Source organism: Trichosurus vulpecula, chromosome 4 (assembly GCF_011100635.1).
Source record: "Trichosurus vulpecula isolate mTriVul1 chromosome 4, mTriVul1.pri, whole genome shotgun sequence".
NCBI lineage: Eukaryota > Metazoa > Chordata > Mammalia > Diprotodontia > Phalangeridae > Trichosurus > Trichosurus vulpecula.
Window position 1 is genome coordinate 23471612 of NC_050576.1, and position 144179 is coordinate 23615790.

Here is a 144179-nt window from a genome sequence, read left to right on the forward strand (position 1 = left end):
TAGTAAGATCTGTCCACGAGTGGCCACCAAACTTCCAGCTTGAAAGATACAGGTAGACAAGATTTGTTGGACCTGGAGTCAGAAAGACCCAAGTTCAAATCCAGCCTCAGGTTTGTACTAGCCGTGTAACTTGATGAGTTACTTAACCTCTGTCTGGCTCCATTTTCTCATCTGTAAGATGGGGATAATAGCAGCACCTGCCTCCCAGGGTAGTTCTGAGGACCACATGAGATAATATTTGTAAAGTGCTTTGCAAACTTTAAATCACTGTATGAATGCTAGCTTTTGTAATTTCATCTTTAGTGCTTCTATTTCTATGTTATGTAAGTTTTATAATATATATGTATAACATATTAGTAGAGGAGTGCATGTATGTGGTTTATAAATAAATATGCATATATTTTAGGAGTGTGCACTTAATTTCTTTTTTTACTGATGATAAGTGTGGTGACCAAAACATTTAGAAGCTCACAGTCTACTGAATAGATTGCTACACTCAGAGTCAGGAATTCCTAGGTTCTAATCTTACCTCTGAAATTTCCAAGTCTGCAAACTAAGGCAAGTCAACTTTGCCTCATGTCAAAATGAGGACATTAATTCCTGTGGCCCCGTGCAGGGCAGTTATGAGGCTCAAAACCATAAAGCAGAAAGGGCTTTGAAGTGCCATGCAAATGTTGACCATAATTCTTACTACCATAATTCAATAACAAATAATAACTTACACATGAAAAAGTTCTCAGGATTCATCAGAGGACCTCACTCATTCGTTCAGCTAATGTTAAGCACCAACTATTTATTGAGAATTGTACTAGACATTGAGGAAAATACAAAGTTTAGATAAGATGTCCTTGTCTTCATGGAGATTGAAGTCCAGAATATCCAAAGAGTGGCTTTCTAATCCATGAGGATATATCCTGGTAAAACAAGGTAATAGATACCAAAACCCTTTGAAAAAGTCGAAAGCATCGTAAAAATGTGAAGCAGCAATGTTTTGCTTTTACCCACTAAACAATGCCTCATTCCATCCCATGTCTGTCTTTTGTTTTCTACTCCCAAAGACACTGGCAACATATAGCAGGAGTGAGGAGAGGAGGAAGGGAATTGGTTCTTTGTTTGTATCCTCCGATTATTTTATTATGACAAAGGATCACTCAGTAATCATCTGATTGGTTCTTTTCTACCCTAGTATGACAAAAAGATTACAGTCATTAACATCACAGTAGGGTCCTCTTCAAATTCATAGAAAGGGATGCTAGATTTGCCATAACCTCCAGAAAAGAGCTTCCTGTCATCAACATCACCCAAAATAACCTAATCATGTGTTATGATTCTGATGGCAAATGCAAGTTTCTCAGCTATAACTCATAAGGTAAAACATTGGCTTGGTTTGTTTTTTTTAAAGACACACATCTCAAAGCAATTTCTAGTTTGCCAGCCAGTGACGGTGTCCTATTCTTTTCTTTAGATGGATATGTGCTAACTGACTATCTTGATTTCAAGTAAGTGGTTTGGTTTTATTTCTCAGTTGGTGGTCTTTGAAAACCCTCTCCCTTAACTGCATACATAGCCAACAACAGTCAGACCACTAATGGAAATGCAGTCCCTTCGTAAAATCATAGATTCTTAGGTTATAAAGGACACAAAAAAAATCACTTACCCAATCTCTTGAAACTTGAAGTGATTTTTGTTCTAAAGTATCCCAAAGCATTGGTCACCAAACTTCTACTTAAGTACTTCCAAATGATGGGGAACTCACTACTTCAAAGGTAACCTATTCCATTTAGGAAACATACTATTTGTTTAAAAATACTTCTTCATAGCTTTAAGCCAAAGTTTGCCTCCCCTCAACTTCCACATACTTACCTCATCCTCTAGAGATCTAGACCAAGGCATCCATAACATCTCCTGCTTCTTCAACACGACAGCCTTCCCCCATATTTGAAAATAATGATTAGAAGATTTAGAGGTAGAACCTTGGATATCATCTACTTCAAATGCTTGATTTTACACATGATAAAACTGAGTCCCAGAGAGATTAAAAGTGTTGCCAAAGATCACAGAGGTGGCATAAATGGGCTTCAAATGCATATCATATAACGCTGAAGTCAAGGCTTGCATCACATTTTTGTGGCATGGTGGGTTGGGGTACAGGTTATAACTTCATTGTGTAGGGAACTCTTGGTGAGAGGCTTGTGGGGGTTAAGTGCCTTCCTCAGGGTCCCACAACTAGTATGTGTCTAAGGCAAGACTCGAACCTGGATCTTCTCCTCTCTAAGGCTGGCTCTCTATACTGTACTGCATATAATCCAATCATTGCTCCCTTGAGCCTTCTCTTCTCTAAGACAAATATCCCCAGTCCCTTTATCCATTCTTTAAAGTAAATAAATTTGAATCCTGTCACTATCCCAACCACCCACTTCTAGGTTTATGTCATCTTGTCAATGTCCACTTTAACATGTGGTACCCCAAAATGATGACAGTACCCCATTTAATTCCTGGGAAATCTAGGAGAAAATTTAAAAATCAAACATTGCTGCACATTGAGGAAGCCTCTTGAATGCTTTGCTCTGATGCCTTCCTAAATTCAGGGATTCTATATCAAATTTTAGTTTGCATATGATTAATAAATTTGTATACAAATGTGAAATTGTCCTGATTATCAGTCAGAAAATTCTACAGGGATTACTTCCTGTCTTACCCCGTCACCTAGGCTCCAAATGTTTGGTGGTTTTTATTTCTTTGCAGGCACCAGAAACACTTTTCCTAGGACAACCTGACAACTTCTCATGTGAGAACTAGTTCCTAAAGCTCCCTTGCAATTGAACTCATTGTTAATACCTTGTCAGTAAGAGATTCTACAGTACTGATAAAGACATTTGCATTTTTTTTAAAAAACCACACTTACCTATGCCCTTTCTAAGTGTAATCTTTTAACATGCTACAAGTCAATGTTTCATGGATATGTTAATTAGTAGGAGTTGGAAAGAAGGACAGTTATGTGGTAACCTTGGGGCAGTGAGTTAATGAGCAGTCTCAAAGTTGGAGCTCACATGGTTTACATAACCTTCTTGGAACATAACTGTTCATGAAAACGGTGACTTTCATTCCTTAAAACTCTAGACTTTATATTTTCTATATGGAAGATTTTTAGTATTTAAATAATATTATACAGAATTTACTTTAAGACATTTAACAATAGGAAGGATATAAGGCTTTGTAAAGGATTTTTAAACACATATATGAAATGAAAGGGATGAGGTCATAACCAGAAAGCTGCTCCACCTCAGAACAGAATTGCCATCACCTCTATGTTGACCTCTCTCATTGATGTCACTGAGAAAGGGCATATTTCTTCAATGCATGCCAACTCCATTCATTTTCATGTGGGCCAACTGTATTTTGACAAAGCCTAACTGATGTTAATGGCACTTTGAGAAATCCTGCGGATCAAAGTACTGAGCTGTTTTGCCCGTACACTTCCAGTATCTAAACAAAGATAGGATTTAAATGTATTTTTATATTTCAAACACAATAAAAAACAGGATTGTGGGGAAAAATCATTTATTAGAAATTGGGTTGTTTGGGGATTTTTTGTTTGTTTTTTACTTTTGGACAACAGGCATAATGTCATTGAGATGAAAGGTTTTATATTGGGTCAACATCAAAGTTCCCTGAGTGGCATTGTCCTCGCTGGCAAAAGCAAGTCAATGCTTCTGGCCAGTCTAATTGGGAAGCTAACAACACCACGAAACATAATGCCATAGAATGGCTATGCTCCCAGATGGTTGGGAGGAAGCAGCTGGCCAACACCCAGTAGGCTTCCTGAGGGCAAGGATACATCCAATTCCTCTGTCTCCTCTGGGAACAATGAATATCTGTTAGATTAAATTACATAAAACTCAAGGAACGGGTTTTCCTTCATATGCCACCTTTTCATTTTGTATATCGATTAGAGTATTTCATGCAATGTCAAATTCAGAAGACATCTTGAGCAGAGAATGTTAGAATTGCTGAGGGGGGGGTATCTTAAAACAGAGATTACTGGAACAGAGAAAAAAGAATATCAGATTTGGAAGGAATCTTAAAAGAAACAATATTGAAACAGAGACTGTTTGAGCTGGAAGGGGACAGATCTGAGGTTATTCAACCCAACCACCTGCTTTTCAGATAAGGCAACTGAAGCCCATCAGTGACTTGGGCACAGCCACCCAAGTCTTCCATTACCTTCCATGCTCTCTTCTGTCCTGAAAGTTTCCATCCCTCATACACTCCACATTCACACTTCAGATTTTCAGCACTAACATGGTCGACATCACAGAAACAGAGCAATTATTTAGAATTTAAGTTGAATCAATATGAAGGAATTTTTATCTTCATTATTTTAGCATGTGCTCACCAGTTTGTGTGGCCATCTCTCTCCTTCAGCATGTGCAGGTCTGTGTAAGTGCCAACACAAATATTTGGACATTTCCAAAAGAGAAGTGGAAAGTCAGGCTGTTTCATTCTGGATCTTGTATAGCTTCCCCTATATTGATGATTTTCTCAGCATCTCAGCCCCTTTTCTAGGAATTTGCAGGATGAGTTTGAACTGACTTCACAGCCTCACTTGAAGTTAAGTGAACTGGGTCATGAGATCAAAGAATCACATAATCTCTGAGTTGGAGGTGTCAGAGGTCAGCTAATACAACCCAAGCATGAAAAGAATAATAAAATTTCAGTTGGAAAGTCTAACAGGCCATCGGCTCTAACCCTTATCTGAAAAATCATCCCATCGACATCATGCTGATCCAACCAATAGTCACCCAGCCTTTGATTGACTCTCTCCAATGGGGAAGAAACCTCTACCTCATTCGACAAACCTTTCAATTTCTGATCAGCTCTTAATTATTAGGAAGTTTTTCCCTACAATGAGACTAAATCTGTCTCCTTCCAGCTTCCCCCACCATGGCTCCTGGCCCTGCCTTCTGGGCCAAAGCAGACAGCTAACCCATCATCTACAGAGGTGCCCTTAGATACCTCAGGATAATTATCATGCATTTAAAGATGGAAAAGACTTTTGGAATCATTGTCTAATCTCCTCATTAAACACCACAGAAATGGAGGTCCATGTAGTTTAAGGTATCTATCAGAGCCTCGTTTGTGAAGAACTAATAAGCTGCCTCTGCTGGAGTTTTCCCAAGAAGCTCCTAAATGTTGAAAACAAGCTTTAAAATTGTTTTGAAGAAAATTCAAAACTTGAGATCTCAGAAAGTATGGTTTAACTGTTTAACATTTATCTAACAAATATGAAGAGAATTTCATTCTTGAGGATACCCTAGAGATATTTGTAAAAGAAAATGATTCTTCTTCAAGAGGCCTTAACTGATTCCCCCAGCTTTAATGGCCTTCTCCTCTGTTACCTTCAATTGATTTTGTACTTATTTCATATATGTGTGTAGGTATGTCTGTATATATGTATACAGAGATATGTGTATGTGTATATGTGTATATATATATATATGTGAGTGTGCACATGTATATGTGTATATATGCATGTACATATACATGTGTGTGTGTTCTTTTCCTCAGTCTAGTATAAGGTGGGGAATGTTTCCCTTTTGGTTTTGTGCCCTCGCACAGTGAGCACGATGCCCATGGGAAGGACAGAGCCCAGATCTGTGATTGTGCTGGCACAGGGAACTCCCTACCAAGAAGCCTCCTTTGACCAGTGAGCATCTTCTCTGCCACTTAGGGTCTTAGAGAGTTGTCTAGAGCCCTAAGCAGTTAAGTGACTTGCCTAGGGTCACCCAGCCAGGATGTGGACTTGAGTCCAGGTCTTCCTGACTTCAAGGATGGCTCTCTATCCACTGTGAGCACACAGTAGATTCTTAGGAAATGGTTGTCAATTATTCATGCTTGCAAAATTTCTAGGATATTCTCAGTGTCTTCAGAATCATGGTGTTGACTATGTTTGTGACATTAATAAATCAGTAGAGTTTGTTAGCTTTGAACTCAGAGGTGCAACCAGTGAGCTGGGATTTCGCCATAAGTCCTCTAACTCCGGATCTGGTGTTCTCTCTATTATCCCGAGCTTCATGTCTTCTATGAAGCCATTTTCCAAGTTTATAAAGATGGTAGAGAGGAGAGTGTCATTCGACCAGGTCTGGCGCAAAAATAATCCATATTTTTATAGCACTTGATGTTGTAACCATCAATGCTATAGAAATATGGGTTATTTTTGTGCCAGACCTGGTCAAATGGCACTTGACATATATGATTATATAATAATTAATAATATAATTATTAATACAATACTAGTATAACTAACATAAATAATAATATTAAAGAACTTTACTTACATTATTACTTTGTTTATCTGTTTTAGGAAGCAAAAGAGGCCAATTCTGTGATTTTGTGTACAAAAGACAGCTTGCTAATTAAAGCTACCTTAGTATAGTGGATTTGGGTTTTTCTTGACAGAATCTCCTATTTCCTCTAATTCCCCTTCGTTTAGCACTTACCTACTAACTGACTTTCCAACCAACACAAACACATCTGTCTCAACCTTCTCCAATGAAGGTCACTCTTCTCTCTGGGCTAAGTAAGAGGAGGGATGGTTGGCATTCTCCTTGCTTTCTGCTGCCTCTACCAGACCATCAGCTTTCTCTTTCTCTCAAGAACTTTATTCTCCCAAAAGTTAGACAATCTATTTACACATCACCCTTTCCCCATTGCTATCATTTATTAACCTGCAGGTCCCCCTCCTGACTTTCTCAATGACTTTAGCACCTGGCCCATGGTCTTCCTCTCCATGCCATCCCTGCTTGTCATCATTAGAGATTTTGAAATCCATACTCAAAACACTTTTAAAAACAACTCTGACAAACTCATGATTCCTCAACTCCCAATGACCTCCTCCATCTCACAGAATCTCAAAGTTGGATGGAACGTCTGTAGCCACCAAGTTCAACTCATACATGAAAAGGAAGCTTCTATATAACATTTTTGACAGCTGTTCCTCCAACTTTTTCTTGATCACTTCTAGTGATGGGGAACTCATTATCTCACAAGCCAGAGATGAGGAACTCATTACCTCAAAAGTCAGAGCAATTCATTTGGTGTTGCTCAGTCATTTTTCAGTCAGTCTGACTCTCTGTGACCCCATTTGGGGTTTTCTTGGCAGAGATACTGGCATGGTTTGCCATTTCCTTCTGCAGCTCATTTTTCAGATGAGGAAACTGAGGCAAACAAGGTGAAGTGACTTGCCCACGGTCACACAGCTAATAAGCGTCAGGTCCTCCTGACTCCAAAGCTGGTGCTCTATCTACTATGCCTCTTAGCTGCCCTTATGAGTGACCCTAGGGACCAACAGGTCTAGAACATACCTGAAAAGGAATTCTGACAGGCAGTCACATAGCCTCTGCTTAAAGAGTGGAGACCCGCTTTCTGCTGAGCCAGATGCCTCTGCTTTGGAAGAGCTCCCATTATTAAGTGTTTCCTTCCATTAAGCCTTAATTGACCTCATTACAAGTTCTACCATTCCTTCTATTTTTGCCTTCACTGAGGATCTGTATTACTATTTCCCCCCTAAAGAAAGCCTCAGAGAAATTCAATGACTTGTCCCAAAGTCAGTCACAAAGCTAGACAAACGAAGCTAGAACTTGAACCCAAGTCTCCTAATTATAAGCCCAGTGAATCTTCTGCTATATATTCTTCATTTTAGACAATGCAAATGTAGGACTCTGTATCTCTTGCCTAGTTTTGCTAGGTTCCCCCTCCAAAACAAGATCCACAATCTTTCCTTTGGTTTCCTTGTCTTGTTCCTCCCCATTCCAATCCATGTTCCACTCCCCTTATCAAATTAATCTCCCCTAAACCCCAGATCTGATGTCATACACTCCGCTTCCCCCATTCAATCAATTCCAGTGGCCCCCAACCGCCTTCAGGACCAAATACAAAATGTTCTGTTCAGCATTCAAAGCCCTTCAAAACCTAGCCCCCTCTGACCTTTCCAGTCTTCTTATACATTATTTCCGTCCCTATATTCTTTGATCCCAGGACACTGGTCTCCTGGCAGTTCCACAAACAAGACGCCTCATCTCTAGACTCCGACCATTTTCCCTGACTGTCCTCCATGCCTGGAATGCCCTCCCTCCTCATCTCCACCTCCAGCTTCCTTCAAGTCCCAGCTAAAAGCTCTCCTGCTACAGGAAGCCTTTCCCAGGCCCTCTTAATTCCAGTGTCCTCTTTGTTTCAGAGTAATCATCAAGTATAAATGAATGCATAGCTCTTTTACACACACGTTTTCATGGTGTCTCTACTATTAGACTGTGAGCTTCTTATAGGCAGGGATTGTCTGGTACTTTTCATGTTATCCCCAGCACTTAGGACACACAGTCAGTGCTCAGCACACAGTAGGTGCTCAGTGAATGCTGGTTGTCTTGATTTTGCCTTGACCTCATCCTATCCTCTTCATGGTTGTTCAAAAACTACTCTATATATTTTCTTTGATTTTTGAGTTAACAATATAACACTTTATTATTTATTAATAGGGTGGGTGAATTGAAAGGAAGGCATAAAGAAACATCCATGCTTTCATGGCTCAAAGACAGCAAATTGAAGCTTTTACTTCAAAAGATATGCTCAGACTGACTTATTTTTACAACTAGAGCTAATGTTGGAGTTTCTTGAAACATCTTTCCAAGTACATGAACCAAAAAGGCCACAAGCTCCTTATACTGTGAGGACACCTTTTGGGCTGCCTTCAGTTTTCAGGCAACTGAAAATTCTCTTGTTGCTCCCCTGAAGACTGTGATGGATGAGTTTCCTCTTCTTTCTCAATTCCTCAAGATGGCCAGTTAGGCCTAGAATTTTGAGCTGGAAGAGTTAGATAAATTTCACCCTGTCCACCTGCCCAGCCCTCTTTTAGAGAGGAAAAACCACGCCTAGCAAAGGGTAATGCCTTGTTCAGTGACAAAGGAAAGGAGCTGAACCTGGATTTGAACCCCAGTACCATAAATGCCAACCTAGTGCTCCTTCCCCAATTCCACCCTGATGATTCCTGGTATGTTTGCTAGCATCTAGAGAACAGGATATAATACTCTGTGGAAACACACCAAGAGGTCCATAAAGGTGATCTGCTGCAAATCACCTAGGTTTTCAAGAGCTCTGAAATCTGAGGAAGCCAGGCCCCACATCAGCAGAGCACAACAGGAAGAAGGAAGCTCCAGGGTTGGGTGGATACAAGGCTCCTGGGATACAATCTCTTCTAATTCATAGCTCTTGTCCAACTACATGCAGTTGCAGTGAATTTTCACCAGAATAGTTCTCTCTGTCATCGTTGGCTGTCCCACTCTATACTTGGGCATCCCCCTTTGAATGAACAGAAACCACACAAATTATCCTTCAGAGACCAAAGTCTTTCATTTATTTATGTGTAAGGGCTTGCAAGCAGCCAAATCATCCTTTGTTCTGGTTGGGTCTTCAACTCATAAAGTGCAAACACCAAGTCAGGAAAAACAAGTTACTACATGAGGGTCAAAGTGTTAAAGACAAATTTTTCCCACACAGATGCTGGCAGGTAAAGATGTCCTAATAATGATCTGACCCTTACTAGAAGTGCACCAAAAACAAAACTGAAATCTTCTAAGTCCTCTAGCCTCTTAGAGAAAAAAATGGCAGTCAGGGGTTTTTCTTTGTAATAGCCAACTTTGAAAAATGGTCCCCACTTTCAACAATTTTAAAAAAGTCTCTTAAAAATAGATTGGTAATCCCCATCATTCACATCTCTATGGCATTTGGGGGTTTATAAAGTGTTTTCCTTAAAACAACCCTGCATGGAAAGCATTTTATACCCCCATTTTAGAGATGAGAAAACTGAAGGTCAGAGAGATGTCATACAATTAGCTGGTGTTGGAAGTAGGATCCAAACCCAGGTCTCCTCGGATTCCAAGTCCAGCAAACTTTCCTCAACATTGCATACATCTCTCAAGTGAATCATGTGCTCCACAAGGCCCCCAAGTCAGGAGGGGCTTGGTTTGTTGCTGTTTAAAATGGGTGAAATGAACATTAGTGCCTTATCACATTGATGAAATTGGAACATGTGTCGCCCCCATATCAGAAAGATAGATCTTCATAGCCATTCATTTTCAGGGTTGTTGTTTTTTTCACTAAAAAATTACTTATTAGATACACCAGCACACGTGTATAACAAAATACAAAATACAAACATGCTTTATATAAATACAACCATGTTTAGAGAACTTCACAGCTCTGGGACAACTTTACGATTACACATTCAAAACTGTGTGTACAGCCGGTAACCATGAACAGTCTGGAGAGAGTGGGTGGTAATTAATTAAGGCAGCTTCTACAGGCATTTCAAGGCTTTCAGTTTAGAAATTAGAGCAAAAGATGACTAAGGTAACATTTGAGGGTTTACTTAGGATGAATTTAAGAACAACAGCCATTTTATTCAGTTTTTCATAATCTGTGAAGACATGATCTCAAACTTTTTAACTGCAAAATGTGTAGACACTGTGTAAGACTCACTCAGACTAGCCAACCTGTCCATTATCAAAGATAATTATATATAAAAAACACACACAGGGAGCAGAGGGCTTTTATATTTCCCATGAGGATCCTCTGTACTTAGAAAGTACATTTCCAATAGCTTCTCACAACGCACCTGTGAGGTAGAAAAAGTATTCTTATCATCTGGGTTCTGCCAAAGTGGTTACTGATTGATTACAATACAATCAGCTCTTAAAATGGAGAATTCTGTCCTTAGCTCTGCTCACTAGACAATACTCCTTTCACAGACCTTAAAAGAGCTGAATTGTCTATACTAAGTCTGAAATTGGCATGCTCAAATTACTCAGGGAACTGGAGTTTTTATCATTGAGCTGATCGCCAAGTCATGTCAAAGAACAGGGAGATGCCATGTAGAAACCATAAAAGGACATAGCAAGTACTTAGGAAATGTAGTCCAGTCTTCACAGGAAAAGGCAACTGGAAATCAATTTGTCAAGAACAAATAACAAAATATTTGTGGTTATAATAAGCAAATTGGGAGAGGAAAACAAGCGGAATGATGGGTCCAGGCTGTGCTCATTCTCTAAGTCTCCATCAAAATCCCATGCCACAGCAGCACTTGTAGTTATCAACTGGACAATACTGCTCCTAGCTCAAGAACAGAAGGCACAGTTCTGAATTTCCCTGACAACAGAGGCTCTGGTTTTCCTTAAAATCCCTTGAGAATAAGGTTGGTTCCATAAGATTCTTTCCCTTTGACAATGCAAATTTAAGAAGCAACACCACTGTAAAGGTAGAAAATGCTCCCAACTGTAAAACTTTTCTTCAGTGTGTTAATTTTCTATTCTCCTTATTAAAAATATTCCTCTCCCTACTCTAATGTTTAACCAGTGCAAACTTGCCCAGCTCGAAGGATATGATGCTATATCAACCTTCTATCACTGGGCACCTGGCTTCTGAAATCTCTGCATGCACCTAAGTTTGGGTGCTATGATGTGCTTAACCAATGATTCTCGTGGCAGGAACATTGTCTAGAGAATTTTTAAAATTGTACTTCAAATTTATAGGACATGTACGTACCCTGGTTATCCAAATAACGTGAACTTCTCAAAATAATATCTCTTCAGTTGTAAACAGCACTTACACACACACACACACACACACACACCATGGACTTACCTTGTAGTGAAAGCATCCACAAGGCAAACAAAGGCTCTCAGACTGATCACAACCAACCCAGATCTATTACATCAGGCTGTGGTCGAGAAAGAATTTTAATTAAAACTCCAATTCACCTGTGGGGATGGGTCTGATACCAATTACTTCATGCTTCTATGCTTAGTAATAGCAAATGTACAGTAACTCAACATGGGAGAAAGGCTGTCCATTGTGTTAGAAACTTTTTTTCGGTGGACGGATTACAAGAACATCCAACGAGAATGAGCTAAATGTGACAATCCAAGTTGAGTGGAGTCTTGTGCACAGCAACGTAAGTTTTAGGTAACAGAAGTCACGTTGGTCTTAGGCACATATGGCACATAGAATTGATAATATTTTAATTTGTTGTACAAAATACAGCTAACCCTTATTCACTCATACCAGCTTGGAGCTAGTTATAACAGACCAGAGATGAGTGAGTTTGCCTTTGCCCTATCAATACAAGGTTTTGCCAAGATGATGAGCCCAGTAAGATCAAAGGAAAACACAGATTCTACAAAGGTGATCTCAAACTGAAATTGATGTTTGTTTCTAATTTATGGTGCATCTCTAGTGGTATTACTGCCTTATAAATCTCTGTTTCTCTACATATGCATGCATTCATACAACCATGCACACGTGCATGTACGCACACACACACATATACACACACACACACCCCTTGTGAATCCGATTATGGAATAAACTGGACAAAAGACTGCATGGCCTAAGCTTGGAGCCTAGATGGCCAATGGCCAAGGGCTCAAGATTCCTGTTCCACAAATAAGATTTCAACTCTGCATATTTATGAATGCTTGGTTTTTAAAAAGATCAATCATTCTTATTCATGATGATTCAATTATAAATTATTCTTACTAAACTGTTAATGTTCTCCCCAAGGAACTAAACCCGACACCACTGTTGGCCTTCTGCTATGTGCTATTGAAAGTATCAAAGTGTGTCTTCTTTCTCCAGTAAACAATTCCGACACAAAAAGTGCTTTCAAAACTTTAAGTGCTTGACCAAGGGAAGCTGTTGCTCCTTCCTACCTCTGACCAGCCTTCCCTGTCCTTTCATCCAAATTCAGGAGGGTTGGTTTCCTATGGCATCGACTCAGTAGATGGTGCTTTTGGGCAAAGTCTGGCTCACTGAGATGGTTCTGCCATTGGCATTCTAGAGGATTATTTTATTTATACAAGATTCAAGTATACATTTTATATACAGGTCCTAACATTATCTGTACCATACTATACATCTTCATGTTTGTCAGAGCTCTAGTGGTCACTACTATGAAGACACAGTTTTCAAGCAGGAAGGAACATTAGGGATGATCTGGTCCTGTTTCTCCCCTTTAATTTTTACAGATGAAGGAAGCCAGCACCCACCCTTCATCAATTTATTCAGCGAAGTACACAGCCCTACCCTAAGGAAAACTGCTGAAGGAAGTAAATTTCACTATGGCAAGAGATTGTCATGGGACTTATAGGAAAAGAAATGACAGACCAGATCAGGTAGGTCTTAGGTCCTAGATCGTTGCTCCTAATTAGAAAGGAAGTAATTTTGTAAAGGAAAATCCACCAATAAAAACCTCTATCTTCTTTTCTAACAAAGCATGCAGTATTAGCTGGTGAATAAAGATATAATTTCTATGGGAGCCAGGTAGTTTTAAAGGATGAATGTAAGTCATACTGGGGGGGGGGGCAGGAAATCAAATTCAAGGGCAAAAGGTGACACCCAAACATGAGATTCAGCTCATTTGGTTATCTACACTAATGGAAAATACAGATTAACTCTACGAGCTGCTGATCCAAAATCATTTACAGCAATGGAATGCCTAATGATCATTTCCTATTATATAAATCAGATCTGCTTTCCCAGATACGCTATGCCTAGGCTAATATTTAAAGTAGTTTGCATTTCCTGAGTAGAGGCTGGCTGTACAAAACAGTCACAAGGATTACATGTATCCCATGGACAATTTACACATCGATGAGTTATGACAGCATTTGACAGCCTATTGTAAGTCATCAAGTGCGGCATTTACATAGGTGTGTGTTTGTGGTTTTTGGACCAGGTCTGTGATTTCATTTGTAAAGACAGTGCCCAGTGAGGAAACTCCCTCTACCAATGCAAATTAACATCTGTTTCATGGTTTATTAGTCTCAGAGTAACCTCGGTGACTGAGACCTTAAGAGATTGGTCTAGCATTGCCCAGTCAATGAGAGTCAGGGGCAGGACCTGAACCCAGGCCTTCCTGATTCCAAGGCTGGCAATCCCCTAGCTCACGCTGCCTCCCAAAGCATTACAGAAATGCCATTTCTCTTCCATCATCATCATTGGAGAACTGTGTTTCTCGCAACCAACACCCTGATACAAAAGGACTGCTATTTGTAGTGTGCTTAAGTCACTGAACTATCTCCTTTTAGCCGGCTGAATGGAACTGGCGCTCTTCCTCATCGTATCTCCCACCTGAGAATCTCCTTATTCCTGAACCAGGATGTTAGGATTCAGGCCAATAGAGTATTCCAGATATAAACACTCAGTAACTTCTGAGGGACACATCCTCATGAACTTCCAACTCCTAAATCGTGGATAAAGTTTGACTGATTACACAAACTACTTAAGAAGGAAAAAAATTGGGGATGCCTGTTTGAACACAAGCAATCACTTGTTGGTTATTGATCAAGATAAGAGATGATTCAATTCCACACCTGAACAATATTCTCTTTGGTTAAAAGATGAAGTGTCATAAACTCTTTGAGACAAAAGAGACTTCAAAAGTCCCCTGGTCCAATCTTCACCTCAAGCATGAATCTCCTCTACATCACCCCAAGTTAGTAAGTAGCTAGCTGCCTTCGTCTTGAAGACCTCGAAGGTCACGAGGAAGTCAGCAGTTCCACAGATAGATGAAATTCCAGTAACTGTGAAACTATATTAATTCTTTAGTCCAGCAATTGCTCAAGACAAACATTTGTCTATGATACTAAGATTCTGTGATAAAATCAGTTGAACATGATTTAGGAGAGGATCACCTCTAATGAAAAAGGGAAACCAAGACTGGACCAAGCTCTAATTCAGTCTTTGCTACTCCAAAAGTCTTATTGTTATCATCTGGGACAGTGATGGTCTTAGAGTACCAGTCATATTGGCATTTTAACAATGAGGTGAAGGCTTAGACTGCTGGATATACAGCTTCTGCTATTAAACTCTAGTCTAGTAGCCATCAGGACTCAGAATTAGGATGCCTCAGATTGACTGCTCCTGCCCCAGACTGACTGCCACAAAAAGCAGCTATAAGAAGGACTAAAGAATCATATGGGTAAAACGGAATCGTATTCCCCACAGAAGTAAGTAGGTGAGGCTGATGACCTCTGGCTCTCCCTCTTCCCTACGATGTGGGCAACAGAATGACTTCCATGAATCCTACTATGAGTGACAACTCCAAGACGTTATTCCTACCAGTGAGATTACTATATTCACTAGGCTTCCCATTGGATGGTCTCATCTTAAATGAATGGATTACTGCTATGTCCATAAGACTTAGAACAATTGCCCCAAGATTTGTAGGGTACAGGAATTAAACCCAGAAGGGCCCTTAGTAAGCAAATCCCTTTGAGGTTCAGGGCTTTGCCTGAGAAGATTGTGCAAGGAGTAAGTCGAGGATCTGGGATTTAGACCTCAGTTCTTGAAACCTAAGTACAGTGCTGTTCCTAGTGCTTGGAGTACCTTAAAACAGCAGATCTTTCATGATTAGGTATATAAGTGAAAAAAATGAGATGTTCATAAATATTCAGAAAGTGCTAAAAACAACATTAATACTCATTTTTAAAGTCAATTTTATGTGAACGAATTTGGTCAAAATCTGGATTAACAAGTACACTATACTCCTGATATGACTGTAGTGATGTCTCTCGTGACTGGAACACTTCTCCTCCTCACCTCCACCTCTTCAAATCCCTCATTTTCTTCCCAACTTCCTCCCAGTCCATCTCCAAGCTCAGCCCTTTCCTGACATCCCCGCCCCATCTGCCACAGCCTCTTGTCACAGCCACTGCAACACCTGGCACTTACTTGGCATGGATTCTGTCTTCCCTTGTACGTGCACAGGCTACTTCCCAGTGTGAGCTCCTGCTGTTGATTTCTCCCTGGATTGCCAGTGCCTCAGAGGCTGGCTCCTAACATGGTTCACTAAAGGCCTGGTCACTGGGGGCTGATTCACTCTATTTTTGTAGGTTTCCACATTCAGAACTCCTTCGGGCTTTGACTCTTAGTTGGGTTAACTTCTCATTCTAGTATTTTACAGCCACCAGGCTCATCCCTGCAGCAATGAGTTGGAAATATGGCAACCTTTCCTCCTAAAAGCAAATTTGTCCATTTAGAATTTGAAATGTGTAGGGGCAGGAAAGAGCCCCCTCTGGCAAGTAAAGCCTGAATCATGCCCAGCAACCATTGAATGCTTGGAGCAGAAAAAAATTATACTAAGTTGCCACTAGATGGCAATCTTTCCAGTAGCTCTCTACCAAAATAATTATAAAAACAGTAGTAATAACAATATTGTTCACTTTTGCATTAAAAAAAATATTTGCAATCTAAAAATCAAACTATTTACAAAATCTTTAAAGCATTTTTGAAAGTCCTACAAAACAACGCTGTATTGTTAACCCATAACAATCCCTGACTTGGCTAATACTTCGGGATAAATATACGCACCATTCTTGTAATGGGAAAATGATAGCAAACCCTCATTTGGTTCTTGGCAGAAGAGGCAAGACATTAGACAAACATCAGCCCTAAAAGCAAGGCCATGTTTCATTTCGCTGCAGGATGCTTTATAGGATTGTATCTTGGATGAGTCAGGTGAAAGATGAAAAAGTCAGTATTTAGAGGGAAGCGCTGAAGAAAAAGAAATTAAAAATAGATACCCGTCCATGTGAACTAGAGAAAGAAATGAAAATTGTTTTCTTACTTAGAAAGGGAAAGTGAAAACCCCAATGAAATACACATAGACACGTATGTGTGTGTACATATATCTACATCTGATAGGGATAGAGAGCTGTAATGATAGGACAAAACGTAGCGAAAGTCTCCCTTCCCTATCAAGTCCACAGTGAAGGTCCCAGCCCATCAAGCGTTGGAAGTCCTCCTTTCCATAAGGTGGGAATCATTTTTTCAAATTAAAAGGATAGTAACCAAGATACAGAACAAATTAAGATCTTCAGAAAGATCTGAAAGCTCAGTCCAGTATCGAGGAGAGATGAAATAATGAGCAAAAGTACGGTGGGGAGGAAGAGAAAGAAATCCAGCTTCAAAGAAAGGGCTGACTCAATGGAATTCAGAGGTTCCCTAATGCGGCCCAACGTGTGACCAGAGGGGAGCATTCTCTTTTAAGGTGGGTGTGCTCTCTCATTTAAGGGTCTATTTCACCATTATTAAAGAACGGTAAAAGAAGAAATAAAGCAAAGGCCAATTTATACGGAGGAAGGTGAATGAGGTTTCAAAGTCATGCTGTGAAACTTGGAAGAAAGGCCTAAAAGGCAAAATGGCGATAATTCTAAGCATTCCCTACAGTCCTTGAAAATTTAAAATAAAAGTTTCCAAGATGAAATCCCTGCTCTGGAAAGTTAGACATTAACAACCCTGAGGTGGGTGTGCAAAGGTGATCAAAGGACCTCTTCAAATACAGTGACTTCCCTGGAACAGCAGTAACCTGCCACGCTGCCTGGCAGGAGATTTGTCTAGATCAGGAGAATCTTGACCCTGAAATTCTTTGGCTAGCTCTCTCCTTTCAAAGTCTCAATACCAGACTAACGACTGCTGGACAAATTATAAAAACAAAGTCTTGTTGGACTCGGCATACATCTTTACATACAGTAGGTGCTCAATAAGAACTTATTACAGTAAACTGAAGATAAGTAGGAGGGCTCAAAACACCTCACCACCTAGCAAGAGTTGTGCAGTCACTCTGATGTACCCATATCAAAGACTACAATGAAATGATGCTGCGAAATCCCCACAAATAAGGCTACATCTTCAGAAGGATGTTATCAATCAACTTACACGTGAATTCACTACTTAAAAACCACAATCACTTTCATTCCTATTTACCTATCAAATATATCCCCTATGTGAATTTACCATGAGCAAAATAGATAAAATGACAATCTACTCAATGATCGATGTGGCAATGGGTGTCCCTAGGGGCTACAACGTCCAGTTTGTATTGTGGTGTACAAGCTATCCAGAATAGGAGATAGTAATTTAAAGAGACAAATTCGATTCTCACAGTGCAATAACACAAGGACAGAGACCGGGGAAGAATGATCATCAACGGGCTAACGTGGTAATCAGACTGGCGCACATTTCAAAAAAATCCATGGTGTGGCTGCCCAGGCGAGGAGTTACGGAAGGCACGCTCCCTGTCCAGGAGCCGGTCAGGGATCCACTGAGAGAATGACAGTCGGCTGTGGTGGAATCGAAACTCAGCCTCGGTCTGTGTAAGCCAGCAGCAGAACATGAACGTTGAGGCGTTGAAGAACCAGACTTCTGCTCCGTGACATCATCTTAAATGTACAAATAAACAGAAATGATCATGAGACACGTCATTCTTAGGGTCCTTTCCTGAGGAAGAGGAAAAATCAAGACAGTAAGTGAATAAATTCATCAGAAAAGATGCCACTCTAAATTGTTGGAATTTCTATACGTTATGAGAATTCACAAATATAGACCGTGTGTGGAAGGGGCACATTAAATGGGAACATGATCCATTCACTTCCCCTGGGTCTTATTCCCTCTCATTCCTGCTCTTTGTGGCTAAACTCCTTGGGAAGGTCAGCTGCGATAGCTGCCTCTCCTTTTTCCTCTCGCTCTCATCTTAGCTCATTAAAGTCTGGCTTCTGACCTTATCATTTACTTGGAATTGCTCTTTCCAGAATGACTAATGACCCCTTACTTGCCACATCTCACTTCTCCATTTTCCTCCTCCTTGACCTCTCTGCAGCCTTTGATATTCTGATGCCTTTCTTCTCCTTGATACACTCTTCTCCCTAGAATCTTGTGGGACTAGTCTCTCTCGGTTTTCCTCCTACGTGTCTGACCACTCCTTCTTAGTCTCCTCTGCTGGCTCTTCATTCAGGCCATTCCAGCTAACAGTGGGGGTCGCCCAAAGCTCTGTCTTGGGTCCTCTTCTCACTCTCTACTATTTCACTTGGGTGATGTCATCAGCTCTCATGGTTTCAATTACCATCTAGGTGCTGAAGACTCTTAGATCTGTTTGTCCAGTCAAATCCTCTCTGTTGACCTCCAGACTAGGATCTCCAACTGCTTGTTAGACATCACAAACTAGATGTCCCATAGACATCTTAAACTCAACATGCCCAGAACTGAACTCATCTTTCCCCCTAAAGCATTCCATCTTGCTAGCTTCCCCATTACTGTAAAGGGTACATGTCACTGTCCAGACAGTCCCTTGGCTGTCTGGTTGTAACCTCAGTGTCATCCTCCATTTCTTCTTCTCTCATCTCCCATACCCAATCAGTGGTCAAACCCCATTGTTTCTGTCTTCATAAAACTCTTTTAATATGACCCCCCTCTCTTCTCTGACCCTGCCACCATGCTGGTGCAGGCCCTCAAACACCCTGCAGGTTGGTCTCCCCCACATCATGCCTCTCTATACTCCAATCCATGCTTCATTCAGCCTCAAACTGATCTCCTTAAGCATAGGTTTGACCACATCACACCACACCCATTCAATAACTCTGGTGGCTCTCTATTCCCTCGATGATCAAATATACCATCCTCCACTCAACTTTAAAGCCTTTCACAACATGGCCCCGTTCTACATTTCTGGTCTTCTCATACCTTGCTCACCGCCACGTACTCTGCAATCCTGTCTCCCTGCTGCTCCTCAAATATAAAATATCTCTTGACTTTTCCCTCCTGCCTCAATGTTCTCCCTCCAACTCCATGCCTCCTGGCTTCCTTTAAGTCTCAGCTAAAGTCCCACTATTTACAAAAAAATCTTTCCAAGTCCTCCTTAATCTTAATTTCTTCCCCCAAGACTTACCCAATTTATTGTGTATATATCTTGTTTGTACAAAGTTGTTTACATGTTGTCTTCTCCATTAGACTGTGAGGTCCCTGAGAGCAGGGACTGGGATTGTGTTGGGGTTTTGCCTTTCTTTGTATCCTCAGAAGGTGCTTAATAAACGTGCACTACTTTGACTTGAAACAGCTCTGGCCTTGGAGTTAGGAGAGCTCAAGTCCCATTCCCACAATTAGTAATGGTTGCTATTATCAGCAAACCACTTAACTTCACTAAAGTTAAGATTCCTCACATGAAAAAGGACTATAATGTAGTACTACTGTGAGGATTGTATGAGTCAATGTTCACAGGAAAAAACAGACCAGCTAGGACAATGATGGTGATGATTTAAAATCTCTTACCATTCAGGGCATTGCAATGATCCAGGTAAAAGGTGATGAGGGTCTGTTTGAGTAGTGAGAAGGGAATAGATAAAAGAGATGTTGTAGAGGTGGGTGTGGCAAGATTGGGCAAATGATCAGGTATGTGAGCAGTCAATGCTAAGGATGCAAATCTGGGAGATGAGAAGGATGATCCTACTACCTTTGACCAAAATAGGGAAGGGTGGAAGAGAGCTATGCTTAGTGGGAAAGGTGATAAACTTGGTAAAGCCACAGAATACAAACTGAACTCACAAATGTCATCTTATTTTCTAATGATAAAGGTAAAAAAAAACAAAAGAACCATAAAAAGACCCATTTACAATAAGAAAAGTCATCCACTGTTTGAGATTGAGCCTGGCTAGGAACACAAAGGATCCATAGAAGTAAAAGCATAAAACTTGAATGACCTTTAAATGGAGGGTCATTAGCTGCCCAAGGTAGTTCTATTTTATATAGTAAGAACCACAATACTCCCCAAAGCAATGTCTCTATTTAATGTAACGTCAACCAAATATCAAGAGATTTCTTTTTAAACCTAGATAAAATCATAATGACGTATTTATGATAAAACAAGTTGGTAGGAATATTAAGGAACACAATGAATGTAAAAGCTGATGAAACAGGGTCTAACATCTACCAGGAACGGGGAACCTCTGGCCTCTAGGTCGTCAAGTTCGGCCCTTTGACTGAATTCAAACTTCCCAAAACAAATCCCCTTAATAAAATTATTTGTTCTGTAAAACTTGAACTCCATCAAAAGACCACACCCAAGGACCTAGAAGGCCACATGTGGCCTCAAGGCCCCAGGTTCCCCACCCCTGGCTAGTCTGTTCCCAAACTTTAAAACATATCACAAAGCGGTATAAGCAAAATTAACTGGAACTGGACAACGAAATCAAGTAATTAATAGAATAGAATGCATAGATGCCATCCCAATATAGAACAATAACAACAACAAAAGATTAGTGTTTGATAAACTTTTAGAAAATGAAAACTACAGAAAGGATCCATCATTAAAGAAATGTAGGTAATTTGGCAAGAACGGCCAGTAGGGTCATAAGAAAATTTAGAGCTGAAAGGGCGAGTCTTTGTTATCTCGGCCCTGCCATCACTTTGCAGACGTGGAATTAAAGGTAAATGATTTGGCCTAGGTCTGGCAGCAGGGCTGGGGTTCAAACTCAGAGCCTCTGTTCTAAGTCTGCCATCTTTTCCACTCTGCCTACTGCATGCTTCCAAAGGGACTGGGGCTCAAATTATACATTATCTATAGAAGCTAAGTAAGCAAGCATTAAGCACTTACTATGTGCCAGGCATTGTGCTAAGCATTAAGGATACAGATAAAGGCAATAAACAGTCCCTGCTCTCAAAGAGTTCACAGTATAATGAGTGAGACAACATACAAGCAACCATGTGAAAACAAGCTAGGTACCGGATGAATTAGTGGTAACTTCAGAGGGAATGCACAAAGATTAAGAAGGGCCCAGAAAGGCTTCTGGCAAAAGGTAGAACTTGGGCTGAGACTTAAGGAAGCCAGGAGGGAGAGAGTTCTGGGTGTGGGAGAGCTACTAAAAAAAACGCCCAGGATGGAGATGGAGTGTCTTAAACCCAATGAGGAAGCTGGATCACAGGGCACAGGGGAAGAGGGAAGAGAGGCATAAAAAAACTGAAAAGGTAGGAAGGGGCCAGTTGATGAAAGGCTCCAGAAACCAAACCAAAGATTTTGTATTTGACCCTAGAGCCACTGGCGTTGACTGACCAGGGAAGGGACATGATCAGACTAGTGTTTAAGGAAGATCAGTTTGACAGCCAAGTAAAGAAGGCTTGGGAGCAGATGAATCAAGCAGTCGGGGATCTCAACAGTCCAGGCATGAGGTGCCAAGGACTGCACCAGAATGTCAGAGAAGAGAAGGCAGCACATGGGAGAGCTATTACAAAGGTAGGAACAATAGGATTCGCCAACGGATTGGCTACTAGGGCTAAAAAAGAGGACAAATTAGACAGCAACATCTATGCTGAGAACCCAGGTAAGTGGGAGAATGGAGATGCCCTTGACAGTAATTGGAAGGTGAATGCACTCTAGAAAAAAATGAAAGAAAATAGAATGACCATTTATCTCAACTATAGGGGGAAGTTCTGTTTTTTTCATGCCAACAAACAGAAGGAATTATGGGGGACAAGACAGGGTGTGTTTGAATATGTTAAAAGATATATATACAGCAATATAATTAAAACTAAAAAGAAAAATGAGTATTTTAACATCTAAAATATATTACCTTTTTTTAAATGACAACTCAATGAGAATGTTTTGCTCATCAAAAAGATAAATATTTTAAGTTAATATTTTTAAAAGTTAAGAAACATAAACTGTAAATGATAATTGGGAAAAATGTATAACCTCCCTAATAACCAAAAAGAACTAAACTAAAGCATGTTTGAATTATTACCCATTGGAATGGCAAAAAAATAACTAAAATCAAGGAAATTCCACGCTAGTAGGCAGCTAGGAAAATTGGTATAGTCCTTCATTGCTCGTTAGTTGTTCCCCAAACATTTATTCAACACCTACTATGTGGAATGTCAAACATACAATCTTTCGCTGCATGTAAGTACGTAGGAAGAGTACTGGAAATAATCATACCCTTTGACTCAGTAATTCCACTGCTGGGAAAACAGAAAGACTTACCAAGAACAAAAAGAGAGCTCAGTAGTCACGTATCTACATCACCTCATTATACCTGATTGCAACAGAGCTAGAAGTGATCCAAATACCCAGCAACGTCAGGAAAGTTCAGTAAGTCGTGGTACATTAACACAATGGAGTACTACCATTCAATTAAGACCAACAAGTATGAAGGTAACCCTCCCAAAAAACCTACAGAAAAACCTCTAGGAAATACTATAAAGTGGGGGGAAAGCAGGACCAAGAAAACCAAAATATTACATTCCATCATAAATCACAATTTATCATTGCAAGCATAAAAGGAAAAGTCAATGGAATGGCTAAAGAATCTCAACATAGATTTTGAAGGAATAAAATGCTATAATAATAAGAACAACAGCCAGCCTTTATACGGCATTTACTGCGTGCCGGACACTGTGGTCAGCGCTGTATAATCATTACCTCATTCTGTCCTCACAGTAACCCTTGGAGGCACGTGCTAATTATTGTCCCCATTTTTTATACTAAAAGAAACTGGGGCAAATAGGAGTTAAATGACCTGCCCACGGTCACACAGCTAGTGAAGTGTCTGAAGCCAGATTTGAATTCAGGTCTTCCTGACTTTGGGCCCAATGTTCTATCCTCTGCACCACCTAGCTGTCCCTACAATACTTTATATAAAGAAGTTCATTAAATTGTGAATATTTACTAACCACCTTTAATTCAAACTGAAATTCAATAAAGTTTCAGATAAAACATTTATTTTTTAAATTAGAAAGATGAAAGAGAAGGAACCAGGAGGAAAACTGTGATTCCATGCCTAATTTTGGCCAATGAGAAGTAACCAGTATCTGCTCTGGAAATGACGGGAGGCTGTGCACATGTGGTCTGTGGAGCCCTCCATGGTGCCTCTGGGCTTCCTATCCCTGGAAGACTACCCTCTCCAGCCTGCCCCATCATCTGAGTCATGAGCTCCTCTGAAACCTCCATCTGAACAGAGGGCCTGGCTGGCCACATCCCTTCAAGGCCCAGTCTGGCCATGTCTTCTCCCAAGAAAATGTAAATTTCTGAGGACAGGAACTGTCCCTCTTTTTGATTGTATCTGTATTCCTCACACTTAGAACAGTGCTTGGCACTTAGTAAGAGCTCAATAAATGCTTTATCCTGTCAGTCAGTCAAGAAGCATTTAGTAAACACCACCTTTTGTGCCAGGCACCACAAAGGCTGGAGAAACAAAGAAAATCAAAAAGACAATCTCTGCTCTCAGAACTCCTAGCCTAAGGGAGGGAGACAACACGTACCACCAAGCACAAGCAAGATGCAGACAGGACAAACTAGAGATAATCAGCAGAATGGAGCCACTAGCAATGAGGAGGACCGAGAAGGGTTTCTTGGGATTTGAGTCGAGATGAGGAAGGAGAGAGTTCCAGGCCTGTGTCTAGGACATATACAGAGAAGAAAGCTGAACAGATCCTGATAATGTGCCTACATTTGGGAATGACTCAGATTCTACGGAGTAAATTGGCTCAAAGGGGATGCATTCAAGAATGAAATTCCACTGACCAACATAAATTCTTCCCCGAAGTAAGAAAAATATCAGCTGTCTAAAGATTCTGGTATGAATGCACTGAAAACACATGGACCAAGCAGGTTTTTAAAAGGCATGCACAAAAGATTGAAGAAAGGGTAAGGAATTGAGAGTAATTACATGAGGAGCAGGATCCTATCAGAATGCCAGAAGCCCTAAGCTCAGAATGAGCTGAAATGTATGAGAAATGCCAAAAATAAAAAGGACTCTTTGTAGCAGAAGATCAAAGAGGGACTAGGACTATTATTCTGTGTGGATGGGATGATGCTAATGGTCAAGCTAGAAAGAAGAACTATTCAACTTTAATTTGGCTTCTGCTTTTCCACCAAAGAAAATGATCTGAATACTGGTAGATGGGGAGGGCAGGTGGGGGGGGAATGGTCAACAGGGATCTAGAACCCAAGATAAGTAAGGATATGAGGATATGGTAAGAGAATACCACCTTTTTTACCCTCAATGATGTTGACTCAGTAGGTGTGGACAAACCATATTCCTTGGTACCAAAAGAACTTGAAGCTGTGATGGCTGAGTTTCTGCAAATGATCTTTGAAAAATCATGAAGAAAGCACCAAGTGATACAGGCTAGCATGCTAATGCTGAAAAGGGGAAGAAGGCAGATTCTTCGGCCATAGGCTGAGGAATTTGAATTTGATTCCTGGAGAAATTTGAGATCGAGCACTAGAGAGAGTTAGTGAGTAGCTAGAAAGGAAATCAAGGACTGCAATAAACTAGCAAGGGTTTATGACAAAGCAATGCCATTTGCTTTTCTGATTGGGTCACAGTAGCGGTAGAGGAGGAGAATGCTATGGAGAGCTTACCCCTGACCTTCAGTGAAGCGCCAGACACGCTAGTGACCAAGATGGGAGCATCTGGGTTGAATGGCTAGATTAAGGGCAGTTTAGTAGTCCATGCCAACATGGAAGAACGCCTCTGGAATCCTTGGTTCTGTTGTGGTCAATATCTTAATAAAGAACTTGAATGAAGACAGCATGCTTAACCAATCTGTGTGTAACGTGGAGCGGAAGGGGCTAGGCAATATACTAGTTGACAGAGTCAAGATTCAAGAAGGCCAAGAACTATGCAATTAATCTAAAAATTAAGTGAAGATAAATATAAAGGAAAAACCTGGGTTTAGAAAACTAAATGCCCATGGGGCAGCTAGGTGGCGCAGTGAGTAGAGCACCGGCCCTGGAGTCAGGAGGACCTGAGTTCAAATCCGGCCTCAGACACTTGACACATGTACTAGCTGTGTGACCTTGGGCAAGTCACTTAACCCCAAAAACCCTGCCAAAAAAAAAAAAGAAAACTAAATGCCCGAGTATAGCAAAAAGGAGGTATGATTAGACAACAATTTATGAAGAATAAATGGGGATTTTAGTGAATAGCATGCTCACTCCGAGTCCATAGTGCGATGTGGTAGCCACAAAAGGCCTATGTAACTTTAGGGTATATTAACAGAAATACAGCATCACAAAGGGATGGATGTACTTAGCCTCTCTAGGGTCCTCTAGTCAAGGCTGGGTATTGCATTTTCTAAATATCGTTGACAAGATGGCGCATGAACAGAGACTGGCCAGGATCTGGTGAAGGGATCTGAATCACCCATCCACCCAAAAATTATTATCTACCGAATGAAACGTGGATGTTTATCCAAGGGAATGGAAGACTTAAGGAGTCACGTGAAGACTGTCTTCAAGTATTTGAAGGTCTCTCATATGGAAGAGATTCTGAGTTATTCTGCTTAGTCCTGGAGGGGACACTTTTCACTGAGTGATAGAAGTCATAAGGAAAAACTTCCTAACAAACCGAGAGTAGACCCCAAAGGAGAAGCGGCTGCCTCAGGAGGGAGGGATCATTTCATCACTGAAGGTTGCACATGCTTGATGAGCAGTGGTCAGCAAGGATATTGACTATAAAAGGAATTCTTGCTCAGAACTGCAGAGATAGGTTTTTAATGAGAAGGGAAAAGTAGATTAATGGCAGAGGAGAGTAGGCATGCTGGTGAAATGATTTCAGAGCTGAAAAGAGGCCTGGAGGTCACCCCATCCAATGCCTGCACAACCCCCGGATCCCCCTATACCCACCTTCTCCATGCGAATGTCTTGGGAAGAGAAATGAAGATGAAGTCTTTGTGGGCTACTCTCATCCTATTGTGCGTATACCAATGCAGTTCCCATCTGATTTTATGCCTATTCAGAATTTTTGCAAAAGGTGTAATTTTTCAGATCTGAAAGGTGATTTCATTTCCTTAAACTTTCCTTTCATTCTATCTTTATTTGGTTAGATATTTGGTTAGATAATCACAGATGGCAGATGCCATTCTCAGAGCTGCCAATTTCACCTGGGATCACAGACTCAGAGCTGTAAGGGACCTTGAAGGTCATCTAATCCAACCACTTCATGCTATGGATGAAGAAACTGTAGACCAGAAAACCCAACTAAAAGCAATTGTGGTTTGAACCCAGGTCCCCTGACTCCAGGTGGACTTCTCCTTCTACTTTCTAAGCCAGCAAACCTATAAGGTTTGTGATTTTAACAGACTGGGCTGTTGCCAAACTGTCACTTCCATGGGGTGCCTGAGCAGGCTTCAGATCCCAAACCAGCACAGACTCCTTACCATCAATACTTTTGAAGTCCAAAAGGTAACTTCGATTGTCCACCTGGTATAGCTGAAGGCTCATTTTCACATAATTGCCAGTCACAGGGTTCTTTCTTCTCACTCTAAGATGATACGCATTCACCACCTACAACATGGAACCTTCTTTTAGGTAAAGGAAGAGTACAGAAAAATGCAACGCTTCCCCTTTAATGTATGAGAAGTGTTTAGAATGCATTGTCAATAAGAAAAGAGGTTCCTAAGTAACCTTCTAGTTTTGCAGGATATTTTCTTGGGCTGTTCTCAGAGTGCCCCCAACTGCTACCCTTGACATGCAATGAGAAAAGGCCTTAAGGTCCAACTCATATGGAATATGAATTAAATTATAGGATCACGGAATAATGTTGTGTGTTGATGCAACAGATAGAATGCTAGGTCTGGAGTCAGGAAGACTTGAGTGCAAATCCAGCCTCAAACACTCACTCACTGGCTTTGAGATGTGGGGGAACCACTCAACCTCTGTCTCAGTTTCCTCATCTATAAAATGGGGGGAAATAAAAGTATCTCACCTAGTGAGGATCAAAAGAGACAATATTTGTTAAAACACTTTGCAAACCTTTAAAGTGCTGTATAGATGCTGGCTTTCATTGTTTATTACTATCATTGTTAGTAGAAGGGAATAAATATACCTCATTTTTCAAAACATCATCACCCACCAAAGTACTGTGTCTGTTACATGACATGAAGCATATACCATATGAATAAATGAAGTCAAGAAAAATAAAGAGAATTACCAAATGAAATGGGGAAAATAGATTCATTTTTAGAAAGGAATTTTTACAAGGGTGGTATTCCTTTTTAGATGAAACAATAAGGAAAGAACTCTCTACCTACCATCTTTCTCATTCTACTCAGAAAAGAGATGGGGAAAGAATTTATGAGAGATCTTTGAAATAGTTTCAAAAAATTATTGATCAATACGTATAAGTGTATGAATATTGAAACAAATAGTACTTTTTCTTCAAACCCATCAGTTAAGGATATGGCAAATTTCAAATTGTTTCTTCCTTTTCATTTTTTTTTGAAAGAAATAAAGAAAATTGTCATTATTAAGGTAATTTCCACAGGGAAATGGAAAATGACTTTCTAAAATGGTAAAAAAAAAAAGTATTTAATAAGTATTTGAATGGAATTTGAATCAATCAAGATTTTTTATACTTTTAGTGGCAAAATATGTGCTGAAAATGTCCATTTTCAGGAACTAATTCTTCAGAAAATCATAAGCACCTGAAAACTTGTCAGGTGTTCTCAACCTAGAGAAAAGTATCTATCCCCTGAAGGCAAAACCAGTGGCCTGGGAGGTAAAAGGTATGCTGTCCACACACTCGTATCAAGTGAATCCTTTAAAGAAAGAGAAAAGAAAAACATACTATCTGTGGAGTCTCAGGACATGTGATTGCTGGAGCTCAGGCTGAAACAGGTGAGCTATTTTCTCAGGTGTTTTCAAGTTGATAAACATACTTGGCAGGGGATTCTCCACTAGAATTAGAAATATGGACAGTTTTCCAGCATTGCCCAGTTCTGTAAAGAGAAATGTTTGTCTTTCCATCCTGACAAAAAGAAAGGATTATAAAAAAAAAGAAGAAGAAGCATATGGCACTCATTAATAAGAATGGGGCTTATTAGCCAAAACTATTAAGATCATTTTAAGTACATCTGAATTAGAAACAGTTAAGATGCCACTCATTGTGGCTGTTCACTGACCTCATGACTCAGTTCATCATCTCAGACTGACACACCATACATGGAAATAATTCACGAAAAAGGGTGATGAATCACAACTGGGGCCTACCTTCCATTCATAATCCAGCTGTTTCATAGCCCGGTAGACTTCATTCATAATATCATAAGGTTTGCTCTGACTGCGAATCCCCAGGTGCCACTTGGCTTTTTTCACAGCTAGAGATTTGGGCTTGGTAGTATTCAGAGCATCCAGAGGGCATTTGGCTTTGGGGCTGTCTGATATTAGAGGTGGCATCCGTTCAGGGTGTGGCTTCAGTCCAATGGGAATGTGCATGGTGCTGTCATCCATGAAAGAGCCAGTGGGCGGGCTAGAGGCCAGGTAGAATTCACTGGCTTGGTTCATAATTCTCCGGTTATCGATGACGAGGTGATAAGCCACTGCAAGCTGGTCTTGAGGGTCCCCACTATACAAGCTGTTCATCACTTCTGACTCTGTGCACTCAAACTTTTCACACACTTCCTTTATAGCTTCATCATCAATGACATTTGCATCATAGGAAGGGTCTTCAGGAAACAAATAACTAGGTAAGTCTTGTTTAAACCACTCATGCTCTCTAAGAAAAACAAAAGACAATGAGAAGAGGAAAAGTGGTTTCGTGGAGAGAATGGCGAACAGGGCTCAGAGTTGAGATTACGTGGGTTCAAGTCTCTCCTCTGGTTTATCCTGGTTTTGTGGCTCTGGGGAAATCACTTAATGCTCCATACCCCCAGGAACCTGTCTAAGGCTATGAACAGCTGCTGACCCGCATCGGTTTAGGGAGTTCCCTCATCTGGGAGGTAACAACAACAAGTAAGCTATGCTTGGGAGATCCTGGTCTAATTCAATAATATAGGCTCATTAACATTAACTGCAATTATTGAAAACTAGTTAGACTGACAAGACTATTTAAGGGGTCTAGTAACTTAAACATTAAAGGGATTTTTGAACCAAAAGGTAAGAACAAATCCATTAGCATCTCAACATTTAATATTTCATAGTGATAGCAGGCACTAAATCACATTCATTTATGACTAAGAATGGTATTTTTAAAGGTGAAACCCACTACATAGCTTCATCATCAATGACATTTGCATCATAGGAAGGGTCTTCAGGAAACAAATAACTGGGCAAGTCTTGTTTAAACCAACAAGCATCACTTGCCTCTCATGCACCTTCAGTCTCTTCCACTGTAGGAGGCTCTTTCTTCCTGTACATTCATGCACTTTCTCAAGGCTCCCCAGCCCCAAAGTGCTCTCTGCAGGCTCTGCATTGGTAAACTAAGGTGGGACTTTCTTACTTTTGTAGAATGATAAATTAATTACATCTCTTTGATTGAGTCTTACTAGTTGCTAAACCCCAAACCCATACCCTTTTCCTACTAGGTGCAAAGCCCCAGGCCCAAACCCCTAAATACTAGGTGCTAAGCCTATGTGGGCATGAAGCCCTCAGGGTCCTAAGGGGAGTTGCTAAGACCAGAGCCAATAGTAGGCACCTAAGTTCTGGTTGCTCAGATGACATTTGATGACGTCCAAAGACTGTATAAAAAGAGAGAACAAAGCTATTTGCTTGGGGCTTTCACTCTTGGAGGAGTGTTGATGTGGAGACTCTGGGCAGCTATAGTTAAGAGCCCTCCAGCTCATGAACCCAGATGTTGATGCCTTCTTGGTAACTATGAATTGTATGTGGTCTGTTTATAATGTATCCTTATAATTTGTTTGTATTTGCTCTGAAGTTCAGAGTGCTGGCTTTTTCCCCTGAACTAAGTGAATGATATTTGTATGATGGACTGAAATAAGATTGTTAATCCCCTAACATTACTTTTCTTAGTAAAGCAGATCAAAAGAACCCGTGCTGGCGGCATTCTTGTTGTTGGGCTTATGTTGGTCTTTCACCGCCGCAGCAGCTGCTAGCCGGATTATTGCAACAGGCTCCCACACTAGCTAGGTACCAGCTGACTTCTCTCTGGCCTTTCCAGGCCAAGCTTCTTGAAGAAGCCACCTGCAGCTGACATCTCCACTTCCTTATCATCCATCCCCATCAGCAACTCCAAATGAGCTACTACCTTCTCTCCAAAACCTGTTTCCGCTTGTTTTTATTCCTTCCCAATCAGACCTTCACACACTGTCATTCACACACTGAACCTCTCCTCTCAAATGTCACCAATGACCCCTCTAACTGCTCAGGTCTAAGGCCTTCTTTTCAGCCATCCTCCTTGACATTGGTAGCACCTGACTCTGCTGCCCTGGAGACAGCACTATGCGGCAGAGAGAATGCTGGAACCAGAATCAGGAAGACTTTGGTTCAAAATCCTGCCCCTGACACTAGCTCCACAAAGCTGACGAGTCGCTCGTCTTCCCTGGGGGGCCTCAGTTTTCCTTCTGAAAAATGAGGAAGTCAGCCTCGATGGCCTCGAAGGTCCCTTCCCACTCCAGATCTATGATCTGGTTGTACTTTCTCCTCCACCGCCTTCTGAGGCATCACACTCCACTGGTGTCTCCCACCTCTCTAGCCAAGCCTCATGCCTCTTTTAATGCCTCCTTTTCCTCCTCCCAACCAATCCCTAAGGTCACAGCTTCTGTTCTCATTTCAGGTTTCTCAACATTCTATGACTACCATTTAATTTCTGGATGCTTCCTTATTGGTATTAAGTTTTGTTTTGTTTTATTTCCAACTCAAATCTCAGTTTGCCTTTCTGCCTCTTCACACACCCCACCCCGTGCTCCTTGTTCTGCTCTTGGGGGCCAACCCAAACCAGTCCAGCCTCTCTTGCCCAGGACCCTTCAAATCTGACGAGTCTATGAAAATAAACATGATGGAGATTGTTTCTGTAGATACCAGGATTATGGGACAGAACCTATGATATGAGATGGCTGTGATGATGGCTTACCTGGAAACCCCAAATCAGTTTGCTTCATGTACACTATCAAACAACCATCATGAAAAATGACTTTCTTTCACTCACTCTCACTGGTTTTTATATAAAATGAGAAATCCAGCCTAGAAAGGTTACATAAACCACCTCTCAAAACTGAGAAATCTCTGCCCCTGCACCACAGGCAATTTATAAAACTCAGTCTAGGCCATGTTGTTCTTCAGTCATTTAGTCATGTCTGACTCATCATGAGCCCATTTGGGGTTTTATTGGCAAAGAGACTAGAGTGGTTTGCCATTTCTCTCTCCAGCTCTTTTTACAAATGAGAAACTGAGGCAAACAGGATTAAGGGACTTGCCCAGGGTCACACAGCTAGTAAGTGTCTGAGGCCAGATTTGAACTCCCAAAGATGGGTCTTCTTGACTCTAAGCCCAACACTGTATACACTGTACCACCAATCTAGGCCAAATGAATTAATAAACAAACCAAATTTACAATAAAGAGAATGGACATAGGTCATGCAATCATGTCTTGCCAAATCAAGAGTTTCTTCACAAAATTTTAAAATGTTGTGTACCTGAAAGCTACAAATTCAACATTTAAAACTTCCTAAAATTGTCAACTTAGGTTCCAAAGTTACAAAAATTTGAAAATAGCTCAGATTAAATTCCTGACATCAAGTCACTTTATGAAGTTAATATTACTGAAGAATGAAATATGTGTTACTTTTATACTATGTATTTCATAACTTTTATTGTACCATATTTTTCTTCTCTTCCCTAATACTCAAATTATTCATCATTTTAGAACTTTATGCAAGTTAATGGAATTATAATATATAAATTGTTGGAAAAAAGATAACTCCTGCTTCCAGATGTCTCAGTTTGTACAGCAGTAAGTGGAGATGCATGAGTCTCACAAAGTAAGCTCCTTCCTCTGCAGATATCATACCTTCAAAAGGTCCTTTCTGAAGTGTTTGTTTCCAGAACTAACTCTTACAACATGAACCTCTTTGTTTTTCTCTGTATTTAGATCATGAACCTGATGGGGAGGGGAGGAAGGAGGATACCACCGAGCTTTAGAGGAAGGCTGGAGTCTGCTCATGGCCAGGGGCAGTTGGGCCTGTGCTGAAACGCCCATTTAAAGATTCTTCTCTTGACCCTGCACTCACTCAAGCTTTCATCCTGTGGCTTTCTTCCACTTTGTGGATAAATTTCTAAAAAGGTTCATCTACATATGGCACTTTCACTTCCTTATCCATCTCACTCCTGACTGACCAACTCTGCAGGCCACAAATACGATTGATGAAGACTCAGCAGCAGCCATGACAAGCCATCTTCCCGTCTTCAAAGGAAGACTTCCAGGGACGAACCAGGAAGTGCTTCCCAAAGCCTGCTTTGGAATGGCTCCAATTATGAGGCTTTTCCTCATGTCGAGCCACAGTTTGCTTCAATAAAACCCCCCAAATGTTCCTAGTTTTGTCTGCTGGGACTGAGAGAACACATCATATGCACTTCTCCATAAGAACCCTGCACATGCTTAAAAGCAGGGATCATTCCCCTACTAAAGCATTACTTCTTCAGGCCAAACAACTATTTACCCCCTTGAACTGGGCCATGTCAGGCATCATCTCAAATCTCCTCATGATCCATGACTACCAAAGGTTGAGGGCGGGGGGGGGGGGGGCGGGGGGGGGGGCAGGAGGGGGGAGAGGAGGAGGGGGAAGGGGAGACAGAGGGGAAGAGGGAGGGAGACAGACAAAGACATACAGGAGGAGTCTCTTTCCCCAAGGCTTTGTCTTTGGCCTATTTCTTACCTTACTTTACATGTCCCTTGCAGACCTAGCCCACTTGCATGATTTTGATAATTAGCTCTATTCCCAATACTCCCCAGCCTATACTTAAAACCCTACTATTTCCTAGCTATGTGACCCTGGGCAAGTCACTTAACCTGGTACCTCAATTCCTTCAACTGTAAAATGAGAAGGTAATAGCATCTGTTTCCTAGGGTTGTTGCGAGGATCAAGTGAGATTAATTTTAAAGAGCCTGGCATGGTGCATGGCACCTAGTGGGCACTCTCTAAATGCTGGTTCCCTTCCCATCTCTGTACCCTCTGCCCTGCCCGCTGCCTCATCCGTCTGCCACATTTATATTCCTTGTCTTCAGGCCCCCCCCCCCCCCCCCCCCCCCCCCCCCGCACCGCGCTGTCTCATCCACAAAGTTTCCCCTGATTCTCTGCCCCACCCCCACCCCCCAGCTGAGAGTGATCTTCCTCAGATTTCTCCATTATTCCCATCACATTCCACCTTGCGTCACACTGTGAATGTTTGTTATATTGCTCTCTCATTAGATTGCAATCTCCTAGAGTCAAGTCAACAGGCATATATTAAACATCTACATGAGCACCTTATTAAGGACATGTGCTAAGAGAAGGGACTATGTGGTTGTGCATCTTTGTATATCCAATGCCTAACACACAGTAGGTGCTTAATAAATGTTTATCAAATTGAGTACACATTGCACTGTTAAGGCAGGCTGATTGTAAACATAGTAAACAAATACTACCACTGCCACTTACATCCTCCATGGGTCAGGTGTCCTAAAATAGGCATTCTAGTTTGTGTAGGGCAAGGATGAGGATCTAGAAGTATGTTTAAATAATCTGTTTGTAAACCAACACCTGTTGAAATGTTAGGCAGGAACCAGAAACCTCGGAGAGCTATGACATGATGAGATGCATGCAGTGGGGAATGCCTCACCCTGGCATGTGGGCACTATAAAAAGCTTGTCCCCATTGGTTGCCAAGCCAGCAACTGCACTTTCCAAAGCCTCTCCCATGTCAGCCTTTCACAGCAAGCCCACTAACAGTTATTTAAAGGGTTTAAACTCAGCAAATATCTTTGTGTTTTAATTTCTTTAAATAAAACTAAAATCTGGAAATTTATCCCCATCTACCTTGCTGAGATGGCAGTAACAAGAAACACAAAATCCTCTTAACAATGGTTACTGAATTGAAAGGGGCACGGTAAAAACCAACAATAATTACCTTATATCTTTGATGGTTGCTCGTTTCAGAGGATCCACTTGCAACATGTGCATGAGGAGAGTAGCAATAGAACGGTTTAGATACTCTGGGATGTAAAAAACACCTCCCCGAATTTTCTTAAATAACGTTGGGACGTGCTCATCATCAAAGGGCAGTGTACCACAGAGGAGGGCATACAGAATTACACCACAGCTCCAAATGTCGACCTCAGGCCCTGCATACAACCTAAGTGAGAGATGAGGGAGGGGGACACTGAGAGGGGCATGGCAGGTGGCATCTAATCAACAACAACCCAAAACAAACACCACCAAATCGAGTAGTCGATTCCAACATTCTGAAATCCTTGGCCACCATCTTCCTGGTCAACATTTTCTCCCACCAAGAAAAGTTCAACTAATCTAATCACAAACAATGCTACAGTAAAAAGAGTTGTGTGGCAAAATAACACCCAAGCCATGGCCTGTTTCAAAGAAAAGTTGATACAACAAAATTCCAATAGGTGGAAGTGTCTAGACAGTCCTTTGGGGTTCGCTGTTCCAGCTTCTGACAGTCAGGAGAGGAGACTGGAAGAGCACCATTCTTAAATACTTCAAGTTCACTTTACCTCCCTGGGCTTATTTCAACAACAATAAAATGAGACTGAATCCTGCATGCCCTTTGACTTAGCCATGCTACTACGAAACCTACGCCCCAAAGAGCTGTCCCAAAAGAAGAGGAAAACAATACAAGCATATACACATATTTTGCAGCTGCTCTTTTTGATGGTGGCAAAAGGAATGGGTACCCATCAACTGAGGGTGGTTGAACAAATTATGCCATATGGATATAATGGGCGCTATTGTTTTGTCTGAAATAGTGAAAGGGATGGTTTCAGGGAAACTTGAGAAGAGCTGTATGAAATGATGCAAAGGGAAGTGACCTGAAGAGCAAGACCAGGAGAATAATACATACCATAACAACACTGTAAAGACAAATAGCTTTGAAAGGCTTAAGAACTCTGATTCACACAATGACCAAACACAACTGCCAGTGTCTGATGGTAAACCATGCTGCACAGACCCCAACTAGCAGAGAAGTGAAGGGCTCATGATGCAGGATAGGATGGACTAGCGGACATGGCTAATGTGGGAATTTGTTTTACTTAACTATCCGTATTTGTTACAAGGGGCTCTTTTTGAATTTTTTTTTCTTGAGAGGAGTAGGAGGGAGAGAAAATAAATCTTGATCAAAATAAATAAAATTTTTAAAAACCACAAAATGACAGCTTTGGCTTTTGTCCATCTCTAACAATCTATGGTTTTGTTATGGAAATGACTTAGCTCACTTCATCCTGAATACACCTTACTTACTATTCATTGTTCTCAGGCTTTAGATTTAAATATGTATGTGTGCGTGTGTATGTGACATTTGGTGGTTGGATCTTTTACATTCTCAATATTACAATTCTTTTTTACTCTCATTCTCTCTCTCTCTCACACACACACACACCAGATGACCAATGCTTTGAACACCAGAGGCTTACAAGAGTCTCTGGTTATTTAGTATGGACCTACAATTCCAACAAATGACTCTAACTAGCAAAACTGCAGTAGTTTAGAATGTGTCTTGTCCAAATTACCAGCCTTGCTGCCTGCACCAATGGGTAGCTACTATTTTCTTTGCTCAAATGATTTCTTTCACTTTCAATAGAACTTTGCTTTTTGCTTGAAGAGAGTCTCACTTAGACAATAAAAGCCACATTAATACTAACACAGACTAAAGATCGATACCACAAAGAAGTTTGGTAAGCAGCAGGATGAAAGTAAGAGGTGGCATTTATTATATACTTTAAAAGGAAAGCCAGCTGTGCATGGCAGAGTCAGAGTTTTTTACAACTCTGTTGGCTCTGCTGAGTGTGTCAAAGTGCTCATGTCGGTTAAAATCAGAATTTGAAAAAAAAAAAGTTGTCTAAGCGCATGAATTTCACTAAGCTCTTTTTACAATGAAAGCTACCATGCTACCCACTGACCTGCCAGTGCCTGGCACATTATAGGCACTTAATAAAATGTCAATGGATTGGTTAAACAAGCAGGGAGACAAGATTTTGTTCTATATGCAGTTCATTTAAAAAATGTCCACTACTACTATGTACTTTATCTCTGATCAACCAACATTTTTTAAGAGGTTACTATGTGGCATATACCATGCTGAGCACTGAGGACAAATAAAAAAGCAAAAACAGTCCCTCCCCTCAGGAAGCATACATTTCCTCCCCTCCCTTTAAAAAAAAACAACTAGGTATCCTATCTTGCTCAAGCTGGAAGGCAGGGGCTCCTCATAGTCTGAAACCCCCTACCTGATCAGCACAGGAGCTCTGACCACCTTGGGTAGCCTGGGAACGCCCAGATCCTGGGGGATCCCCATGTTCATGCTGACCCTTGGGCCCATTGCAGCTCAGAACTTCCAAGCTCAAGAGATGGGCCAGCTTCAGCCTGCCCAGCAGCTGGGATCACAGGTGTGCATCATCATGCCCAGTGACTGTCTGGTCTAACAAAGCAGGCAACATGTATAAATCAAAGCATTCAAGATAAATATAGTAGAGACAGAAGGCAATCTAGAGGGGGAGGAAGAAACTTGACCCTCCAAATGCTTGCTCTGACTGCACTTTGCAGAAGCCAAAGGAATCTACAAAAGAGTTTAGCCACATATTTATGATAAACTCTGAAGAGAGCCCAGAGTCCCTAAAAACGTGTAGTACCTCCCATTTGTTCTTTGCCAGAAAAAAAATTGACTCCAGTGAACTCTCAAGGAGCTTTCTCTCCTGAAAACAAGTTATCCTAAGTGGATATTGGGAAGTGATGAGCAAAAAATGAAATCACAATCACAGAAATTCACAGAATCTCAGAAAGGATCTCTTATCAGAAGCCCCTTGACCACAGAATTGGCAATTAAGAATTGGTCAGCCATGGTCCAGTGGGAGGCCCTAAGGCAGCCCAGGACACTCTTGTCAGTACTTAATGTTGGAGCCCAATGTGGCCTCTCAGAAATGTCTCTATACAGCTCTGTGTGGAATCACTCAGTTGTGTGCTGAGATATCTCAAAGTAAGAGAGAATCTTTGGAAACCAGACCCTTCACTGGTACATTACCTGCCTGAGATGACCTCAGGTGCTGCATAATTTGGAGACCCACAGCTTGTTCTCAGAAATTCGCCGTCTGACATCATATTTGATAAACCTGAGAAGAAAAATATAGTTTACCTAGTGCTAAATATTTTTAATGCTTAAATTTCACCATCAACAACAGTTGTAGATCTGTCAGGAATATATTGCCTTTTCATGTGTCATTCATTCTATTTTTAAAAATATTATAAGGAACTATGTGAAGAGTAAATGGTTATGGGCACTTTCAAGCCAGAAGAGGTCATTTATTAACATTGCATTTTAAGACATGCAGGTAAGAAAAACAAAATCTCATCAAAAGACAAATTAAACGCCAAAAACTATGGAACTTTGAAATGCTGGCCTATTTTTCACACTGAAGTGATTTCAAATAAATTATTTACCAAATATCATGAGTTTCAGTTATGTTTTAAGTGAACCCTGCAGCCTGGGAGTTGACTTATTTTGGCAGTTTAATAGAGGAAAACGCAGTCCACTGACTGACAAAAAACAAAATAAGAATCCTTTGAAAAGATCCTGGCTCTGCCACTGCATAGACTTCTAGAAAAGTCACTTCCCACCTCTGGGCCTCAGTTTCACCATTTGCAAAAAGAGGAAGCTGGACTGGATTATCTCTAAGATCTGTCTCAGCTCTAATATGTTTTTTTTATTAAAGTTTTATTAGTGTGTTTTGTTTTTACATTACAAATATGTATAGATTACTCCCAGTCCTTAAGAAGTCTTATAACAAAGTAAAGCAATTAAGTAAAACCAACAATACATTGACCTCATTTGAAAGTACATGCAACACTCCACTACTGTAACATCCTTCCCACTTCGGTAGTTTTAATTTTTTTTTAATTAACAGAACTCTATTTTCTCACTCTCCCACCTCCCACCCCATTGGAAAAAAAAATAAATTCTTTGTAATAACTATGCAAAATCAAGCAAAACAAATTCTCTCATTAGCTGTATGCAAAAAATGTATGTCTCATTCTGCCCCCTAAACTCTCACCTCTCTGAAAGAAGGTGGGTGCCATATTTCCTCATTGGTCCCTTGGAATCGTGGAGAGTCACTGTAGTGACCGTAGTTCCTACAGCTTTCAAATCTCTGTCTTTACAATATTGTTGCTAGTATAGAAATTGTTCTCCTGAATCTCCTCATCTGAGCCTTCATCAGTTTCTAGAAGGCCTCAGAATTGTTCATTTTTGTAACATGGATGCTATGGTATAGACTGATCTGGCTCTGCCCGCCTCCCTCTGCATCAGTTCAGACAAATCTTCTCATGTCTCTGAAATCATCTATTTCCCCATTTCTAATAGCACATTAGTCCTCGCTCACGTTCACATACCTCAACTTATTCAACCATTTCTCAATTGATGGTCATCTCCTTAGGTTCGATTTTTTGTCCCCCAAAAACTACAGCTAGGTGGTGCAGTGGAGAGAGTGCAGGATCTGAAGTCAGAAAGACCCGAGTTCAAACCTGGACTCGGATACTTACTGGCTGTGTGACCCAAGGCAAGTCACAACTTCCATCTGCCTCAGTTTCCACAATTATAAAATAGGAATAAGGATAGCCTCTACCTCCCTGGGTTACTGTGCTGCCTAAATGAGATAACACTTGTGAAGCACCTAGCCAATGCCTGGCACTAATTTATTTATATTTTTGTGACCTTGTATATTTAGCTCCCATATCCACTTGGAGCTTACTTAGGTAGAAGATGTGAGGTGTTGGTCTACATCTAATTTCTTCCATATTTCTCCCAGTTTTCCCAGCATTTTTTATCATGTAGCAAATCTTTATCCCAGGAGTTGGGGTGTTTGTGTTTCGCACATACCAGAGTACTAGACACGTTTGTTCTTGTATGCTGTCTACCAAAATCATTCCAATGACCAATCTTTCTGGTTTTTAACCAGCACTAAATTGTTCTGAGTTCAGTGTGAGACCTGGCACCGAAAAGTCCCCTTCCTTCTCACTTCTTTTCATTATTTCCTGTGAGATTCTGGACCTTTTCTGCCTCCATTTGAATGCTGTTATTTTTTCTAGTTCTCTAAAATAAGCCTTTGGTAGCTTGATTGCTATGGCATCGAATAAGTAAATTGTGTTAGTATTGCTAGTTTTATTCTATTGACTTATCCATGAGCATTAAATATTTTTTCAACTACTTAAGCCTGTTTCTCTTTCTGTAAATAGTGGTTTGCTGTTTAATCTATATAGTTTTTAGGTGTATTTTGATAGATTCTCGAGTATTTTATACATTCTATACTTAGTTTTAATATTCTGAGTTGGGTTTTATTGGTGTTACATAAAAATGCTGATGATTCATATGGATTTACTTTGTGTCTTGCAAATTTGCTGAAGCTAATAATTGTTCCATTTTTTTGGTTCATTCTACAGAATTCCTTAAGTACAACATCTCAGCATCTGCAAAAAAGTGATCGTTTTGCTTTCCTTTACCTCTGCTTAAGTTTTTTTTTCCTTTTCTTGTCACTATACCCCTCACTTCCAGCACCACATCAAATAGAAGTAATTCCAATGCAAATCCTTCACTGATTTCTGATCTTATTGGAATGCATTCTAGTTTATTTGTTATAACGCTAACTCCTAGTTTTAGATATGGACTATTTATCTTTTTGAGGAAAGGCTCATTTATTCCTAGGTTTTCTAGTGTTTTTAAGAAGATGAATATTCTATTTTGTCAACAGACTTTTCTACATCTATTGATATAACCACATAATTTTTATTAATTTTGTGACTAATATACATGGTTAAGTTTATAGTTTTCCAAATATTAAACCAACCCTGAATTCCTGGTATAAATCCAACCTGTTCATAGAACATAATCTTTGTGATATGTTGCTCTATCCTCTTTGCTAATATTTTATTTTAAATGTTCGCATTTATGTTTATTAGGGATATTGGTGAATAGTATTCTTTTTCTGCTTTAACTGTCCCTGGTTTAGAATCAAGACCATGGCAGTGTTAAAGAAGAAACTTGTTAGGATCCCTTCTTTTGGTATTTTTTGCAAACAGTTTTTGTAATAATGGAATTGCTCTTTGAATGTTTGATAGAATTCACTTGTGAATTTATCCTGGTTCTACAGTTTTTCCCTTGGGAAGTTCATTTATGAGTTCTTTAATTTGTATCTATGAAAATGAGTTATTTAAATTCTCTATTTCTTCTTTTGTTAATTTAGGTATTTTGTATTTTTAAATATTTATTTTTGTCAGTCTTATGGAAATATAGTTGGGCAAAATATTTTCTAACAATATCCTTTATCTCTTCTTCATTTATTATGAATTCTCTTTTTTCACTTTTGATACTGGTAATTTGGTTTTTATTTTCTTCTCAATCAAATTAGCTTTTTCAAAAAGATCTTAGTTTTATTTAATTCAATATTTTTCTCAATTTTGTTAATCTCTTTTTTTTACTTTTAGGAGTTATAATTTGGTGTTTACTGGGAGAGGGGAGGGTTCCATTGGTTGGTTTTCCAATATTTTTAATTGCATTCCCAATTCATTGATCTGTTCTTTCTTTCTCTCTCTCTTTAAATAAAAGCATTTAGAGATATAAATTTTCCCCTAGGAACTACTTTGTCTGTATCCCTAAAAATGTGCTATATTGTCTTGTTATTACCATTATCTTTAGGGAAACTTGATATGGGATTTATTTTTTGATCCACCAATTCTTGGGGATTGAGTTTTTTATGCTCCAGATGATTTTGAATACAGTTTTTTAAGTGGTCTTATTTTCAATGTAATTTTTACTCCATTGTGGTCAGTTACTTTATGTTCCCTAGATGGGAGTTAACTAATCTTGTGTATCAGGAGGACAGGATATGTATTTCTGAAGATTCTGCTGAACAAAGCCCCCTCCACACCATAGGCCCACAGAGCTTGCCAGTCCTTGGGTGGAGGGGGAATTGTCACTACATTGGCCTGCTCCTCTGAATATCAGCAGCCGCTTTCTTATTTCTGGTGTTCCGTGGGAGTCACATACCAAAGTCGGCAATCTTGGCATTCATGTGGGCATCTAGCAGCACATTCTCGGGTTTCAGGTCTCGGTGAACAACCATGTGTCTGTGACAATAATCCACAGCAGAAAGAATCTGCTGAAAGAGTCTTCTAGCCTCTGTCTCTTCAACCTGCCAGGCGCAAAAGAAACAACATTGAGATATATTGAATATTTACTCATTCGCCAAGAGAACAGTGACTTTAGAATGTATCTTACATTAAATGGAATTTATCAGAATCCTGCTGTTAAAAAGACAAGAAACAAACAAAAAAAACCTTTCTATTAGAAAAACATGAAAATTCACTGGTATATCCTGACACAGAGGTCATTTTCATTTCCTGAGTGCCTGGAGAAGGCTGGGAACTGGATGAAAGGGCCTCGTCTGAAAAGGTACACTCACCTAGGCCTCTGTGCCCAATTGTGGATACCAAAAAGGACATTTTGCAGTGTGTGTTATGATATGGAATTCTCTTCCTAAAAATCACAACTGAATCTCTGCATTGTTTCATAAATTATGTGAATCTTGAAAACTTTGCAAAAAAAGGACCTTTCTAAGGAACAGCTCTTGTTTATCTAAAATTCAGCATGTTTGCATAGGGACAACTATTGAGGCAAACCCAATTCTGTAAGTATCTTACAGGAAAAGAACACTGATAGGTGGTAATTTTTTAAAGATACTTGAGGTCTTCCAGATGGGATCAAATAGTTAAAATTAAAAACCCCATAACATTACAAGACTCCTTTAAAAACACACACACACACAAAACTATCGACCAACACCCTTGTCTTCTTTGGCCTAATTACTGAATATCATTTCACTCACCCGTCCATGTTTACAGATGTAGTCAAATAATTCACCACCAGACACATATTCCATTACCATAAAAAAATCAGTTGGGGTGCTGATGACTTGGTAGCTTTTAGAGGAAAACGGAAAGAATATAGAAAATTTTAGTTTACAGAAAAATGGCTTTAAACATCAACAGCCTTTCCTAATATTATAAGAAACTCTAATATTTTAAGACACAATCACAAATACAATAATTATACCTTAGGTTATACCTTCTACTGACCCCACCAGAACCCTCCCAAAACAATTTCTCTTTTAATGAGTTTCTTTAAGAAATCCTATGAGCCTTTGAATTATTTCACAAAACAAAATGACTTTCTCTTAAAAGACAGCACTGTTACTCCAGCCTTTTTTTTAAGCCACAGCTCCCATGTCTGTGTTCTATGGTTCACAAAATACTTTCCTCATACCAATGATGCAAGAGAGGGAATACATATATATATATATATTACTATTATTTCTTTTTGGTAGAGTGCTGAGACTGCTTTGCCTAGGTAGAGCCAGATTGCATAATCCAAGACTTGGAACACAAACTCGTGTCTTCTGGCTTTAAGTATGGTAATCTTTACACAATGCCACTTTGTCCCTCACTGAAAAAGAAAGAGAATGGCACATATTCCTTTCTTTCAAACAGTTTCAAAGTTGGAAGAGAGCTCAGAAGCCATCTAGTACAAATAACATCTATGAAAAATACCCATCCCCAGACTTCCAGTGATGTGGGACCTACCATCTTTCCCCAAAGCGCATCATATCATCCCACACCAAGGCAAACTGTTGGATAGCTCTGTACCTGGAGCTGAAATGTACTCCGTTCAATGTCTAGTGGAAGTACTGCTCTCAGAAGACCGGCTCCTCTTCCTTATCACAGCTCTGAAGAGACTTTAAAGGGGTAATTTGCTTCCAAGTTCAACAACTAAATATGTTCAGTTATTTCAATTAATTCTCATATGGAATACTCTTCAGTGTCCTCATCTTCATAGTTATCAACTCTAGCCTCATTTTGACATAAAAGGTATCCTACCTTTAACATCTCCACCATTCCTCAGGCCTGAATCACAGAAGCTCAGAGTTAAAAGGGACTTCAGAGGTTATTGAGTTAATGGATATAGTTAAGTGTCTGAGGCAAGATTTGAACTCAGGTCTTTCTGACTCAATGTCCAGCACTCTAGCCACAGTACCACCTCAAATCTAGCATCTCTCACGTTGAGCTGCATCAGCCAATCCTATACCAATACAACTAGGTTTTTTTTTTCATTACAATGTAGATTTTATTCTTATCCCTTTCTAATTCCATCCTTTTAGATAGTAATATAGACAGTAATTCCAGCCTAACAAAATTCTGACTCAATCCTCCTCCAACATCAAGTTCCCTGTCTTCTGAAAAAATAAGCTCCATATGCTGCGACATCTCCAAGGCATAGTCAAAAGGCTTGATGAGCACAGGGTCGAGGACAGACTATACTGCCCAAGTAGAGACGGGGAGCATGGCAACCCTGTTCCTTCCATCATTGTCCTAGGAATGGTAGAATCACTAAACTCATTCCAAATCCAGTGAAATGGACACCTGACATCCAGCTCACACCTTCCTGCTTGTCCATAGGGACAGAAGAAGAGACTGTGTCAAAGACCTTCTGGAAATAAAAGCACGCTGCCCATCCCTCAAAAAAGGAAAGAAGGTCAGTTCACAGGGCTCTTTCTGAATTGGCTGCGTAGCTGCCTCTTATCCTAGCTCAGAGCTCATCACTTCCAGACCTTAGGGATGGGCAGGTAAATTATAAAGGCGTTCTGAATTGCTGATAGTGATGAATGTTTGTATTTGCACCTACACTTTTTAAAACCAAGTCAGTATCTTCAGATCAAGTGGCTATGGTCTTGTGGGGGGAAAAGAAAAAAACAGATCTAGATTCAGAAGACCTGAGTTAAAATCTTGGCACTTTCATTCACTTAACTGCTATGTACCTCAGTTTCATCTTCTGTAAAATAAAAACTACTTCTCACCCCACAGGGCAGCTTCGAGGATCAAATGATGAAAGGGCTTGAAACACTGGAAAGCACTAGTTTACAACACCAGCTGTTATTTCTATTACTTCCTCATTGATAAATGGGTTACTATGATCTGATATAATTGATTCTGGTGAGGTATTTAGTTTACACTTAATTATTTACTTCAATTAAAGTTGAGATAGGATGTGATAGAATGAATGCCATAAAAATTGGTCAGGAAGATAACAAAGTACACATGCACACATGTGACCCTTCACCTCAAAACATGAAATTTCCCCATATAGATTCAATACAGAAATACATCAAAGTACATAAAGCATCGAGGTACAACATCAAAAATGCCCCATTCTGGAATTTATGTAAGACTGTTCCATTAGTAAACACCGTCACACATTGCATATGGAAGACCTTAAATGAATGCTTCTGAAATGGGGAGGATAAAATATTCTTTAACCTTTCTTTGCCTCAGCTAGAACATGAAGGGCATACATAGCCTCAGTGACTTCTAAGGTCATTTCCACGTCTAAAGGCATCACCATATAACAATCTCTGTACGTTCTAGATTTCAAACTTTTTCCAGTGCTATTAGAAGCAGTTTCCCATTCTACCGTTTGCGTCGTGTCTCCCTTCATCTTAATCATACAAAAACCTCTGTAATTTTATAGTCAGAATTGTCTACTTTCACTTTTATGATCTTTTCCATCCCTTATTTAGGTAGGAACCTGAACTCACATTCACCTAATTCTTTCATACTTTGTGCCCCTTTCTATTCAGGCTGTGTACATTTCTATTTTGAGTTTATGGTGTGAGATCATCAGAATTGGACTTAAATTAACTTCTCCCAAATTGTTTTCCAGTTTTTCCAAGAGGTTTTTATTTTTTTCTCCAAAGAGGGGCAATGTGGTATAGAGGACAGATATCCGCCTCGAAGCCAGGAAGGCCTGTGTTCCTCCGGCACATTCTGACTATGGGACCCTGGGTGAATCAGTTAAAATTTCAGTTCTTTCAGTGAGTCTATAGCTATTAAGTCATGGAGGAGCCTACCTGCTGTGATGGCCCATGTTTTGTCACCTGAGACATCCCCCATCAAAGAAATAGCAAGTCCTATCCCTGCAGAGTCATGTAGAGTCTCAGGTTTATCCAACAAGAGGCTCCCCTTTTCAGCCGTTCCCATCTCTTCACTGGGATGTCCCATGACTCTTTTTCTGTTCTTCTAACCAATTAAGAGCTTTAGAGACTCCTGCTTGACGATACAGCTGGAAGTCCGGCAATGCTTTACAGCATTGCCCCTCCGTGCCTACTTGTCATTATCGCCTTTGGGACTCTAGGGTTTTTATTCTTCCCAATGAATTTCACTATCATGCCTACTTCTAAAAAGCATTTCCCTCTCCACCGCCCCCTCAGGAAGCTTTAAACCTGTAAACTGATATAGGTAATATCATTTTTCAAATGTTGGCATGACTCGATCATGAACAGTAAATATCTCTCATTACTTATGTTTCCTTTTACTTCTATAAACAATGTTCTATAATTGCATTTTTTACAAATCTTACATATGCATTTGTAGGTTACCTTCTGGATATTTTGTGCATTTTGTAGTTATTTGGGATGGAATGCCTCTTTTTCTTTCTTGGCTTTGGTTACCATTCTTTAAAGAGTCGATGATTTTTATGGATTATATTATACTACTAAGGGCAGCTAGGTGGTGCCACAGTGCAGAGAGTGCCGGGCCTGGAGTCAAGAAGACTCATCTTCCGAAGTTCAAATCCAGCCTCAGACACTTAATAGCTATGTGATCCTCGGCAAGTCACTTAACCCTGTTTGCCTCATTTCCTCATCTGTAAAATGAGCTGGAGAAGGAAATATCAAACTGTTCCAGTATCTTTGCCAAGAAAACCCAAATGTGCTTATGAAGAGTCAGATATGACTGAAATGACTGAACAACAAAAGGTCCTACTACCTTGCTGAAGCTAGCAATCAACCCAGTTAGTTTCTTTGATGATTCTCTGGAGTTCTGAGCATACCATCTTTTCATCTGCACATATGGATAATTTTATTTGCAATTTTAAAATGTTTAGACCAGGGGTGGGGAACTTGCAGCCTCAAGGCCACATTGGCCCTCTAGGTCCTCAAGTACAGCCCTTTCGCTGAATCCAAACTTCACAGAACAAGTTTGGATTCAAAGGGCCACGCTTGAGGACCTAGAGGGTCAATGTGGCCTCGAGGCTGGTCTAGACCCACCCCTGGTCTAGACCTTTCATGATATTCTCTATTTTTTTTCCTTTTTGGAGGCGGGAAGGCAAGGCAATCAGGGTTAAGTGACTTGCCTAAGGTCACACAGCTGCCCCCATTCTATTCTTTCTGCATATTGCTCTAGCTAGCATTTCTGGAATCATATCAAACAATGGGGGGGGGGGGGGACACGGTGAGGAGCAGCCTTGCTCCAGCCTGGTTCGTAATAGGCATGCTTTTAATGTTTCTTCATTGCAAACAATAACTTTGGGCTCTAAATATATGCTTTTAATAATATTAAAGAAGAGTCCTTCTATGCTTTTCCCTTGAGGAATTTTTAATATAAATGAGTGTTGTCTTTTGTCAAAGGCTTTGTTCTGCGACCATACAATTAATCATGTAGTTTTGTTATCTTTCTTGTTAATGTAATTGAATAAACTCTTTCCCTGATGTTAAACAACCCTTATATTCCTAGTAAGAATCCTTGGTCAGAATAAATGATTTTCTGCATATGTTGTTGTTGCTATCTCCTTGCAAGCTTTTTTTTAAATTTTTCATCCCAAGAATGTTTGTAGGCAGATAGGAAGGATCAAGGAGACGGACAAAAACTGAATATTCGAGCAATGGAATGATTGTGGAGGCAGCTCACTGGAGGCAGCAGCAGAAATGGGGGGGGGCGGTTTGGCTCAGCAAGAACGGTCATCTCCTCACCAGAAACCGGTGTAAAGGAAGAGGGAATGGAAGATGATCACAAGCTGCCTTGACAAAGTGGAGTAGGGAAGATCAGGGAGCTCATGGACAACGGCAACTGTTTTCTCACTAAAGTGTGAGGTAAAGTCCTCTGATGGAGGGATCACAGAGTGAGGGCTGCGGGCCTGTGGGAAATGAGTTAGAAAGGCAACTGGGCCAACTTCACACCAAGATGTCTGAATGGGAGGCAGGCTTCCCAGGTCGAGACCGAGTAATGATCAAAAGATCCGACATAAAACTAGAGCCAGTAAATTCCTCCACCTCAGAACTAAACAAAAAGTCAGCCAGAAGTCCAGGGGCAACGAGAAAAGAGGCTACAGCGCCAGCACAGGGCCACCTCCGAGTGCCTGTAAAATGGGGATGGCAAGGATGCTTACCTACCAGCTTGTTTGTAAGGATAAAGTAAGACAAGATGTTAAATGCTGCTGCTACTGCTACTAGGACCACCACTTTTCCTCAAACTGTAGACCATCATAGAAAAATGTTAAAATTATTCGATATAGATAACTACGTGAGTAATATTTAAATATTTCTATTATCAGCATAAAAGCATTCTTTATGGTGACTTTGTTATTGTTGTTGAATACTTTAATGGGTTTTCTCTTTTCCTCAGTTTTTTAGAAATTCTTTATAAAATCTTGATCAGTTGGACTGTTCAAATTATACCTTACAGAGTATAGCAAAAATAAAGATTTTTTTTAATAATTGGAGACTTGAAATCACCTCAAGGTCCTCATTAACAAACTGTTAGAGAGTACAGAAGATTGGGATGGGTCTGGACTAAGCCTTTGCACCATTCCAGATGAGTACTAGTTGAAGGCATCAGAAGTGTTGAGCCTGGAAAAGAGAATACTTGGGACCACGGACATGACGGCCACCTTTCAGGAAGTTGAGGAGCATTCATGTAGAAGAAGAAATTTAGCGACATTTAGCAAACATACATGGAGATCCCTCCACAGGTACAGCCCTAGAGATACAGACCACAAATAAACCCATCCTTCAAGGACCTTAGGGCCTCCTTGGGGAAAACCAACATTTACACAGAGAAGTAAATGGAGTACCATGGGAGGGCAAGAGAAATAGCAACTGAAAAGTTCAGGAAAGGTTTCTCCAATCGGGGATGGAGGTCCTGGGGTGGGGGTGGGGGTGGGGGGGTAGGCTGAGGATTCTTAACAATCACAGCTGTCTAGGAATTTGATGGCCTACTTTGGGATGTTCTGGGTTCCTACTCACCAGTGATTTTTAATTAAATTTAATTTTTGGAGGATGTTGCAGAAGGATTCCCTACACAGGCATGAGCTGAACTAGATGGGCTCTGAATTCCTTTACAATTCTGAGATTTTGGAAGGGTTTTTTTAAAATTGATTTTATTTAATTATATGACCTTTTTTCTTGAGAAGTATCTTTTTCTCTTGGGAATTTCTCTTTCTCCCCACTTGAATTAGGCGTTCCAGTAGCAAGAGTGTCTGCCTGTGGTTCCTCCTTCCCTCCTAGGCCTCCCTCCCCTCTCTCCTCTCCCTCCTCCCTCTAATGTGTATGTCTCTCAAATCCATGTCTCCAACCCTGATCTCTCTCACAAAGCTTCAGTCTTAAACATCCAGTGGTTTATTAGAAATTTCTACCTTGACACTTTTCTGACATCATTCACAAAATGTACGGAACAAAGTTTACTGTTCTCCTCTTGACAGTTCCTTCCTGAGTTTGGCCCTGATGCTACTTGGACTAGACTGCTATTGAGATCTTTTTTAAGTTTTAAATTCTGTGATTCCTTGACCGTTCTCCAAATCATCCAATTTTTAAAATACCTTTGACTCCTCACTTCTCCGGCACCTCCTTTCAGCCACGAAATATTGGTGATTCTTCCTTTGAAACATCCCTAAAAAAAGTGGCTTTGCCTGTGTTCCCCACACCGCTATGCTAGCTCAGACCAGGTTATCTCACAACCAGGCCACTGCAACCAGCCTCCTAACTGGCCTCCTTCCCTCCAGGTGTCTTCCCTCTTCTATCCATCTCACAGCCTACAGCCAGTCCTTCTCCAAACACCGTGATTGTCACGCTCTCTTGGCTAAAAACCTATGACCAGACCCAGCCCCCTTTTCCTCTTAAATGCCATGGTTTCTTTCTGTTTGTGATTCCCTTTAGGTCTGTGCTCAAAGGATTTCTACAAGTTACTTCTCGAGAGAAGCTACACAGGGCATGTCATCCTTTGCTAGTGTTTGAGATTCAGATCTTTCCTGCTAATTATAGAGGATCATTCTGTACATGGAAACTACTCTAAGCAGTGAGAGCAAGGCTATACAAAACAAAACAAACTCCTCCAAGAATTGGTCTCCCTCTCAGAAACTGTGAAAATGATCAGACGCTCACAGCAGGTTTGTTCCTATGCTCACTGTGGGAGTCTTTTCTCTTATAATTTCTGCCTGAAACAAAAAGAGGTAATGCGGCTGAATGGATTAAGCCCTGGTCCTGGAGCCAGCAGCTTTAAAATATCAAAACCAGTGATTTTCTGAGCAATTCTGAGTATGGCCCATAACATCTCTGGGCAGAAATAATAACAGATGACTTTAAATCCAAACAAGCTAAAACTAAGAGAAGGGATCGAAAATCATTCCCCAGATGGAGAAAATTTTCAAACAAAACCAGTCATGTGCGATAGATAGCACCAGGGTTTTGTTTTTGTCTTTGTTTTAGAACCTTGTGACCGTGGCTACGACGGCCTTGTTCTACAAAAAGCCATTTGCATGAAGGTGATAGTTGAACCCCTGACAACTAATGAGATTGCCAGAGGATGGGTGTAGAGGAAGCAGGGGCCTAGGAGTGGAATTTGGGGGAATGCCCACAGTAAGTCTGCAGGAAGGCACAGGAACCTGGGGAAGAGGCCAGAAAAGGCCTCCTGGAAGAAGCAGTGCTTGAGCGAGAGGGACAAATTCTGAGACAAGTGAGGAAGGGGTACATTCTGGGCATGGGTGATAGCCAGTGTGAAGGCATGAAGACAAGAGATGCGGTGGCAGGTGTAAGGAACAAAGAAGAAACCAATGCGGCTGGACCAAGCAGTGAGGGAGAGAGAACAGCCAAGTTGTGAAGGGCATTAAAAGGAAAACAGGGTTCATAGATTATCCAAGAGGCCACTGGGAGCCACTGGAGTTTATTGAGTAGGGGAGTAACATGATCAGATCCACCCTTAAAGAAAATCACTCCATGAGCAGGAGAACATTGCACACAGTAACAGCAATATTGTAATGATGACCAACTGTGAAGACTTAGCTACTCTGATCACGATAACGATCCAAGAGAGTTCCAAAGAACCCATGATGAGAAATACTAACCACCTCCAGAGAGAACTGATGAACTCAGAGTACAAACTGAAATATAATTTTTTCACTTTATTTTTCTTGCGTTCTTTGCAACATGGCTAATATGGAAATATGTTATGCATGACTTCACATTTCTAACTGACGGATTGCTTGCCTTCTCAATGGGGAGAGGAGGGCTGGTGGGAGTGAGAGGATCTGGGACTCAATTTTTAAAAGAATATTAAAAATAAATGATAAATTAAAAACGAAAAAAAGAAATTTGTCAGCTATGTGGGAGATGGATAGGTATAGAACGAGCCTGGAGGCAGGGCACCCATTACAAGTTAGAAGGCCTTTTTAACAGCTCATGTGAGGCTGGTGTTTGGCATGACTGAGGTGGAGGGGGAAGCCAAAGACAAGGTTTCTCCAGCCTCTGCAGCCGTATTCTCAGCACACAGAAGGCTCCTCACTTTCCCACAAACAGGAAAGTGAATAGAGGGAAGCAAGGGATTCTACTGAGACCATATTATACAATACAAAAAACAAAAGAAAACCCATGGTAAGCACTTACTCTGTGCAGAGAGCATTGTGATAGGCTCTAGCAATTTAGGCCAGACATAGTCACTCCAGAACAAAATGTGTACATTGCTGAGGGGGCTGAGTTACTAACCCGGAGACAGTATTATATCACGAAGGGTCAAATCTCAGGGTAGGAAGGGGAACTCCGAGGTCAAGCAGCTGAACACCCCAAGATTACCTAAAGACTTCTAGGAATAAGGAAACCACGAGCTGCAGTCCTAGCTTCAGGGAAGCTTTTCTTCACATTAAACCTCAATTGGTTCTACAGCTTCTACTTCCTGTTCCTGCTGCAGTAAGAGAACACATCCCCTGACGCATGACAGCTCTTTGGATCCTCGGGGACTGTTAGCAAGCTTTTGGAGTTGACCAATTAACCTAAACAAGCATTTAAGCAGCACCTCCTAGGACCACAAACTATATACTCTGTGCTGGAGAAATAAAGATAAAACAGAAATGGTTCATGCTCCCAAGCAGCTTCCAGCCTCTGTGTACAAATAAGTAAACACACGGTACAAAGAAAATCAATACACACTAACTTCAGGGAGTGTGGTGAGGGGAAGAAGTCAAGAAACATCTCTTCTAAGAATCAGTCTTTGAAATGAGAGGAGTCTTGAAGGAAGCTCGGGATCCCACAAGGTGGGCCGGGGAAGAACATTCCAGGCCTGAGTTCATGGGAGTACATGCAAAGGAGTAGAGGTGGGAGTGGCATGTCCTGGCCAGGCAATAACAAAGGGTCACTGATAGAGGGGCCAGGCAGGTGAGAACGCTGCTGCCCCTGAACCTTAGCCCAGACCAGGCTCTATCTGGACACTGTGGTCAGGTCTCAGAACCGTATTTCAGGAGAAAATCTCGATAGGGAAGAGCATCCAGATGATGGACACCAACAAGGACAGTGAGGGGCCTCAAATTCAATGACCTAAATAATAATTAATAAATACTAAGCCCACGGAGGCAGGCAGTGAGCCAGGGGCTGGGGATGCAGGCACAAGCCACGACAATAGTCTCTGCTCTAAAGTACATACAGAAGGAATATAAGGAGAGTACAGCATGTCCCAAAAGTCTTAGTAGACATCTGAAACTCAACGTGTCCCAAACAGATCGTTCCCCTTAAACTCTCCCCTCTCCTCCCACCCTCCCCATTACTGTAGAGGGCAGCACCATCCCCAGTCCCTCAGGCTCACAACACAGGAGGCATCCGAGGCTCCCCTCGCTATCTCTCACCCCCCACATCCAGCCTATTGCCATGGTCTGTCATCTCACTTCGGCAGCATTTCGAATTCACCCCCTTCTTTCTCCTGCCCCTGCCCCCACCCTGGTGCAGGCTCCCATCACCAATGATCTGGACGATTTCAATAACCTGCCGGGGGGCCTGCCTGCCTCCAGTCTCTCCCCACTCCAGTCCATCCTCCACTCAGCCACCAAAGTGATCTTCCTAAAGCACAATCGCTCTCCTGCTCAGTAACTCTACTCATCCAATTGTTAATATAAATTATTAAAATTATTAAATACAAAATCATCTGTCATTCAAACTCCCTCATTACCCAGCCCCATCCTACCTTTCTAGTCTTCTTACACCTTCCTTCCAATCCAGAGACACCGGCCTCCTGGCTGCTCCACAAACAAGACCCTCCATCTCTCAGCTCTGGGCATTTTCTTGGCTGTCCCCCACACCTGGAGTGCTCTCCTTCCTCCACTCTGACCACTGACCTCCTTGGCTTCCTTTAAGTACCAAATGAAATCTCACCTTCTACAGGAAGCCTTCCCTAACACCTCTTAATTCCAGTGCCTTCCCTCTGTTCATTATATCCTACTTACCCTGCGTGTTTGTATAGATTTGTATATATGTTGTCTCCCATGCAGATTGCAAGCTCCTTAAGGGCAGGGATTGTCTTTTGCCCCAGCACTTAGTGCAATGCCTGGCATATGACAGGTGTTGAATAAATGTTTGTTGACTGACTGACTGATTGGTGTGGTTCTAAGTTTCAATAGCTTTAAACTACATTAAGACTTTTGGGACATCCTGCATCAACAAATACCTAGTAGTTAAATGCATGGTAATCTGGGAGTCAGGGCCAATGGCTAATAAAATGTCAATCAGAAGATGATGCTTGAGCTGCATCTGTGGGAGATGGAGGTGAGGACTGAGTGCAGAAGTGGGAATCCCTAGAAGAGAAGATTTAGAGGGGACATGATGGAAATGGGATTAGGCTTGTTCTTCCAGGGCCTAGAGGTCAGAAGTTCCTAGGAGCACTTAGTGAAAGCTGCCAATTGTCAAATTTCAGTGTGATGTAACAGAAAGTTTTTCAACCATAAGAAGTACTCAAAAATGCAATAAGCTTTCTTTGGAGGTAATAGGTTCCCCTTTCCCTTGACTTCTCCAAGCAGAGCTGGGTGACCAGGGTTTGGGCATAATACAGAGGAGGGCATTCCTGTTGGCACATGAAATTGAACTAGATTTCCTCTCATATCTCTCCCAATTCAGATTTTGTGATTATTTTGTGTATCCAGCCCTTCATCCTTTTACAATTTAATTCATTTCACAAAATCACAGAATTTTCAGAGTCAGAAGGGTCCTCAGAACCCATCCAGTCCATCCCATACCCAACAGGACAGAATGAACCAGATGGTCTCCCCAGCACAACACATACAACAAGTGGCCATCCATTTGTACCATCATCTAGCCCACTGGTGTCAAACTCAAATTGAAATGGAAGTCGCTAAATCATACATAAGGATCCCTGCAGCTTCCACATGGACTTAGAAAACCACATATTAACATCATCTATTTTATTATATTTTTATTTTGTTAAGTATTTCCCAATTCTATTTTAGTCTGATTTCACCACTCAGAAGTTACAAGACTGCAGACTGTATGTAGCCTGTAGGGCGTATATTTGATATCTCTGATCTAAATGATATTTCTTGATCTTTTTCTAAAGAAAATCATGAAAGATTTTATCAAGACTTTATTTCCTGAAATTTGGGGAAACCATAGCAGTAGCCCTCCTCTGACCTACCAGAGGAGAAACCCCGTTGACCTGTTCCTGAAGCTCTCTGGGCTTTTTTGTGTCTACAGCACTTTCTGTCCAAGACAGCATCCCTTCAGAACACTTCCCAGAGCAATGCTAGGAGTCGGCATCATTCATTGGCCTATAGGCTACAGGCTCAATTCTGTTCTTGAACAAATGGCACATTTACAATTCCTGAATCCCGTTCATTCTCCACACATCACAAAGATCCCAGACAGAGGCTCAGCCACAAGTCACCTTTCCAGGTCAGGGGGAGGTGGTTCATCCCGGCCAGGAGACTTGAGCTAAGCCTGGTCTCACTTCTGCTTCACAGCTGTTCTGTGTCCCCTTAATCGATTCTCTTAACTGATACCAGAGGAAAGTCCTCTCAGACTCTCTTCCTCCTAAACTTCAGGATCAGGTCCCTATGAGATATTTTTGTTGTGCACCTTCCATGAAAGGCAGCGCAGTGAGGCCAATGGGTGCTGGGCTTCAAGTCAGAGAGAGCTGGATTCAAAACCATCTCTCAGATTTATTGGCTGTGTGAGGCTGGGCAAGGCACAACACACTTGAGCCTCAATGTCCCCACCTGTAAAATGAGAATAAGACCTAAAGCACTTACCTCACAGGATTGCTGGGGGACTCAAGTGAGGGCATGGATGTAAAACATTTTTGCAAACTTTAAAGTATCACATAAACAGCAGGTATTGTTATTATTGTAATTATTACATGAGGAATGCATGGAAGACTTCTCTTAAAAGACCTGATAGGTGAGGTCTAAGAAGGAAGGTAGTGGTGAAAAGGGAGGGGAGGGAAGGGGAGGGATCCGAGGGACTCTAGAATGGTAGACTTTGAGTTAGACTTTAGAAGATGGATAAGAATTCAAAAGACCAAGAGGAGAAGCAAGGGGGAGGCACAGGGAGCGACAGGACCAGATGCAAGGAGGTAGAATGGCACACGATGCCTGTGCAAGGGAGAGAAAGCCTTCCGGCTTGGCTGGAGCAAAGGACAAAAGCAGGGGAGCAACAGCAGGCTGGAAAGGGAGAGTGTCACCAGAGGGCCGTGGGCCTTGACTATTGGATAGGGGAGAATCCACTGTTCACAAGCAGTCATACGGGAGCTGGTCACTAGGAAACATGCTGACCGCAGTGACCACAGCACCTAAAGTGACCACCAGTGGTGAGGGAACAAGAGAACAGGATCCCTGCTGCATTGTTCCAATGGTTCATTTTCCCTGATACTCAAGTTTTCTTATCCTATTTTGCCCCCATTTCATCTGTTTCATCCCCTGGGCTGAAGTGGTAAGGAGATGAGTGGAATCCTGGGTAGCAAGCCCCTTCCCCCCCAGGCAGCCCAGCCAGAAGCTAAGGCAGGGAGAGGCAGAGAGCAGGTCAGAGAACTGAAAGGAGGCCCAGCCCAAGGCTCAGAGCAGTGACCAGAGGCGTCCAGTTGCAAGCTGGCTCTTAAGTTCAGATTCCTGAGGATTCTCCCATTACTCCTATCAATTCCTCCATTCCCTGAATTATGATGATTTCAATCTAATTCCTAAAACTTTATTTAGCACTTAAGATGTTTCCAGGTAACTCTCTTGGACAAGAGAGCCATCCACATACCCACTGTCTGTGGCCTCCAGGACCCTCTGCAGCCTCAGCCCCCCAGCACCTCCCAATGCCCTGAACCTTTGCCAGCACAGAGCCAGAAATGCTATCTCCTTTTGCCCTGGCCTGAAATGAGCCGGCCTCCCAGGGAATCACAGGACACATCACAACCTGACACGACCTTGCATAGTCTAGCTGTATGCCCCCTACCACGGACCTCTTTCTAACCAGTGAAACCTGCGGGGACTCATTTCCCGACAGTCAGCTACTCCTGCTCCCTTATCCTATCTGCCATTGAAATGATTCTGAAGCTGCCCTCACCCCTCTTCTGCCCCCCTCACAGGCTGTGGTGCTGGAGTCAGAACACTCTCTGGATCCAATGCCACATCTAGCCTCTCCCTCTGGCCTTCACTAAACCCTTCCTCCTTGGAGGCAACAGCCAAACTTATCACCAATCTGAATCGTACTAGCCCTTAGCCATACCGAAGTGAACTCACTGTCCATCTCTCCCTTTCCCCATTCCCCATTCAATAAACTCCACTTGTTCCATATTCCTTCCAGGATCAAAGACTAAGTCCTCTCCATCACCTGCCCCCTCCTACCTTCCTAGCTTCTTATCCTTTACTACTCTCCACACCCTCACCATTTAGCTACAATAGCTATTCTTCAAATATTTCATCTCCTACCTCCAAGCCTTTGCCCTGGCTGTGCCCTGTGCCTTAAATGAGCTCCTTCCTCACATATCTCAGTCTCCCTGGCTTCCTATAAGATTCAGCTCAAATGCCACTGTCCATAGGAGGCTCCTTCCTGGTACCCAGCTGCCTGTGCTTTCCCCTCTGAGACGCTACAACCTCCACCTGCTCGGTGCATACTTTGTATGCATCCCGGTATTTCCATGTGCTGTCTCCACTAGAATGTGGGGTCCTCTAGGGCAGAGGTTTTTTGTCCTTTCTCTGCCCAGTGCATGGCACGACCCTCGGCACATAGTAAACACTTAATAAATGTGTGTTAACTGACTGACTCTAATTCATAAAAGTTTATCCAAGCCTTAAGATGAAAAACGAAGTCAATCCTCAGTCCCTGGAACATGGTAATTCTCCTCAATATTAAACCACAGCCTCCACTGTCCAAATATCTCATTTCAGATTTGCAAAGACTTCATAATAACTACTGTCTTTCACAGAACCCATTAGCATTTGCATTATCTAATTTGATCCTCACAACAACCCTGAGAGGCAGGAATGACAGGTTTTATTTTCAGGAAAAAGAAACTGCAGCTGCCCAGGGACACACAGCAGCTAGAAAGTAGGCTGCAGAGGGCAAACACAAACACGGGTCCTTCTCACTCCCTGGCCACCACTGTCCACTACGGGAGGCTACCTCTCGCTTTCATCTGAATCCAATCACAGGCTCAAACTCTGTCATCCCGGCTTTCTTCCCTCCCTCTGGGAGTGAAAAGAAAATAATGTGTTCTGGATGTTTAATTAGGGAAAAATTATAGCACGGACCCTGAAATGCAAAGTCGTAAATGACCATTAAGTGGACATAATGACGGGCAAGGGAGTCTGAGGACAAGGAGACATTCCTATGCTATGTACAAGGCTAGAACACAAAAGCACCTGGGGGACAATGGCTTTAAATTCCAAGCAAAAAGCGTTAGAAAACAAAGATGGGGGGAAAGATTGAAATTAATGATAACATAAATTTGACAAAACTGAGTTAAAATATTTTACAATACTAAAAATATCAATATTTGTAAATGAATCAACCATCATTTCAAAAGAATGCCCCTTCTTGGACTTGTAGACATCAAAGTACTTACAGTTTGATAATGTGAGGGTGTCGGAAGAGTTTTAGATTTTGAATCTCCCTTTTGATTTTTCCAACCACATCCAAACTACGAATCTTCTGTCTATTTAAGATTTTTACCGCCACTTTGTGGCCTGTCAACTGGTGTTCTCCAACTAAGCAAAAGAAAAAAGAAAGAAATTTGAGTAGTCCTCAGAATAAAGTTATACAACCTATTGTACACCTTATTTTGAAAAATGCTGCATCAGTGTGTACAAATTCCATGTCAATGTGCACATGCTCCTCACAGAATGAGATTTCAACAAGATTCCCATTTTTGGGAATGGGGCCAATATGGGAATTTGTTTTGCTTGACTATGCATATGTTACATTTTTTTCATTTTGTTTTTCATTTTTTCCTTAGGAGAGGGAGGAGGGAGAGAAAATAAATGCTTGTTAATTTAAATAAAAGAAAATTTAATTTAAAAAAGAGAAGAATGACTTGCTGAATTCTTGTTTTGAATACAAGAAACAAGTTGCTTCTGGCAAGGAAAATATGACTGAAATCTTCAGGTATTCAGCAGGCGCCTCCCCCGAAGCCCCTTCAATTTTACTTTTACAAGCCCCTCCTAGATGCTGGTGGAATGAAGTGGGTAGGGAGGTGGTCTCAAAGTCAGGAACACCTGAGTTACGCCTGAGTATCTCTGACACACCTGAGCTGGATGGGCACATCACAGCCTGTCAGTACCAAAGACAACTCTCTAAGATGTAGAGAAAGGGCCAACACCCTGTGGCAAAGGGAGTGGCCACAGAGGTTTGACCCCGTACTGGGAGATGTCCAGTACCTACCCCATCCCTACAGGCCAGATATTTTGTGAGGTGCCAGGAATAAGGACAAAAACAAAAGCATCTCAGCCATCAGAGTTTATGTTTCGCTGGATGGATATGACATGTCCACAGAGAAGCATAACACAAGGAGAACCAGGGAGGAAGAGAGCAGAAACACCTCCAGGAGTCAGGGAGGGATCCACAGAAGACAGGGCATCTGAGTGAAGCCTTCCAAGAAGACAAGACGCAACCAGAGGGTTCCTAGCATGGGGATTGTCTTGTATGACTGCATGGAGGTAGGGATTAAATACCAATGGCTGACCCTCCAGTTGGTCTTCAATGCAGAACTCACGAAGGTCAGTAGTATGAAATAGGGCAGGAAAGGCAGGTGTGGAGTCAGATTAGGAGAGGGGGGATCTTAAGTACCAGCCTACGGGGTTTGTATTTTCTCCTCTAGGGCAGGGAATGGGGAGCTCCAAAAATTGGCTCACCCCAAGCAGAGAAGTGAGCCTGCACTGGCCCAAAGACCATGCCCACAGAAAACAAGCTCAGGCAGGTCCTACAGCAAACCTGAAAGGCTTTGAGCAGAGGCCTGGCAAGGAACTGTAGGTCTGCCATTCAGGGATGAGTCGGAATTCAGACAGGGCCAGCCCTCAAAGGACGGCCACCAAAAACCTGGATTTAGACAGAATCTGAATTTCAGCCTTGCCTCAGCCACTAATCAGTTGTGTGACTTTGAGCACATAAGTCACTTAACTTGTCTGGGCTTCAGGTTCCTCATGTACAAAATCAGGGGACTGGACTCATTAACGATAACCAGCTTTAAACTTCTAGGATCTGTATTAATGAATTCTGTTGGCCGCAGCAAGTCCTCCAGGGCACTTCAGTTCAGAATTGATCGCTAGAAGGAATAGCTGCACTGAGAAAAGTCTGGCTCTTCTGAAGGACTGGAACGGTGGATATTTAAGTCTACAGTGGCTTAAGCAAGGCCTCCCCACGGCAAATGGAAGCAACATATAAGATTCTCAGATGGATGTCTTCGATCAAGGACCCTCAGACGATCGATCGTTTTTCAGCTTGGCATTATCCTCACCTTCTCCCTCTCCCTTGCCCCACGTATCCCATAATCACCAAATCTTGCTACCTCCCCAGCATCTCTCACATCTGACTCCCTTATGGCCACTCAATTATCACCTTAGTGCAAACCTCAGTTACTCTAAAAGCCTCCTGATTGGTCTGCCTGCCTCAAGTCTCTCCCCACTGCAGGCCCTCCTACACACACACACACACTTTTATCAAAATCTTTCATTTTTACATCACCTGAGTTATTCCCTGTCACAGATAGCCATCCCACATAACAAAGAATGAAAACACTTTTTCAAATATCCTAACCATCATCCAAACAGCTCATCCAGACCCACAGTCTTTCATCACCAGCACCATTACCCTTAGAATTATTGTTGCTCCTTCGTTTTCAAAAAGGACCAAAGATATTATGGGGTGATGTCTTGATTTTCATGGGGATTGGATTTCAGCAAGGCAGAGGTGCACAAAGTTGTCAGCCTCACTCTCTCTTCCAGTCATCAAAGTCCAGTAGCAAGATAAAAGTCAGGATGTCTAGTGATGGCCTGGGATACAGTGGATGACCTTGGCTTCTTCTGTGTCTGACCAAGCTTGAAGAGCTCCATAGCTCCTGCTTCAGCCACCTTCGTGGCCGTTGGAACGAATTGTTCTCATCTGCCCATTCTGCCAGGAGGAGTCTTCACACATTTCGGGTAGACATCTACCTAACTAACCAACAGGTTTGAGGTCTGTCAGTTACCCTCAGCTTGGTTTAGCCCACCTGCCAAGATGGTTTTACTGGGGTGTGGCCACTGTACCTGCTACAGCTTCTTGAAACAACAGGCAAGAGTTGGGTGACAGGTGGACACCAAAAGTAAATGAGCAGCCCTGAAAAAGGCTCACACAGGAGGTGATAGCGCTCCCTGAATACCCCATACCTCCCTCCCTCGCACCCCTTAGAGTTACACAGGCCTCAAAGACATAGCAAGAGTCACACAGACATTGATGAGGCAACTAAGTGTACCAGTGGATGGGGTGTCAGGAAGACCAGAGTTCAAATCCAGCCTCAGACACTTGCTAGCTGTGTGATTCTGCTCAAGTCACTAAACCTGTCTGTTTCTCACCTGTAACATGATGACAATAATACCACCCCACCCCAGGATTATTGGGAGGATCAGATGAGATACTATGTCTAAAGTACTTTGCTATCCTTAGAGCCCTACATAAATTGCTCACTATTATGATGAACTGTTATCTGCATTACTGAAAAGCAATCAGTGAGATCACAGACCTATCAAAGTATCCAGGAAGTAGCCAAGGGATTAGTGGAGTGGACCAATGCCTCAATTTGTTTTAAAGTTAATGCTTTCTAAAGATTAACCTAATGCATAACTTATGACTATTTCATAAGTCAATGACCTTTCTGTATCAGTATTACATAGGAAAAATTTCTTCATATATAAAAAAATGTCACTTTATTTTCTAGACAAAGATTTTTACTTTGTATTTTGCCAAGAAGTTAATCTCTGGAAAGCATTAATTCATGATCATGAGAAGTGAAATGGATAATTTTGATTACATTAAATTAAAAAGGTTTTGCACAAACAAAACCAATGCAACCAAAAGTAGGGAAAAAACCGGAAACTAGGGGGCAGGGGGAATTTACGTTAAATTTCTCTGATAAAGGCTTTATTTCTCAAAAATATAGGGACCTGGATCAAATTTATAAAAATACAAGTCATTACCCAAATGACAAGTGGTCAAAGATATGAACAGGCAGTTTTCAGAAGAAGAAATAAAAGCTATGTATAGCCATTTGAAAAAGTGCTCTAAACCTCTATTGAGTAGAGAAATGCAAATTAAAACAACTCTGAGGTCCCACCTCACACCTATCAGACTGGTTAATATGACAGAAAAGGGAAATGATAAATGTTGGGGAGAATATGGAAAAAGTAAGACACTAATGCCCTGTTGGTAGAGTTGTAAACTGCTCCAACCATTCTGGAGAGCAATTTGGAGCTATACCCAAACAGTTATAAAACTATGCATACCCTTTGACCAAGCAACACCACTTCTAGGTCTGTATCAAAGAAAAAGATCAAAGGAAAAGGAAAAGGATCTGTATGGACAAAAATATTTATAGCAGCTGTTTTTGTTGAGGCAAAGAACTGGAAATTTAGGGGACATCCATCAGTTGAGGAATGGTTGAACAAGTTATGGTATATAAGCATGATAGAATCCTATTGTACTATAAGAGATAACAAACAGGATGTTTTCCAAAAAACCTGGGAAGACTTCACAAGATGCAAAGTGAAGGGAGCAGAACCAGGAGGACATTGTACACAGCAACAGCAATACTGTACAATGGTCGCCAGTGAGAGATTTAGCTATTCTTATCAATACAATGATTCAAGACAGTTCCAAAGGACTTATGAAGAAAAACGATATCCACCTCTAGAGAAAGAACTGATGAAGTCTGAGTTCAGATTGAACCATTTTTCTTGCCTTTATTTTTCAACATGGATAATATGGAAATGTATTACATGATTTCACACGTATAATTAATATCATATTTCTTGCCTTTTCAATGTGAGTATGGGAAGGCAGAAAATTTACAACTCAAATTTTTAAATGTTAAAAATAACTCAATTAAAATTTATTTTTAAAAAGAAATAGTTAAGCATACTGATATGCTATTTGAATACTAGAGATCAACAAAGGGTAACATCAAAAGCACTAAATTTTTCTTGTATTTGGCTATTTATATCAGCCTCTTTTACCTAATGTATCTTTGAGGGGAATTAACAGGCACTTAGAACTAAATTAAAATGATTTCTCATACAGTCATATTCCATACTAAATATGTATGTATATATATATATATATCATTAAACATTATTAAGAATGGACCATTTGTGAGACATTGTGATACCTGTTGAGAATACAAAGACCAGAGACATATATGATCATAGATTTACAGCTATAAGTGGCATTAGACATCCTATAGTCTAATGCCTACATGTTACAAAAGGAGAAATTGTGGCAAAGAAAAGCCAAATGACTTGTCCACAGTCATACAGCTAGTAAGTAATGGAGGGAGAATTCAAACTCTGGTCTATTGACTCCAACACCAGTGCCCTTTCTCCTGCTCCATCCTGGCAAGAGTCCTTGCTCTTAAGGAATTTGCAGTCTATTAAAGAAGATCCTACTGCTACAAAAGTACTTCAAGGAAGTCAAGCATTTGAAAGAAAGCTACCATGTACATCAAATTATTTATAGCATCACTTTCTGTAAGAGCAAAGAACTGGAAACATAACAAACACTCATCAACTGGGGAACAGTTAAACAAATTATATTACATGGAATGTACCACGTAGGATAACAAATGTGATATTACAGCGTGGTGAGAAATGATGAGCAGCAAGAACAAAGAAGCAGAAGAAAATGTCTATGAACTAGCTCAAAGGGAAGCAAGCTGAACATTTGCTGAGCCCTCGGGAACTTAAAGAATAATTCCTACGGCAGCGATCCAGAGCCAAAGTGGACACGGTGTATTTCCCATCAACAAGGGCAGCCTCAAGGAAAGGAGGAACCAGTGCAGCCCTCTCCCCTACTCTGCAAAAATGGCAACAATGGGCGTGGGGCAGCATTCTGTCCAACATGGCGGAGGCGATGGCTGCTTTTACTGACTGCTGGTGCTCACTCTGCTCCTTGTTAGGCTCTCTTGGCAGGAGCGGGGAGGGGGGATTGTTGGTGTGTTTGTCCTTCATTTTCGAAGAGGACCATGATCAGGGAAATGATGACATGACTGGCAGTTGCCTTTGATTTGATTTAGGGAAGGCTGGAAATGAAAGTAAAATAGGAAAGACATGATTCTTTTTTAAAGCCTTGTTGGTTGTCCCTAGTTTTCCTTGATAACGTGCTTGCCAGACACCACACATCAGTGTTCACCCTGTTTCTTACTCTTGGTCTCATTTTCTGTATATTGCCTTTTAAAAAATCTACAGAGAAATTGGTGAATTCTCTATGAATCCCCATCAGGCTCTTTGGACAGGTTCTGTTGTTCTTCATTTATATTCTCTTTTTGTATGTTCAGAATTTCCTCCTTTAAATTTTCTCATCTTTCCTGGGATGACAAGCCCCGGACTATGAGTCCACAAGATATCACCTCTTAACCCTCTGACTCAGTATTTATCATTGCCAACAGAGCCATTACACCTCAGTCTTTATTGGCCAAAGGGCAGCCATGAAAATGAATGCAGCTTATTGCCAACCTCTGTTACAGACAAAATGATAAAGAGACCCCCTTCACCTGTGATTCCATTTCTTCCTCTGTAAAAGAGAAATCAGGAAGTCCACAGCACCAGTGCCAGAGATCTGTTGGGAAGCTGCACTGAGCAAATGTGTCCCGGGTATTGGTCACAATGAAATCCTAATATTAATCAGTCACGAAACACTTACTAAGCATGTACAATGTGCCAGACAGTATGGTGAACATTGGGGGATAGAAAGACAAAATCTCCTTCCTTGCCTTCAAGGAGCTCACATTCTAAAGAGAGAAACATTTAAATAAGTATGTACACACAGGATAGATGTTTCATAGGGAAGGGCATCTGGAAGGGAAGGGAACCAAGAGCCGAGTGTCGAGGAAAGGCACCTAAGCAGAAGATCATGAAGGAAGCTAGGGGCAGAGGGAACAGACCACTAGCCGGGACAAAGGTACTGATTCGGAGACAAGTATCATGCACTTGGAGCAGCAATGAGGCTGTTATAGCTGGATCCCAGGGAACAGGGAAGGCAATCCAGTCCTAGATGACTTGGAAAGGCAGGAAGGGGCCAGGGTTTGAAGGGTTTTAAATGACAAACATAAGATTTTATATTTGTTCCTGGAGGTCACAGGAGGCTCCTGCAGCTGGGGGAGGAGAAGTTACCTGGCCCAATCTGAGCTTTAGAAAAATCACTTTGTCAGCTGAGTTTGGTTTGGAGGAGGAATAGAACTGAAAAAGGGAGACCGGCTACTGTAATGCTGTTATAACTTATGGAAGATTGGCTTAGTTAGCCCTAGCTTTTAGGATTTGGAAATGGCTATATTTTTTTTTGGCTCATGCTCGTGATTTCATTATCATAGGGAACCCCTCAGAATGTTGCCTGGAGAACTAAGGGTTTTGAGTGACTTGTCCAGTATATGTAGGAGGTGGAACTAGAATCCAGGTCTTCAAGAGATCTATATGTACTATACTGCAATGCCCATGTGACTAGCTCTTACAATTTTGAAATTAATACCCCACTGTGGATTTTAAACATAGACAAATTCTTAAAATATGTGCATATATATATATATGTGTGTGTGTGTGTGTGTATATACATAATATATATATAAATATGTATATATGTAATATGCATCTATACAATTTGGGGCGAAATTGTTGATTCTCATAAATCAAAAGCTTTTTAATAAGTTAAAATACAGTAGCATCCAAAATTAAGATGGTAGAAAAACAAAATTTGGTCATTTTAAATTATGTTAGAAGTGATGAAAGTCTATGGTTGGAGAAAATAGTCTAGCAAAGTCTTATAAAATAAAGACACCGGTACATATTATAGAATTCCTGTGTGACCAGTGATGATTAATGTAAGAAACAGCTGAGAAATAACACTGGTCCCTTTTAGGGGCGAGGAAGGTCACTATTATTAGCAGAGATAAGAGCTGCCTGAAATTCTTTCCTCAGTAACACCATTCTAAAAATAAAGTTGTTCGCATACTTCAAAATAAAAACACTACTTTGCATACCCAATAATATCTTCTGCATTAGATAAGAAGCACTGAAACTAAGGTATGGTATAACTTCCATTGCATTTGCTATTAATGGCTTTACTAAATATTAAAGCAAGAATTTCTCTTTATAAGTTCATGACACATTAAATATTAGTGGAGGGTAGTTATAACACTGTATGCCATCCATGTAGGTGACTCCACTATTTCTGAAAATCCCATCTCAGAGATCTGACAGGGTAAATTTAATTATCTTCTTGACTCTAAAGTTATCTCAAAAGGGTTAATCAAGGATGTGATTTTTTGGGGGGAGGGGAATGCCCAAGTCTAAGGGCCCATTTTAATTTTTTGACAAGATGAGTGACCTCATTTCCATAAATCTTGAAGAAAACTGGGCAAGAGAACTTCAGGCAAGCATAAAAAGAAATGAAGAAGTACTAACTCCTTGTTATTCCCACATATACATGGTGCGATGGAAAACCCAGACTAGTTATCTCATTCATGAGACAGAAGAATGAAGTGGGGCCCTACAAGGTGAGTCCCGAGGTAAGAAAGGCCCTGGCCTTCCATCCTCGATACTCCAGGTTCCCAGTCATCTTTCCATGACCCTCTGTCCATGTCATCTGAGGAAAAACTAAAGGAACTGGCCATGAAATCTTCAGGTAGGCAAATTTCATTTGAGCAAAAGGGGAAAAAAATAAAGATCTAAGATCCTTCTCCAACTCCTATTCCTCCCCACCCCACCCCCCAAAAATAATCTTCTCTCTAAGAGGGATTTCATGCAGAATGCAGGTGGGGAGCGAGCACTGGGCAGGTCTTGCTTTCATTTTTCTCTTTTGCTTTTGAAATTACATTACTTGGGTATTACTGTCACTATTTCTAAACAAGGCTGCCCCCCCAAGTACAAATGGGCCACATATCCACACCACCACAGAGCCCATCTGACCTGGACATGAGAGTTACCACAGTGGCTGCCATGGCATAGAGGGGAAAAACTACCAATTTTAAAGAATCTGTTGATTTAGACATAGGAGGGAGGGAAGGGTCAAAAGCAGAAACCACTTACGGGTACTACCTTAAGAAAGCACAAGGTGGGAATGCTCACATACTGTGTAAAATTCATTTCATTTTGTAACTCTAATTGAAATTCCACATATTCCACCAACTAGAAATTCAATTAGGGATTAACAAGCATGATCTTGTTAAAATGTAAATACCTCTACAAGGGATAAAGGGCTACCTCCCACTTACACATTCCCCTTCTTTGGTTCTAAACCAGTGATTTTATCCATATGAGAAACTCTTGCTGTAGGAATTCCCTTCCCAGACGAGATCAGCCACTTGTAGCCCTGAGAGTCATCCGAGGCCCTGAGAGGTTAAGCAACTAGCCTAAGGTCACAAGGGCTGGCCTTGAACACGGCTTTCCCTAATGCCAAGGCCTTCTCTCTCTTACTGCATGCTGCAGCTCCATGAGCACATTCATGTGGATTGATGCCCTCCTAACATTTCCCAGAGATCAGCAAGCAGCCCTGAAACAAGGGGAATTCTGATAGGAAGTGGTAGAGAGTCTAATTCTGGGCCCAAGTCCGGCCTGGATACAGCAGCAGGGGCCTAAGGCAGCACAAGAATGCAGGGCAATTTCTAAGAGTAAGAGTCAGTCCCCAGTCAGTAAATGGTCACATGCAGTATCCAAGCTCTCAGCAGCTACATGAAAAAATGCTTCCAATCACAAATAATTCAAGAAATACAAAGTAAAGCAACTCTGGAGTTCTCTTATTGCCATCAGATTGGGAAAGCTGGCCAAAAAAAAAATGACAAGGGTCGCAGGCAGATGGTTACATCAAGGTGCTGCCGTGGGGCTGTGAACGGATCTAGCCACTATGAAAAGTTGTTTGGATCTTTGCCCCGCAAATGACTAAATTCTGCATTTCCTTTGACTCACTGATACCACTACTAGGCCTCTACTCCCAAAGAGAGCAAAGAAAAAGGAAAAGGACCCATATGTACACAAATGTGTGTATGTGTGTATGTGTGTGTGTGTGTGTGTGTGTGTGTGTGTGAGAGAGAGAGAGAGAGAGAGAGAGAGAGAGAGAGAGAGCAAGAGAGAGAAAGAGAGCGCTCTTTTTATGATAGCAAAAAAATGGGAACAAAGGGCGTATCCACTCATTTGGAGAATGACTGAACAAAGCATGGTACATACCCTCACGCTATAAGAAATGTTGAAGGGGACAGCTTCCGAGAAGCCTGGAAGAGACAACATTGAAGTGAGCCAAGCCAAAACAATTTATATAATAACCACATGATAAAGACAAACAACTTGGAAGACTTAAGAGATCTGAGCCATGTCAGGGTCCAGAAGACCCAGAACAAAGCCCGGCCGTTGCCCTCCCTTCCCCGACAGAAGAATACCAGTGAGTCAGGGGGCAGATGGAGACCTCATTTTTTGGATGGGACTTGACAGTACATGTTTGTAACAGAGGCTTTGTTTTTCTGGCTTTTTCCATTAGTAAGGTGAGGGAAAGGAGGAGGAAGACAAAGCTGAGCATCACTGAAAATAAAATTTAATTTTAAAAGTCAATACACAGATAACTATATGACATTATTAAACAGGAAATCTTGGGGTTTCTCCCCCATTGTTATGACTGAAAGCTTTGTACAATGGAGATGACCTTGGTGCTGGTGTTACTGCTGTCAGGTTTGCTGTCGTACTGAAGCAAGGCTGTTGCCTGAGGAATCATTTTCTGCCAGTGGTTTCTGATTCCTCTGGACTCTACAGCAACAGCCTGTCTCTCCCCACTCCAGGTCACCTTCCATCAGCTGCCAAAGTGGTTCTTCCAAAGCTAACACATGCAGTGATAGAGCTAGGTAAGAACACAGGGAGAAATCTAACAAGATAAACTTTAATCCAACAAAAGCTCACAGTTAGGTTAGAAAAGTTCCCCTTCCCTGGGAGAAACCAGGGAGGGTGTGGCTAGCCAACAGTTCACCTGAAATCAATCCCAAGTCCATGGAAGAGGGCCTTTGGAAGGGACCTCAGCAACAAACCAACGCATACAAGAAAAGGAGCCTCACACCTCTCCAGCCCGGCTTGGAGAGCTCAGAGGAAGGAGGCACCCACCCTACCTGAAGCATCCATCAATAAATGGCCCACCCCACTTTGGGCAGCTCTAATTCTCAGCAAATTTTTTCTAAAATCAAGCCTAAATTTTCCTCATTGTAACTCTCATCCATTGTTCCTGGTCCTGCCCTCTGGGGTCAAACAGAAAAAGGCTAACTAATTTCCACAGTCCAAATACTTAAAGCTAGTTGCCATGTCTCCCAGGAGCCTTCTCTCCTACAGGCCACACTGGCTCATTTCCTTCAGTTGGCCCTCACAGGACATGGACTCCGGGCCCTTCACCCTCCTGGCTGACCTCCTCTCGAGACTACAGCTATCATGTCCTTCTTAATTGTAGTGCCTGTTCAGAACTGCCATATATCCGTGTCTCCATCAACTTCTGTTTTTGGAGATGATTTTTTTTCCCACAAGGGCAACACAACATTGAACTCTACTGAATTTTATCTTAATAGATACAAAGCAATACCCTGGCCTGTCATACACTGTGTTTGTGCCATCTGCAAGACTGATGAGCAAACCACCTATGTCTTCATCCAAGTAAATGATAAAAATGTTTGCTAGCACAAGCACAAACCCTGGGGCCCTCCACTGGAGACTTCCACTGCGATGACACTGAATTATTAAGGATGATGCCTTGAGTCTGGCCATCCAAGGGTTCTGAATCCACTGGATGGGATTATCAGCTATTCCACATCTCTCCATTGCCTCCATAGGAATAGAATGAGATCAAAGATGACTATGTTGATGGCATGACTCTCATCTATTAGTTTAGGCATCCTGTCAAAAAAGGAAATTGGGGAACTCTGGCATGACCTATTTTTTTCATCAATTTTATTTTCAGCTTTGATTCTCTCCCTCCCACCTACCCCTCCCCTCATTCAGAAAGAAAACAAAACAAACCAGAAAACCCATTACAAACATCCAAGAAAACAAACTCTCATATTAGATACATGGTTGTTGTCCTTTGTTCTTAAAGAGAACCAAAATGCCATCACTATGCTGCAGTCAAGATTCAATGTGTCCAACTGTGGCTGATCAGGCCGATACGAGTTCAGAATGCTCTACCGCAGGTCGGGAACCAATAGTCCACGTGAACATTTGGGATGAATACTCTAAATTTGTGCATCCTGGGTTTCCTTTGAGCTGTTTCAATTCTGCTTTTCTCACAGAGCACAGCCCCTTCTCTGATGTGGGCATGCCATGCTGAGAGGTCCCGTGCCAATGTCTCCCATGTATTACATGGGATTGGATACATATATGTATATCATATGCTTATATGTATACATGTATATATACACACATACATACATACACTCTAAGTCCTTCATTCTCTACCTGGAGGCAGGGCAGCCTGTTTCAACACGAGTCCCCCGGAATTGTTAGCTCTTTTGTTAATCAGAGTTCCTATTCTCCCAGAGGTCTTTGTCTTTACAATATCATTGTTAGTATATAAATTGCTCTTCTAGCTCTGCTCACTTCGCTGTACATCAGTTCATGCAAGTCTTTTCATGCTTCTCTGAAACCATCCCTTTCACTCCTTCTTATAGCACAATAGTATTCCATCATGTTCATATATCATAATATGTTCAGCCATTCCCCAGTTGGTGAATACCCTCTCAGTTTACAATTCTTTGCTACCATAAAAAAGAGATGCTATAAGATTTTTGCACATATGGATCCTTCTCATCTTTCTTTGATCTCTGTGGGAGTATAGACTTCATAGGTTATACACAGTTAAACAGTGATTTCAGGCATAGTTCCAAATTGTTATCAAGAATGACTAGACCAGTTCACAGTTCCCCAACAGTGCATTAATTTACTTGTTTTCCCACAGCCCCTCCAGCTTTTGTCATTTTCCTTTTTTGTCAACTTTGTCACTCCAATAGGTGTGAGGTGGTATTTTAGAGTTATTTTAATATGTACTCCTCTAATTATTGGTGATTTAGAGCATTTTCTAATATGGCTATTGGTAACTTGGATTTTCTTCATCTGTAAACTGCCCATTCATAATCTTTGAAAATTTATCAATTGGGGAGAAGCTTTAACACTTAAATTTGAATCACCTCCCTATATATTTTGAAAGGATACCTTTATCAGAAAACCTTGCTGTAAAGATTTTTTTTCTAATTTCTTGCTTCTTTTATAATTTTAGCTGCATTGGTTTTGTTTGTGGAAAAACTTTTTAATTTTATGTAATCAAAACTGTCTGTTTTACCTTCTTTGAACATCTTTATCCCTTGTTTGGTCATAAACTTTGTCCCTAGCCATAGATCCGAAAGTAATTTCTTCTGGTATGACCTATTCTTTATTTTAATTTATTCTTTATTTATTTATTTTAAACTTTTTTTTGATCTTTAGTTCTAACTTCTCTTCCTCCCTTTAGCCACTCCCTTAGCCATTGAGAAGGCAAGCAATATGATTTCAATTACACATGTGAAATCATGCTTCTTCAGGGTCAAGTATCCAACCAGCTCCCTCTCTCACCTGCCACATCTCATATGAGACTTGCCCTTGCCTCCCTGCTGGTGCTCTCCACCTTGTGAAATTATTTTACATGCATCCGGTTTCCCTTTATACATGTATATGTTTTATGTGCCACAAAGATATATTCCCTGAGGGCTGAGCCCAGTTTGTTTTGTTTTTATGTTTTGCTGCACGCCCAGCATGATGCCTGGTACAGACTCATTGGTCAAATGAAGCCGGGACCTTCTTCATTTAAAAGTTCTGTCTTTCACAGCCTTCTGGTCTTTATCCCCTCTTGAGTTTTCAACAAGGGGTCCTTCTAGCTTGCTACAGACCTTCCTCAATCTGTCCTGACATCTCTGGGGCTATCGGTAGAGCATTCCAAATGACCACCTCCCATTCCAAACCTCTGCCATTTGACTGGCCCATGTTCTCTTCCCATTATATAACATGATTCCTTGATGGTGTCTCTTACTCCTGCCCTCATTTGTTCTATGATGCAGCCCTCGAACACCCACTAAGGGCGTCTCTCTCCATTATGCTCTGTGCAATGTTCAGTTTAGTGCTTCTAAAAGAGCGGTATCCTGTGTCTCACTGTCATACAGCAGTACTGGTAAAGTGTTGGCATTAAAAATGGGTCTTTTGATTTCCTGGGAAGCCTGGGTTCAATAAAGGAGCCAATCCAGCCCACTTTCCTCCTCCCATTGAACTCTATATCCAGCTTCTTATCCATCTGTACCATATGTCTGACTGACGGACAAGATCATCTCTGTCGATAGATTATCCTTCCAATGCATGTTAGAGTCTGGGTAATAATCATGCTTCATTCACTTGGTCTTTCTCAAGAAAGTGGCCAGGCCAAACTCTTTGGAGTGATTCCAGAACTCTTCCAGGACACTCTGAAATGGGCTGGGGCTTGGTGTATCAATCAGCACAAGGTCATCTGTACACAAGAATCTCTGGAGGATCAGGAATCCCTCTTCGATTTGGACTCTCAGCTGCATCTTCATCCCAGCAGGGAACATCTTAGACAAGCATGCAACTCCCTGATGTGTATATCACCTAATATTTATGCTCAAAGGATCTTTGACTTAAGTTATGTCTATTTTTATAACTCTAAAGAAATTTTGAATGATTATGATGAATGATGTTAGCAAAGGTCCTTAATGGCAAAGTCTTGTCCAACTAAATAAAATAATCCTTTTCTTCATAAAGAATCAGAAAAATTGAATCTTAACATTATCATTCAGTCAATTGCTAAAGATATAGTCTATCGTTGGATATTAGTGGCAAAAGTCTGCTCGTTCCTGACTACAAACACTCTCATCCAGGATACTCTCAGTTCATGTATACAGCACTCATAAATACTTTGTAGCAATTGGAAGAATAGGCATAGAGATCAGTAACTACTGACTGATATTTTCTCAACATTAAGAAAGTAGAAATTTTTTCAACATCTTTGATACTTTCCCCTTCTACTAGTTCTTTGTAGATCACTCCTTGTCTATCAGTATATGCTCCCAGGGTATCAGCTCTGGCACAGATCTCCTCTACAATCACTTCATCCTATTGGGCTGCTCTTCTCGTCTTTGTGTGCTTCTGTATCATTTCTGCCTCCTCCATAAACACATTGGGCTGAAATGCTAGGCTCCAAGTGGGGTAATTTCAATGACCATAATAAAGTTCATTACAATGATTTGTATAAATCCTTTACTCTCATTTTTCCTCCTTGTTGCCTTTCCTTCATTTTCATCATTAAATGCCCTTGGGATGAATTTAGTTAGTTGAATATCTTGCTAAACTTTCTTTAAACTAGTTTTACCTTTCACTGTTTCTCTCTGCTTTGATGGACAATGCTCATATTCATTCTTTGCAACACTTTACAAGCAAGTTAATATCCTTATCTGGTTTTTCTTTTGGCATCTACCTGCCTCTATTTTGCAAACAGCTCAGGTATTTGTTGACTAAAGCACTTTCTTGGCTCTTTTACTCTCCTTGTTATGGCAATTAACTCACATTGGTTAAACTTCTAGATAAAACTGTTGTCTTCAGTGCTGGTGTCATTTCTGCTATCCATTTCTCATTTCTGATGGTCAATTATCTGTTTATATAGGTCAGGGTTACTGTATAACAGACCTTTTTTTCATTAGTAATCTTTCTTGGTTTTTATTAATTCTGATTTTAGTTCTGACAAGCTAGGGGTCCAACTCAGATTATTGACTAGGGATAAGTCTTTTCCAGTCCACTAAATTATAATTCATTTCACTTTTTGCTGTGTTATTTGGTGCTTACTTGCCAAATCCAGCATCTATCTAATAATTCTTTTTTGAAGAAAGTGTTCATGATATAAAGGTCTGAGCCTTCTCAGCAATCTCAAGGCTGTGGCCTCTCTCATTCCTTCTTCCTGAACCATGATTTCCCACATATTTCTCCCATCCTCACCTTTTCCCACGTTTGCACTGAAGTTACCAATTATCAGCACATGTAATTAATTGGGAGGGTCTCGGTAAGTTCTTGTTAAAACTTCTCTACCTCTTCACTCTCAGCAATTGATGTTTGTTTATAAGCTGCAATGATTTTGATAATGATCTTTTGGGAAATTCATGTCATTAATACTGCACTGCATTGTGACCAAATACGGCATGAAATATTATTTACATACAGTAAGTGCTTTGTAATTTGAGTGTTAGTTTGAACTAAAATGGAGCTAATAGAGAGCACATGATAAAGGTAAAGCACCACATAAATGAAACTATTAAAATTCTAGTCCACAGCTAGTTACAAAATCTCAGGAAATGGAAGGGACCTCAGAGGCCATCTACCTCAACCAATACATGAATAGGAATCTCCTCCACATCATATTCACAGGGTCAAGCTTCTGCTGGAAAACTCTCAAGTGAGGAGGAACTGGCTATGCCCTAGGAAATCCACTCCATGTCTGGGCCGCTCTTAATTGTTAGGAAATGTCTTTCTTACAAGAAGACACAATTTCCTTGTGTATTTCCACTTGCTGGGCTAGACAAGGACAATCCCTCTTCCACATCATAGTGCTTCAAATAATCAATGACCATTTTCAAGTCCCCATGAAGTCTTTTCCTCTCCAGCCTAAATCATCCCACTTACCTCAACGGATTCTCCTGGAGAATATTTTTTTTAATTTTTTTTAGATGATTTAATTTAAATTTATTTATTTAACATATTTAGTTTTCAGCATTGATTTTCATCTCCTGGAGAATAAATGCAAGGCCTTTCACTGTCCTTGCTGCCTTCCTCTCAACACTCCAGCTTATCAAGGTCTTTCCCAAAATGTGCGTCCTGAGCTAAGTACGGTATGACCGATGTGGTCTGTGCTGTGCAAAGTGTAACAGAACTACCTCCCACCTTCCGAATTCTAATACCTCATTAGTTTTCTTGGCTGCTATATCACACTATTGACATAATAACCCTGACATCAGTCAATCAATAAGTAATTATTAATCATCTACTAAATGCCAGGGACTAAGAATAAACAGATTTTAAAAAATGAAACAATCCTCTCAAAGATTCTGTCGGGGAGACGCATAACTATAAAACTAGACTCAGAAGAAATCTCTACAGAATAGAAAGAGACACAAGACAGACCAAAGTACAAGGTATTTAGAGAGGTAGGGAGCTAGCAGGTGGGGAAATCAGGGAAGAAGAATTCCATGAGGTAGAGGTAAGGAAGAAGGGCATTCCAGGCAAACAGAATGTTCAAAACGAAGGCTTGGAGATGGGAGATGGAGCACCAGGTTTTAGGAAAAAGAAGGACAGTTTAGCACAGAAAAGTGTGAGAGGAGAAGTAATGTGTGTGACTGAGAAGCCAAACCAAGGCGTTCGTGTTTTATTGCAGAGGTAACGGGGACCACTGGGGTTTATGGAGTTTCAGGGTCAGAGAGATGTACTTAACCCAGTAGTGCGGAGGGTGGACTGGAACACAGGAAGACCAACTAGGAGGCAGCTGTAGTCATCAGCTCAAGAGCCAAGAAGGGCCTGAACAAAAATAGAAGCTGCGTGAATAGAAAGAAGTCAGATACAAGAGATGCTGTGAAGGCACAAACAGGATTTGTCAATCCACTGGCTGTGTGGGCTGAGGGGGAGGGAGGAGCTGAGAATGACCCCAAGGTTACAAACAAGGTGGGCTAGAAGAAAGGGGGTACCCAGGAGAGAAAACACAAGTTTGGAAGGAGGTGGGAAAAAGAGGAGGATAAGGAACTATTGTGAACAGGGAGAGTGTTCAAGGCCTCTGAAAAGCCCAGTTTGAAAACTGCCCAAGAGGCAGCTGTTAATGCAAGGCTGCAGAGAGGAGAAAGACGGGTGCAGGCCGTGAATCTGAAGCATCTGCAGAGAAATAATCCACTCATGGAAGCTAATGAGATTGCTAAGCATAGAGAGGGAAAAGATAAGAGGGCCTAGGCCGCAGGGACATGAAGTTCATCTACTGACTTAGACTACTCCGGGGCTTTCTTCAGACAAACCACTGTCTGGCCATGCCTACCCCACCTAGTCCATAGGGAGCAGACAATCTACGCAGGATTGTATGTATATTCCTACTGAGTTTCATTTAATTAGATTTGAAGCCTGACTTTTGTCTTCCAGACTGCTAACTATCCTATCCTGCCTTAGTTCACTGGGAGATGAGATAAACATGATATTTTTCATTAATCCAAGGCATTGATAAAAATGTGAGCAAAAAAAAAAAAAGGCCAAACAGATCCCAGGGGCCCTCCCTGGAGGCCTCAAAATGACACTGACATGAATAACTGTTCTTGACTGAGTTGACTGAGCAAACCAAGTTCCAAATTCATCTAAGTGCCCTCTCATCTAGCCCACGTCTTTCCCTATTTCTCCAAGAACAACAGGGTGGGCATTGTTCAACCCCTTTAGTTATAGATGAGGAAATGAGGCCCAAGAAGTCAAGTTAATCACTCATAAGTGGCGGAGCCAGGATGCTAAACCAGACCTTCTGACTCCACAGCCAGGACTCCTCCCCCATGCTGACCTACCGCATGAGTCTAGCAATTTGGGACTACCTTAAAACTGTTCCCTTATGGAACAATGAACTACAAGGTTTTTTTTTAATCATTTGTACTTTTTAGACTATTAAATGAGATTTCCATTTTCAATTTTCTAATCGGTAAGTTTTTCTTCTGATTCCTAAAATGGTAATGCCAATAAATCAATTTACTTTTAGACCTCATAGAATCTTTTTTTAACACAAAAATTTTCTTTTATAAAGAACAAAAAAGAGAATTTTATAAGACATTGCTAATTTCTATTAGGAGCAGCTTGATTTTTTTTTAAGGTAAGGTGGCAGGGAGCAGACATAGGTCTTATGATCCCATTGGTAGGAGAGATGCCTCCACCAATGCAAGCTGGTACTTCCTCTGCCACCTAGACTCTTAGAGGTGTCAAACAGGATGCCCACAGACAGCATGGGGGACCCACAACAATGAGCCCCTGGGGGGCCCCAACCAGATTAAAATGCAATTGGGAAATATCTAACAAAATAAATAAAATAAGATAAAATAGAAATAACATTAATATGTGGTTTTCTAAGTCAATATGCAGCCCTATTTCTATTTGAGTTTGACTCCATTGGTTTAGCACACTGAGTAATAACGTGACTTGCCCCGGGTCACACAGCCAGTGTATGTGAGGGGCTGAACTGAAACCTAGCTTAGACCTCACAGAATTTCAACTTAATTTCTGTTCAAGGACTGAATAGCAGATGATTTAATTTTATAAGACAATTAAGATAAAATATTAAGAGTACTTTATATTCCATAAGAATTTAACTCAAAGATAAGAAGAAAAACTAAAGGAATATAAAGTGCTAACTTTAATATCTTAGTCATATAACATTAACCCATCTACCATCTGACCTTTGAACAGAAATTAAGTTAAAATTCTACAAGGTCTAAAATCTGAAAGATTCAAAAAGATCCTGTGGTTTTTATTCCCCTTCCCCAATGAAATGATTAACCTGAATTTTGCAGAATGTGCTATAATCCAGTAAGCAAACAACCAAACAGATCCTACCTAACCTTGGTTCAGAAACGACACTCTGATGAAAATCCTGGCATGGAAATTTCTCAGAGAATCCACTCCTTGGAGGAGAGGAGCTCACCATGAAACAAGCTTTTTATAAATCTACATGATCTGTGTTAGACATAGATTTTTTAAGTCAGCAATTCAAACTTTTTAGGAATACATATAGTGGTTTAAATGGTCCTTTGCCATTGGATTAATTCGGCCAAATGGTTTTCCATTTGACTATCAGGGGCTTGATTAAGACAAAAGGCTATGAAGTTAAGGTATACAAATCTGAGCTCACAAACCTCTAGGTGACAAGCACTATTCTGTTTGTATTATCCTTTACAGGGGATAGCTGTTGGGTTTATCATGAGGATAAATAAGACAGTATACATTTAAAAAGTTTCTAGATTTTTAAAATATAACTATCCAGAGCTGGGTCTTGGAACAGGGCAAAGTAGAGAGCAACCAAGGGTGGAATGGGAGGGAGAAACAATATTTACTCTATTTTTTTCTAATGTACATTCTTTCATGCCAAGAAATTCAGCCCTCTGTGACCCATGGTACAGTGCTATCCAGTCACTCAAAGCATGGTGTTCCAACCTCACCTCAGGGGTACCAATGTCCTGTCCGGCTCTGCCCTTCTCATCTGTCTACACTAGCCATCTGTCTTTACTACCTGTCTGTCTACACTACCCATCTGTCTTCATTCATCATACTGCTTTCAAAAGTAACCTAAGCTTACACAGCACCTAGAAATCAATGCTACCGTATGTCAGAAATGAGGAAGGAAACACCACCTGCTGATCTTGGCCACAATCCTTTGGGCAATGGGCTTCACATTCCTCCTATATAATGAACCTGAAAGTAAGAATAGCACCTGGCACATTGATAGAGGAATTAGGACTGGACGAAGAAGATTCAAAGGAATCTCTAGATTACCCACCCCATCCTGGAAAGAGGGAAAAGAGTCCACTTTGTCAAAATCAAGGTCCACCAATCAAAATCAGGATGAAACTTTAACCAGCTGGCTCCAGAACTGATTCAATGTACAATTAACAGGAGCAGCTAATGAATCTCTGGGACTATTACTAACAGAAAAGACAAAGAGGCAGGGCAACATATGCAGAAATGACCCCTATGGATAACTGACCACCCACTTTATGAATCTGATGACGAAGAAGATCTTCCCTTCTCAGGGCTAGCCATCAAATCTCCAGAACTCTGGCAGGGAGGGTGGGAACTCTGCCCCAAAGCCTCTCAGGCCTTCCAGGAGGCATGTGTGCCCCTTCCGAATCACAAAGCAGGTCTTGAAGAAAGCCACTAACCTCATTTTACATAGGAGGGAATGAAGTCCTAGAGAAGGAAAGTGTGACCTGTCAAAGGTGTTACAGGGAGTCAGCAGCAGTTCAGGCTTGTAACCCAGGTCTCCTGATGCCCAGACATTGCTTTTTCCACTAAAACCATACTGCCTCTCAAGAGCTGGCCAGATTCTTTCAACCAACTGCCTCCAAACCACTTAGCTTTAGAATCCTCTTGCCATCCTGATATCATAGAACTTTGCATGCTCAAAGTAACCTCAGAAGGCTTTTATTTCAACCCTCATCCATCCCTGTATGACTCCACTAAAGACCTCTGGTTTCACACAAATGAAAGATGACTGAGGCCTGTGGTCTGCTGGTAAATGTTAACAGCCAGCCCCTCAGGAAAAAAAAATTATTCAAAAGATACGCTTTTAGAATTAGAATTCATTACCTCAAAAACATCTCACTCTTTTCTGAGTCAACTCTCAGTGGGAGGAACATTTTCTTTCTGTGGGATTGAAGTTTACTTGCTTGTACCTGCCACTGTTACTTTTCTCCTGGCTCATGAAGAATAAATCAAAATCTTCTGTACCACAGCCTTGGAAGGTCTGAAGACAGCTAGCTATGTCAGCCCCTGAATGGTCAGGATAAACAGTCCTGGCTCCTTCAGCAAGCCACGGACAGAGAGCTTATGGAAACATGAGGACATCGCTGCTGAGGTGTAGGAACAGAACAGAGCCTTGCAGGCCAGGTCTTTGAGACCTTACACAAGGAGGCTGCCCCTCATCTTTGGAATAACTTACCTCCTTGGGAGTTAGTGCCATTCAAAGCTCAAGCCTGTTACCACCTCCAACCTCACCCTCACCCACCAACCTATACCCTCCCCTACAGAAAATTACTATGTATTCCCTTGGTACATATTTTTTTTATTTACTTGTGTATATAGATTGTATTTCCCTTCCCTATAGAATATAAACTTTATGAGGACAAGGGGACTGTTTTATGACTTTGTATCCTCAGGGCTTGTTCAAGACTTGCACACAGCAGGTGTTTAATAAATGCATCTAGAATGAAAGAGCTTGGGGGAAAAAACTTAAAGCAGTATAAGACATATATTATAATACTGATCCTACTACAGCCTAATAAGAATAATGAGCATTTTTTTTGCATTTTAGAAAAAAGGGTTTTCTATAGCTTTCCCTTCTGAGTTTGGAGACCACTCCGGGAACCTGTTACTCTAAGTTTCATTAACTCCATTTTACAACAAATAAAGGTTAAAAGAGATTAACTCGCTTATTTTAATCGAACTAAGAAGTCAAAGGTAGCATTTGAACTCAAAGCTTCTTCTTAAGCCTACCAGTGGTAACTTATGTATCCACTGGGCCAAGGCACCTGTGTGATCCCATAGAGCTACCATGTGGCAATGCCAGCAGCTGTACTTTAACATTTGACCACACAACAAGCCGATGCCCAGACAGGGTGGGACAAGTATTCCTCATCGCATACAGTGGAGGACACTAAGGCTGAAGGCTGGGGCAGGCGGAGCTGTGGGTCCGGGGTCCCCAGACGGGGAGCCAGAGCTGGGGCTGACATTGACATCCAGACCTCCCAGGAGCCCAGAGAGGGACAGAGACTGACCTAAGGTCATACAGGACCAGAAGTGAGCCTTAACCTGCACCCCAGGATCCTGGCTCTTGGAGGGAGAGACTTCTGACATCAATGAGTACAACTCCTTCCTTTTACGGAGGAAGACACTGAGGACGTTCACCCAGGCAGAGTTAGCAAGTGAACCCAGGACCACAGACGACTAAGTCTAAGCACTTTCCTTGGGGGAATTGGGAGGGGCATCATTCCCCTCCCCCAAGCCCCACCCTCCGGGGAGGGAGAGTGCACTGAGAAGCCCCAGAGGAGCCAGGCCCGGCTCAAGGTCACGCAGGTAGCCAGAGGCAGGGCTGGGGCGGGAGCCAGCGCCTCCGAGAGACAGGTGCGGGAGGGGCGGGGAGGGCCCGAGTGACCCAGCCCCAGACACGTCTCCGTGGCTCCTAGCTCCCCCTCCCCGGGACAGCAGGGTGCCGGAGGGTCGCACAGGTGACCCCCCCCATCGGTCCTGGGGGAGGGACGCTCCCACCTCCTCCTCCCCCCGGCAGGTGTATACTGGGAGGAGCTCACAGGTAACCCCCCCCACACACCTGGCCCAGCCTCGGCCCTGGGAGAGAGACGCCCCCACCTCCTCCTCCCACCAGAGGTGTATTTCACGAGGGGCGTGGGGAGGGGCGCACAGGTGACCCCCTCACTCGGCCCTGCAGGAGGGACGCCTCCTTCTCCCCCTGACAGGTGTGTATGGGGAGGGGCGCACAGGTGACCGCCCCCCCACCCCGCCCAGCAGCGACCCTGGGGGAGCGATGCCCCCACCTCCTCCTCCCCCCGACAGGTGTATACCGGGAGGGGCGCAGAAGTGACCCTCCCCACTCGGCCCTCGGGGAGGGACGCCCCCATCACCTCCTCCCCCTGACAGGTGTATATGGGGAGGGGCGCACAGGTGACCCCCTCCCGCCCAGCAGCAGCCCTAGGGGAGGGGACGCCCCCGCTCCCCCCCAACCCCGGGCGCGCCCCCCCACTCAACTCTTCACTTTGCCGAAGGTGCCGACCCCCAGCGTGTCGCCCAGCACGTAGTGGCCGATCTTCACGCGCCCGTCGTGCTTCGGCTTCTCCGCCATCGTCCGCCGGCCCGGCCCGGCCCCTCCTCCGCACGGCCAGCCCGCGGCCGAGCCCCAGCCCCAGCCGCAGCCGCAGCGGCAGCCGCCGAAGCCGCCCGGCGGAGCTGCCCCGAGTCACCGCCGCCGCTGGGGCTGCAGTCTACCCACAGTGCTGCGGGAGCCGGGGGAGGGGGACGGGGGGCGGGGGGGAAAGGGGCGAGGAACCCCGAGGGGAGGGGCGAGCGCGAGGGAGAGCCAGAGACCTGCGCCGGGAGGGGAGGGGGAGCGCGAACTGTCAGGAGGAGGGAGGGAGTGAGCGAGCGAGCGCGAGCGAGCCCCGGGAGCAGGGAGGGGGGAGCAGAGGGAGGGCAGTGAGGGGGAGGAGGACCCGGCAAGGGATACCGAAATAACCAATAAATAACAAAAGAAATCAACCGCTTCTGCTGGGACCTCGCTCAATAACGTTGTCTTCTGAGATAATAGAATTGTAGGAAAATATAGGAATTACTAGGCTGTTCCTTCAGGGTTTTGTTTTTATTCCCTATTCTGACACCTCCTACCCAAGGTCCTATCTGAAGGTAATTTGGGAAAAATCCTCCTATATCCTACATTTGCAACGAGCTGCTCGAAATCCAGGCGTTTAGCGAGTGATGCTATTTTTGCATATAATTGTGAGAAAAAAAAAGTTACAGAAATGGAGTCTTCATTGCTCCCTGCAATACCAAGGCCATGTGAAGGAAGGGGCTGCGCGGTGGAAGGAAGAAGGGGGGGGGGGGGAGATAAAGATAGTGAGTACTACAACTGAGCTAATCGGGACACAGATAATTCCGTATTTTATGGAAACTGTTGAGGCTAAATCAGATACTAATAAAGTTTGTAGGTAGGGACCTTAATGTCATTGAGCAGGTTATATCTTTCAGGAAATGTGACCTGTCTCTAAACTGACCTTTCATAGAAAGAGCTAAATAAAGGGTCCCTAAAGCCTTATCATAGCTTTTAGGCTATTAAAGCTTTGGGATCACCTATATGATAAAGAAAGAGTAGGATGTAAGAAGAGTTTGTTGAAAAGCAGCAAAGAAGTGAGATGTCTAAGTGTTTTCCAGACCATTAATTTTATTCCTGTGTATGGTGGGAGTTGATCACATGTCCTGATAGATGGCCATTGTTTCTTATTGGATCTTACTTCTTGGTACCCAGAAAGACCATTTCAGAAACCCCTTTCCCTTGATCGTCATGGAGGGAAAACAGGTAGTTCACATTTTTCTTTTTTGATAAATGAACTTTTCTTTGGCTAAGGGTCACTCCTCCAGGATTCCAGAAAGGGAGGAGCTAACCGATACTTTGCTTTGCCCATAGACAAAAGTGTCTTATTTGGAATGGTCAGAACAATTTGTTAGCTAATATTCCAGGACTGCCTTATACCCTAATAAGAAAAGTAGGAAAATGATCATTTTGTGTGGCTCCCTTTCTTGAAGCTCTACCACAACAAAGAATCTAAAGCATATCATTTAATTGCTTTATGTTAATTATTAACTAATTATGACAGCTGAAATGATTAAACACCTCTATTATAACTAGAATCATTATAGGCAGAACTTCTAAGGATCAAAGATTCAGAAAGGTTAGAGAAAGTTCATATTAAAGAGACTTGATCACTGAAGGTCTAGTCCAGGGATGGAGAACCTGCCGCCTTGAGGCCACATGTGTCCCTCTACGTCCTCATTTGTTCTGCAAAACTTGGACTCAGTCAAAGGACTGCACTTGAGGACGTAGAGGGCCACATGTGGCCTCAAGGCGGCAGGTTCTCCACCCCTGGTCCAATCTGACACCCTTCCATTAAAAGTCTGGAGAGGGAGAATTATTTGCTCAAGGTCACACAGCTGTTAAGTGGCAGAACAAAACTCAAACTCTGTCTCTTTGGAGACTCTTTAACCTCACAAGTTCAGGGCTATCTTTCAGATACTCCACATAACCAGCCTGACTAAACAAGCCCCTTCTATAGCATATGATAGCTTGCTCAGTACCATCTCTGACATCTTCATGGGGCTCGTCCATCGGAGAACAATCGCATTCCAGGAGATCACTGGGTGACTAATCAGTTACCCGACAGTTATTAAATAACTGTGATGTGCCAGGTGCACGATCCAAAGATCCCTCCCCCCCCCCCCCGCAAAAAAAAAAAAATAAATCCCAGTTTCTGCCCTTAAGGATCTTCTGTTTGAAGAAAACATGTACACATACACTAAGTAAATATGCCATAATCCTGGATAAGGGAAGGTACTGACAGCTTAGAGAATCAGAAGAGATTTCTGTAGGCTGGGCTTTAAAGGCAACCAGGAATTCCAAAAGACGGAAGTGAGGATAGACATTCCAAGCAAGAGGCACAGCCTGTGCAAAAGTATGGAGATGGGAAATGGAGTGTCATGAGTAAAGCTGAGCAAAAGGGCTAATTTTACTGTACCATAGACCATGGGGGAGGGGGGTTAAATATAAAATGACTTTGAAAAAGTAAACTAAAGTCAGATTGGGAAGAGATTTAGTCACACAAAGGAATTCTTACTTGATTTCTAAGGCAATAGAGAGCACTTGAGCTTCTTGAGCAGAGGAATATCACAGCCAGATCTGTGCTTTAAGAACATTCAAAGGAGAATGCAGAGACTTGAGACAGGGAAACCAATTGTGTTACCGTCAATAGTTAAAGTCAGAGGTGATGAGGTGAGTAGAAAGATGAAGACAGATTGCAGAGATAGAAACTTCTCTTTCCTCATCCAACCTCAAATCAAATGAAATAATATCTACACAAAGCCGGTGCCTGGCGCACAGTAGGCCCAGTATAAATGCTTATTCTCTACCCTTCCCCCAACCTCCCACACTTCTCTTTCTCAGAAGAGGATCTTGCCTCTTCCTTTACTGAGAAAATTAGGACTCTTCAATGTGAGCTCACTCTCTTCTCATTATTGTCATCTCACATCCCTTGGCTGTCATCTACGTCCCACTCTCTCCTCCTCTGCCCTAGTCTCTGACAAAGAGGTCTTGGCTTTTTTTGGCCAAAGCCAACCACTCTATGTGTGTCCCTGATGCATCCCCCTATCACCATTCTCCAACAGATCACATCCTTAATCACCCCCTACTGTTACAAACTTTCAACTCCTTACCTGTTGGGACTGCCTTCAAACATATCATAGTCTTCCTCATCCGTAAAGAAAAACACAAACAACTCTTCATCCTACCATTTTATCTTACCCAGCCCTACCATCCCCTGAATTATCTTCCTCTAACTCTTCTCCTTCCTTGGCTAAATGTCTTGAAAAAGCTGGTTACCTTCCTTGAGTGAAGAAACTCACTCTCGTCTCCACCTTTTACCAGCTGGCTTCCATCTTCATCACTCAAATAAAACTACTCTCTCCAGAGTTACCGAAGACCTCTTAATTGCCAAATCTGATGTATGTGTGTGTTTTTTTTTCCAATCCTCATCCTTCTTGACCTATCTGCTGAATGTGACACTGTTGACCATCTTATCTTCCTAGATGCTCTATCTTCTCTGGATTTTCCTGACACTGACTGAGGGGCTGTTCTCAGTCCTTTACAAGCTTATTCATTAACTGTGTGTATTCCAAAAGGTTCAAGCTTAAGCTCTTTTCACTCCTTCTAAATAACCTCATCAGCTCCATTGGTTTAATTGTCATCTCTATTCAGATGACTCCAAGAACTATATATCCAGCCCAAGTCTTTCTCCTGAACTTCAGACCAACTATACCAATTTCCTGTTGGACATTTCAAATTGGATGTCCTGGAGACATTTTAATCTCAACATATCCCAAATTGAAGTCATTATCTTTCCCCCAAAACCCTCCACTCTTCCAAATTTCCCCATTTTTGTCAATGTACTACCATCCTCCCAGCCTTCCAGGTCCACATTACCCGTCACTTGTCCCTTACCCAACATAGCCAGTAAGTTGCCAGATCTTGCCATTTCTACTACTACTCACACAGCTTCTACCTCAGACCTCATCACCTAGATGATGGCACCTGCCTCCTAACTGGTCTCCCTCCCTAAGTCTCTCCTACTCCGGTCTATTCTACTTATTCCTGCCAAATGGATTTTCCTTAAATGTAGATCATATGATTCCCCTACTTAATCACCTCATTGCCTCTAGGATCCAGTAGATACTCCACCACTTGGTTTTCAAATTTTCCAGACTCATTGGACATTACTCTTCCTCCTGCACTCTTCCATCCAGCCAGCTGGGCCTGCTTTCTCATTCCTCATACATAGGACAATCCACCTTCCCACTCTCCACCTTTAGACTGGGTGTCCCCCAACCCCAAATGGAATGCCTTCTTTCCTTTACCTTTTCCTTCTGGAATCCTTTTCTTTAAGACACAGCTCTACTACAAAGCCTTTCCTGATCCCACCAAGTGCTGATGTCTTCCCAAATGTCCTTGTATTTAGCAACCTTGTCTATGTCTATATTTATTCACTTCATAATATATATATATATAGTGTATGTATGTACATATATATATAATATATATGTTATGTATACTTGTTGTCTTCCACCATTAGAATGTCCGTTCTTGTGGATAGAAATTACTTCATTCCTTGTATTTGTATCCCCCGTGCTTGGCACACAATAGATGATTCATAAATATAAATAGTTATAGTGATTAATAAATAGAATGTAAATATAGTAATAGAAAAATATAAAATATTTAATATAATATGTATTTGTATTATATTATAAATTATAATATATATAGATAATTTAATACAAAATATATTCTTATTTTTAGAATTTTGGCTCCTTTTAAGCAGAGATTGCCCTTGTATGCCCATTGCCTAGCATGGTGCCTGGCACACAGTAGGTGATTCATAAATGCCCATTGGTTAACCAAGTGCTTGGCCATCACCTCCACACTATTTTCTGATCCTCCATGGTTCCTCATCACCCCTTTTCCACACTTTGTCCCCTCATTTTTCTTTCTACTGTCCTGAAGCCAGGGTTTGGACCAACTAAGGATGATGGCCCTCTGTTCTTATTTACTCAGCTTTGTTGGCATTATCAAGTAACCTTGATTTAGAGGCCACCTGCCGTTCCCCAAACTGGGCTTTGCCCTTTGCTAAGTAAACTGGAGAAGCCAGGGCTTTGCCCTTTAGGAACTTTTGATCTGGCTAATTCCAAGGTAAACAAAGCTTGGCTAAGGCTAATCCCCTAGAATGCCTAGAAATGCCCTGGAGCGCTCGGGCTGAGGTTAATGAGGCTTAGGGGTCAGGGACCAGTGGGAAAGGGAGAAGTGGAGGGAACCAGATGAAATCGCAAGGAATTCTACATAGCCTTTCTCCAGGAGCTATATTAAGAGCTTGGAGAGAAGCATGGAGTGAAGAAGCCCACCCTGGCCTGAAGCGTGCATGATCCATGAAACATGTTTCCAAAGCATCCAGGAAATACAAGGGCTCTGCCCCTGATGCTGGAGCACGTGGTCATTCCTTGTACCAGAAACATCTTGGACAGCTGCTTGAAAGAAAGTCTTGAGGGTTTGAATGCTGCAACACCAAAGGCAGCATTACCTCAAAGGTTTATTAATAACGTAATATGTGCCAGGAATTGTGTTACATGCTAGAGATTCGAGGCTGAACTATGAAACAGACCTTGCCCTCAGGGAGTGTACAGTCTCTGCCATTATGTGGAAGAGGGAGGAAATTTATTCTTCATCTCCCAGGGCAAAACTTGGAGCTATAGGGTTTGTTGTTACTGTTGAGTCATTTCAATTCTGTCTGACCTTTTTGTGATGCCATTTGGGGTTTTCTTGGCAGAGATCCTAGAGTGGTTTGCCATTTCCTTCTCCAGCTTATTTTACAGATGAGGAAACTGAGGCAAATAGGGTAGAGTGACTTGCCCAAGGTCATACAGCTAGTAAGTGTCTGAGACTAGATTTGAACTCAGGTCTTATTGACTCCAGGCCTGTGCTTTTCTATCCACTGGGCCACATAGCTGCCCTTAATTAACTAGGGTGACAAGGTATTTGCCACAGTGCCTGACAGAGAGGGGACATTCCCTGCCACTTTATACTCTTGGCCAACTACCAACCCGCCCCCCCCCCATATACAAAACCAGGTATTCAGTATTTTCTCCCAAAAAAACTGAAGAGGATAAAATTAAAAAAAAATTTTCCCCTGAAATTACATAATTCACTCCTTTAAAAAAAAAACTTTGAAAAGTCGCCAACACCAATATTTTTTAAAGAAAACATTTTTAACTTTGTTAAGTTAAAGGGGCAACTGGGTGATTTGAATCGATGAGTGGAGTCAAAGAAAAGCATTTCGCACTCCACCGTCTATTCTGACCTCCCACTGTCACTGTTTATTGTTCTCCTTCCCAACTCACCCTGACTTAGGCTCTAGAATATAGATAATGTTAAGATGTGGTTTTATAAGGCAATGTGCACCAGGCCCCTGTTTCTAGACTCTAGCTTCCTAGCAAGGAGCAAAACCATGGGATCCAAAGGAGCAATGTTTGAAGAGCTGCCCTCTTGGGAGACAAGCTGCCTAACAAAGGAGCTGTCTGTCCAATGTAAACAAACATCAGGCCAGCGAGGGGAAGTAGAGGAACAACCTTAGAGAGGTGAATTTCCTACGTGTGTGCCTACCAGTCTACTCTGTTTGGGCCGAGTCTTCCCTTGGACACTGTGTGTGTTTGTGGGAGACTGTTTTCTGGATTTATGGGGGAAATACCACCTTAATAGAAGCCTTTAATTTTATCTTTTAGCTGACTTTTAATAGAAAGCACACAACTGGGGGCTAACAAGCTATAGAGTTTTCAAAGTGGGGAACCCATAGGGTACCCCTTGAACCTTGTGGGAGCAGCCACCCTTTGGGGACCCAACCTACTAGTGCAAGTGTAAGTTGGGGAGGTAGCCAGGGTAGGTGGGGGCTTCATTTATTAATCACCTTTATTGTAGTAGAGAGACAGCATTGTGTAGTAGATACAAAACGGACCTCAAAGTCCAGAATATGGAGCTCACATCTTTCACTGATATGTGTTTATCCATAATGTCCATAAATAAATCACTTCATCTTTCAGCCTCCTAGGAAACCCTGAGTTACAGGGGAGTTTGCATTTGTGGAGGGAGTTTCCATACCAGGAATTCCTTCACTAATGAAATCCCAGGTCAGGTTCTATGTCTGTCTGTCTGTCTGTCTATCTACCTCAGTTTCTCACTTGTAAAATAAAGGAGTTGGACTAAATGGTCTATGAAGTCTTGTCCAGAACTACTATAACTCTCTCTCTCTCTCTCTCTCTCTCTCTCTCTCTCTCTCTCTCTCTCTCTCTCTCTCTCACACACACACACACACACACACGCACACACACACACACACACACACACAGTGGGCCCCAAAACCATCCACTCCCAACTCCTTACACCCCCATCCTAGAAAGAAAATATAAACATAAAGCAGAAATAGGCAATAGACCCTGACCCACAGTCCCCAGACAAACTACAAACTGTCAGACCTTGGACAAAGAATTCTATTACCTGTTGCTATAATCCAGTTCATTGCAATGTCATAGCAAAAGTGTGTGTCAAAATACTAAGACCTTTTGTAACTTGGTCACCTGTGGCCCAGCCCCCAACCACCAGGCTTCCAGGGTCCAATCTTGGGGGCTACCTGAATAATATCCATCTGTCTTTGGTATATTGTGCTCCCATCCATGACTTGCTTGCAAAAAATTGCCAAATATAGCTCAAGTTTAGATCTCGACAGACGTAGATAAGGTAATGCCCTATGCAAACCACAAAATAACAGTTGGGCTGAGGACAACCCCGTAGAAAATGCATTGGATTCCAGGAGTCTGTAGACAACACAGAAAATACATAGAAGATTCACAATTACCTATAAACTATGAAATGTAATGTGTATGTATATACAAATATTTCTATGAGTCTATGTGTGTACACATACATAATCCTCCTCCCACTTTGGTTAACCCTACTTCCCCAGGATCCTCAGTTCCTCCATACTAATAGTACCATGCTGGATTTGGATTCCCCTCAGAAGAGAAGTGGGCTTGGGGTTGTTGCACAGGCAACATTCCAGTGAATCCCACCTATGCACATAAGGGTTCTCTGAGGACTTGGCTTCTCCCAGCACACTCCAGGGCTTCTAGACTGACAGTACTGCTGCCTGTCACATAGAGAACAATTGGACACACAAAGAGTAATTCACTGCAATCCTAGATTATAAAGTCAAGGTTCTCTGCTCCCCTATATTGTGGCTTCAGTCCTTTGCCACTAACTGTCTTAGCACCAGGATCCCTGTCCACAATCCTCTTCTCTTTCCAGGAAATGCATTGTCCAAAAAATTTCCATTCTCTCAATAGAAAGCTAGATGTCCAAACTCTCCAACTCTGAAGCTGGAGCAGCCCACTAAATTGTCCTTCTTTTTCTTAAAGGCTAGAATGGTTCTAGGACTGTGTTGTCTGGTAAATCCCTCTCTATAGTCAGATTCTAGGACTCTACAATCTAGGGTCGCATCTATCAGGGACTAGAAACACTGGCCCCATGGTTCTCCTTTCCACAGCTGCCATAGGTTCTAGCACTACCTCTCTAAGGCTGGAGTTAGGTGCTTGGAATTGTTCAGGAGCTCTCTCCTCAGACCATGATGCCTGCCACACGGCCGAGCCTGCCATATGCCTTTCTAGGAACTACTAATCCTCCACCACCATCCTGATTAGTTGGCTTTAGTTAAAGTCCTAGAGGAAAACAACAGTGATAACTCTCTACACTCATCTTCAATGATCTATTTATTACTAAATTCAATCATCTTCTTACTCCTTATCTTTGATACCTCTTCATTTAGCTCTACTGACCACTGCCTCTTTCTGAATGCTCTCTTCTCTGTATGTGCACATGCTCATACAATCCTGTTCTATTGAGATTATCTTCCTTGCACCAGCCCTCCTCAATTTCTTGTCCATGTTCATCATCCACCTCCCCCTGTGCAGGTGTGTGCCCGGTCTGTGCCCTGGGCTCCCTTGTCTCTTTCTCTGCACTTTCTCTCTTAGTGATCTCATAAGCTCTCCTGGGTTCAATGAGTACCTCTATGCAGATGACTCCCAAAGCTATATATCTAGTTTTTATCTCTCTCCCAAACTCCGGTCACATCACTGCTTGCCTGCTTGAAATTTTCACCTGGATGTCCCACAGGCATCACCAACTCATAATGTCCAAAACCAAAGACCTTTATCTTTCCCCCTAAATGCACTCTTCCTCCTAACTTCCCTCTTTTGTCCTGCATACCACTATTTTCCAGTTACCCAGATTTCCAACCCAGAACTCGTCCTTGACTCTTTATTGTCACTCATTCCCCCCACATCCAAACAGCTGTCAAATCTTAATTGATTCTACCTCCTAAGTGTCTCTTGGATCCTTCCCTTTCTCTCTACTCCCACAATTACTACCCGAGTTCAGACTCATCTCTCATCTGGATTATTGCAATGGCTTCCTCAATGTTTTTCCTTGTTTACAGTCTCTTCTTTTTCTAGTCTATTCTCTACCCAGCTGCCAAGTCATATTTTCAAAGCTCAAATCTGACCATAACCCTACTCTCCTCAAGAATCGTTAGGAGCTACCCCTAGGATAGAATCCAAATGTCTTTATTTGGCATTTAGGGCATTTCACAAACTGGTCACAGCCTACTTTTCCAGGATGACTGTGCATTACTTGTCAAACTGACATATTTGCTTTTTCATGGGCACATTTTATCTCTCATCTCTGTACTTTTGCTTGAGCTGTCTTCCATACCTAAAGTATTGTCCCTCCTTACTTATTCTTCTTGGGACCTCCAACTCATTTTGAAATTCCTCTTTCTTTCAAATGCCTTTCCTCATTTCGTGGTTAGTGCCCCTCCCCCAATCATTTTCTATTTATTTTGAGAGTGCCCCTCTTCCAAACACTTTCTATTTATTTTGGCACATCTTGCATTTACTTATCTGTAAATCTGTTTTATCCTTACTCAATGGAATATAAACACCTTGAGGGCAGAGACTGTCTCTCAGTTGTCTTGGATCCTGAGCCCTGATTTCATGCCAAGTATATAATAGGCTCTTAATACCAATGTATTGATTGATGGACCAAAGTTTATAGCTTTGGCATGCTTTACCTACCCAAGGGAATTCACCCGACCTCTCTGGTGCAAGGTGTGTTCTAACATCTCAAAGCAAAGAGAATAGGAAGAAGCAGGCAGAGTCATCCATTAGACTTTCTTACAGACTGGCATAAACGGGTGGCTTCTCCCAGAACAGTCTATCTATAGCAGTGGGGGCAAGAAAGCAGCTTGGTACCCTAGAAAGAGTGCTGGCTTGCAAATCAAATAACATAGATCCAAATGTCACCTCTTATACCTCCTACCTTAAGGACCCTGGGCATTTTGCTTAAGCCTCCCAGGCTTTAAGTTCCTCATTATAAATGATGAAGTTGAAAGAAGGGGCCTCTGAGCTCCATTCCAATTCCAGAACTGGGATTCTGGCATCTTGTGGACAGCCCCCACAAAACCCATCCTCCAGGATGGAAAGACATGTCAAGTGGATGTCTAGACTTCTGGCAAGGGCCCATAACCTGGATTCCATGAACTTTAAAAAGTATATATTTTGCTGAATGGAATTCATTAGAATTGATTTCCTCTGTTACCCTATGTATTTTCTTTTATAGATTTAAAAACATGATTCTAAGAAGAAATCTAAAGGCTTCCCTAGACTATCAAAGGGGTCCAGGATCCAAAAAAAAAAAAAATAAAGAACTTCTGATCTAAGGGGAGATAGAGTTAAAGTTAGTTAAAGACATTAGCATTTGTCTAGTGCCTACTCTGTGCCAGGCTTTGTGCTAAGCACACAAAGATTCCTTGCCATGTAAGCTCATTAGGGGCCTTCCTTTAAAGGACAGACACTGATCTTGGTGAAATGGTATTACTGAGGAGGCCTCACTCCACAGGAGAAATGGTAGAAGATGGGGAGGTGAGGGAGAGCACTGGAATTAGTGTCTGGACAGGACTGTACAGAATATATATGCATATAAGTGAGGTATTATTTTCATTAGCAGATCCCAGAAAAACAGCAAGAGATTGGATTAAATTAATCTTTTGCTGGACAGAGTACTAAATCCCTTTGGTATGAGCCAACAGGTTAATCCTCAGCATAGCTGAGGAGAAGTGATTGGAAAACAAAACCAAACCCTCTCCTTAGTGATCTTAAAATCAGGTCTCTCCAATCGTGTGATGTATGATGTATTTCAGGCAGCAAAGCAGCCTGCTTCCTTTGCTACATAAACATCATGGATCAGACAACAGTCACGAAAGAGGACTTCCATTTATGTCTCAACAGGCTGGATGCACTTGGCTCAGACACACTTGCTTTCAGGCCACTTGAGTTGACACTGGCATGTTTTCTCCCTCACACAGATCAGCATCTGGCTGCTCTAAGCTAGTCAAGTTGAGCTCAGTGAATACATACCAAAGTCACCTTGGCTCCAAAACCATTTCTGTGCTGGCTGCCTTCTGGAGCTGAGGCAGTGCTGGCCAGAGCTGCAGAGTGCCCAAGACTGGAAGATCATTGTAAAATACTTTCCGAGACTCTGGGTGGCTGCTTTTGTTTGAGCTTCGTGCTGAGTTCTCTTAGCCTTAACTGCAGAACTGTGAGGTCACTGGTTAATATCAATTTATGATCTGTTTCTCCATGTTTTCTTAGCAATAAAATTGTTGCCCCCACTCCCCAGTCTGTTGCTCATACTATAATACAGAATTTCTTTGACTAGGATCAAAAAACTGGAAAAAGAACTTAGAAGTCATCCAGTACATTTTACAGGTGAGGAAACTGAGGCCCAATAGGTCAGATTTCTTGCCCAAAGCCAACAGGGAGCAAACAGCAGAACTGAGATTCAATGCTGGTTGTCTAACTCCAACTCCACTGCACCATTCTTAATCTTTATCTGTCCGTGATGCTGTCTCTACCTCATCCGTACCACTTCTATCTACCTACGACCTTCCTTGACTCTTTTCTCTCTTTTAAAAAAAATATTTTTAACAATCTTTTCTTTTCAAATTTTGAGTTCCAAATTCTCTCCCTCCTTCACACTCCTTCCCCACCCACTAAGAAAGCAAGCAAAATTATATCAATTAATTATACATGTGAAATTATGCAAAACATTCCCATATTAACCATATTGTCAATTTTTTTATATTACTCCATTATCCATGCTGCGTTTTAGAAAAATGTAGTTCCCCTGATTACATCTCTTTTTATTAGGTCTATTTTTGCTTTTGCTTTGTCCGAGATTACTATTGCTACCCCTGCCTTTTTTTACTTTAGCTGAAGTATATTAGGTTCTGCTGTCACTATTTAGCTTAACTCTGTATCTTTGTGTTTCAAATGTATCTCTTGTAAACAATGTATTGCTGGATTCTAGGTTCTAATCCATTCTGCTACCTGCTTCTGTTTAATGGGTGAGTTTATCCTAGTCACCTTCACAGTTATGATTACTAACTTGTGTATTTCTTTCCATTCTATTTTCTTCTGTTCATCCTTCTCTTTTTAATCCTGTCCCTCCTAAAATTCTTTTATCATCCCTCCACCACATTATCTTTTATCCCCTTCCTCCTTTATTTCCCTATTGAGTAAGGTAGATTTTCATATCCACCTAAGTGTGCATTCTTCTCTCTTTGAATCACTTCCAATGAGAGTGAGGTTCAAGCATTGCCCACCCCATCCCATTTTGCCTTCCACTATAAAAACTCTTCCTTGCAAGCTCTTTTATGTGAGAAAATTTTCCCCATTCTACTTCTCTCTTCCCCCTTGTCCCAATGCATCCCTCTTTCTCTCCCCCTCATTTTTATGACATCATCTCAAAATAATTGACTTATATTCATGCCTTCTGTGTATGTAGAATCCTTCTAACTGCCCTAATAATTATAAAGCTGTTAGGAGTTACATGTATCATCTTCCAAGCAGGAGTGGGGAACCTGTAGTCTCAAGGTCACAGGTGGCTCCTCAAGTACAGCCCTTTGACTGAATCCAAACTTGGTCAAGGCTGCAGGTACCCTACCTCTGCATAGGAAATGTAAATGGTTTAACTTTATTGAGTCTCTTATGATTACTCTTTATGCTTCTCCTGAGTCTTGTGTCTGAATGTCAAATTTTCTATTCAGCTCTGGTCTTTTGCACAGGAATGCTTGAAAGTTCTTTAGTTAATTAAATATCCATTTTTCCTCCTGAAGGATTACACTCAGTTTTGCTGGGTAGGTGATTCTTGGTTGTAATCCTAGTTCCTTTGCCTTCCAGAATATCATATTCCAAGGCCTTCCTCTTTTAACATGGAGCTGCTAAATATTGTGTGATACTGACTGTGGTTTTCTCCTTGACCTGGGGAGCTCTAGAATTTAGCTATAATATTCATTTTCATTTTGGGATCTCTTTTAGGAGGTAATTAGTGGATTCTTTCCATTTCTGTTTTACCCTCTGGTTCTGGGATCTTAGGGCAATTTTCCTTTATCATATAATGTCTAGGCTCTTTTTTAAATCATTGATTTCAGTTGGTCCAATTATTCTTAAATTATCTCTTCTCAATCTATTTTCCAGGTCAGTTATTTTTCTGAGATATTTCACATTTTCTTCTATTTCCTCATTCTTTTGAATTTATTTCATTGTATCTTGATGTCTCATGGATTCACTAACTTCCATTTGCCTAATTCTGATTTTAAGTAATTACTTTATTCAGTAAATTTCTGTACCTCCTTTTCCATTTGTTTTTTTAAGAAGTCACAACACCCTTCAAGGCCCACTGCTGGCTCTCCTGCCACACTCTGGGCTGATTCCCAACCTGATGTCACTGACCTCTCCTGCCAACCTCCTACATTGTCTTAGGCTGGAAAAATGTCTTACTCTGATCTTTTGGTGGTTCTGCTGCTCCAAAATTTGATTTAAGGAGTTATTTTAAAGTTATTTAGAGGGGAATTTTGGGAGAATTCAGCTAGGTTGCAGGACTCTCTCCTGCCTCTTTTCAAAACCCCTCAAACCTCTCCCCCCAATCTAGACCATAATATGCCTGGAAACTTCCAGGGTATAAACTCCCTATTTCCTTGATGATTGATAACTCCCTACCTGTTACATCAGAAGTAGGAGACCACTCAGACCCCCCTTTATTGATTCTCACCCCACCCTATAAAACAACTGAATTGTGCTTATATAAAGATTAAAGAAAACCATAGATCCAAGAATCCCACCAAGATCTTGTTCTGAGGATAACTTCTGAAGAGACCATCTTGGACTCCCTTCTCCTTCCACAGAAAAAAGAAGATAATATTTGTAAAGCATTTGGCATAGGGCTTGGCCCAAAGTAGGCACTTAATAAATGCTTGTTTCCTTCCATCCTTCCTTCCTTCCTTCCTCCCTCCCTCCCTTCCTCCCTCCCTTCCTTCCTTCCTTTCTTTGTTTCTTTCCTTCCTTCCTTTTTTCCTTCCTTCCTTCTTTCCTTCCTTCCTTCTTTCCTTCCTTCCTTCCTTCCTTCCTTCCTTCCTTCTTTCCTTCCTTCCTTCCTCACACCCTCCCTGCTCCCTTCATTCCCTCTGTACTCCTATGGGGTCCCAGGTAAACCATGTGACCTTCCCATAAAAGGCCCTATTGCTTACAGCATAGCTGGGTCCGTCGATTCAATCAATCAATGACTCAACAAGCATTTATTAAGTGTTTACTATGTCCTAGGCACTATATTAAGCCATGAGGTAAAGAGACAAAAGGGAAAACTGTCCCTGCCCTTGTGGCTAGACTGAATTTGACCTACAGGAGCCATTCCATGGAGCATGCTCAGAGTTGCCACTCTTGGGTCCCCTTAATAAAAGGATTTGTTCTGTGAAGTTTGGATTCAGTCAAAGAGCCACATTTCAGGACTTAGAGGGCCACATGTGTCCTAGAAGCCACAGGTTCCTCACCCCTGGACTTGGATATCAATTAATGTTAAATTAAATAAAATTGTTTCCAGCAGACTTGAGCCTACATTACAGAGTACATTATTTATCATCATTTTTTAGTTGTTTCACTCATGTCTGACTCTTCATGTCCCCATTTAGAGTTTTCTTGGCAAAAACAATGAAGTGCTTTGCCATTTCCTTCTCCAGCTCATTTTCCAAATGAGAAAACTGAGGCAAACAGGGTTAAGTGACTTGCCCAGGGTCATACAGCTAGTAAGTGTCTGAGGCCAGGTTTGAACTCAGGTCTTCCTGATTCCAGGCCCAGCATTCTATACATTGCACCTCCTAGCTGCCTTCAGAGAGTACATTAATATTCATATTTTTTTCCTTCGACAGTACCTATCTCCAAATGGCCATGTCCAGGCTTGGGTGTAATCTTCCGAGTTTAAGAGGTCTGGAGGTCCCACTGGATCAGAGAGGAAGCTAACCTCAGCAGCCACTCCACTTTTCTTAAGGAAAATAGCCACAAACAAGAAGATTGATCCCAACTTGGCTCTTTGACTAGGATATGTTTGGATAGTACAGAGGTGAGGTGAAGTGTAAAATGCCAGTTAGAAGTTTGGCAAACTGCTTTATGTTCTACTGACCTTCAAGTATTAGTCGCCCAGCACATTGTGCCAGTAGTTCTATGTTAAGTTACTGAATCTTGTTTAAGTTTTTCTGTCAAATGTATTCTCTATCTTTTGTATGTAGTAATAAATTGCCTGTTCCATCCTTAATACCATTTTTGCCCTCTTCTTCTTTTTTTCTTTTAGGGGTGAAAACCCTAGAAGTGAACCATAACCTAAACCTATAAGCAAGCTTGTCTTCAGGATGCAAGAGTTGTGGTTTAATGAGATAGAGTATGAGTACAAGGAGCCCAGCCCCTTCTCATTCAAGGCCAGGCTCTCCAGGAGTGAATCCAGTACAAACTTGATGGCTAGATAAGAATAGGAAGTTGTTTCTGTCCCCCAGCCTCTGTGGGTTCTATATCAATTCCTCAGTGTAAAAGATAGATAAAGAGATAGAAGGATAGAGAGGGGGGGAGGGATGGATAGATGGATGGATGGATGGATGGATAGGTAGATAGGCAGGTAGATAGGTAAATAGATAGATAGATAGATAGATAGATAGATAGATAGATAGATAGATAGATAGATAGATATAGATGAGATACACACAATGGACCCCAAATTCCTGAGGTCATTGGAAATGTGTAAAGATGTCTTATTAATCATTATTTTGGAAAATCATTCTTTTAAAAATGAAGTACCTTTCAATTAAGATGCATTTCCTTTGAAAACTTTTTAAAAATATATAATACATAACTTTTAAGAAAGAGGCATGACCTGCCACTAGCTATGTGACCTTGAATAAATTGCTTAATTTCTTTGTGTATGAAATGAGAGGTGGGAACTAAATTTGATATCTAGAAGCAACCAGCTTGCCTTCCTCCTTGTAGTACACTGGAGAATGCCATTCACTTTGCCAAGAGACTCAATCTTCTGCTTGCCTTTGCTGCCTGATCCAACCACATTCCCTCTTTGGGGCCCTGAGCCAACAGCTTCAGGGTTCCATTTCTCTGACACCCAACCCTGGAGCCTGAATTTTCCCCAACCACTGCAGAATCATGGGCCAAGTTCTTTGGGGAGGACTGGTCCTTCTTATTTAACTACACCCCATGTTGGGTTGTCCTGCACCCATCGCCACCACTATCCCTCCCCCAATTTTTTTTATAACAGGTGAAAAAACATTAAATAACTTGCGCAAAGTCACACTTAATTAAAGATCTGGGACTAGAATCAAAGCTGTTGACTTCAAGATCAATGCTCTTTCCACTAGGCCAAGGGGAGTCTGGCCACCTTGTACCTTTCAAGGTTGCCTAAAAAGATGTGGTGTGGAAACCAGAAAACTGAAAGGCTCAGTAAGGATGGAGAAAGCGGAAATAAATTTCATTATCTCGTGTAAATTGATATCCAAAGAGCATAACAGTTGTGGGATTGTTTTTTTTTTTTCCTTTTGGCTCAACACACAGTTGTTTTGCAGTATTTTTAATCCTCTGGATATTATAGGCAAATGCTGCTGAGTAAGCTGAGGCTGTAAGCGTACATGTCTCAAGATGTCAGCTTTGTAAACTGATGAAAATGGTCATGTCTAAGGCAAAACTTGTTACAACATTCCTCTGGAGGGTTTTTTGTTTTTGTTTTTTGCCAGATGTCAGCATTATCTTCTTCTGTATTCACATCAGTTGCTCTTTAAAAATTCTACTGAGAAGCCATGAAAGCCGCTGAAGCATTGCCTTACTTCTTTAATGCCTTCTTAAAGATCTCATTTGATTTTTCTCTTGTTTGGTGGGTCCAGAAACACAGAATGATAGTAAAAACTAGAATTTGCATAGTGCCTTAAGGTTTGAAAAGATGCATATCATCTGGTTTGGTCTTTACAATAACCATCAGGGAGATGGTATTATTATAATAATGGAGAGATACTGAGGTCCAGAGAGGGTAAATGACTTACCTAGAGTCACACAGTTTTTAAAGGTCTAAGGCAGGATTAGAGCTCAGGTCCTCCTGACCTCGTGGCTAGTACTAAGTCCACCAGCCATCGAGGCTCTATCACTCTGCTCTGACTAGCCATAAAAGAAGATAACGTCAACCTGGAGATCATTCTTTCCTATTTTCTAATATTCACTGGCTATGTTTTATTTTTCTTTCAGTTGTATTTATTACTTTTAGTAATAGGAAGTTTGAATGATAGGGTTACACACAGGTCCCCAAATACTATTTAAACATTATATTTTCTTTTTAAAATTATTTTTTTCAAAAATTTAAGTTCAATTCAATGCCCTAAGAATATTTTGAGGGTCAAGGATCCTAGAGGATACAAAATAAATATGCTGGTTCTTAAAAACCATTTGTTGAATTTCGAAGGATCGTAATCTTCAAAGAGCTTACACTCAGTGAGTTAAGACCTTACCAGCTAAGTGAAATAACAAACCTGTTTGTTCAACATTTTCTCCATTGGATTAAACTGTCCTATCTTCAATATACAGATTCCTCCTTCAATCCTTTGAGCAGGTTAGCTTCTCCATTAGAGTCATATCTAGGATGAGGGGATGGGAGTTTTATTCCCCAAGGCAGAGAACGGAACATCACCTTCCCTGGGTGTTCTTCCTCCCCCTCCCACCTGACTGGTGATAGTCTCCTGCTTTAGTGGGCATCTCCACCCTCGTTCCACCCTGCTGATCTCTTGTTTCTTTCCCAATCCACAGCATGGATCCCAGGGAGGGCATCCTCTCCCCATCTCCACCCTACCCTTGGACCACACACACACCACCAGCAACACATAAATCAGACACACAAATTGCTAGTTACACCTTTGCCTCCCACCCTCTGTCGATATTCAGTAAAGAAGTGAGAAGCTGACCTGCTTTTCCCTCCCTCACTTCCTTCTTGATGGTTTAAACAAACTGTGAAACAAATGCTTAGGAGGCATCTGTTTAGTCTAGAAGAGGGGATTATTGCTCCTCTTACCTCCCACTCCTGCCCTTACCCCCCTTCCCCCTTCCTGGCTGCAAGAGAAAGAATGACCTAGGCCACCCAAGGAAAGGGCACTGGCCTAGGTGCCAAGGGCTCTGGCTTCAGTAGTCCCATCCCTGACACTAGCTGTGTGACCTTGGGCAACTCACTTAATTGCTTTCAGTCTCCTTTTACCCATTTATAAAATGAGAATCTGGGACTAGATGACCTCTAAAGTCCTACCCGCTACTAAAATAGTCCGTGATTCTGAGAGCACCATGATGAGAATGTTCCTGTGATGCCCACACCTCCTGTGCCACGCTACCATGAGGCTTAGGAGGTAAAAAACCCCAATATTTACTAAGTGGCGTATATATACAACATGACTAAAGCATTCCCTGAAAACTCCAGGGAATATCATATTCCTCACCCTAACTCCCCAAGACAGCCCCCCTTGTATGCTTCATTAGGGTTTGGAGGTGACCCTGGGTTTCCCAAAGCTATGACAGCAGTGGGCTTTCCAAGCTAGAAAGACTTCCAGTTCAGAACCATTGTTGATCTGCATGGCTAACTTCCAGCTAAGGACAAAGACGTTCACCACCAGAAGGCGGACTACCAGTTGATAAACACTTTTGACCACAGCAGCTCATGGGAGGCTTTAATAACGACCAACATTTATGTAGCACTCTAAGGCTTGCCAGGTGTTTTACACACATTATTTCATTCGATCCCCGAAACAACCCTGTGAAGTAGATGCCATGGTGAGTCCCCTTTACAGATGAGGAAACTGAGGCAGAGATGAAATGGCTTACCCAGGGTCACACAGCTAATAAAGTTCTGAAGCAGGATTCCAATTTCAGTCTTCTGACCCCAAGTCTAATGCTCTATCCACAATTTCACCTGGCTGCACCAGCAGAAGAGGTACCTACCCCCCTTCCAGAAATGATCACAGCTCCTTGAGGTTGGAAAGGAGAGAACATACCTGGGTTCAAAGCGAAGAGTCAAATCCTTTGGGTAATATGATGTAGAAATGTTTGGACTGGGACTGAAGGGAAAGGATAGGTTTTATTAATTGGAGAAATGAATTCCTGATGTGGATAAAAGAACATTCTACACTTGTTTTTTTCCTTTCAATTCAATCAAGGCAACATTTCAGTGGAAGCAAGCCAAAGACTTTATGAATGGCCCCTTATTTCCTTCCATCTGTTAGGGATATTTTTGAAATATCAATTAAAATAAATCCCTGCTAGAATTTCTTATGTTCCATAGATTTGCTGTGGGGGGAGAGGAGGCTTTCTATTGTGGCTTTATATTCTGAGACTTAGTTGAGTTTGTGTCTAATGATACCCTTCAAATACCCTTCATCAGATATAAACAGTCTGTGCACATGGCATGAGATCGAGGCAGCTGGGCCAAGTAGAGAGAGAACTGCCCTCACAGTCAGGAAGATCTTGGTTCAAGTCCCTCCTTAGACACATACTGTATGTTCCTGGTCGATGCACTGAACTCCTCAGAGTCTCAGGCAACTCCCTTAGACTCTAAATTGCAGAGCAAGGGTTATTCAGCATTGAAAGTCCACTCTGGGAGCTCTTTACTCTGGTGATACCATAAGTATATAACAAATAAAGAAACGAAAAATTTGTGATTCAATGGAAGAGCTGCTTGACTTGGGGTCAGCGGACTTGATATCATGTACCAGCTTTGTGATTTTGGATGTGTCACTCATATTCCCTGGGAACTCCATTTCTTCATGTGAAAAATTAAGGAGGGTACACTAGATGGCCTCTGAGGTACCTTCTCTCTTAAAGTTTTACGATTCTACGAGAAATGTATTGTGCTTATGGATTGAATCAGTATTTTGTTTCAAAAAGTCCTTGCTTTGTTCACTGTGGTCACTCCCTCCAAGGTCACAGCCATGGCCAATGTAGGAATTTGCTTTGCTTGATTATGCATATTTGTCACAGGACATTGGTTTGGTTTGTTTCTTCCAGTGGGGGTGAATTGGGAACAAGGGAAAATAAACACTTGTTAACTAGAAAAAAAAATTAAAAAGACACATCAGACCTATCTCCATGCCTTGGCTTTTTGACTCCCATTTAATGGTTCACAATAATCATTCAAGGGGTTGATACTAAAAGTTCTCCAGTGGCACCTTAAACTATCAATAATTGTCTAGTTAAGGGGCATCTAGATGGTACAGTGAGTAGAGCACTGGCCCTGGAGTCAGGAGGACCTGAGTTCAAATCCGGCCTCATACACTTGACACACTTATTATCTGTGTGACCTTGGGAAAGTCACTTAAACCCAATTACCTTGCCTTCTTCCCTCCAAAAAAAAACCCAAAAGATAATAATAATTGTCTAGTTAAGCTCCAAATGTATTTTTCTGCCGTGACAATAAGCATATGTATGTCTGAAACATTATAGGTTTGTTTCTGCAGCAATTCAAAGTGTTATGATCATGCTCACAACAGTTTTGGTGTTTGTGTAACAATTCCATCAAATTCTGCTTCTGACTAAGTGCAACATGTGCTTGCGATTTCTCAACCTGTCATCAAATTGTTTCCAAATTGCTATAAGGGTTGGATGTCTGAACACAAACTGAAGGATTCCCAACGGTTGGTCAGTCACATGCACACACTCACTTGTGTTCCATATCCTGCGCCAGAGCAGCTCCTTCATTCCCTTCTGTTATCTTGTGATCCAGCCTTGTCAGCTGTTTAATCACATGATCAAGATGTTATGAACATTTGTATTCTTGCAATGCAAATGTCAGGTTGTTTGGAAAAAAACCCATCCTTGTTGAGCATGTGCATCACAAGCTAATGGATCATTCCAGACATCCTAAAGAAGCCAACCTCACATTGCCTCTCATTGCAGTACTAGGACTGTTTTCTGATTTAAACTAGTCATCCACTTACGCTACTGTTCTTCCATCTGGATGATTTTCAAATGAACTAGTTGTCAATAACAGTCAGTCACTGGGTAGAATTTGATGGGAGTCGTTTAGGAATTGCAATATATATTGATTTAACAGAGAATTTGATATAACAGAGAAAGCAAAGGCACAGGTTTTGGAGAATTGGGCTCAAATCCTGGTCTTGACACGCACTGTCTATGTGATCTTAGAGCGGACAAGCTACTTACACTCTCTTAGCCTGTTGACTCATCTATGAAATGAGGTGGATCCCATTCGTACTTTTAGCCTCATGGAGTACCTGTGATAACAATACCTGTTTCACTGGGTCTTTGTGGAGAAAGGCTTTTTGACCAAGTGAGAATTATTAAAACAATTGTATTTCGGGGCAGCTAGGTGGCGCATTGAGTAGAGCACCAGCCCTGGAGTCAGGAGTACCTGAGTTCAAATCTGGCCTCAGACACTTGACACATTTACTAGCTGTGTGACCTTGGGCAAGTCACTTAACCCCAATTGCCCTGCCTTCCCCCCTGCAAAAAATGAAAAAAAACAAAACAAAATATAAAACAATCATATTTCATTCATACAAGAAGGTTTCCCTGTCCCATCGGCAATTCCTCCTCCCTCCCCCTACCCCCACCCAATGCATTCTACCATACAAGAAGACCAAGCAGCAAAGTGGATAGAATATTGGCCTGGGGGTTAAGATACCTAGGTTTTAGCTGCAATTAAATTATCTTGTGATGTTAGTATCATAGTGTCATAACCCTAGAACCTGAAGAGGTTTCAGAGGCCCTCAAATCCAAGGTTTTATTTTAGAGGGAACAAATCTTAGGACCAGTTAAATGATTTATGCAGTGTGATACAAGTAATGTGTATCAGAGAAAGGATTTGAGGCCAGGTTCTCTGACTCCACAGCCGGGGCTTTTTCCACCGTACAACAAAGTCACCTAAAGTATCTGAAGGTCTTCATTCAAAAAATGAGGTTAAGAATCCCTGCTCTCGATCAATCAATCAATCAATATTAAGTGCCTGCTATGTGCCAGGTTATTGTTATTGAGCTGTTTTCAATCATGTCCGACTCCTGATGACCCCATTTGGGGTTTTCTTGGCAGAGATATTGGAGTGGTTTGCCATTTCCTTCTCCAGCTCATTCTACAGATGAGGAAACTGAGGCCAACAGGGTTAAGTGACTTGCCTAGCGTCACACAGCTAGTAAGTGTCCAAGGCCAGATTTGAACCCAGGAAGATAAGCCTTCCTGACTCCAGACCCAGCATTCTATCAACTACACCATCTAGTACAACTCTGCCAGAAGAATTTTGTGAAGGTGAAATGAAATCATAACTATAAGACACTTACATGAATGGGATTTACCTCTGACACCTGGTCTTTCTGTGGCATTGAGGTGGTCAATCTCTCTAAGCCTCAGATTCCTCAGTAAAAGACAGCAGTTACATTATGCAAAAATTTTAAATAAAATACCAGGTTAGACTTATACCGGGAAGGCAGGGTTGTTTCAATATCAGGAAAACTGTTAACATAACAGACATAATACAAGAACAAAAATGATATAACCATATCAATAAATGCAGAAAAAGCTTTTGACAAGATAAAGTACCCATTCCTAATTTTAAATTAAACTAGAAAACATAGTAATAAATGGACCTTTCTTGCGTGCGCGTGAGTGTGTTGCCTGTGTGGGTTATATGTGTCCACATAGATCTGTCGAGATGTGCCTCACAGAGAAACGTGACTAGATATCTCCAGAGTCTTTTCTGCCCACTTTTCTCCAAGGAATATTTTTTTTCACTATCAGAAGAGGAAGCAGGAAATTAGTTCCAGAGGCTGGTCATTCTACTTTCCTCAGAGAAAGGTACTGAGATAGAATTATATCAATGTTTTTCCCTGAATATTATTAATCTAGGGGAAATAAATTTTATGTTAAACTGCAATCTTTATCACTATTCCTTAACAGGAATGCTCTAAGCTATATATCTAAGGCTTAACTCCCTTACCACCAGTTTCTAGGTGTATGAAAATCACATGGCGAATCAAAAAAAAATATACCCACTTATCCAAGTCAATGGCAAACAGAAATCATAGAATCTATAAAGATGATATTATAACAGATGATACAGAATGAATGAACCCTCCCACTGGCAGTGAGATATCTCAGCTCACCAGAGAGAGTACCAAATCTCACCCAAAGGGAATTTCCCTAAAGTCTCTAGTGTAGTAAGCTGGTGATAGGGATGTGGTTGAAGTGCTGGCTTCTCTACGTGTCACCTTCTTTCCCAGAGTCTTCCTCTCATTTCAGTGACCACTTCTTTAAGGGAATCTGGAACTACATGTCTTCTCTCTTGAAGCTGGAAGCCAGAAGATCAGATCTCTCCTTAAAGTATACTCTAAGCATTACTTTGTTATATTTTGCTTGTATTATTTGGGAGATATAGATAAGAGCAGCTTCAGAATAACTGCAAAAAATATAAAATAGTGAGAACCATTTTAAGCCTTTAGAAAATCCAAAATTGAAAGTGATTTAGTTTTAACATTACTGTTGTTCACGCACAAATAACTTACAAAAACTTTCAAAAATATTACTATCACATAAAATACCTTTATAGATAACTTCTTACTGGGCAAATAATTGGAACATATGTTTGCGTAACTTTAGTTTATTCTCTGAATTCAGAGCCTATTGCTTAAACCTATATACATTTACACATTGGAATTCAGAATTAGTGTCTCCGGGCTCCATCTCTGAATTTCTTTTGGACTGTATCATATAAGTGACTTGCTGTAATTTTGTGCTTTAATAATGCATTTGTGGTCACATTGTCACTTTTGTGTATTTTTTGCAATAACTTCTCAAATGTTGAATGCCATGGAGAGAACCCTCTGGAATTCCTGGCTAGCACAATGATTTGCACATATTAAGCATTTAGCTCTTTTTTGAAATGAGTTGTTTACAAACAACTTTGGAGGCCTTAAGGACTTTGATTGACACTATGACGTACCATGATTCCATGAGACTAATGATGAAGCAAGCATGCTACCCACACCTCCAGATAGAAAGGTGATGAACTTAATGCAGAATGAGACAGAATTTTTGAGCAAGACCAATGTGGAAATTTGTTTTGTTACAAAGTTTTGTTTTTGTTTTCTTTTGTTTCTTTAAATGGGGGATGGCAGAGAGAGAAAATAGATTTTTGTTCATTGAAAAAACATAAAACTTCTTAATGGTTTATATATAGTGAAACAGTATCAGTCTCTGCCCTTATAGCTCTTTCTTCTAGTTGGAGTCCCTGACTGGGACCACCAATTCTGGAGTGCCCTGGCCATCCGGGCTCACTTCTCTATTACATCCATTCCTGACTCTCCAAGCTTTTCTGCCTCTTGCTCAGAAGCATACTCTCCCCACTCATATCCCCCTTTCTAGGTGCCTTCTATGTGGTATCTTAGACTATTGGAACGTAAACTCCTTGAGGGTGAGGGCTGGCTTTTTGGCTTGTATATATGTATTTCTAGCACTTAGTACAGTGCCTGGCACATAGCAAGTGGTTAATAAATGCTCTATGGATTACTTCTCTCTAGCTCTCTCAAAGTCTTAGAGCATTGAGTAATCAACCTCTATTTCCTATTATAGATGTGGAAACTGAGATGAACAGGGTTAAGTGACTTGCCAAGATCACAGAGCTAGTAAGTGTCTGAGGCTGTATTTGAATTCAGAAAGATGAGCCTTCCTGATTCTGGGCCTGGCCCTCTATCCACTGCACCACCTGGCTGCCCATATGATAAGTAGTATAAATCTAAAATCAAGAACTAGGAGTCTACATAATAGAGATTAGTAAGATCTTCTGATATTCTGATAAGATCAGGGATATTCTGATAAGATCAGGGATAAAGCAAGGATGTCCATTATCACCACTACTATTTCATGTAATGCTAGCAATGCTAGATAAAACAATAAAATAAGAAAAGAAATCAAGGAACTGAACAAAAGTAAAGAGGAAACAAAATGATTGCTTTTTGCAGATGATTTGGTGTTTTACAAAGCCCTAGAGAGTCAAGTAAAAATCAATTGAAACAATAACTTAAGCAAAGTTACAGGACACAAAATTATCTATCAACATTTCTGTACCAACAAAACCCAGCTAGAAGAGGTAAAAAGAGAAATTCCATTTAAAACATCTATAAAATACATAAAATCCTTGAGATTCTGTCCACCAAGGAAACTACAAAACACTCTACACAAATGTAGATCAAATAATTGGAGAAGCATCAACTTTTTTCATGGCTAGGTCAACTACATATAAGAAAATTACAATACTACCAAAATTAATTATTTAATGTCATACCAGTCTAACTACCAAAAGACTACTTTATAGAACTAGAAAAAATAGTAGCAAAATTCATACAGAGGAAGAGAAGGTCAAGAATCTCAAGAGAAATAATGAAGAGAAAGGAGGAATAAAGGGGATGTAGCAATACCAGACCTTAAGCTATACTATGAAACAGTAATCATCAAAATGATTTGAGACTGAGAAATGTAGAGGTCAATCAGGGGAACAGATCAGGCAGACAACAGTGTTTGGCAAACCCAAAGAATGAGCTGCTGGGTAACAACTCACCCTTTGACAAAAGATGTTGGGAAAACCGGAAAGCGTTCTTATGGAAACTAGTTATAGATCAACATCTCATATCATATACGAAGAGAAACTCCAAGTAGATGGATACATGATTGTCATGGTAGTCACGGTGGGACTTTTTTATTGTTTTCTCTTTTGGAATGCTGAGGTAATCAAGTACCTTTGATGAGTCTTACCTTTCAAATGTAATGGCAAGGAAAGTGGGACTTTTTGCTGTTTTTTGTTTGAGTGCTTCTCAGCACTGAGGTAATCAAATGCCTTTGATATGAGTCTTGCCTTTGTTTCAATGGGGAGTCTTTGATTGAATCAAGAATCTTTGATGACCTGCTTAAGTCACAAGAAATCCTAGGTCACATGGGTTTGAGTCACATGGTTGTGATGTCCTCTCACCCTGAGAAGGGTATACATGATCAGATGTTGGTATTTTGTTTTGGGGCTCTCACTCGCTGGAAGAGTGTCGTGTGATTTGACCAGACGAGGCTCTAGGTAGCCATCACGGAGCCCCCCGGCTTTGAAAACCCAGATGTTGACGCTTCTCTCTCTGGTAACTGTATGTATTGCTATAGTTAGATGGTTAGAAGCCTGTCTACTGGTTTGTGTTTATTTACTCTGTTTCTATAATGTATGCTTGTAATTTCTGTTTGTATGCTTTCTGAAGTTCAGGGTGCTGGCTTTTCCCCCTGAACTAAGTAAATGATATATATGGATGTTTAATCAAAGTGAGATTGTAAACCCGTTAAAGTTGCTTTCCTTAGAAAAGAATCTGTGCTAGTAGCCCTCCTGTGTCCTGGTGTTGTTGGTCTTTCACCTCCACAGCAGCTACTAGCAACATTGTTGTTACAATGATATACGTAAAGGGTAACAAAAAAAACCCTTAGCAACTACCTCTCAGATCTATGGATAAAGAAATAATGCATTACAAAATAAGGGACAGAGAGGATTGCAGAAGATAAAATGGATGATTTTGATTATATAAAATATAAACATTTTCATAAAAAGAAAATCAATTTAGCTAAAATTAGAAAGGAAACATAAATGAGAATAATATTTATAGAAATTTTCTCTGATGAGATTATTTCTGAGATATATAAGAAACTAATACTAATTTATTAGAAAAAGAACCATTGCCCAATTGACAAATGGTCACAGGATATGAATAGGTCGTTTTTAAAGTAAGAAATCCATACTATCTATAGCCATATAAAAAAATTCTCCAATCATAAATAATTAGAAGAATGCAAATTAAAGCAACCTCAGAAGATTTAAATTAAAGAAACCTCAGAAGGTTTCACCTCATGCATATTAGATTGGTCATGCTGACAAAAAAAAGGAAAGTGATAAATGTTGGATACACCACAGGGAAATAGGCACATTAATGTGCTGTTGGTGGAACTGCAAATTTGATACAGCTATTCAAGAAAGTAATTTGGAACTATGCCCACAAATTGTGCATAACCTTTGACCCAGGTATACCTTACTAGGCCTATGTTCCCAAAGAAATCAAAGAAAAAGGGAGAAGATCCATATGTGCAAAAATATTTATAGCATTGCTCTTTTTGAGGTGGCAAAGAATAGGAAATTAAGGGAATGTCCATTCAATTGGGGAATGGCCCAACAAATTACTGTTGTTGTTCAATTGTGTCTGACATGTTATGATCCCATTAGGGGTTTTCTTAGCAAAGATACTGGAGTGGTTTGCCATTTCCTTCTTCAGATCATTTTACAAATGAGGAAACTGAGGCAAACATGGTTAAGTGACTTGCTCAGGATCACACAGCTAAGTATCTGAGGCCAGATTTGAACTCACAAAGAAAAGTCTTTCTGACTTAAGTCCCTGCGCTCTCTTCACTGTACCACCTAGTTGTCCTGCAAGTTATACTATATGATAACTAGATAATAATGTATTATAAGAAATTATTAAAAAGGACAGTTTCAGAGAAACCTAAGAAAAATTAGATGAATTAATACAAAGAGAAGTGAGCAGAACCAGGAGAAAAATTTATACGATAAGAAAGATATTGTAAAAATAAACCAATTACAACTCCAAAGGAACCTAAATCAAAACATGCTACCCATCTTCTGAGAGATAGATGCAATTTGAGACATTTTTATGTTGCTTAATGATGCATAACTATTATAAGAATTTAGTTTTTCTTTTTTTTCTTTTCTCAGTGGAGGGGTAGGTAGGAAGAAAAGAGAATAGATATTTGTTCATTAAAAAAGTAGTCATATTTTTTTAAAGAAGATGGATTGGACTTGATGATATCGAAGTCTTTTCCCTCCTCTGGATATTATGACTTTTTCTTTGTGTACACAAGTCATCATCAATAAAACATAATGTCCTATTTGTGTCCACCATACAAAAATAATCTATCATTTATGGAGTTTAAAAATGCATTTTAAAGCATGAGCAGGCACAATTTAAAAAGGACATTAAAAAGCTAGGAAATGTCCAGAGGAAGGCAACTGGGAAGACCAAGGGCAAGCTAGGTCATACCCTCTATGGACTAGTTGAAGGAACTGGGTACATTTAGCCTGGAAAAAAGAAGAGTTAGAGAGTACATGATCACTGTCTTTAGGCATTCTAAGGACTAGCCTATGGGAGAGGGATTAGCCTCATTCTGCTTGGTCCTAGAGGACAAAACCAGTAGCAGGAGGCAGAGCCCTAAGTAGAAATATTCATCTGGGGGCAAGTGAGTACCCAACACATGTCCCAAGTAACTGGCAAGACAAGAGTCTTTAAATCGGTGTCTTAAGACATTCACTGGAGTTAGCAGGATGAGGACCAAGGACAGTAAAGAGACTCAAAGTGAGCCTGGGGAAGAGCGCACCTGGTGTGTGGCCATCTGGTGGTTCCTTATTTAACCATGCTAAGTAAGAGCTGAGCTCAGTTGTTCCTATGCTGCTGAAGGACAGCACAAGCTGTTAGAACTCTCAGATATTGGTATCTGGGTAAAAGCTCCCGTGGCCCCCTCCAGCTATCGCATTGGACATGACTGGAAGTTGCGGAGACAAATTTAGATTTCATGTAAGAAGATTCCTGACAATTCAGTAGTTTTTCAGTCATGTCTGAATCTTCATGACCCCATTTGAGGTTTTCTTGGCAAAGATACTGGAGCGGTTTGCCATTTCCTTCTCTAGCTCATGAGACAGATGAGGAAACTGAGGCAAATAGGGTGAAGTGACTCACCCAGGGTCACACAGCTAATTAGTGTCTAAGGTTGGATTTGAACTCAGGAAGATGAGTCTTCCTGACTCAGGGCCCAGCATTCCCTGCACTATGGCACCACCTGGCTACCCCTCCTGACAATTAGAACTATCTTCAGGTGGAATGGCCCACCTTAGAAGGGGAGTGAGTTCCTTTGCATTGGAGGTCTTTAAGTCAAATGTGAATGACCACGTGTTGGATATAAAGTAGAGGGGATCCTTATTCAGGTACAAGCTGGATAAATGGCCTTTGTGGTCCCTTCCTACTCTGAGAGTATGATTCCTATGATCCTGTGAATTCCCTCCCTGAAACACCAGACCCACCTAACGTTTGCCCATCAAGTGGCTCTCCAGGGTCTACTCTAAGAGCTCCGTTGTAAGGGAGGAATTACACTGATGTCACACCAAACCAGGTACAGTATTTGAGCGGGGAAACAAAACTATGTGATGTCTCCCGAACCCTCATAAATACGCAGCTCTCCAGTCTAAAATACTCTAAAATACTCTTCTATATGAACCTCAATTACCTACACGAGCCAACGAGTTCAGGGTGAAATCTGAAAAACACACAGCCGAGCTAAGTGTACTTGCGAGTCTTTTCTTCTTTATTCTTTCATTATACGTGTGGAATTGTAGCAGACACTAGTTTATGTCAAATTGTTCCCATTTTCTTTGTTTAAATCATTCTCAGGTGTCTCTCTGGATTAGCTCTAGGATCTGCTGTTGTATTGATAATATATACTATGTACCTGTGTGAGAGCCGTGTGAAGTCTCCCAAAGCACCGTCATGTGCTTACTGTCCTCTGGAGAGGCGCCTAACCGCAGAGGGGGACTCTCTGGAGGCTGCTAAAGCAAGCAAATAACTAAAGGGACAGAAGCACAAAGACAAGGACTCAGGAAGGGATCTTCATGATCAGTGTAGTATGGTAGCCGAATACTGAGGAGGGCAATAGTACATCCTAAATGTATGTATAATAAAAATATATTAACCTAAAATATTATTATATAACAGCAGTATAATAGTAATAAAATATTAATACATAATAGTAATATTTTAAATAGTTTAAATATATTTTATATATTTACATGGAAATATGTAACATATAGAAATGCATTTCTGTATATAAAATATATTTATATATGCATATATACATATACATACATTGCATTGTATGTGTGTGCATATATATGTAAATGTGTATATATAGGCATATATGTATAAAACCATGTTCTGCACATCATAGCTTCAGAGCTGGCAGAGACCGGACAGGTCTAGCTCCTTCACTTGTCTATGTAATATTCTGTACCTTTAAGATTTGTTGCTGAGTTAAGCTACTTCCAGGTCTAGGGAAAACCGTTTCTAGGAAACAGTTCCCTGGCTCCCTTCATGTCTTCACTAAAATTCCTCCTTGGTCTTAGTGCCTTCTTTCTCAAGTAACTTCATTTATCCTCCATGTATCTTGTTTGTATATCATAGTTGCTTGCTTTTTGTCTTCCCCTTTAGATTGCGGGGTTCTCAAGTGCAGGGATTGTCTTTTGCCTTTCTTTATCCCCAGTGCTTAGCACAGTATCTGGCACACAGTAGGTGCCTAATAAATGTCAACTGACTGACTAAGAGTTCTGAGACAGTTGTAGCTTTTTAGAATGTAAGAATCTGTAGAACCTAGAGAGCTGTGGATATCACGTCGGTTGTATGATTTGGGGACAAAACATCGTTTGTTTGATCAAAAGCAAAATGTGAGAATTTGATCACTAATCAGTCACTAAAATAGGATTATTCACAGAGAAGACCCATAGTCTGAACCCAAAAAGTTTACAGGAGAGAAGGGAAAGGACAGATTTTAAAATTGTTTTGGTTAAGCTTAAAGAGACAGAGAGGCTAGATCTCAACTCTGGCCTTTCTAACTCCAGGTTCAGTGCTTGACCTACCCTGTCACCTTGCCACCTCTTTAAGTTCTCAGCATATCAGTTTGGCTGAGATGTTGTGCCCAGTGAGATATTAGCCAAGCACAGTATAGATCAACCCAGCCTAGCAAAGGAAGTATCTTATCAACTCAAGATTACATTCAGTGAGGAACATTTATGAACAGTTCATGAGATAAAAAGAATACACAGAAGTTCATAGTGTGAGACTTGTGAGTTGCCATGAGTGCGTGAGTTTTCTTCATTCACGTATTTCATGGCAAGATTGTCTAAGTTTGTGCCTACTTACCCATGCAGATAATGAGTGCATCGATGGAGAGTGTGACCAGATTTATATGTAGAATGTGATATATTTGCTACTCATGTATGCAAGCACCTGTGATAACATGATTATTATTATATTTTCCTTTGTTGTTTAAGCAATGTTATGTTTGGTACCTAATATTTTCATTATTGTGACAAGTCAGTTGTATGAATAGAAGGATATCAGTGGGGGCTCAAATGCTAGAGTGGTAAATAGAAGGTATATATTTCCCCCTTACCAGGGTTCCCCCAATGACCTTGAGAAATTCTGAGTGTAACTGTGGAGATGGTACTACTCTGGGAACTTAGTGGAGTGACTGAGCCAGCACAGAGAATGAGTGATATCCACATGCCCATGTAATAAATGTGAACCTGGAAACTATATGAACACAATTACAAAACACTTTGACAGAAGTAAAGTCAGATCTAAACAATTGGGGAAAATATTAATTGTTCATGGGTAGGCTGAGCCAATGTAATAAAAATGACAATTCTATCTAAATTATTCTATTTATTCAGTGCCATACCAATCAAACTACCAAAAACTATTTTTAGGGCTAGAAAAAAATAATAAAATTTATCTGAAAGAACAAAAGGTAAAGGATTTCAAGAGAATCAATGAAAAAAAAAAATGTGATGGAAGGTGATCTAGCCATACCAGACCTCAAACTGTCTTATAAAGTGGTAATTATCAAAACAATCTTGTACTAGCTAAGATATAGAGTGGTAGATCAGTGGAATAGATTAGGTACACATTAAATTATAGTAAAAGACCATAGTAATTTAGTATATTATAAACTAAAAGATCCAAGTTTTGGAACAAAAACTTCTGGGAAAACTGGAAAACTATGGCAGAAACTAGGTATAGGCCAACATTTCACAACATATACCAAGATAAGGTCAAAATGGGTACAATATTTACACATAAAGGTTGATACCATAGTAAATTAGGAGAGCAAGGAATAGTTTATTTATCAGATCTATGGATAAAGGAAGAATTTAGGAACAAAGAAAATACAGAGAACATTGCAAAATGTATGATAGATAAATTTAATTACATAAAATCTAAGTTTTTCACAAACCAATGCAAATAAAATTTAAAAGGAAAGCAGAAAACTGGGGGTAAATTTTTGTTACAAGTATCTCTGATAGAGACTTTATTTCTCAAATATATAGAGAACTGAGTCAAATTTATAAACATACAAGTCATTCCCAAATTGATAAATGGTCAAAAGATATGAAGAGACAGTTTTTGGACAAAGAATCAAAGCTATCTATAGTCATGTGAAAAAATGCTCTAAATTACTATTGATTAGAGAAAAGCAAATTAAAACAATTCTGAGGTACCACCTGACACCTATCAGATTGGCTAATATGACAAAAAAAAGAAAATCATTAATGCTGGAGGAGCTGTGGGAAAACTGAGACACTAATGCACTCTTAGTGGAGTTTGAACTGTTCCAACCATTCTGGAGGGCAATTTGGAACGATGCCCAAAGCACTATAAAACTGTGCATACTCTGATCCAGCAATACATTATTAGGGTCTACAGCCCAAAGACATCACACACACACACAAAAGGTGGAGAGAACCCCTTTAGACAAAATATTTATAGCAGCTCTTTTTGTGGTGACCAAGAATTGGAAATTGAGGAGATGCCCATCAATTGAGGCATGGATAACCAAGCTGTGGTATATGATTGTGAGGAAATATTATTGTGCTATAAGAAATGACAAGCAGAACAATTTTGAAAAACCTGAAAAGATTCACATGAACTGATACAAAGTGAAAGGAACTGAAGTAGGAGAACTTTGTACACAGTAACAGCAATATTTTACAATGAAGAATTGTGAATAACTTAGCTATTCTCAGCTGTACAATGATCCAAGACAATCCCAAAGGACTAATGATGACGCATACTATATGCCTCCAGATAAAGAACTGATACTATCTAAATACAGGCTGAAGCATGCTATTTTTTACTTCCTTTCTTTATCGCTTTCTCTCTTTCATTCTTTTTTTAAAATTTAAGTCTTCTTGTACAAAATGACTAAGATGGAAATGTTTTATATGATTGCACATATATAGACTATATCAGATTGCTTACCATCTCAGGAGTGGGGAGAGGAGGGAAAGAAGGAAGGGATAGAATTTGGAACCCAAAACTTTTTGTAATGTTCAAAAATTGTTTTAACATGTAATTGGGGGAAAAACATAATTAAAAAAAAAGAAATAAGAGCAGCGGCATGCTGGTAAATGTTTAACAACCAATTCTCCATAAACATTGTACAAAAGATACACATTTAAATTTAATCTTCATTGTTAATTCTATTACTTTCTTAAGTCTAGACTACCATCAAAACAAGAAAGCAAGCCCTGAATTGTATCACTTGCCAATTCTCATGGTGTATATTCTCATGCTAAACAGCTGGTTCTGGCACAACCCTCGATGTGAGACACTCCCCCATAGGTACTTGCTACTCCACAGAAGGGAACAGGTCCAGAGAGGTTGTGACTTGCCCAATGCCACAAAAATGGAGAGTCAGGATTCAAACCCAGGTCTTCTGACTCCAAATTCAGTAGTCTTTCCACTACCTCACACTGTTCAAGAGCCTTACTCCAACATAATAAAATGAGAACTAGCATTTTTATATCATTTTAAGATTTGTAAAGCACTTTGCCATATATTATCTCCTTTTATACTCACAACAGCCCTAGGAGGTAGATGCTATTCAATCACCATTTTATATCTGAGAAAACTGAGGCAGCCAGAGGTCAAGTGACTTGTCCAGGGTCACACGGCTAGTCTGAGGTTGAATTTGAATTCAGGGCTTCCTGACTCCAAGGCTCTGGCTCCCCTCAGATCTCAGAAGTGGCTCATAATAGATGCTTAATGTTTGTTAAATGAACTAAAATCTCACCATCAATGAAAGGGGGAAGTGAGTATTTACAGCAGAAGCAGAAGTGAGAAAATGAGGAGGCTTAGATAAAAGGAAGAAGGAAGGAAGCCTTGGAGTCCTTTTATGGGGCAGAAGGACATTCTCCTGGTCACTGTTAAAGAGCCTCTTGGAGTGCCATGTCCCTGGGATCACAGACCAGATGCCTGCATTCTCCTCGGAATTCCTTTGCTGTGCATAATTTGACACCCAGAGCAAGGGAAAAAAGGTCTTTCTGGAATGCAGGCCATGGCTCATGTCTGGAACGTGCCCCAGTGTTGAAATGCTTCCCTTCCTTTGAAGGCTTGGCTCAGGTGCCTCACCATCCATGAAGTCTTCCCTGATGCCCAAAGGCTGAAACGGATGCTCAGATGTCCTCAGCCCACTTCATCTGTGTCTCCTGTTGGCTCCTGACACCTTTATCTCTTTAATCAACAGGCAAGTAGGAAGCACAATGCGAAGTGCTAGGGCTACAAAAACCAGAGTCCTTGGCCTCAGAGAGCTTCCATTCTAATGGGAGAGACATACATGATAGAAACATACAATACAAAGTAAAAGGCAGGTAATTTTAGAAGGCATATAATCCAGAGCCTAGGACCCTCTGGCTCTGGACACATATGAACTGGGTCCAATCTTGAGAAATGAACCATAAGGACATTTGGGTTCCTTATTGCCCTCAACCAGACTTTATTCAGGGACCCTCCAAATAGACTCATATCTTATTTCGCACATATGTTACTAACATATTCTTCAGCTTCCACAGAAACACTCAAGGTGATCCTTGCCTAGTAGCAATCAAATTTTATTTCACCCCACAGAAAATGAAAGGCACAAAGGAATCATAGCAGTCCATAAACAGATACAGAAAACATGTAAAACATTCACAGTAATTCCTTTCATTAGGGAGATTGAATTTGGGGTTTGCAGAAATATATTGACATTTCAATAAAACTTCTCTTTCATCAGGTTCTACGTAATCCCTACACCCCAAGACTCAGAGTGCCACCCTCTGGTTTATATTTCCTCTGGAAAGCAAATATATGTCAAGTCTGATAGGCAGGTAACTAGTTCCTTTCTTGCCAGCACAGTCCAAATCCCTTGTAGTAACAGCAGGGAGCAAAGTACAGGTTTGCCACTACCACACAGTGCCATTACAGGAAGAGTAGGGTGACGGGATGAGAGTCTATTTCTGTTACCAACACGGCTCAGACAAACCGCTTTTTCTTTTTAGAGGGCCAGGTCCCTGAACTTTCACATTTCAGATTTCTCAAGTCAACCCCCAATGTTGTCCCTGTCCAAGAAAGCCCTCTTTCCTGGCTAGAAGGCAAGATTTGGGATCATTCTGCTTGGAAGATCAAAGTCCCCCTTCCTATGTAGAAGCATTAAAACATCATCTGTGAATTCTCCTTTCAGGTCATGTGGATAAACACATGTCTGACTTTGCCATGTGCTTCTGTAGAAATTTTTGTTTGTCCTCTGGACAGGGAAAGGAGGGAAAAGCCCCTGCAGTGGTCTATCAGCATTCTCTTTATAGGCTACTGCAGAAGCGAAGCTTTGCCAGCTCTCTCCTGTAAAGAGTCTAAGCCAATTAGATGAACCTGGCAGCAGCCCAAGTCACTGCAACTCATGTGCTAGGGGACACCCAAGGAACATCTCCACTTTGGCTATTTCATCTTTGGGGAGTCTCAGTCTCTGAGAACATGTTGACTTTTGTTCACAATTATACACTGCAGTGAGGTTCTCAAAGCCTTTCCTTACAATGCCTCTGGTACAAAGATAGTACAAGCATGTTTATCTTAATTTTAAGGGGATAAAAAAACAGGAAACGTCAGAGGAGGGCAGTAGCTCCCCAAGTCGCACAGAAGCAGAAACTTATACCATACATAGTTTATCATTAACTCTACCAACACTCTCCATGAGATGTTTGTGTAATGGGTATGTATTGTATTTCCTCGGCCATTTTACACACATAGTTACGAACATATAATCATATGTTGATTAATAGGTATTCATCTGTCTTGTATTCCCTTTGGCTTATAAAATCTCCACAGGCAGATCCTACATCTTTACATGAAAATGCCTTCCTACCATGTGAGGCATGTTGAAAGGTGGATTCTATGTGTTTAATGCTAATGAATTCCAGTTTGCAGGAATGGAAAAGATTGATGGAAGATCAGTTGGGACACAGTCAGGCTAAAACTCAGGGCTCCCTAATGCCTTCACTCAGTTTCCAAGGCCCATGAATAGCCACAGTTATGTCGAGTCAGCAAGCATTTATTAAATGCCTACTGTATTCTGGGCATGGTGCTAGGGAGGATAGACATGCCCATTAGGAAGATCAATTTAAGAGTTGAGTGGAGAAAGGACTAGAGCAAGAAGGGACTTGTTTGTTTGCATGGTGACCTAGTTTATAAAATGCTTTCATAGACACTATTCGGAGAGGTAGCCTGGCCTGGAGGCTAAGTCACTGGTCTTGGAGTCAGGAAGGCGTGTGTTCAAATCCCTCCTTGAACACTTACCCTCTCTGGCCATCAGCTTAGAAACTGGACTTTCATAAAATGGGGACCATAGCACCTACCTCCCAGAGTCACATTATACATGGAAGGCATTTCACCAATATTAAAGTGTTATGTAACTATAATCAAATTCTTTGATCTCTACAATATTCCTGAAAGGTGGATAAAACCAGGCATAATTCTTACTATTTCAGAGGTAAGAAATCAAGTGATTCTTTCTCAGGAGCTTGGCTGGGACAGCTTCCCTTCATGCTGCCAGAAATTCTAATTCTTGGATTCTGAATCTGTGTGTTCTTTTATTCCAAACCCCTGTACAAGAACATAACTCCATTTCTTCCATTGGCGTTTAAGGATTTTTTACTCGAATAAGGACTTTTCATGCTTAATTAAAGCCTTTGATTAATTCAATAGGATGTCTAAGTCTTGTTCATGCCTAATTCACACTTCTTGGTGACTGACTGCCTTTATTAGGTATTCTCACTGACAAAGGTATCAAGGGAGAGTGTGTCAGTTATTTTAACTGGGATATGAGAGACTGGATTATTGATTGATTGACCCTATGGATCCCTACCCTTTTACTAGCTAGTTGCAAAGCTCAGTCTTTCCATGCTGCTGAAGTTGTATAGATCTTTCAGTCTCTAAATTTCAGTGCCCTCTAGGAAAACCCCAATGACCCATCCCTAGTTATGCGCTGATTTCAGACCAATGGGACATCAACTCTTTAGTCATGGAATTGATTTTGAAAAATCTTTAGATACACACACTGTAGATGACCAACACAGAAAGCAAAGTGGATGAGTGTGCTGTGCATACTTGTGCACAACTGGTAGTTTTCTCTTCCCAGTATCCTTGACCTATTTCCCAGAAACCTGGAGTCCCATGGAGCTGTTTGCACAATATTGAGATAATCTAAAGCCCACTTTGCAAACCAGATTGTCACCAAAGTGTCAGCTGTTGCCACTCATAATGGTGTTATTCGAATTGTAATTCCTAACTCTGCACCTACACACAAACAGGGTTCAATAAATATTTGTTTAATGAACTAATTTAAGAATCTTGTTCACATTTCTGCAAGTCCCATTATAATGTGACAGGACATTGTTGCTCGTCTTTTGTTTTCGAAGAGGACCAATAACATCACAGGTGATGTCTTGACTTGAGAGTGAATTGGATTTAAGCCCCAGCCTTCAAGTCAGGAGGACCTGAGATCAAATCCAGCCTCAGACACTTGACACTTACTAGCTATGTGACCCTGGGCAAGTCATTTAACCCCGATTGCCTCACAAAAAAACAACCCCTCTATTAGTCTCTGCCCTGCCCAAACTTTCCTGTTATTCCAGTTAGTTTTTGATTGCTGACTTTAGCATTCCAATCCTCCATGATGAATGTGACATCTTTTTTTGGTATTATTTCTAGAAGGTGTTGCAGGTCTTCAGGTTGGAACATAGACATATTACTGTGATGTTGAATGGTTAGCTTCAAATATCATTTTGTCATTTTTGAGATTCCACTCCAGTACTGATTTTCTTATGCTTTTATTGACAAGGAGGACTATTCCATTTCTTCTAAGGGAATCTTGGTCACAGTAGTATATGTAGTGATCATCAGAATTAAATTCACCCATTCCTATCCATTTAAGTTCACTGACACCCAAGATGTCAATGTTTATCTTTCCATCTCCTATTTGACCATATCCAACTTTCTTTGGTTCGTAGATCATACATTCCAGGTTTCTATGCAATATTGACTGCAGTGGTTTGCCTTTTGTTAGAACTCTGCACAGCATAGCTCATAGTTTCACTGAGCTACACAAGCCCCTCTGCCATGACAAGGCAGTGATCCAGGAGGGTCCAGGTGTTATTACTCATCCAAATTTGCAGATGAGATGAAATTCACCTACCATAGAGAGATATGTGGCTTTCTCTGGGTCATCTGGTGAGTCGGTCTACTTGCCTCTAAGACCCGCCCCCTCTATTTTTCTATATTTTCCTCTATTCTGCAAGACAAGTACTGTGATTACTAGGTTTTAATCAAAGTCATTTCCCAGGGACAACATCAACCAACTAAGGAGCATTTCTTAAGCAGCTGTGTGTTGTATACAGTGAGTGCTAAGTACTTAGGATTTAAAGACAAAAATGAGAGTCACTGCTCTCAAAGATCTTACATCCTATTAGAATAGAGTTTAAAAACTTGTGGATGTAGGTGGACCAGGCACATGTCAATTCACAAGTTCCATTAGACTAACATTCAGCCAGGCAGTATTTATTAAGTGCTGACTATGTGCCAGGCATTGTGTTAAGCACTGGGGAGCAAAGAAAGCAAAAGACAGTCCCTGGCCTCGAGGAGTTCCCAATCTGATGGGGGAGACAACATGTGAACAGCTGTTTATTAACAACTACAATAAATAAGAAATAATTAAAGGAGGGGATATACTAGCATTAACTAGGATTGGGAAAAGCCTCCTTTAGAAGGGGAGATTTCAGCTGAGATTTGAAAAAAAGCCAGGGTTGGAGAAGAGAAAGCATTCAGGATTTTGGATTATGCTAGACACTGTATCCAGGCTAAGATACAGTATGGGTGAAGGCAAATGTGTGTGTGTGTGTGTGAGAGAGTATATGACTGAGTGTGTGTGTTTATAAAGTGAAAAATCCTCTCTAAGCTTCAGTGGGAGCCAAATGTTCCTTTACACTCACACTGGCTGCTTCCAGAACTATCTGGTATTTGTCATGTAAAAGGCAACTATTTTTGCAGCTAATCTGCTCATTGGTTTTCCATTGTCCTTTGCCAATTCACATATGTGTCTCCCTCCATCCTGTTGGTAAAGTTGACCTATTATTATAAACAATTCCTTTCTCTGTTAAGATTATAGCATATTATATTCACCCCTCTAGGAAAATTGGAAGCCAGTTTGAATCAGATGAAGCTTCGGTAATCACCACCAGAACGCTCTCAGAACACCATCCCTAACTGGAGTCACTAAGCCTTTTCCAGTCTTCCTTTGATAGAGGTTGGAAGTGTTTTCACAAAGTTTGCTGAGTCAGTAGGAAGGGGATATTTGGGATACATGGCATGGATTTATTTGAATTCCCTTAACCCCTCTGAATGAACCGGAGAAGCAAACAAATGCAGCTGTTGGTTACACAGCTGGAAATATATCCATCCCAGCTAATTCATCACAGGTGATTATTTGCCAGTTGGTCCATTGTGGCACTGGGAACAAATAAGGAATGAATGACTTCTTCCTTCCTCTGGCTATTAGAGGAAAGTATTTCTTTTTTTTGTTTGTTTTTAATTTTTTTATTATGGACTTAATTGCAGCAGCTAACATTTATATTTATATTAAGGCATGTGGAGTGCTTTACATATGTTGGCAACAAACCTCAATAAAACATGAGCATTTCAATATACAAAGAGAAATTGAAAAAAAAGTGGATTGTTTCTGAAACTGTGAATCTCTGTTGTACAGCCTTGCTTTTTAAAATGTCTATTAAATGTAACAGATTAGTAGCAGGGGTGGGTGACTTGCTCATGTGTCCACTCCTGAAATCCCCCAGCTCTATTCTGCATACTTTAAGAAGGTTTAAAAACGACTCCTTCCTATACCCGTTTGTTTTCAATATATAAATGTTTCTCTGACATTCTTTTCTCCTTTTTTTCCTTTGTAAACGTCATCATTATTCTTCCTCCCCTCTTCCAGCTCTTGACCCAGGGAAAATTAAAGCCCATCTTCACGACAAACAAGAATAATCAAAATAAATTTATACTTTAGCCATGTCTGAAAATTTGTTTTAGCCTTTCTTTTTTTCTCTAGGTCATCACCTCTCTGTAAATAGGAGGGGAAAGCCGCCATCTCTCAAGATAGTCCATTCCATTTGGGGATGGCTTTCATCATTAAGAAAGCTTTTCCTAAATTTGGCTTCTTCCCCCCTTCTCTCCTCTAGGGCCCTTTGGGGCTAGACAAAACAAAGATAACCCCTTCTTTACATGGTCATTCACTTAATGTTTGAAGACAGCCATCCTGTCTTTGCGGAATCTTCTCTGCTCTAGGCTAAATTTACCCAATTACTTGAACTGGTCTTTATATAAGAAGGATTCAAGGTCCTTCACCATCCTGATTGTCTCTTCTGGAAACTTGCCAGTTTATCAATGTCCTTCTCGTACCAAGGTGCCCAGAACTGAAGAGAATAGTCCAGCTGATATCTGACAAGGGCAGAGTGCAGCGGGATTGTCACCTCCCTCGTCCTGAAGCTCTGCCCCTCTTAATGTGCCTGTGGGGGGAAAAATAGAAAGCACTATTATTTCTCAACTGTTGATGAACTGGTGCCCCAACTACCTAGTGGCCTAATATTAGAAAGTCTTCAACCAGAGAAATAAAATATAACAAACGATGCAGTGACGCAGTAAAGGGGATGGCCCCATCACCTGCTATAATGACTACTTGTTGTCCTTGGGTAAGAGACCCCGTATCTGGTCACTTCCCCTTGAATGGGGAATGTTTTCTTATCATAAATCCTGCCACCTGCATTCCAAATTCTCTTCTTTTCTCCCTTGGCTGATCCCCCTCTTTCTTTACCTTGTGAAATGCTTTACCTATCTATCCTAAAAGCTTATAAAAAGGTTCTATAAATCTGTACCCAAGAAAGCTGAAGTTGCTCTTCGATGAGAACAGCATTCTTTAATATGCTAAGAAACTGCTTTGACTTTGGTTTCCTCTCTTTAACCTAAAGTCACCAGATCCCTGCAAATAGGTATGCCTTTCCCAAGAGGTCCCTTTCCTCTTGGTGGAGAAAATTCCCTGACCCAGTTCTCACAATCATATTGAAGTTTTTGTTTGCCATATTGTACCACTGACTTATGTGGAGCTTGTGGTGGCAAGCTAAAGCCCCCTGGATCTTCTTCAGAGTAACTGCTGTCTATACATGCCTCCTACACTCCATACTCATGAGGTTGACTTTTTGGACCCAAGTGTAAGACTTTGTATTTATCAGTATTGGACTTTGTCTTATTAGACTTAGCCAATGCTATAGGCCATCAAGATCCTTTCTGGATGCTTATTCATTGTGTTAGTGGGGGCGCAATGGTTAGAACATTGGGCCTCAGGAAGACCTGAATTCAAATCTGGTCTTGGACACTCACTAGCTGTGTAACCTTGGGAAAGTGTCTTAAATTCTGTTTGACTCAGTTTCCCCAACTGTAAAATGGGAATAATGATAGCACCTACCTTCCATGGTTGTTATGAGGAGCAAATGAGATATTTGTTAAAAAAAAATACTTAGCAAAGTGCCTGGCGTATAGTAGGTGACGTGCACCTGCGTGTCTGTGTGCTTCTGGAATCTGGCCATCCAACCAGCTCTGAGTTCATCTAACAGCATTATCAAATCGCTGCTTCTCCATTTTCTCCGTAAGTCCTGTGAGATACTCTATTGAAATTTTGCTAAAATCCAGGCAGACCATATCCTCAGCACTCCCCGTGTCTGCTATCTTGGTTATCCTGTCACAAAAGGAAATGAGGAAAGTCTGCTACGGCCTGTTCTTGATGAAGTCAGCCTGTCCCTGTATAATCAGTGCTTTCCTTTCTCAATGTTTACTGACCACCCCCTTTTACTAAGACACAAAATTCAAGCTCACTGGCCTGTAGTCTGTAGATCCTATAGTTTTTTTGTGTTTTCCTTTAATAGGGGCAATATGGTGACATGAGAAAACAGATAAGAGAAATCAGTAAAGATGTATTTAAAAAGAAAATATTTCCTGAACACATCAGTGGCTTAGCATTCCCATCTACAGGGACTTTTGGTACCCAAGGATGTAACTCACCTGGGCCAAGTACCTTGAATTCATCAGGCACAGCTGGCATCCACTGACTGTAGTATCACTTATCTTGGTTATCAGCTCCATTTTAACCATTTTTGCTTTGCTATTTCCAATGCAAAAGTCCTTCTTCTTAGCAGGGAAAACAGAAGCAAACAAATAATTGAGCATCTCTGTCTTTCCTCTCTTTTCAGTTTTTATCACCTTATCCACCCCAAGGCAAAGGTGCTCCATCTTCCTTGGTCCTCCTTTTCTCCCAATATAGCTTAATCCTTCCTCTACCCAAACTCTTCCCTCACCATTTTTAGTCCTTAATTTCCAGCCTCAGCCTCAGGTCATTCTGAGCTTCAGCGTTCTTGCCATTATTTTGCCCAGACCCTGGCTTGTCCTTAAATTTATCCTTTGTTATCTGGCCTTGCTTCTGTCACCTGTAGAATTCTTCTTGAAAATCTAAATTTCTTGGTGAATTCCCTGTGCATCCAGTTTGATCTCCTCCACTTTGTTCGTCTTCTCTGAAATTCTTTCCCTTTCTGTCTTCAAATTTTCATTCTTGAATATCTCCCAGCCATCCTGGGATAATGTCCCCTTGCAGAATTTTAGTTCATGGGACCCTATTTATCTTTCTTCTCACCCCTTTGAAACCTGCCGTCTCAACATCTAGACTGCATGTCAAGCTAAGCCTGGATTTTTTCCCCTCTATCACAAACTCTAGGAAAGAGTGGTGATTTTCCCTGCCAGGGTTCCTATCATTTCTATCAATTACTAGTTTCTCCCTGTTGGTGAGAATCAGATCCAGAACTAAATTTCCTTTTGTTGGGTCTTCCACCTTTCAGAGGATTAAATTGTTGCTAAGGCAAGTCAAAAAGATGCTTGGAATGAGAGGACTCCAGCAGATACTTGGATAACTGAAATCCCCCATTCCTACTATATCATACTCTGGGCCAAGTTCCTCTCTCTTTCCTAAACTACTCATCTATTTCTTCTTTCTGGCCATGTGGTCTATAGCATATTCCAGTGACAAAAATCATGTCTGCTTCTCCTTCTGTTGACTTTCAGTCACATACCCCTATCATGCTTTCCCTCTCTGTCTCCTAGATTTCTTCATATGAGTATACCTTCTTGATATACAATACCAGCCACCTCCAACACCTGTAGCCCCTTCTACTCATCCTCTTTCTTTTGAATGAGGTAAACATATCCAGAGCCTTAATCTAATTATGGGTTTATCCCACCAAACTTAGTATCACTTATAGGGTAAGTTTTACCTCTTTAGTAGAGAATTCTAGTTCTTCTTGTTTGTTGCCTCATATTGAGGCATTTCTATATAAACACTGGAGGCCATGGGTCTTACTAATAGTGCCTTTCTTGGATTGGTCATTGCACCAGAATGCCCAAGTTTTTTCAAAGTCATTTTCCTTTACATTATTACAGTCAGTGTAGAAATTGTTCTGATTCTGCTTATTTCATTCTGCATCAGTTCATGCGAGTCTTCCCATGCATCTCTCAATCCATCTCTTTCACCATTTTTATCGCATAACAATAATATTTCATTATGTTTTTCTAGCATAATCTATTCAACTATTCCCCAAGTAATGACATACCCTGAGTTTCCAGTTCTTTGCTGTAACAAAAAAGGGCCACCATAATATTTTGGTTCACATGACTCCTCTCCTTCTAAAGTAATTTGACTTCTTTGGGGTATAAACCTGGCAGTGGTATCCCTGGGCCAAAGGGTATACATAGTTGAGTGACTTTTTGGGTATAGTTCCAAATTTCTCTCCAAAATGGTTGGACCAAATCCCACCTGCACTAACAGTACACCAATGGCTGTCTTCCCATAGCCCCTCCAACAATTGTCGTTCTTCCTGTTTGTCATCTTTGACAATCTAATGGCTGTGCAGTGGCACCTCTGAGTTGTTTTAATTCATGTTTTTCTTATTATTAGTGATCTGAAGCATTTTAAAATATTGCTGTCGAGAGTTTGTGCGTCTCCTTTTGAAAAATGCCTGCTCATATCCTTCGACCTTTTATCTCTATCTCACTTCACCTCTGCCCCATGGCTTCCTTGACCTCCTTCAAGATTCTGCTCCTGTGACTAGAGTATTTCTCAAGAATCATGAAATGATAGGATCTTAAAGCCAGAGTGATCTAATGGGATCATCTATTCCTCTCCTTCAGGCTGCAAGTCCAAGAAAGGCCATTCCAGACCTCCATTTTCTAAGGAGGATGCATCATTCCCTCACTGGAATGCTCTCTTCCCTCCCCTCTTTGTCTGTTGAACTCCTACCCGTGCTTTGAAGCAATATCAGATGTCACCTTTTATGGGAGGGCCCTGCTGATACCTCTGACTGGTGATGATTTTCTTATGCTGAGCTTTGTCTGTATGAACCCCCACCTTCCTTCCCTCTACCTACTGGCTTCTCTAGCTTCCCTCAAGACTCAGTTCAAATCCCACCTTCCTTGGTCTCTCTCCCTCCTTCCTTGTATGTACAAAGTTATTCACATGTTGTCTCCTTCATTGGACTGTGAGTTCCTTAAAGACAAGCACTATTTTTGCCTCTCCTTGAACCCCCATAATGCCTGACACATAGTAGGCAATTAATAACTGCTTATTGACTAGCTAGCTCCTACATCTGATATCTACTGCTCTGTACAGTGAGTACCTTCCCAGAAAAGACCCTGTTAATCCCCTTTTAGGACAGACCCTAGATATGAGCCACACCAAAGCTATATTGGGAGATTTTCCTGGAGAAGATCCAAGGAATGGTGACCCAGAGAGTGTGAGAAAAGGTATGACCTTTTCTATTAGGAGTGAGAAGTTCCCCAGGCCTGAATCTGAGTTTGATTGAGCCCCGAGCCAGGGATGCATGGGAGAGAGAGAGCCATTCCTTCCAACCCCTCTCCCTGACTCCCCATAACAGATGACATCTTGGGGCCTCTTCTGGCATCTGAGGGGTAGGATTTCATTCATCCCCCAGTGCTTAATCCTTTTAAGGAGCTTCCTCTCAGTGAGGTGCTTATCTGAGATTGGTTTAGTATCATCAGATAATCTTGTTCCTGCATTGGGAATGCTTTATGGTTTTATAGGGATGCACTGGAGGAAAACAGAAATGCTCGCTACCTTAGTAAGGACCCCTGGATGAATTTTGCTTAGACTTTCATCTGCTTCAGTGGAGATCCAGTGGAAACATATGTGGGTTGTCCCATGTGCTGGAGAGACCTATGAGAGGAATTTTTACCCAGACCTATTTGGTTTCTCACTTGAGAAGGAAAGGGGTGACTTCCAATCAACCCTAAATTTCTAATACTTGATGGTAAACAGACTCATATACTCTTAGAGGTCATCTGAGACTAAGCTTCCCCTCACAAAAGAACTTTGCCCTCCTTCCTTTCCTTTTTTTCACTTTTGTTTGTTGTTGCTTTTCTTTTCATTTTTTTCCTAGTTGTTTTGGGTTAGGACAGGCCCTTACAAGCACCAGGCAGGTGGAAACCTGTAAGAACTTTGTAAAATGTTGTTTGCTTGTTGAAGTTTAAATTTGTAACTTTATTTTTTGGGTGTTGTGTTGGTAAACAAAATGGGCTCTTAGCACTCAGGTTAACCAAGTGCCCTTGAAGAGTTTGGCCTTTGTTTCCTTGATTAGATTTGGGAGTCCTTGGTGACTTCCTTGCCTCGGGGGAGGGCCTAGTTTACATATGAGTTTGAGTGACATTTTTGGGACATCAGAGGCTTTTAGACCACATGGGTTCAAGTTGCCTCTTTGTGACGATTCTAGGTCATGTGGACTTTAGGACCCTGAAAAAGATATAAAACCAGGGGTTGGCTTTCTCTTTTTCGGATCCCTTACCCACAGCCATGGTGGCTCGTGTGACTCTGGGCCAGCCCTTGTTATGAGCTCCCGAGCTGAACCTAGATGTTGGTAACTGTGAATTGTACTTGGTCTGTCTGTAATTTGTTTGTATTTGCTCTGAAGTTCAGGGTGCTGGCTTTTTCCCCTGAACTAAGTGAGTGATATTTGTATGCTGGATTAAAATAAGCTTGTTAACCCCTTAACGTTGCTTTCCTTAGTGAAGCAGATCAAAAGAACCCTGGGCTTTGGCAGTATTCTTGTTGTTGGGCTTGTGTTGGTCTTTCACCCCCACTACAGCTGCTAGCCAGATTGTTGCAACAGGTGTAAATATAAACTCGAGGCTCAATATCTATGGTGGGACTGGGCCCTCACAAAAGACTTTTAGTTTTGGGATTGCCAAAGAACTAAGAGCCCCACCACCCAATATATTGAGCCCTCCACCAAGGCCTTACCACCTAGCTTTCATAGGCTCTTCCCTAGGGCTATTTCCATCCCTGGTCTTCCTGCATAGACTATTACTTTGGATCTACCCCAGGGCCATCTCAGTGTGGGCCTAGCACCTAAGACTCCTTCTGCTCCTGCCTCCTGGCACATCATGTGACACTTTGAGAGAGAATCATGTTCTTCCCTCCGTGGAGCCCTCTCTAATGACCACTCATAGATGTTCTGCTTGGACTCACTCTTTAATGGTTAACATGACCCATTCCTGCCCTCCCCCATGCCTTTCCTATCCCAGTGATTCTGAACCTTGCCCTGCCCTACTGACAATGTACAATTCTCTCCCTCTCTCCAACTTCCCTCTCTTTCACTCCTACACATCTTAATCCTACCTCCCCTCAGATGTCCCCATCCATATCTGCCCATACCTCCCATAGTGCCCTTTGGAATGCCTACTCCATAATGAACGAATTTTCTTTCATCTTAAAGACTTCTTCCTTTCTCATTCCTTCCATTTCTGGCACTTGCTGTGATCTGCCTCCCTCTGGATTCTGCTGCTTCCCTGGATATCCTTTCTAGCACTGGTTACACTAACCTTCTCCCCTATCCCATCACCACTCTCTGGTCTTGATGGGAGATCCAGAATGCTCCTTCCTTTCTTTTGGCATTTCCAGACTCTCTACTGCCACCACTCAGAACTCTCTCCTCCTTTGAGGTTCATGCTGTCCAAATTTATCACCCAATCCAGATCCTAATGGCCGTTATATATAAACCTCTAGGACATTGTCTTTCCTTCCTAGATAAGTTCACTGCCTGGCTCAGAACATTTCTCTCCTCCCAATCCCCTGCACTCATACCAGAGGGCTCCTATTGGTATTCTCTCAAGTACTCTAACTTTCCAGTTATCTACTTAGTTCCCACAAGCTCCTTCTCAGCTACACAAAGAAATGATCAGCCTTTCAATTTTGTCATTATGCAGTATTCCAAAATTTCTTTACCTAATTTGTATCTAATATATTTTAACTTAAACTTATGTACTTTAATATCATATAGAATGTATATCTAATAATATCCTTTATCACTCCATCTTTCCTTAGACTCTAGAGCCCCTAAGATCATTCTTCATTCTCATTTAATAGTACTTTTGCCCCCATTACATGGAAAGAGAGTTTTCAACATTCATTTTTCTAAGATTTTGAGCTCCAAATTTTTCTCACTCCCTCTCTTCACTCCCTTCTATCCCCCTCCCCAAGACAGCAAGCAATCTGATATAGGGTATACATGTACAAGCATGTCGAACACATTTCCATGTTAGTCGTGTTGTGATAAAAGAATCAGACCAAAAGGGAAAAACCATGAGAGAGAAAAGAGAAAAAAAGTGAAAATAGTCTGCTCTAATCTGCATTCAGACCCCATAGTTCTTTCTCTGGATGTGGTTAGCATTTTCCATCACAAGTCTTTTGGAGTTGTCCTGGATCATTGTATTGTTGAAGAGAGCTAAGTCTATCATAGTTAATCATCCCACAATGTTGCTGTTGCTGCGTACAATGTTCTCCTGGTTCTGCTCATTTCACTCAGCATCTGTTCATGTAAGTCTTTCCAGGTGTTTCCAGGTGCTCATCATTTCTCATAACACAATAGTGTCCCATTACATTCATGTACCATGACCTGTTCAGCCATTCCTCAATTGATGGGCATCTCCTCAATTATTTCCAACTCTTTGCCACCACAAAGGAGCTGCTGTAAATATTTTTGTACATGGGTATCCTTTTCCTTTTTTATTATCTCTTTGGGATACAGATTTAATAGTGGTATTGCTGGATCAAAGGGGATGCACAGATTAGTTGCCCTTTGAGCGTAGTTCCAAATTGCTCTCCAGAATGGTTGGATCAGTTCACAACTCCACCAACAATGCACTAGTGTTCCAATTTTCCCACATCTTCTCCAACGTTTATCATTTTCCCTTTCTGTCATATTAGTCATTCTGATAGGTGTGAGGTGGTACCTCAGAGTTGCTTTGTCATTCTTTATTCTCACCATGACCTCCATTCCCTCTACCCCACAGTTCTTCCTCAGACTATGCATTGGACACACATTCTACTCCCTTGTCTATCTTGACTCCTCGTTGAACCAATTCAATCCAACACTGAGTACCTTATCTTATCACTGATCATACCTTGCCAAATCCTAGCACTGAATTTCTCTCACTGTCTGCCTCTTTTGTTCTTATTAATCTTCTCTTGAATAAACCAACAGAAGTCATGAAATTGTGTTATTTAGATTCACTACAAATATATGATGTCTAATCTCAACCAAGCCTTTATTGCAATGAGACAATCATTCTGCTTCTTAAATAATGCAATGTCCCACTCTTTACAGTGGCTATTCCAAAACTTTCCCACAGCACCCACCCCACAACCCTCACTCAGTTGAGGATCTCACTTTACTGATCATTCCTGAAAAATTCTCCCTTCATCCCTCCTCTTCATTGCAGGTCATTCAGACATCTTCCCATCCCATGTCTTCCTTCACTCCTGTCTTGGATGAAGAGGTGGCCATTCTCCTTGTCAAGAATAATCACTCTACATTCACTCTCGGTCCCAGAAAATTGCTTTTACTGTCATCCCAATTCTCTTACGTTCTTCGATATCTCTTTGTCTACTGACTCCTTCCTTGATGCCTACAAAAATGCCTATGTCCTCTGCATTTTTAAAAACAAAACCCTTCATTTGATTCTATCATCCCTGCTAGCTATTTCCCTCTATCTCTCCTCCCATTCGTGGCTAAATTCCTTGAGAAAGCCATCTTCTCAGTGTTTTCACTTTCTTTCCTCTCATTCTTTGTCAAACTCACTGTAATTTGGCTTCCATTCTCACCATCAACTGAAATTGTTCTCCCCAAGATGACTAATGATCTCTTAATTGTCAAATCTACTGTCTTTTTCTCAATCCTCATCCTTCTAGAACTCTCTACAACACTTAACACTGTTGATTCCTTTCTCCTCCTAAATACTCTCTTCTCTGGTCTTTTATGACACTGCTCTCTCCTGGTTCTTCTGTCTATCTGACCACTTGTTCTCAATTTCTTTTGCTGATTCTTCATCTGCATCATGCCCACTAACCATCAGTATCCCCTAACATTCTGTCTCAGGTTGTCTTTTCTTTTTCACTCCATACTGTTTCCCTTTCTGATTTCAGTTGTTTCCATGGGCTCAATGAGCATCTCTCTGCATATGATTCCCAGATCTATCAGCCAGCCCCACTCTCTCTCCTGAGCTACAGTCCCATATCACCTTTCGGACATCTTGAATTGGAAGCCTCAACATGCCTAAAACAGAATTAATTACATTTTCCCACCCGAATTTCCCCTTTTCTGAAGTCCTCTCTTACTGTTGAGGCTACCACCCAATAACCTAGGCTCAGAACTATAGTACCATTTCTGTCTCCTCACTTTCACTCACCACATATAAACAGTTTATTGTCAAATCTTGTCATTTCTACGTTCACATCTCTTTAATGTGTCCCCTTATTTCTAATCATGCAGCTCCTAACACATTAGAGGCTTTAATCACCTCTTACCCAGAATGTTCCAAGAGCTTTCTAACTGGTCACCAAGTCTCTCTCCACCTAATCCATCAGCCAAAGTGACTTTCCTAAAGCACAGGTCTGATCATGTGACTGTCCTCCCCAATGATCTCTAGGGGCTCCCTATTATCTCCAGAATCGAGTGAAAGTTTTTTGTTTGGCATGTAAAGCTCTTCATAACCTTTCTACATTTCCCTTTGTCTTCTACACTTCATATCCTCTCCACATACCTTTCTTTGTATTCTCAATACTTAGCACAGAGCTTGACATAGAGTGAATACTTTTAAAATGCTTGTTGACTGACTAAATAGATTGCTTGGGACGTTTCCACGTGGCATGTGTCGTTGTTTAGTCATTTTGAGTCACATCCAACTCTTTGCGACCCCGTTTGGGGTTTTCTTGGCAAAGACACTGGAGTAGTTTGCCATCTCCTCCTCCGCTCATTTTAGATGAGGAAACTGAGGCAAACAGGGTGCAGTGACTTGCCATGGGTCACACAGCTAGTAAGTATCTGAAGCTGGAATTAAACTCAGCTTCCTGACTCCAGGCCTGGCACTCTATGCACTATGGTGCCCCCTAGCTTCCCTATGGAAAAATGCATCCCCTTATTTCTGCCTCTTTTTCCCCCCAGTAGGATGTAAATTCTTTGAGGACAGCAAGTGTTTCATTCTTTGTTCCTGTACTGCCCCCTCCTCGCCCCGTGCTTAGCACAGCATCAGGCATATACTCAGCCTCTAATAAATGCTTGTAGAGTGAATGAACCCTACATATCAATCAACAAATATTTGTAGGATGCTTACTATATACCAACACTGTGCTAGGCACTGGAGAGGCAGGGACAAAGAATGCCAGAATCCATACTCACAAGGAGCACACTTGCTGATGAGGGAGGTGGCACATCCAGTTAGTTGACAAATCTTACCTTTCTTACCTCTACAGCGTCTCCCCTTGTCTCCACTCGCTTTGTTGCCTAATTCAGTCTCTCATCCCTTCTCTCCTAAATTATTACAACTGCCTCCCCTTTGGTTTACCTGCCTCAAGTCTCTCCCCACTTCAATTCATCCTCTACACCGTTGTTAGTGATTTTCCTCAAGCGAGCCCAGGTCTGAGCCTGATTCCCTGTTCAATTAACCTCAACGGTTCCCTATTGGCAAACTCAATTTGGCTTTTGAAGCCCTTCCCAACCTGTCCCTAATCTATCCTTGCAGCCTCATTGGATGCTTCTCCTGCTCCCATGCTTTCCAGTCTATCAAAACAGACCTTCCCAACTCACAATGAAAAATGCTATCTACCTCCTGAGAAAGAACTGATGTCTGAATACAGACTGAAGCATACTATTTTCTTCTTCCTTTCTTTCTTCCTTTCTTCCTTTCTTTCGTTTCTTTCTTCCTTTCTTTCTTTTTCTTTCTTCCTTCCTTCCTTCCTTCCTTTTTTCTTTCTTTTCTCCTTTCTTTCTTTCCTTTTCCTTCCTTTCTTCTTTTCTTTCATTCTTTTTTTGTTCAAGTCTTCTTGTATAAAATGACTAATATGGAATTGTTTTACATCATTGCAAATGTATAACCTATATCAGGATGTGGATTGAGAAAAAGACGGTAGATTTGACAATTAAGAGATCATTAATAATATTGGGAAGAACAATTTCAGTTGATGCTGAGAATGGAAGCCAAATTATAGTGAGTTTGGAAAAAGAATGAGAAGAAAGGAAGTGAAAACACTGAGACAATGACTTTCTCAAGATCTCTATCTCAGGGAGGGGAAAGAGGAAGGAGGGATAGAATTTGGAATTTAAACAAATAAAAAACCTATGAATGTAAAAAATTGGTTTTGCATGTAATTAGGGGAAAATTAAATATTATTTTAAAACAACAATAGACCTCCTTACTTGAGAAAATGAGCCTAGCTAGAAAGCTATTGCAGCAGCCTGGGCTTCTTGGAGGGTAATGGTCTCATGAATGGAAAGGGATATATATGAGAAACAGTGAAGGTAGAAATGAGAAATTTTGACAACAGATAAACTACGTGGGACAAGTGGGAGGGCAGGGTGGAAAGCGACCCTGAGGTTATAAGCCTGGGCCACTGGAAGGATTGTAGTGCCCTCTACAATAACAGGAAATTTTGGTAGGAGAGAATGTTTGGGGATAAAGATAATGGTTTGGTTTTGACATGGAAAGTTTAAGATTCAAGAAAAGTTAGTGAATTTACCCAAGATTGTACAGGACGTAAGTAAAAAAGCCAGGACTTGCATCTACATTTTCTGATCATCTGTGCTCTGTTGAGCTCAGTATGAGCAAAGTGGTTTCTAATGTGGACCAACGGTAAGAGCAAATGCTGACATCACCTCTGACATTACCTGCATGATCTTGGTCAAGTCACCTCAAATTTTCTGCTCCCTTAGTTTCCTTGTTTATAAAATAATGGGGGTGGAATGATGGCCTCTGAGGTCCCTTCCAGCTCTAGATCCCACAATTCCTGGCTGTGTGGCCTTGGCCAAATCAATTCGTTTCACTGGGCCTGTTTCCTTGTCTGTAGATTGAAAGTGTTGGAATAGACAGCATCTGCAGTCCCATGACTCTTTATCATCCTAAGCCCATAGAGCGCTATATAAATGCCAGCTAGTCACACAGAGGATGCACTAAAAAGCACTCCGTATACATTAAAGCATCATGCAAATGTGAGTTTTCATTTTTCTCATGATTTCTTCTGGTCTTTTCTTCCTGAATCTGGATTCTGGATCTTTGAGGGATCAGCTGCAAATTTCTCTGTAAATTCATCAGCAAACACTAGATGGCAGGAGTGGCCGACAATTGGAATTTGTCCATTGAGTAGCACAAATGAGAACTCCCCAATTCATAAAATTCCATGTTGTTTGGGATTAAAAAGAATAATGTTTTATTATTTCCTGTGTCCATCAGGCCAAAGCAAATATTTAATCTAACTCGGCATACTTCCTCAAATCTCTGATGGATGTATCATTGCCAGTGAGCAATTCCCTTTGGTGATCCTGGTAACGGATTAGCCACAACTGACTAGTCTTTGGGGCTCTTGGGCCACCAGCTTCAGGCGACAGAGAGCCATGTTCAACACGACAAGTGGAATGGGGAAAGGAAAGACTCATCTGCTGCGCTCCCCAACCAGCCTGACCCATTCTTGCGCCCTTCTCCTTTGGACTCTACCTCCCTCCCCTGACCCTCAGGCTTCTGATTGGTAAGCCATGGTCCTAGCTAGCTGGAGCCAGTGCCACGTCTGGTTCTGGGAACAAGACCATTCCAGAAAAGGACCTATCTGTCAATTGCCCCAAACTCCACCCACCCGACTTATGACTTCCCTGACCCAAACACTCCCTTAAGGAGGCCAGTCCCCTACGCGTACTGTCTCCCCCCATGGTAATATGAGCTCATGGAAGGCAGGGTCCATCTTGCTCTTTGGATTCAAATCCTAGCATTTGGCACTAGGCCAGGCATATAGTGTATGCTTAATATTTTTTTCCAATTATTCATTTATCCTTCAGTTCAAACAAATCACTTTTGCCCAAATGACCAGGCATATGGTGAGTGCTTAATAAATTTTTTTTTTCAGTTATTCATTTACTCTTCAAATAAACCACTTTTGCCCAGATGATTTAGACATTAGGAACCTAGGTCATGGAATAATAGAGTTAGAATAAACCATAAAGAGAATCTGCCCAACCCCTTTGTTTTACAATTTTAAAACCCACAAGCTCATTTAGAGCTGGAGGAAACCTGAGAAACCACCAACCTGCACTTTTCTCCACTGAATGCAAAGTTCCTGAGAATGAGGCCTGGTTCATTTCTGTCTCTGTTTCCCCCAGTGTGCCTAGCGCAGTCCTAGGCATACAGAAGGTATTTCATAAATGCTCATGGATTCATTTATTGAGTTAGTGTTGCCACCTCATTTTACAAATGTGAAAACTGAAATTACTAGAAGGGAAGTGACTTGGCCAAGGACACACATCCAGATCATGGTGGAATCGAGATGAAAATGCAGGTCTCCAGACCCCTGGTCCTCAAGCGTGTCTAGGATCACAAATTTAGACTTTCAAGAGAACTGAGACATCAAATCAATCCCCTTCATTTTACAGAGGTGGAAACTGAGGCATAGAGAGGCAAATCTTTAATGGCAGAAGTGGGCTTAAACCTGGGCAAACTGAATGGCAGTCAAGTTTTCCTCGCACACAAGCCCAGGATCACAGGGGCATCTCTCAATGACAATTTTAGACATCACTCAGCATGTGTGAAAAGAGGAGAGAGGGAGAGGAAGTTTGAGAAGCAGGAAGGGAGGAGGGGAACAAAACTTTTTACAATCCCTTGAAATCAGGTCAGTCCTTTTGATTATCATTTGAATCTGGGACAAGAAGTTTTGAGAAGAAGATATTTTTGTCTAAGGAGACCCCAAGACACTTTCCATTTATTTAATGCAAACATAAGCTGGGAAGAAAAAAACTAAAAGGCACGGCAATGGTGATTGTTCCCAAATGGTTGAGGCCAGATCATCTCCATGAATTTTCTCCTGTAAAATTTTCGCTTTGACAAATGGCATCAAATTATTAGGAGACCTGGGCCCTGGTTCCATCTCTACTAGAGTCTCACAGCATTTCTCCAAGCAAATCATTTCACTGAAGCTCTTGGGGCCTGGGTTTCTTTATCTGTAAAGTGATATGATGCAGTTAGGTGATATCAGGAACCTTCCGGCTCTAACAGTCCATGTTCTAACACTCTCAGAAATGTCAGGGGTGAGAACTACCTCAGAACAGGAAATGTGCTTCAGAACACAACTGGCCCAACCTCTCTACCTTCCAGAGGAAGAAACTGAGGCCCGAAGAAGCCGTGACTTGTCTGAGGGCACACATGGAGTAAGTGTATATAGTGTGAGAAGCGGCATTTGAATCCAGCTCTTCCAATCATGGATTCAATGCCCTGCCCACTGTACTTTATTTGAACATATTGAACATCTCCAGCTGTCAAATCCAGTCAGTTTTCCATCAAACCACATCAGAATCAGAAGAAACCATAGAGACTCTCATTTCACAAAGGAGGAAACTGAGGCTGGTCACAGGACCAGTTAGTGGCATAGTCCAGACCAGAACTCCAGTCTCCTCATTCCCAAGATGTCCATCGACCACACTGCCTCCCAGGAAGAGGCAACATGGAGGAGTGGACAGCTGGCAGATCTTGGAGACAGGAAGACCCAGGTTCACATCCTGCCTTAGGCACTTCCTCACTGTGTGATGCTGGACCGAGTCACTTAACTTCTTTCTGCCCTGAACTCTACAAGTTTCCTCATCTGTCAAATGAGGGAATTGGATGCCATGACCTCTAGACTCCACGGCCAACTCTTAGCTTATGGTCCTAGGTTGGGATTCCAGCCAACTTTCTCCCTAAGGTGTTCAGTTGTAAGTGGATGCCCCCACCTCCTAAGCAACAAGGTAGAACAAAGCAACAGACAGGGAAAAGATCTAGCTTGTGGCTTGGGAAAAGTCAGCTGTGATGGATGCCCCTGCTCCTTCAATCCCCACCCCTCCCCATCCCAGCTCACAAGAGCTCAGATGGGAGTTGTCCAGAAGGAGCTCTGGCCATGTTAGCTCATAGCACCATATTTGGAGCTGGAAAATACCTTAAGAGCTCACCTAGTAGAGTCCTAATCTTTTGGCAGATGGAGGAAACTGAGGTACAAAGAATAGGCAACTTGCTAAGGTCACACAAGTGGTAATGAAGAGGGTTTGGGGTGAGGGATGCTCGACACCCCAAAGTACCGACACACGGGGTCCTGCCGAAAGAATTCGACTCAAGCTTTCTCAGCCAAGGAAAAGACAAAGTTTATTAAGAGATAGCCAAATAGGCCTGCCCCAAGAGATCTCACCCCTTGTGATGCCTGTAAGGAAAGCGGGCCAGATCAATCTGAGCTAGATTGGATCTGACCCTTTCATGGAGGCAAGATGGAGATTATATACACAAAGATTGTGGGAGGGATTGAGGGGTGGTCTGGGGTGACCAGAGGAGGGGTTTAGGGAGGACTTGAGGAGGAGTCTAAGGAGGAGCTTGATGGGACCAAGATGAGGTCAGACCCCAGGGTGGGAAATAGCTGAAGGCTACATGGAAATGACAGACAATAGAGGGCTAGGGTAACAGAGCTAGGGTATAGATATTTTGATCAGGATTAAGGATGGGAAACAGGATTAAGGGTGGGAAACAGCTGGGCAAGGTAGGCATTTGGGCCTAATGGTTACAGCCTCAGGCCAAGGCCAGGTCAAGTGGGAGGACCAAGGTAGGCATTTGGGCCTAATTGTTATAGCCTCAGGCCAAGGCCAGATCAAGTGGGAAGATTCAAGGAGAGTTCAAGGGTTCAAGGGGTTCCCAGAGACTGTGCCCTCATCAGTAAGATATAGGCTGAATTTGAACTCAGGTCAATACCCTTGCAACTGTACCGCCCTGCCTGCATGGGCAACTAGCACTCTGATCAGTCCAGATTAATAAATATTTGGGGAGTGATTCATCCATTGAAGCCACATCTACTTTTGTGTCCTAGAACATGGGGCTCTCGCCATCGCCTGGGGTAGAAACACTAACAGGAAGTAGGCTGGATGAGGACGGATCTGATCTGGCATGAGGGGAACGTTCCATTGCCTTTGTGTGCCCCGGACTTTGCTAGATGGAAATCAGTCCACTCTTGCATGAACAAGTCCATTAAGACCATTGAGATCTGTGGCAGATAGGATTTAACATGTCCAAACTTCACTAATACCAATGCTCAAGAAGTCCTGGTGTTTGGTTGCTGCGGTTTTAACCCTTAAAATATGTAAAGTGTAGAAATTGGAGAGGCTGTTGGAGAGAGAGAAAAGGGTTCAAGTCTGCCTAGGGACACATACTGGCTGGAGGACCTTAGAAAATCATTCAACCTTAGGCAACTCATAAAATGAAGAGAAAATGCTGACTGCATTGGGAGAAGTTTCCTGCTCATGGAATTCCCTCTATGGGGGTGGGGAACCTTCAGCATCCTTGGGTGAGGCCTTCTGCCTGAGAACAAGTTTTACAAAACAAATCCTTTTAAGGAGATTTGTTTGGTGAAGTTTGGATTGAGTCAAAGGGCTGCACTCAAGGACCTAGAGGGCCACATATGGCCTCGAGGCCGAAGGTTCCCTGGCCCTGCTACCATTGAACCTGCAGACCTAGTCCATCTCCCATAAAGTCTGATTGCTGTTTAGTTGTTTTTCTGTTGCACCCAGCTCTCCGTGACCCTATTTGAGGTTTTCTCAGTGGGGAGACTGGAGTGGTTTGCCATTGCCTTCTCCGGCTCATTTTACAAATGAGGAAGCTGAGGCAAACAGGATTAAATGACTTGCCTAGGGTCACACAGCTAGGACATGTCTGAGACCAAATTTGCCTCATGTCTTCCTGACTCTAGACTCAGAGCTCCCTCCACTTATGGCACCACTCAGCTGCCTTGAATGCCCGATTAGCATCCTTGTAACTAGCCACCCTCCCAATTTTTGTCAACCACTGCCTTTACTGGAATGGGCCTTCAGGCTTCCCCTGCTCCTTAATTGGATCTCAGATCAGAATTCCAGTTTTCTACATAACAGGATTTCTTAGAAATAAGCTAGAAGCTGCCTTGGGTTTTCCCTTTATCTTGTGGCCGCCCCCACAGAAAGGTGCTTTCCACTTTACCTTACCAGTCTTCTCCAGATCTAAGCCAAAGTCACTAGAGATAAATATAAGTTTAAGCTGGTTAGAGATCTGAGTGGAAAGTTGTTTGGAGTTTTAAATGAATAGATGGGTCACAAGGCAGCTTCTATAAATTCCAGAGACGGGGCAGATTTGGGATCTGCAAAGCAGGAACCAAGGAATACTGTGAACTGGGCACCGGGTACTTGAGCGATGAGACCATAGGATGGGAGTCGGGGGAATAGGAGGGAAAGAAGAAAGGTTCTTCTTGTCAGTGTCCACTTGGGACTGCCAGCCAAGCTTAGGACTGTGCTCCTAATTAGGCTGTTTCTTTTTGATGGAGCTGATGCACAAATTAAAATGTCCTCATGGAGTGAAGAGAGACTTCACAGAATGGCCCAGACAGTGCCTTCTATAGAAGCACAGGGGCCAGAGCACACAGCCAGAGGGTGGGGGCTGAGGGCTGGTTCTATGATTTGAAGGAGACAAAGAGAATGCTGGAGGCATAAGGGACCAAAGAGATAATGAGAAGGAGCCATTGTGGGAGCTGGAGGACCTCAGTTTACCTCCTGATTCTGTCATTTTTATCTCTAGGCCTCAATTGCTGCACCTGTTAAATGGGGTGAATGGGGAGTGGGGGAGGGAACCAGCCAGCCTGAAAGGCCCCTCCCAGCCCTGACATCCCATGCTCTAAGGCCCCTCCCAGCCCTGACATCCTCTGCTCTAAGACCCCTCCCAGCTCTGACATGCCCTGTTCTAAGGCCCCTCCCAGTCCTGATATCTCCTGCTCTAAGGCCCCTCCCGACTCTGGCATCCCCTGTTCTAAGGCCCCTCTCAGCTCTGACATCCCCTGTTCTAAGGCCCCTCTCAGCTCTGACATCCCCTGTTCTAAGGCCCCTCCCAGCCCTGACATCCCCTGCTCTAAAGCCCCTCCCAGTTCAGAAATTCTCTTCCTAGGTCCCAGCCAGGTTAAAGTTTCTCATATTTTGATGGCAGCCTGTCCTACTAGATCACTGCTGAGATGCCCTCGCCCTCCAGCAAGGGCACAGGCTCTGACCAGTTCTGCAACTCCAGAAAGGCTGCAGGGATGAGCCTTCCCCCATTTAGATGCTATCACATAACCCAGAGGTCATGATGACAGAGGTGAGAAGGAATCTGGGCCACCTCCTTTGCTTTGGGGACCCAGCTTTTGTGGCCTGGATGAAATCTCTGAGGGTTTCTATTCGTGGCCTTAGGTTTTCTTTGCACCTGTCTCCCAAATGTGTGCTCTGACATCCTGGGGGAGGGGAACAGAGGCAGCGAGGTGTAGTAGGGAAAGTTGGCTTAACTGGGATGAGGAGACTCCAGTTCAAATCCTACCTCTGATCAACGAGAAGCAGCATTGCGCAGGAGCCAGGTGCTCCATTAGCCGTCAGAGGTCCTGGGCTGGAATGCCAGCAAGCTCTACCACTAACCCCTGTGTGACGTTAGGCAAATCGCTTGGTCTCATCTATAAAACAAGGGGTTTGCACTAAATAATCTCTAAGGTCTCACCCCCAGCCTGCCGTAAGCTGTCACAAAGGCACCCCTTTGCTTTATGACCTGAGAGATAACCCGTTTACACATTAAGTAGCTTGCTGGAGCTGGGAAATGGGAAATCCAGAGACTTGGATGTGAGTCCTGCAAATGTGAGGGCAGCTGGGTGGCTCAGTGAATAAAGTGCTGGACCTGGAGTCATGAAGACTCATCAAATCTAGCCTCAGACACTTAACTAGCTGTGTGACCCTGGGCAAGTCACTGAGCCCTGTTTGCCTCAGTTTCCTCATCTGTAAAAATGAGCTTGAGAAGAAAATGGCAAACCACTTCAGTGTCTTTGCCAAGAAAATCCCAAATGGTGGCACAAAGAACCGGACATGACTGTTCAAGAACAACCACCTGTGAGTCTCACCATTAGCAGGGAATGTAATAGGCTTTCATTTTTGGTAAACCCAGTATTTGCCAGTTAGAGGAAACCTATTTCATTTCCTTCATCTACAAAATAGGGATATAACATGTGCTCCACCTACTTATGAGGATTGTTTCCAGTATCCCATGAGGTCATGCGTGTAAGTTTTTTTTGTGATGGTAGAGAAGGAAGTGGCCAACCACTCCAGTAGCTTTGCCAAGAAAACCCCAAATCGCGTCACAAAGAGTGAGGTATGACTGAAAGGACTGAACAGCAGTAACATCCACGTTAGACATTTGTTGGTCAGTGCATCCACATTCTTGGACTCCTTTTCTCAAAACATCAGGAGACCTAGCTGCCATATCCCGATCTCCTCATCTGCATGAGCTGTCTCTCCAGTAATTTTAACATTATGCAATTGAAACAGACTCTTAAATCAATGGAACCAACCAATGCTTGCAGTAAAAATTTCTTTACTCTCCACCTCATTTCCAGGTTCTCTCATGGCCCTAAATCAACTTGAAGCTTTTGTCAGAATGGCTGTTCTGTTAAGAGGAATGTGGTTTTTATTGTGATCTCGAATCCACAAAACTAAAATATACTCCATGTCTCTCACTGGAGCATCCTATTTTTGGTAATTGTTTGCAAAGCCACCAAGAGCTGATGCGACTTTGCCCCTTGTATTTCCCTGGGGTGTTTTGTAATATTCTACACCATAAATGGAGGCTTTCTGACATCTCCTCCTACTCTGGGGTCCAGAGACCATATTCAATTACCTCCGATGGTTGTACTCATATAGTAACAAGGCTTTTCTTTTTTGTTTTGGCTTCGCTTCCACCTGAAGTCTCCCTTTGTCCATTTTATTAAGAGCTTTAAAAAAATAACACCATTGTTGGTAATATGGAATATAGTAGCACATCTAGTGCTGGCAAATGAAGGATGACAAGGCAGGCTAGTTTGGGGGGTTTGTTCTTTATGGGGTGCACTAAGGGCTAGGCGATCAGGAAAGGCTTCGTGTGGAAGGGAGCACCTGCCCTGAGTCTGGAAGAAAAATAACAACCATGGCTAATATTTGTATAACACCTACTATGTGCTAAGCACTCTGCACATGTAGATCCTCGCAACAACTCTGAGAGGTAGATGTTATTATCATCTCCATTCTTATAGAGAAGGAAACTGAGGTAAACAGTCCCGTAGCTAGTAAGTGTCTGAGGCCAGATTTGAACTCAGGATGTCCTGACTCTAGGCCCAGCGCTCTGTGGATTCTAAGAGGAGAAGGTGGGGAGGGAGCGCATTCCAGGCTTGGGGAACATCGAGGCACAAAGGAGGGGGAATGGGGTATTGTTTGGGAGGGGGCGAGAAGGACATCTTGCCTGGACTACTGAATATGTGATGGAGGGCAATGGGTAAGAAGCCTGGAAAGGTAGAATGAGGCAGGTTGTGAAGGACTTTCAAGGCCAGATAGAATTTGGTAATGGGGAGCTGATGAAGTTCTTGAGCAAGGTAGTACATTTTAACAAAATCACCTTGTTGACTATGTGAAAGATGGTCCCAAGGTCTTTATTCCTTAAGAATCGATGATGACTTCTGCACCAGTCCTCAAGCTTGCATTTGTCTTGCCCTTCGATTGTGGCTTACTTTCCTCATAGTAAGGCTAGGAGATGAGTAAGGCAAACATCATTCTCCCTCTTTTACAGAAATAGAAGCTGAGACTTAGGAGATAAATTAAACTGAAAATGAAGCCTCTTCCCATCATGCTCACCCCAAATCTGAGTAGGGTAGTTTTTGTTGGAGGTGGAAAGATGTTACAGCTAAGCATCTTATCAGAAGAAGGATCATTTGGCAGACCTGGGCAGAGGGACACTGGCTGGCTCGGAAGGTGAATTCCAACAGCCGTGGGGCAGAGGAGTCTAAGATGCTTCCCGTACCTTAAGCTACACTTTTTCAGGTCTCTTATTCAAGTAGTAGCCTATTTCAGCTTCAGGAATGTGTCAGGATTGTGAGGTGTGAGACAAGGATATTCTCTTCAGGCTGTGCTTACAGAACAGGTCTCCCCAGATAAGACACCTTCCCACTTCCTTACCCCAGACCCCCAGAACTGAAAGCAAATGGAAGAGCCGGGAAACTGATCCAGAGCTATCTTAGCGCTGTCAACTCAATGTTCAACATAACCCATTTTCCTTTTGTCTTTTACTAAAATCACAGAATAATGAAATAATCATGAAATATTAACAGGAGAATCCTAGTGGAAAAGTAATCACAGACTGGTAATAATGATAGCCAAATAAAACAATTAAATTATAACGCGTGGATGATAACAGTGAAATAATAACCACAGAATGGTTTACAAAAAGATTAGTCTTAAGGTTTACAAATCACTTTACACATACCATCTCCTTTGATCAAAACATATCGCATTTTATATTGTATCATTTAATCAAACAAGATAACACGTAAAGTACTTTTCAATTCCTAAACTGCTACATAAATGTTAGTATTAACATCATTGGTGGTGGCGGCAATGTTGTCCTATCATTATGTTCTTATAGTAACCTGTGAGGTAGGTACTATTAAGATCGGAATTTGATAGATGAGGAGAGGCTAAGATAGGTCAGCTGATTTGCCCAAGGTCACATGTTCTGAGGCAGGATTCGGACTCAGAG

The 144179-nt window shown here is 41.5% G+C and overlaps 1 protein-coding gene across 1 annotated transcript; it reads right to left on the bottom strand.

Moving 5' to 3' along the window:
• Positions 1-9377: 9377 nt before the first annotated feature.
• Positions 9378-81317, bottom strand: PRKAA2 (protein kinase AMP-activated catalytic subunit alpha 2). Its single transcript, XM_036754133.1, has 9 exons — positions 81199-81317; positions 58008-58149; positions 42695-42788; positions 41857-42001; positions 37843-37930; positions 34717-34941; positions 28868-29372; positions 27037-27163; positions 9378-18269 (listed from the first exon to the last, which is right to left on the bottom strand). Exons 1-9 carry the CDS (start codon positions 81290-81292, stop codon positions 18034-18036), a joined length of 1656 nt encoding a protein of 551 aa, XP_036610028.1. The 5' UTR covers positions 81293-81317; the 3' UTR covers positions 9378-18033.
• Between the last annotated feature and the right edge of the window lie 62862 nt (positions 81318-144179).

Excerpts from the sequence above, each read along its gene's own strand:
- PRKAA2 (XM_036754133.1), bottom strand. The coding sequence starts at position 81,292 with ATGGCGGAGAAGCCGAAGCACGACGGGCGCGTGAAGATCGGCCACTAC. Across the intron at positions 42,789-58,007 it reads CACCCTCACATTATCAAACT|CTACCAAGTCATCAGCACCC; the intron begins GTAAGTACTTTG and ends TTCCTCTAAAAG. Across the intron at positions 34,942-37,842 it reads CCTGAGGTCATCTCAGGCAG|GTTGTATGCAGGGCCTGAGG; the intron begins GTAATGTACCAG and ends TCTCTCACTTAG.